The sequence below is a fragment of the Magnolia sinica genome, chromosome 6, assembly GCF_029962835.1.
Source record: "Magnolia sinica isolate HGM2019 chromosome 6, MsV1, whole genome shotgun sequence".
Lineage (NCBI taxonomy): Eukaryota > Viridiplantae > Streptophyta > Magnoliopsida > Magnoliales > Magnoliaceae > Magnolia > Magnolia sinica.
Window position 1 is genome coordinate 49329002 of NC_080578.1, and position 144179 is coordinate 49473180.

A 144179-nucleotide genomic window follows, 5' to 3' on the forward strand; every position below is an offset into this window, starting at 1 on the left:
TACAAAAGTAATAGCAAGCCCTCAGAGTATGAATGTCACTAGGTTAAATAATTACAAGTTTAATTAAAAAATGTACAAAATCAGAAAGTGTAATGTTCTCTATCCAAAACCCTGTAGCCCCGTCAGTGGAACTCCAGGTCTACATAGACCCGTTAGAGAGTTGCATATAGGAGAACTCCTCGTCATCGTAATAGTCCGGCTTTACCTCATAAGCATTGCCATCACCTGCAGCTAAGACAGAGTCTGGTTGGTGTTTAAAACACCATCCTAGAACGTGGAAGTGAGTGATCAACTCAGTGGAGCTATAAGGCAAAGGTTAACATGTTATCAATTCAATCAGGCAGTATTGATAAAGCAATACAATCAAGCATCCCTAAGTACTCTGGTTAATGCAAACATGTTATGTAGTAATGATGCATGCCCTCGCTTACACTCCCTCTTGCGACAAGATCTTACGATCGCGGCATGCACCCCTTCCTCTGTGCACTTCCTTGCCAAAGCACTGTGCAATGTAATGCATAGTCATGTTAGCCAAGTTCTTAATTAGACATATTCATACAGCAGGGTTGAGAAGTTAAAGCACCTCCCTTTATATCATAACCCAAACATTGATCCATCAAGGGTCGTCAATCCTAGTAGTCACATACGATAGATGGCTTTAAGGTTGCTACGGAGAGGCTCATCACCGTCAGCGTAGGCCTGGTTTGTACTCTAGTTTACTATGAAAAGGCTCGTCACCTCAACGTAGTTTCTAGTGTATACTCGAGGTCACTATGGGCTCGTCACCTGATCGTAGGCGATAGATCGGATACAATGTTCCATACCACCGTATTCAGCTCACGAGTCTGGGTTGCTCACTAGACACTATGGGGAGGCTTGTTGCCCCAGCGTAGGCCGATAGCATGACCACGGTGTCCCATACCACCATGCCATGCTCATGAGTCTTAGTGGATCGAGGTACCAAGGTTAAACGGGATTTTCATTAGTGAGTTTGGTACCTTAGATTCAAGCAGTAGCGTCCATATATGGTGAACATACATCGGGCCAACCGGGTTACTTGACAAGCTCGACTAGTACGAGTGTACATCAACTTAATCGACATGAAATGCATAAGCATTCCGCGTGGCCTAACTACTGTCGTCAAACGACGTACGACTCGGATTCGTCGAACATATTCATCATGGCTAAATCAATTCGGCCACCGATCGTAAACCATTACCGACTGCCTGGGCTACATTGCAGCCCCAATCACACTTCAAACATTAACATTCACGTGTAACAACCAAAGCCAGCATGTGACAACCAAATCTGAATATAAATCTTATCTAAGCATTTCAACATAACACATACTACACATGTTATAATACATAAGCAGTTCATCCATCAATTACATAGTAGTAAGGTAGGTTACATAAAGAAACTGTAACCATAGATAAGGGGATTGAGAATCCTATCTCAACACCCTCATTACATACATTTAAACCAGCATTTTCTCATTCAAGCATTTTATCAAACATTTAGTCTACACATATTACATACATGTAATAAATCAATTAAAACACATGTTATAGCAAATCCTCCTACATAGGAGTTTCCACACACACAATGATCATGTATTAGCAATCAATAATCATAGCAAGCACAAATCATAATTTCATATTCATTCAAACATTTTAACAAACACTTAGAATGCATTCGAAATAACCTAACCCACATATATGTGTAATATGTTGAAACATCCTAACTACGCATATGTGATAGCACTCAAGTCAGTCATAAATCATTGACTGACATTGAAAGCCTTGAAAACCATAACCTAAACATTTATAGTCCGCACCTTACGCCGGTAGACACATAACGAACTCAGTTCGTTCTCTAACTCGTCGTCTACGGCACAACTGCAACCTACAATGTGAAATAGATTACCTATTTCATCCTTTACTCTATTTAAAACCCTAAAATAGGTTAGGGTTAGGATTTCTTACCTAAAAATGGAACCAGAATCGCTGGTATAGTGATACGGTAGCGGTGATACGATACGTAGAGCGGCAGGGAAGAATCTCTGCAGTAAACCCTAGCTTTCCCTCACATTTTCTCTCTCTTTCCTTCTCTTTCTTTTCTCGTCTCTCACCTAGGGTTAGAAATTCGTATGTGAAGGGTGAGAGAGGGTTTTAGGTCTTTATATAGGCCCAGGGCTGATGGAAATGGCCCCAGGGCCAAGGTATACTTAGGTTATAGCCAAAGGGCGACAGTTTAAGTCCAACGGTACACTTCCAGAGGCCCCTTTTTTGTATGCGATCGGACTTAAGCTTCCTAACATTGGATCTAGGTTAAGTTAAGTTTTTGGTCCGATCGGATTTACAGATCGACCGTAGCGGACAAGTTTCAGTTCAACGATCACCGGTACTCGATCAGGGTCACAAGTACACTGACCTATGTTAAAAAATTTTCCTGATCCGAGGGTGTAATTAGGTCAGATTCTGATGGTTTGTATCCTTAGATTCGGCTTGCAATCGAATGACTCAATTCACTTAAGTTTCAATTCATTTCCTAAAGATATTCGCGTTTCTCACACACTTCGCTCCGGGCTCAAGTTGTGCATTTCTGGGTACTATTAGGACTTGATTTTCGAGGTGGTTGTCAAGTCCAGTAATGCGGTCATAACCGTATAGTTTTGCAGTAATCAAACTTTCGACGTGCGGTCCAGGTCCGATACGAAGTTTTAAGATGCTCTCGAGAGCAATTGGGTTTTGAGATGGATCCTAAGTTTTTAGGTAATATAGCGTTAGCGGTTCTACTCATTTTAGGTCTTACAGATCGTATTTAAAGTGATTAGTGCTAATTTCATAGATAATCTAGTTTAGCACTTAGCTAATCCTCGACTAATATCTAAAGGATTTGTTCCTAGTGATTTCTGCTTGAGGTGGTAATCAGGTCTTTGTACGGATTTTTCTGAGATGTTACAATGATGTATTTACTTCATCCATGCCGTCCATCTATTTTTTTAGATCATTTTATGATATTAAAAAAAGGAGGTATATCCCAATCTCAAGTGGACAACATTACAGGAAACAATGGTGAATAAACATTATGCGGATCGAATTGAATCGGATCGGATCCATTCGGATCGAATTCCGGATCGGGTCAGTCTGGGTTGACCATTGATCCGAAATCGATCTAATTAACGGTCGGATCTTATTGGTCCAGTTCGATCTGACCCGATCCTGGCCTTCGGTTCGGATCTGTTCGGGTTGGATTGGGTCGGATCCGCCAGATCGGTCCCTTTCTACCCAGCTCCATATGCTTGTATCCAAACCGTCCAGATGGTGGGACAGACCATGATTTATGTATATCCACACTGTCCAGCATTGATTTGGATGATGACACCCACCTTGCACATGTGACACATGTGAGGTGGGAACCACCTTGATGTAAGTGTTTTAAATCCATACCGTCCGTGCTTAGACAATGGTGTGGCCCACCATGATATATGTACCTTATCTGTCACGCCCCAAACTCGGAAACCGGGCTCACAAAATTCCCGATCGCCGAATCCGGCACCGACAGCCTCCGTAGAACCCAATTCTCGGCTCCCAGCGCCCATTCGCCAGGTTCCGATCCTGGGATGCTACAAGGAGGATTTTCAACATCAGTTTATTTCGTAATAAGCATAACCAAAGGCATAACTCACAAACAACAACCAAAAACTCCATCACATTTCCACTATAATAAAAAACTTTACAAGTACAATGAGCATAAGGGAAATACAATGATGATAAACCAAAAGCTCCCAAAAGATCAGCCACGCGTCCAAGCCTCGCTGCGATCCTACGTCACCTGCACGCAACGGTCGTGCATAAGCTTATAAAGCTTAGAGGGTGGTGGAAGTGTATGCTCAAGGTGGTAATGTAGCTATGCAATATCAGAGTAATGCGGAACATGCCGATGAATGCCAAGAATACCATTAGCCGTACGAGGCCATGCGGTGCAAGGAATGATGTCGGCCATACCAAGGCCATGCAATGCGAAATGCAAGTCAAGCATACAAATCCTCATCTAAGTCCACATGTCAATACGGCTCAAATCTGGAATATCACCGGGGTCTAGTACACTCCAAGCCAGATTGCCGCCCCATCGCGCGCAATAAGGTGAGCGAAAAAGACCTCACTATCCGCCTGCCAATATCGGGCTCGGCTCGTCAATAGCGGACCCATTCCTCGAGCTGGTCAGACTCAGCCTAGCATTGCCCCCTACTCTCGGGCGGGTAAGGCCGCACCCCCTTCCAACCGACCACGACACAGTGGAAAGCGCAACCGTCTGGTAATCGGCACCAGCGCTCATGCACCCACTCGGTCTAGACGTTGGAGCAACCTCCTGGTACCATAAGGGTTTAGGGACTTTCACCCAGGGATATCTATCGCACCCCATGTAGAACAAGATTTTCGGTATCCAATCTGTCAACCATGATATGCATGTGGAGGCTACGGCCCTGATGTCGCTAGGGCATACAGTAACCATATCATACAATGCGAATGCATGAATCACACTATTCAGTCATGCAGCAATCCTGCGCGTATCGTGCGCTCATGTAGGGCAACACCCCTTATACGGGAGCCGCAGGTCAATCTGCCCGAAGGCATGTGCAATGATCAGTCATTTCTCATATCAAGCATACGTATGATGCATATGGTCATGAATCATGGAACTGAGCATGCTATATAGAATGGATGATAATCATAACAAAGATGGGCCTAGACGGCCTACACATCAGACGTATGAGCCTAACAATGGGCCCTAGGGAAAGTCATAATGCGGACATTTAACCACACTATACTTGCAATGTGGACGTCAAACCACCATTGCTCCCAAGGCATAGCCCTGACGTAAACATCATTACATAAATCATGTTGGGATCGTACATTGCAATGGACCTTAGGTACATCCCATTGGGCCTTAAATACGTCAAATGGGCCATATCATATGGGCCTTATATTCATCAAGTGGGCCACATCATTGGGCCGCGCCAATGGGCCCTATGTGCATTGCAATGGGCCATAACCCGTGGGCCTTAGAATGCATTAAATGGGCCTAATCTCATGGGCCTTATGAGTATCAAATGGGCTACACCAATTGGGCCCCATATGTACATCAAGTGGGCCTCAACCCATTGGCCCCATTACGTCTTAATGGGCCTCGACCCATGGGCCCCTAATGCCTTAAATGGGCCTTATATATGTATATCAAAGTGGGCCTCACATATACATCAAAGTGGGCTTCGACCATGGCCCACAAGTGAACTGAAATGGGCCTTCCACCATCAATAAATTATATGCAATATAATATATATACATATATATATATATTATATATAATATGATATTGTATATATACATATAACATATAATATTATATAGAATATAATATTATATATAAATATATACACACCAACACACACGCACCCACACACACGCACACGTACACCCACCCACACAGTGGGCTCCACATTTACAGTGGGCTCCACGTTTACAGTGGGCTCCACGTCCACCGTCCAGGCGGACGGTGGTGGTCAAACACATACATCTATGTGGGCTCCATGTGGGGCCCACCATAATGTTTATAATCCATCCAGACCATTGATAAGGTCACATGGGCCCAAATGAAGGGTGAAAACAAATTTCACCTTGATCCCAAACTTCTGTGGGCCCAGGAAGGGTTTCAAAGGTAAATGTTCAATCCCACTATTTCACACGGTGTGGGCCACCTGAGTCTTGGATCAGGCTGATTTTTGGGGTGGGCCCATGTCAGGGGGTGATGCTGCACTGACACAGCAGCAGCAACAGCTGCTGCTGTTATATATTTTTTTTTTGATTTCTTTGATTTCCCTTGGATTTTGCAGGTGGGGTCCACCTCTTGCAGATCTGCTCCGTCCAATGGCTCTCCTTGCCTCACGACAGTCAAAACAAGCCCAATATTGGACCTGTTTCAGTGTATAGAAGTGATAGAGGAAGTTTCAATGGTATACCCACTGTTTGCCGTGTCATGGCCCGCCTGGGAGTCTGATTGGTCTCATCTTCTGGCTCAACGCCTAAAACCATCTTGGGAAAAGAATGAACGGCATGGATTTAATACATACATCAAGGTGGGGCCTACATGAGTGGACCACTCCAAGGTTTGGAAAGAAAAGAAAAAAAATGATATTTATATTTCCTTCCAGCAACGTCCAGCGTCCAGGGACGCTGGACTTTTCATGTACTTAGGAGGTGGGCCCTGCTTAGGTGGGCCACCAGGGGATGGATGGCAGGGTACTTACACATAGAAAGTGGGCCCCACTTTTAAATGATTTGGATAAAATGTCTACCTCATGGTGGGGTCCATTCAAGTGGGCCACATAATCTCATTATTACAAAAATAAAATAAATAAAATAAATAAGATAAAAGGGAGAGAGATGGAGAGTGAGACCGTGTGATGGAGGGACCCCGGCACTATGGGCCCTCCCTTGCACTAAATCATACATCAAGTGGGCCCCATTACATATGGGTCTATAAAAATTAGATCCAACGGTGGAGATCCCTTCTCCACTAAATTAAATGGTCTAGATGACCCTAAGCATGTAAAGAAATAAACATCATGATGATCCAAGTGGGCCATTGGCCACATCTTAGGGTCCAAAGTGAGATCCAAACCATTGATCGGTTGGCCTCACTTGGCCCAACTAAAAAAAACATCAAAATCTACCCTATAAAACACCCACCGCTTGATCTTCTTGCTCCCTTGGCTTCCTTAGTTCCTTGTGCTACTCTTTGATGGAGGAAGATGGGAAATGGATGGTTGAGATGAGAGATGAAGGGGTGGGAAAGGTGAACCTCACAAATGAAATTTTCTCACCATGGGGGACTCATACGTATGGATTTTTGCTTAAGGGAGGGTTTGAAAATGAGAGAGACTTGTAAGGGAGAGAGAGAGAGGGAGTGAGATGGGTGATGGAGTGATGGGGGATGGTTTGGGTTGAAAATTGTAAAAGGAGGTATGGTTAATGTTGAAAATGGGAAAAAGAGGAGTGGTGAGGTGGAAAGAGGGTAGACTTTTGTAAAAGGTGGAGATGGGTTGTTGTACTTAAGGTATGGGATGCTTTAATGGTTAATTGATGGGACTAATTGTAGAGATTCCCTCGAAATCCGCAACGCGCGGTGTTTCTTCGGAATAAACGCTGATCGGCATCTTCTAGCCTGGGTATCGGTTCGGTGCGCAAGTCACGGCATTGGAACCGCGGCGACGACGCGGTCGCTATGATATAACTTTCGGACCAAGCCGATGTCGGTGCACGGGACCTGGCTTAGGATCGTGCGCAAACCCTGAATACGGTGCGAAGGTTGCCAGAATTTGACCGGAAGGACCGCGGAAGCTAACGGAACAGTACGGATTAGGACACGGGTCTTACATTATCCCTACCATCCTCCATTGCTGGACATGTGGGGGCACACCCCACACGTGTGGGTGGGACCCACCCTGATGTATTTATTCTATATCCACACCGTCCCTATGCCAAGATGGTGAGACCCCTGTGATGTATGTACTTTAATCCACGCCGTCCATCCAGGCGGTCCATCTGGACGATGGCCTGGCCATACACACCTATTATATAGCTGCTGCATGGGTCCCACCTTGTTTGTATGTATTCTACCTGCGCCATCCAGTGGCAGTGGGGTCCACCTAATGTGTTTCATCCATGTGGTCTAGTAACAGCAGGTCTACTGTGATGTATTGGCAGTGGCAACATTACCTTTGCATATGCCATAGTGCCGGTTCTTATGAGACTCCCTGATAGGCGGAGATTGTCTCACGTGAGCGCACGGTATACACAGGATTGATGCATGACTGGATTGTATGACTCATGCATCTTGCATTATATGCTGTGATTATTATACGCCCTAGCGACATCAGGGCCGTAGCCTCCACAGGCATATCTTGGATGGCCAAATGGGACACTGAAAATCTGTTCTACATAGGGTGCTATAGATATCCCTGGGTGAAAGTCCCAAAACCCTCTTGGTTCCAGAGGTTGCTCCAACGTCTAGACCGAGTGGATGCATGAGCGTATGAGGGCCGTATACCATTAGGCCACCTCTTCCACTGTGTCGTGGTCAGTTGGAAGGGGGTACGACCTTACCTGCCCAAGAGGAGGGGGCAATGCTGAGCTGAGTCTGACCAGCTCGAGGAATAGATCTGCTATCAACCAGCCGGGCCCGATATTGGCAGGCGAATAGTGACATCTCTTCCATTCACCTTGTTACGCGCGATGGGGCGGCAATCTGGTTTAGAGTATAATAGACCCCGGTGATTTTCCAGAGAGGAACCATACTGATATGTGGACTTATTGAGTAGGAGTTGCATACTCATGCATTCATTTCATTCACTATCTACTCGGGTTGGTGGTGTGCAATTAATTGTTGTGTACCTTCGCATGGTCAGGATTTCGGTTGGGCACATGACTAACCTGAGATCGGGAGTCTACCACATTGAGTCTGACTATCCAAATTTCGGTATGGGACTGGTTTGGATAGAAGTCCTTTGTGATAGACCTCATAGCTTGCAATACTACGTACTATCATCCCGACTTCACACTCCAGCTTGGTCATTCCATTCGCACCACATATTGCATTACATCCTCTGCATCTGATATTGGCTCATTATATTTTTACATTGCACAACCTTGATATGGCCATTAACATTCATGCCTTGCATCGCATAGCCTTGGTACGACTGATAGCACTCATGGACTTACCAGTATATTTTCGCTTACTTTGATTACTCTGATATTGCTTACTTAGCACTTACCTTGTGTACACACTTTCACCACCCACTAAGCTTTCTATAAGCTTATGCACGATAGATGCGTGCAGGTGGTGTTAGGTCGTAGCAGTGTTGAGCTTGAAGCATGCAGTGGACCTCTGGAGCTTTGATTTTTGATATATGTATTTCCCTTTCAACATTATATTCAAGTGATTATATTAGTGGATATGTGATGATGATGTTGCTTTTGTGATTTGGGTAAACTTGTGGTTATGCTTCTTATGAGATAAATTTACATTGAAAAATCCTCCTTATAGGATCCCAAGATCGGAATCTGGCGTATGAGTGCTGAGAGCCGAGAATGGGGTACTACGGAGGCTGTCGGCACCGGATTCGGTGATCGGGATTCCTGTGAGTCCGATCTCCAAGTTTAGGGCGTGACAAACTGGGCCTTATTAACTTCGATTACTGTGAGGGGGAGTATACATAAAGAAGATTCTGGTGAAGATAACTCTAATTGGTTTTCTCTTATATTATTTGTAACAATCTAGAGATATCCTTATCCTTGTAACAATGTAACAACCTCAAGTTCTTATCCTGTATTTTCTATGTATTCTATAAAAGGAATATACATTCATTCTCTTCTTAGGTTAATAGTGAGAGAGAAACCAAATACATTCATATTCAAATTTCTTTAATTTTCTTGTTATGATATGTATATAGTTCATCTCACCTTGGTATTTGACATTTCGTCTGAAAGATTTTCATTTCCTTTCATGGAATACAAATTTTATTTCCTTTAGAGTATTAGAAATTGCAATCCCTATTGAAATCTTAGGATTATAGTTTCAATCATTTATGATTCCCAAAACTCAACAATGCTATGTGAATTTCAAGTAATTGGAGTAGTAGTTTGAATCCGAATCGAGAATAGATTTTTTGAAATGTGATTCAAAAGGGTCTCGAATGATTGAATTATATTGTGTTACAGAGAAAATATCTGCACACAATTAATGCAAGCAACACAAAACTACAAAAGAACAAGACAAAACTAAAACCCATAAGTCAAAGTGAAAAACAAGAGACAAGTCGCGGCGCCCAGCGTATATACGCCAGATTCCGATCCTGGGATCCTACAAGGAGGATTTTTCAATGTACATTTATCTTGTAATGAGCATAACCATAAGATTACCCAAATCACAAAGGCAACATCATCATCACATATCCACTAATATAATCGTTTGAGTACAATACAGAAAGGAAAATACATATATAAAATAAATCAAAGCTCCGGAAGACCGTTGCACGCTCCAGGCTCAATGCTTTGCAACCTAACATCACCGCACGCATCTATCGTGCATAAGCTTATAGAAAGCTTAGTGGGTGGTGAAAGTGTATGCATAAGGTAAGTGTCAAGTAAGCAATATCAGAGTAATCAGAGTAAGCGGAAATACTGATAAACATAATCATACAATATCAGAAACACTAGCAAGATCATAAATCATACGAAATCAGAGTAATACGAAAATATACTGATAGGCCCATAAATATCATCAGTCTTATCCAGGCTATGCGACGCAGAAATATAATAAAAACAATATCATATACTGATGAAGCAATGTAGATCAACTATGCAATGCGAAGACAATATCAGATGCCGCTGATGCAATGCAATATACAAATCCTGATGAGTCCATGAATACCATCAGTCGTATCTAGGCCGTATAATGCAGAAACATAGCAACCTAAAATGCTAAGTACTGCGGATGCAATGTGGTGTGCAGTGCGAATGAAATGACCATGCTGGAGTGTGAAGTCGGGGTGATAGTACATAGTATCACAGGCTATGGGGTCCACCACCAGGGACTTCTATCCAAACTAGTCCCATACCTAAATTTGGATAGTCAGACTCAATGTGGTAAACTCCTGATCTCAGGTTAGTCGCGCGCCCAACCGAAATCCTCGCCATGCGAAGGTACATGTAACAAATAGTTACGCACCACCAACCCGAGTGGATAGTGAATGAATGGATATGCAATTCTTACTCAATAAGTCCACATATCAGTACGGTTACTCTCTGGGAAATCACCGGGGTCTATTACACTCCAAACCAGGTTGCCGCCCCATCGCGCGCAACAAGGTGAGTGAAAGAGACCTCACTATCTGCCTGCCAATATAGGGCCCAGCTCGTCGATAGCGGACCCATTCCTCGAGCTGGTCAGACTCAGCCTAGCATTGCCCCCTCCTCTCGGGCAGGTAAGGCCGCACCCCCTTCCAACCGACCACGACACAGTGGGAGACGCGGCCTAACGGTATACGGCCCTCATGCGCTCATGCATCCACTCGGTCTAGACGTTGGAGCAACCTCTGGAACCAAGAGGGTTTAGGGACTTTCACCCAGGGATATCTATAGCACCCCATGTAGAACAGATTTTCGGTGTCCCATCTGGCCATCCACGAAATACCTGTGGAGGCTACGACCCTGATGTCGCTAGGGCGTACAGTGATCACAATGCAAGATGCATGAGTCATACAATCCAATCATGCATCACTCCTACGCATACCATGCGCTCAGGTGAGACAATCTCTGCCTATCAAGGAGTCTCATAACAACCTCCCCAATGACATATGCAATGGTCAACTACATCTCATAACAAACATGCAGATGATGCGTATGGGCATGTATCATGATGCTATGCTGTCACATACTCATAATCAGTATCAATAACCGGCATCGACAATCGACCTCTACAATGTGGACATTTAACCAACATTGCCCCCAAGGAATGGCCCACATAGAGCCTAACATATAGTGGACCCATGACCTCTCACAAGGGTTAAATATACAACACCATGGGCCTCACTCAAGAGCCATATATACACAACAGGTGGGCCCTGCTCATGGGCTTCGAATACATGACCTGTGGGCCCTACACATGGGTCACGAATACATCAAATGTGTCATACATCCTGGGCCTAATACATATCACAATGGCCTTGCCCATAGGCCACGAATACACCACAACGGGCCTTGCCCATGGGCCATGAATATATCACATTAGGCCTCAACTACGGTTCACATATACATCATAAAGGTCTCGACAATCGGAATCGGCTTTGATACTCGGTCTCAACAATCGGGATCGATCGATAATCAGAATCGGTAAATCGGTCATGATAATCAGCCTCGATCGATAATCAGAATTGGTAAATCGGTCATGATAACTGGGATCGATCGATAATCAAAGTCAACAAATCAGTCACGACAATCGAATTGATCGATAATCAAAATCGACAAATCGGTCATGACAATCGGATCAATAGATAATCAGAATTGGCAAATCGGTCACAATAATCAGATAGATCGATAATCAGAATCGGTAAATCGGTCATGATAACTGGGATCGATCGATAATTAAAGTCAGCAAATCAGTCACGACAATCGGATTGATCGCTAATCGGAATCGGTAAATCGGTCACGATAACTGAGATCGATCGATAATCAAAGTCAGCCAATCAGTCACGATAATCGGATTGATCGATAATCAGAATCGGCAAATTGTCAATCGAAATCGGCAATCGGTCACGTCAATCGGGATCGGCAGTCGGTTATAATAATCGAAATCAATTGGTAATCATAATCGGCAAATCAGTCACGTCAATAGGAATCGGCAATCGGAATCAGTCAATAATCAGAATCGGCAAATCGTTCACGAGAATCAGCCTCGATCGCTAATCAAAATCGGTAAATCGGTCATGATAATTGAGATCGATCGATAATCAAAGTCAGCAAATCAGTCACGACAATCAGATTGATCGATAATCAGAATCGGCAAATCGGTCACGACAATCGGATAGATTGATAATCAGAATCGGTGAATCGGTCACGATAACTGGGATCGATCGATAATCAAAATCAGCAAATCAGTCACGACAATCGGATTGATCGATAATCAGAATCGACAAATTGTCAATCGAAATCGGCAATCGGTCACGTCAATCGGGATCGGCAGTCGGTTATAATAATCGAAATCAATTGGTAATCATAATCGGCAAATCAGTCACGTCAATAGGAATCGGCAATCGGAATCAGTCAATAATCAGAATCGGCAAATCGTTCACGTCAATCGGTAAGAATGGGCTTAGTAAGGCCTAAGGGAAGGTCACAATGAGGACATCTAACCATCATTGCTCATCAATGTGGACATCTAACCAACATTGCTCCTAAGGAGTGGCCCACATAAGGGATTCATACGCAACGTAATGGCCACACATACATCACATCGGGCTCGCCCATGGCCTCAAATACATCACAATGGGCCACAACCCATGGGCCTCAAATACACGATAGGTGAGCCCTACACATGGGTCTCGCATGCATCAAATGGGCCATGCGTCACATGGGCCTAGTACACGTCACATGGGCCATAAATACATCACATCAGGTCTCACTCATGGGCCGCGTATACATCACAATGGGCCATGTCCCACAACCTAATACACATCACTAATGAGTCTCACACAGATGGCCAACATGCATAGGGCCACGTCCCACAACCTAATACACATCACTAATGGGTCCCACACAGATGGCCAACATGCATACAACACAAACATCAAGATGGGCCAGCTGCACAGCACAAATGGACAGGAAAGATATAAATTATATAGCAGGTGGGCGTGCATATACATAACAGGTGGGCCCTGCACATACACAACGGGCCCTTGGATGGTTTTCAAGGGTAGGCATTCAGCCATTACTATTCCCATGGTGCGGTCCACTTGGGATTTGGGTCTGTCTCACAATGGGGCACCCCAAGCCCAACTGCTCCCTGATGTGCATCCACCCAAATTTTGGGTTTGCTTCATTTATGTGGGCCCACACTATAGAGTGGGCCGAGGAAACTGATGGAGAGTGTGAGGGGGGCCACACATCACTAATGGGCCCCACAAATAATGACCAACAGGGATTTACAAAACATGCAGCAAGGTGGGCGCCTGCTGGGCCGTCAGCTCACCTGCGTGCTGGGCCTGTTGGGCATCCAACGAGTGGACAGCCCGGATAAAACACATATATATGGTGTGCCCCACCTGGGGACGGTTCATCAGGGGCGTGGGACCTGTCTAGGTGGGCCCTGAAACACATGAGCGGTGTGGATAAATCACAAACATCACAGCAGGCCCAACAGTTTGCTGGAGGCTGGTCCAGCAGAGGTTGGGATCTGCCTGAGTTTTGGGTCAACCTTGTGGGCCATGAGAATAAAATCCATATATTACAGTGGGTCCCATAGGGACGTGGGGCCAGCCAGAAGGTGGGGTGTCCTCAATATACGCCCATCAGGTGGGCCAGGCATGGTGTAAAAAAAATACATCAGAACGTCCCTGCAGCTGGGTACTTCTGCCGCTGACCGATGGCCTGCAATGATCTCTCCAAATGGATGGTGTGGATGCACTGCACATTAATCGAGGTGAGTTCCACATGGTGGGCCACACACTGGATGTATGAAGTGGGTAAAAAAAAGAATACACAACCACGTGGCAGACCCCGTCCAGCAGCAGGTGAATCTACCTGGATTTGGGCTGTTGGATCATCTTCATAAATGGACACATGGCCCTGGAAATATGGATGGAAAGTTTGCATGCATCACACCTACAGTAAGGTGGGGTCCACATCGGTGCTGGAAAGCAGAGGTGAAGCACATACATCAGGTGTCCAGCGCCTGTCCAAACATCCAGACGGTGTGGATAGTACACATAAATCATGGTGGGGTCCACGCCTGAGCCCCTAGATAGCAAGGACAGAACACTTGTGTCAGGTGGGGTCCAGGGGCGGACTGAGTGAATACAACACTTACGTCATGGTAGCCCCCACCGTCCAGTCTGGACGGTGGATGGAATATATACATCTGGTGGGGTCCACGTCCCACCCACTCATGGTAGACCCCATAGAAGGACGGCGTGAATGAAACAATCATGGTGGGGGTCCACGGATCAAGCTAATATTTGGGTTTTCCCCTCTCCATCAGCGTCTGTTGCTGGGCAACAGCAGGTTCAACAGGGTGTGGCCCACTTGATCTACATCTGAATGATCAGGGGGAGGTGTGGTCGGTAAAAATGAAACTCATACATCACAGTGGGCTCCACTGTGGATAGACAGTGTGGATGATACACACATGTCACAACAGGTCTCACCGTCCAAGTTGATGGACGGTGTGGATACACCACATATATCAAAGTGGCCCCACCGTGATGGATGGTGTGGATGCATCACACGCATCAGGTGGGCCACATAGCATCAAAGGGAGAGAGAGAGAGAGAGAGAGAGAGAGAGAGAGAGAAGAAGAAGAAGAGAGATCGGATGGTGGAGGGACCCCGCCACTATGGGCCCCTCAAGGATCTACGACACATACATCAAAACGGGTCCCACTATGATCTACAACACATACATGAAAAGGGCAAGATCTACACAAAAAAAAAACACCCACCTTAGATCCCTTCTTCCTTCTTCCGTCAATGCAAGCTAGAGCTCCAAATGAACAATTTCTACGGTTGGGATCAAACTTAGATGGTGGAGATGGGAGATAGAAGTGGGCCACACAAAGCTTCTCCCATGGAAAGCCATGGACGTGGGTTGCTTGGGAGAGAAAAAAAATGAGAGAGAGAAATGAGAGAGAGGTGTAAGAGAGAGAGAGAGAAATAGGTGTGATGGGTGAAAAGGTGAGTGATAGGTGTACTTTGTGTAAGGGAGTGTTGACTTTAGGGGTTGCTTAGGGATGGGGTGATGTGTACTTGACATGAGGTGTGATTGATGGAATTGATGTGACATGATTTGAAATCTTTCTTGGGTTTGCAAATACGCGGTGTTTTTCTCAAACTGAACGCGGGCCATATCTCCTATCCTGAGTATCGCCTCGACACACGAGACGTGGCATTGGAACCGCGTCGACGGCGCGGTCGCTAGGGTACAAGTCTCGGGTTAAGCTGACTCCGGTTTGCAGGACTCGGTTTTGGATCACGCGCAAACATCGAATAAGGGTCGAAGGTTGCCAAAATTTGATCAGGAGGATCGCAGGAACTTACGGAACGGTACGGAGTAGGATACGGGCCTTACAGCTCTCCCCACCAAATAAAAATTTCGTCCTCGAAATTTAAACCACAATACAACCAATACAGAGCTCTCAAAGGAAGGGAAATCTTATCGCAAAATATACCCACAAAATTGAACACCTAAGAGATGAGAATAATGCCTACTAATCTCAACCTCATGCTGCCAAGGCACTTCATCAACAGAATGGTGACCCCACTGACCTACGGATCCTACATCAGAAACGACTGAAATGGGAATACTAAGCAGCCTGATAATCTCAATGGTAGGGAACTATATGAAAAGTTTCTAAGTTATTCGAACTTGGGGATCTAATCATTCTAAGTTCTCAACAATCATAGAGTGTAGGGTACCTATCAATAGATATGTGATGTTATCTTCAGGCATTCCCAAGTTATGCTCTGATACCAACTTCTGTCACACCCCAAACTTGGAAATCGGGCTCACAAAATTTTCGATCGCCAAATCCGGTGCTGACAGCCTCCGTAGTATCCCATTCGCGGCGCCCAGCGTATATACGCCAGATTCCGATCCTGGGATCCTACAAGGAGGATTTTTCAATGTACATTTATCTTGTAATGAGCATAACCATAAGATTACCCAAATCACAAAGGCAACATCATCATCACATATCCACTAATATAATCGTTTGAGTACAATACAGAAAGGAAAATACATATATAAAATAAATCAAAGCTCCGGAAGACCGTTGCACGCTCCAGGCTCTATGCTGCTGCAACTTAACATCACCTGCACGCATCTATCGTGCATAAGCTTATAGAAAGCTTAGTGGGTGGTGAAAGTGTATGCATAAGGTAAGTGTCAAGTAAGCAATATCAGAGTAATCAGAGTAAGCGGAAATACTGATAAACATAATCATACAATATCAGAAACACTAGCAAGATCATAAATCATACGAAATCAGAGTAATACGAAAATATACTGATAGGACCATAAATATCATCAGTCTTATCCAGGTTATGCGACGCAGAAATATAATAAAAACAATATCATATACTGATGAAACAATGTAGATCAACTATGCAATGCGGAGACAATAAGCCAAATATCAGATGCCGCTGATGCAATGCAATATACAAATCCTGATGAGTCCATGAATACCATCAGTCGTATCTAGGCCGTATAATGCAGAAACATAGCAACCTAAAATGCTAAGTACTGCGGATGCAATGTGGTGTGCAGTGCGAATGCAATGACCATGTTGGAATGTGAAGTCGGGATAATAGTATGTAGTATCGCAAGCTATGGGGTCCACTATAGGGGACTTCTATCCAAACTAGTCCCATACCTAAATTTGGGTAGTCAGACTCAATGTGATAAACTCCTGATCTCAGGTTAGTCGCGCGCCCAACCGAAATCCTCGCCATGCGAAGGTACATGTAACAAATAGTTACGCACCACCAGCCCGAGTGGATAGTGAATGAATGAATATACAATTCTTACTCAATAAGTCCACATATCAGTACGGTTATTCTCTGAGAAATCATCGAGGTCTATTACACTCCAAACCAGGTTGCCGCCTCATCGCGCGCAACAAGGTGAGTGGAAGAGACCTCACTATCTGCCTGCCAATATCGAGCCCGGCTCGTCGATAGCGGACCCATTCCTCGAGCTGGTCAGACTCAGCCTAGCAATGCCCCCTCCTCCCGGGCAGGTAAGGCCGTACCCCCTTCCAGCCGACCACGACACAGTGGGAGACACGGCCTAACGGTATACGGCCCTCATGCGCTCATGCATCCACTCGGTCTAGACGCTGGAGCAACCTCTGGAACCAAGAGGGTTTAGGGACTTTCACCCAGGGATATCTATAGCACCCCATGTAGAACAGATTTCCGGTGTCCCATCTGGCCATCCACGAAATACCTGTGGAGGCTACGACCCTGATGTCGCTAGGGCGTATAGTGATCACAATGCAAGATGCATGAGTCATACAATCCAATCATGCATCACTCCTACACATACCATGCGCTCAGGTGAGACAATCTCTGCCTATCGAGGAGTCTCATAACAACTTGCCCAATGACATATGCAATGGTTAACCACATCTCATAACAAACATGCAGATGATGCGTATGGGCATGTATCATGATGCTATGCTGTCACATACTCATAATCAGTATCAATAACCGGCATCGACAATCGACCTCTACAATGTGGACATTTAACCAACATTGCCCCCAAGGAATGGCCCACATAGAGCCTAACATATAGTGGACCCATGACCTCTCACAAGGGTTAAATATACAACACCATGGGCCTCACTCAAGAGCCATATATACACAACAGGTGGGCCCTGCTCATGGGCTTCGAATACATGACCTGTGGGCCCTACACATGGGTCACGAATACATCAAATGTGTCATACATCCTGGGCCTAATACATATCACAATGGCCTTGCCCATAGGCCACGAATACACCACAACGGGCCTTGCCCATGGGCCATGAATATATCACATTAGGCCTCAACTACGGTTCACATATACATCATAAAGGTCTCGACAATCGGAATCGGCTTTGATACTCGGTCTCAACAATCGGGATCGATCGATAATCAGAATCGGTAAATCGGTCATGATAATCAGCCTCGATCGCTAATCGGAATCGGTAAATCGGTCACGATAACTGAGATCGATCGATAATCAAAGTCAGCAAATCAGTCACGATAATCGGATTGATCGATAATCAGAATCGGCAAATTGGTCACGACAATCGGATTAATCGATAATCAGAATTGGCAAATCGGTCACAACAATCGGATAGATTGATAATCGGAATCGGTAAATCGGTCACGGCAATCGGATTAATCGATAATCAGAATTGGCAAATCGGTCACAACAATCGGATAGATTGATAATCAGAATCGGTGAATCGGTCATGATAACTGGGATCGATCGATAATCAAAATCAGCAAATCAGTCACGACAATCGGATTGATCGATAATCAGAATCGACAAATTGTCAATCGAAATCGGCAATCGGTCACATCAATCGGGATCGGCAATCGGTTATCGAAATCAATTGATAATCATAATCGGCAAATCAGTCACGTCAATAGGAATCGGCAATCGGAATCAATCAATAATCAGAATCGGCAAATCGGTCACGATAATCAGCCTCGATCGCTAATCAAAATCGGTAAATCGGTCATGATAATTGAGATCGATCGATAATCAAAGTCAGCAAATCAGTCACGACAATCAGATTGATCGATAATCAGAATCGGCAAATCGGTCACGACAATCGGATAGATTGATAATCAGAATCGGTGAATCGGTCACGATAACTGGGATCGATCGATAATCAAAATCAGCAAATCAGTCACGACAATCGGATTGATCGATAATCAGAATCGACAAATTGTCAATCGAAATCGGCAATCGGTCACGTCAATCGGGATCGGCAGTCGGTTATAATAATCGAAATCAATTGGTAATCATAATCGGCAAATCAGTCACGTCAATAGGAATCGGCAATCGGAATCAGTCAATAATCAGAATCGGCAAATCGTTCACGTCAATCGGTAAGAATGGGCTTAGTAAGGCCTAAGGGAAGGTCACAATGAGGACATCTAACCATCATTGCTCATCAATGTGGACATCTAACCAACATTGCTCCTAAGGAGTGGCCCACATAAGGGATTCATACGCAACGTAATGGCCACACATACATCACATCGGGCTCGCCCATGGCCTCAAATACATCACAATGGGCCACAACCCATGGGCCTCAAATACACGATAGGTGAGCCCTACACATGGGTCTCGCATGCATCAAATGGGCCATGCGTCACATGGGCCTAGTACACGTCACATGGGCCATAAATACATCACATCAAGTCTCACTCATGGGCCGCGTATACATCACAATGGGCCATGTCCCACAACCTAATACACATCACTAATGAGTCTCACACAGATGGCCAACATGCATAGGGCCACGTCCCACAACCTAATACACATCACTAATGGGTCCCACACAGATGGCCAACATGCATACAACACAAACATCAAGATGAGCCAGCTGCACAGCACAAATGGACAGGAAAGATATAAATTATATAGCAGGTGGGCGTGCATATACATAACAGGTGGGCCCTGCACATACACAACGGGCCCTTGGATGGTTTTCAAGGGTAGGCATTCAGCCATTACTATTCCCATGGTGCGGTCCACTTGGGATTTGGGTCTGTCTCACAATGGGGCACCCCAAGCCCAACTGCTCCCTGATGTGCATCCACCCAAATTTTGGGTTTGCTTCATTTATGTGGGCCCACACTATAGAGTGGGCCGAGGAAACTGATGGAGAGTGTGAGGGGGGCCACACATCACTAATGGGCCCCACAAATAATGACCAGCAGGGATTTACAAAACATGCAGCAAGGTGGGCGCCTGCTGGGCCGTCAGCTCACCTGCGTGCTGGGCCTGTTGGGCATCCAACGAGTGGACAGCCCGGATAAAACACATATATATGGTGTGCCCCACCTGGGGACGGTTCATCAGGGGCGTGGGACCTGTCTAGGTGGGCCCTGAAACACATGAGCGGTGTGGATAAATCACAAACATCACAGCAGGCCCAACAGTTTGCTGGAGGCTGGTCCAGCAGAGGTTGGGATCTGCCTGAGTTTTGGGTCAACCTTGTGGGCCATGAGAATAAAATCCATATATTACAGTGGGTCCCATAGGGACGTGGGGCCAGCCAGAAGGTGGGGTGTCCTCAATATACGCCCATCAGGTGGGCCAGGCATGGTGTAAAAAAAATACATCAGAACGTCCCTGCAGCTGGGTACTTCTGCCGCTGACCGATGGCCTGCAATGATCTCTCCAAATGGATGGTGTGGATGCACTGCACATTAATCGAGGTGAGTTCCACATGGTGGGCCACACACTGGATGTATGAAGTGGGTAAAAAAAAGAATACACAACCACGTGGCAGACCCCGTCCAGCAGCAGGTGAATCTACCTGGATTTGGGCTGTTGGATCATCTTCATAAATGGACACATGGCCCTGGAAATATGGATGGAAAGTTTGCATGCATCACACCTACAGTAAGGTGGGGTCCACATCGGTGCTGGAAAGCAGAGGTGAAGCACATACATCAGGTGTCCAGCGCCTGTCCAAACATCCAGACGGTGTGGATAGTACACATAAATCATGGTGGGGTCCACGCCTGAGCCCCTGGATCGTAAGGATAGAACACTTGTGTCAGGTGGGGTCCAGGGGCGGACTGAGTGAATACAACACTTACGTCATGGTAGCCCCCACCGTCCCTGTCTGGACGGTGGATGGAATATATACATCTGGTGGGGTCCACGTCCCACCCACTCATGGTAGACCCCATAGAAGGACGGCGTGAATGAAACAATCATGGTGGGGGTCCACGGATCAAGCTAATATTTGGGTTTTCCCCTCTCCATCAGCGTCTGTTGCTGGGCAACAGCAGGTTCAACAGGGTGTGGCCCACTTGATCTACATCTGAATGATCAGGGGGAGGTGTGGTCGGTAAAAATGAAACTCATACATCACAGTGGGCTCCACTGTGGATAGACAGTGTGGATGATACACACATGTCACAACAGGTCTCACCGTCCAAGTTGATGGACGGTGTGGATACACCACATATATCAAAGTGGCCCCACCGTGATGGATGGTGTGGATGCATCACACGCATCAGGTGGGCCACATAGCATCAAAGGGAGAGAGAGAGAGAGAGAGAGAGAGAGAGAGAGAGAGAGAGAGAGAAGAAGAAGAAGAGAGATCGGATGGTGGAGGGACCCCGCCACTATGGGCCCCTCAAGGATCTACGACACATACATCAAAACGGGTCCCACTATGATCTACAACACATACATGAAAAGGGCAAGATCTACACAAAAAAAACACCCACCTTAGATCCCTTCTTCCTTCTTCCGTCAATGCAAGCTAGAGCTCCAAATGAACAATTTCTACGGTTGGGATCAAACTTAGATGGTGGAGATGGGAGATAGAAGTGGGCCACACAAAGCTTCTCCCATGGAAAGCCATGGACGTGGGTTGCTTGGGAGAGAAAAAAAATGAGAGAGAGAAATGAGAGAGAGGTGTAAGAGAGAGAGAGAGAAATAGGTGTGATGGGTGAAAAGGTGAGTGATAGGTGTACTTTGTGTAAGGGAGTGTTGACTTTAGGGGTTGCTTAGGGATGGGGTGATGTGTACTTGACATGAGGTGTGATTGATGGAATTGATGTGACATGATTTGAAATCTTTCTTGGGTTTGCAAATACGCGGTGTTTTTCTCAAACTGAACGCGGGCCATATCTCCTATCCTGAGTATCGCCTCGACACACGAGACGTGGCATTGGAACCGCGTCGACGGCGCGGTCGCTAGGGTACAAGTCTCGGGTTAAGCTGACTCCGGTTTGCAGGACTCGGTTTTGGATCACGCGCAAACATCGAATAAGGGTCGAAGGTTGCCAAAATTTGATCAGGAGGATCGCAGGAACTTACGGACACACAATTAATGCAAGCAACACAAAACTACAAAAGAACAAGACAAAACTAAAACCCATAAGTCAAAGTGAAAAACAAGAGACAAGAAATATGAAGATTTACGTGATTCAACTATATGTATATGCCTACAAACCAGTTATAAGGAATTTTATTCTTCATTAAAATAAGAGAAATAAAAGATATAATGCTTACTTCTCTTTCATACTTTTCTATTGTACAGAGAATCGCTATATGTCTTCACATAGATAGCACATCCCATGGAAAGAATTTGCAAAAATCTAAGAAAACTAGGCTTCACGCCTTTAAAAACCAAGAGTAGAGGGACAGGTTTCCTTAACAGGACTTTTGCAGGTCTTGATCCATGCCACCAATATTTAATACTTCTACAAGCGCTTTTCTCAATAATACATAGTGCTTTTATAATCCATCCTTTCTCTCTCTCTCTAAACACATGACTCCCATTTGCATGTTCATCTAAGATCTTACACAAATGTGCATAAGCATTTGGATTGGGACCTGGAAGTTTTTCTAATTAGAAAATTAACTCTCTATTTTGCAAATTTGTGTTTAATTTTTTAAAAATAATTTGACACTTTTGCCTTATCACATTAAATCACATATATAACAATTATCACTTTGTATCTCTTCAATTAAAATTTGCAACTTAGCAGTTCTGAGACATGTTAATTGCACATGACTTGAAGAAGTGGCCCGAGTTTCCATTTAGATTAGTTAGGCAATCTAAACTGTTCATGTAGTGGGCCATAGGATGGACATTTTGTAGCTAAAACTTGCACACATTAACCAATCCTAGTAGCAAAATGCGCAGAATATTTCCACAGAGCAGCGTCCCCCAATGTGCAAAATGATTTTGAATGTCGATCATATGTTGCAATTGTTCATCCCCATTATCGTCATTCTTCATAAGAACCAATCAGGGAGAGTTACGTGTGATCTGTACGGATCTACATGGTGCATTCGAAGATCTGCAGATATGTACGAAAAAGATTTCTTGATAATAATAGCTTGAGCGTACCAAATAGTGCCATGTCATTGTTTGACTGACTAATGAAGAGGCAATCATGTGAAAGAAGTTACTGGACAGATGGTAAAAGAAGAAACAGAGGAACCCAAGTAGTGTTGAACAGTTATAGCAACCGTCAGAACGTGGGAAGGATCCAGATGGCTGGATCAAATTTATAAATAGAAGAAGAATGTAAAAAAGAAAAGGCATCTCATACTAGCCTAAACAAACCAAATTTATCTTTCAATTACTAGTCTCTTTACATTCCATAGTGTAATCCTTTCTTTCAACCTATTGTTTACATTCCGTAGTGTAATCCGTAGCGTTAATCAAGTAGCTAGTAATTTTAGCTTTAATTTAAGTCTATGCTCATATGCTGGATTTAATTCATCACTTGGAAAGGTGTTTTGCAGTTGCTCTTCGCGACTGACTGTAAGAATCCTTTTCTCATTTCATTCTATCTGTATCGAAAAGTCCTTTCATATGGAAGGCATATGTGCAACCCGTCATAAAAGGACGAATCCTACAATCTGAATATTGCCTGATCCTATTTACACATTGAGTGAGTGGCTGAATAGGCGACCGATCTCATCAGATCTCGGTCATATACTACATGTCTACCTATCTTGGTGTTTGGGGTCATTATTTGATTTGAACTAAAACCGCAATTTCAATTCTGGAATGCCCACACACGTACGACCAAAAACAACAGTAAAAAGTTTTTGGCACGCCTGGTGGGACCATGTCTCTAACTTACCAATGTAATATTGTCAATTATGAATAGAAGAAGTACTCGTATTGTTGGGATCGATCCAATTGCACCACCTCCTGTAGAGGACGTGTCAGTTCTAATAGTCCATAAGGCATTGAATTTAAACAATAGTCCAACTCCTGGTGCTGGGGATAAGGGAGGAGCATCGACTTCTCGAACTGTTTTTCCAAACGAGGTAGCTGTCGTGCTCCGAGATGTACAGTTGAGCATTCAGCTTTTATAGGAATACGAAAGGGCTCAGGGAGAGCAATTCCGTATTCAAGCTAAAAATACCAATTGATATATGGTTAGCCAAATTGAAGCTATGCATCGATTGATAGCTATGATGGCCGACCAAACGCCATTAGTAACGCAATAAATGCCGAGGCAAGTTTTATTGGCAATGCAGCTCCGAAGTCATCCATGCTGCCTCTGCAACGGAATCCACCACCGATCCCTGTCCAAGAGATAAGAAATGTTCCACCTCTTGTGGAAGTAAGGTGACCGGAGCGAGAGTTTAGGAACTTTATACCTAAGAATAGGAATCATGGATTGCTAGGAGGATTCAATTCCCAACAATTCCTAGATTCTAGGATAATGTGAACTGATTTGGCCTAAACTACTCGACAGTTTTAGAACCTCAATGGATGGATCGCAACCATATTATGCAAATCATCCAGGAAGTTGCTAGTCAACTACTCAACCGTAACACTATCCCGGTGTATCATAAACTATATCCCGAGTGGATAGATCAACAACAACCATTGCCAAGGAACTATCGACTGGACTTTACCTTGTTTTCAGGTAAACCTGGTCAATCAACCATCGAACATGTTAGCCGATTTACAATGCAATGTGGAGAATTGGACAACAATGATTATCATAAATTGCATTTATTTGGTCATTCACTAATAACAACGGCCTTCACGTGGTATTCGAACCTATTGCCAGATTTAGTATACACTTGGAAAGAAATTGAAGAAAAGTTCCATGCCTAGTTCTTATCTAAGAACAGAGAAATCACTATAGGCGATCTTGCTCGTTTTCGACAATTGCCTAGAGAGACATGTGAGAGCTATATAACACGGTTTAAGTGCACAAAAAGATTATGTAAGATTGTCATGACAAAAGCCGAATTTGTGCAACTTGCACAAGATGGGTGAGATTGCAGCATCACCCATCTAGAAGGCTAATTATTAGGTGGCTATGATCATCGCCGCATCACCCATCTAGAAGGCTATCCATATGAGCGGGCGTGATCGCAGGGAGGGAGGGGGGAAGAATCACTCTTTGGATATCTTGGTACACTGAGATGGCATAAGCATTCATTTTTCTTTTTTTTTGTTTTCAGTATTCTGCGTGCCAGATGCTAAAAAAGAAAAAGAAGTGCTTTGGTCCCAATCATCACAGGGAATCAAGGGCACAACCATGACGGGTCATGGAGCCCTATTTCTTCACCCAGAGCCCTCAAGGACTGCATTTCTTGAGGATTGATAGGCCTGACCTCAGGGAGGCAAAGAGGAAATGTAATTTGTTCTAGTGTTAATATTCTTGATCTGGAGGAAAACAGACCCAGCCAAACCCATTCCATTACCAATTTTCAGGGAAATGGCAAGGTTCTCACGTTCAGTTTCTTGTAGTCCAGGCCATTAACCAGTTTTCATCCTCATATCCTGTTTTCATGACGATAGAGCCGCAAACCTGTGCCCCACCCAAATAATAATACAGCATAAGCTCTGTACCAAACCTGATCAGCATAACTGGGACATGCTGTATAACTTGGACCTAAGCATGTTCAGGAATCAGCTGACCCCAGCCCCAGACCAGACATGAGCTAGGGATTCTGGGTTGAGCCCACCAGCAAAGGGATGATGCTACATGAGTAGTACAGAGACGAGACGAGACCAGACCAGTCCTAGATATCAGGCCAAAAACTTCAAGCCTGGGCTCAACCAAAACACAGCCCAGATGGGTTCCGATTCATGATGGCCCAGCCCCAGCCCAGTTGAAACCCTAGGTGCAGGGTGCAAATCCCAAGTGAAAATTTAACAATATTGGCATTTCAAAGAATACATGGAGAGTATCAGCTCCAAAACGAAAACATGCTTTACAAATTCAAATGTCTCTTAAAAAGACAAAAAAAAAAAAAAAAAAAAAAAAAGAGAAGAAGAAGAAGAAGAAGAAGAAAAGAACAGGAAAAAATTCATTGGATACCGAAAAAAACCAAATGCCAGGAACGAACACACTGACTACAAGTCAACAAACAACTGCAAGGACTACATAGAGAGAGGAAAAAAGAATCACTTGAAATGCTGCTGTGGGGTTGCATAAATTTACACAGACCTTTGCAGAGGAGTGGGTAAAGACATTTGTACTTCAAAATGTGAATGCTTAGACTTGCCCACTTCCACAGCTTTAGTCAGTTGTTAGAAGTGAAGACAGAGCAAGCATGTCCCCAAGAAACATGCTCGCGTGGGACTTATAAAGTCTATACATGGCCATTGGTGGAGTGGCCAATCAGTCTGCACTGTTCGGGAAGCAGAGAACATATCACTTGCCCATTTGTCGAAATAAGTTCACCATCAATGCCACAGCTGTTATGAGTGCTTTTACTAGGCTTGATCTTCACTGACTTCACCTGCAACACCGATGAAAGATTTGAGTCAGATCGAGCACCTTGGAGTGGGAAACAGAACAGGCACCAACAGCACCGGTTGACAAATTTTTCAGAAGTTCTGTGAGGGGGGGGGGGTTTGGATCATCTTCTGTGTAGAAATCACTACTCACATGAATTTTGTATTATGCAGACAAGGAATAGGAACACCACTTGAGAGAGTGGGGCTCCGAATCCTACTCTATCCAGCAAGATCAAGCCAATTAATCAGGTGGGCCCTGTTGTGTACGTGTCATGCATTCATTGGGAGGGAATGTATGCTAAAAATGGAGGGTAAAAGGAATTAACCAATAGCCTGCATTCAGCATATACATGGACACCCTGATGACTGGACTGCCCAACTTAAAGGTCAAAACGCATACGTGGTTGAGTCTACCTGATGAATAGTCAGGATCTAATATATATGTGCATGTGGGCATGTACTCATGTGAGAAGCCTTAACAGGGCTCATGTTCCAAAGCTGATCCCATGATGCTATTCTAGTGGCAAAATTGGTGCAATGGTTCGATCTTTGATCAGTCTCCAATCAAGTATGGGAAAAACTCTGACATCCTAACCATTGCTTAATTAAGGACCCAGAACACTGCCAAAGGGGGGAAAAAGCCATTCCATTCCATACCTTGACATATTCCACATAAGGCAGTGAAAGGTGCTGACCAAACTGCAGGCGTAAGAGAAATCTTAATAACCTCAGCCGTCCACTTCCATGAACCAACAGCAAGTCCAGAGTGTTGTCATCATGCTCAGCTTTTGGTGCAACAACCTGCGAACTCAGACTCTGAACAGTCTTACATGAATGGTTGCACACCAAGACACCAAGAAATTTCCCTTTCTTGACGACCCATTTCTCTTCGTAGTCAGGAATAACCTCCTTCGGTATCCCTACCTCTATGTCATCTGGTGGGCCAGGCAGCTGAATGGGGTTCTCATCCTCCCAGGTGGGCTCAGTATCCCACTTGGGTTCGGTATCCCAAATTGGACCTGGATCGGATATTGTCGATGATATATCCTCCTTGTCATTCACAGCCATGTTTCCCAAAGAACATCGAGAATCGTTCATAGCTGTCGAGCCACTCGAGCCCTTGTCTGCCCTTGACTTTGATCGGGTCCTTGGCCAGTTAGGGGTTGCTGACAGGGGCAGTTGAGGATGAATGACTTCTTCTGGTTCTGAAATTGCATTGTTTCTCCCGGAGGACAGGCGTTTGGTTTTTGGATCGAGGCCGCGCACATACTCGGATGGCTCGCTGCTAGCATGCATGCTGCAAGTTTTGCCCAAGTCTCCAGACATTCGACTTGGGGTCATGATCGAGTCAATGCTCGATAAACTGGAAGCTCTAGGGATACCATCCGTGTGTAATTTTCTCATAATGTCTGTATAAATGTCTGACGTATCGATCCTTCCGCAATCCACTGAAACCTTTCCTTTCGGGTCTGATTCAGCTGTTGATGCGGGAAGATATTCCACTTCGAAACTGTATTTTGGCAAGCACAAGAATTTGAGGAAACCAGCAACAAAATAGCGAAGAGGACCAAAACGCTTCTGATATTTCTCAGAGAGCTCCAGCACTGCCAAAGAAAAAAATAAAATAAAATGTTTGTAAGTATTTCTCAGATAGCTCCAGTACTTTAACTGAAGTTAGGAATACAATAAGCTTCTGATGCAGATAAAGATCATCCGTGTCTTCAAGAAAAATTTGCAACTTCTATGCATAAATAATGTACACTCATCGTTCAGAAAAAAAAAAGAAGAAGAAGAAGAAGAAGAAAAAAGTATACTCTCCCACTAAATATGCCAAATGTCATATCTCATGCTGATAAGTATCTGGTCATATGAAAATGTCTTTTGAGCAATGACACATCAGATGAGGGTCGCGTAAAAAGCATGGTACAAGAAATTAGCTATCTGTTTACTCATGTATGTGCATGACATATGATACGTAACATCATGCAATATCCAATCATGTGCATTTGACATTTGACACATGCTTTTTTACCATAACTTTTTCACCAATAAACTACAATGTTTAAGGCAGAGCCTGGGGTTGCCTAGATTAGTAACACACGCATGTGAATGCGTGTGCATGCATACAAAAGAGGCATGAGCAGTATGTGCAGCCACAATGCAGTTGCATTTCAAGTATGTGTATGTGAGTTCCAGGCCATCACATGGGCTCCACTGCATAGCGCTGTGGCTGAAAATCAGGCCATTTTGGTCAGGTAAGTCACATGTGTCTCTAGTCATTTTTCAATGGTCTCTTTTTTTCATAAATGTGTAAACCATGCATGATCAATGTTGTCAAATCGCATATGTGATCGCATAAGATCAGCATATGCAATTGCATAATCACATATGCAATCGCTTTTTTTTTCTTTTTTTCAAAAATAAAAATTTGAAACTTTTGAAAAAAAAAAAATCTAAACAATTAGGGAAATTTTGCTTACTTAGTAAAAGTAATTGGATAACTTATTTTACTTATTTCATTGTAATTTGAGTGTTTCATTATGTTATGTAGTTAATTACTTATATTCTATTTATATAAATTTTAACAAAACAATTTACAAGCTACATTAAGAGAAGTAATTATTAAAAACTTCAAACATAAAGAGAAAGATGAGAGAGAGAGAGAGAGAGAGAGAGAGAGAGAGAGAGAGAGAGAGAGAGAGAGAGAGAGAGCTTTAGAGTAGAGAATACTGAAAATGAAGGAGCTTTGAGTGCCTTTTATAGGTAAAAAGTGACTGAAATTGCAAAAAAAAAAAAAAAAAAAGTCCCTCCGGGCAATGTGCGATCATATATGCAGTATGCGATCACATATTCATCTTATAATAAAGTATGCCATGGCATATTGCCTGATGGCATATGCACTCACATATGCATATATGTGATCGCATTTGACAACATTGTGCATGTTCAGACCCCCCCGATTTTTGGCCACGACAAATATACAGCGGGGCACACTTGATGAGTGACCTAGATCCTAATCTGGGCAAGTAGGACACTTGCAAAGTCATGACATGCAAATTAAAAAGCACAGCAAAATCATGCAAAACAATAGCCTAGCAGTCTTCATGGGAGATACATACGGTGATAGGTGGTTCATCCATCGGGGCTCACTATGAACAGACCATGGTGTACTAAACCATAGTAAGGGAACCATTCATTAGGTTCCCCACCTTTGATGCAATAGCAGTGGAAAAAAATGCACCAGATAGACAATATGGGCCATCTGATTTGTGGCTTGCCAATGGTATAGCTAAAAAAGTAGATTAATAAAAGAAATGTACACCTCATCCTAACCATCCATTTGCACCGACAACCACAATAACAAATATTGCTGAGTTTTTGAAATCTCAAGATGTTTTCACAAAAAAATCAGTAATTCATTATATACAAATATGCTTAAAATTTTTTAAGTTACTTATTAATTCACAATTAACATTATAATTAAAAAAAATTAGTGATTTTGCTGATAATATCTTGACAAAAACCTCAAAATCTGAAAACCACCTGAGAAATTCCTGAAATGAGAATTGCCAAGAAAGAGATTTGTCACTATGCGGCAAACACTGATCCCATAGACCCCATATTTACTGGAAATCACGTTGTTCCAAAGGTTGTCCCTTTCCTCCTCAAATCTCCACAAGCATTTAGCCAAAAGGAATAGGTTTAACAATTTTACGGATCTAATACCAAGACTGCCCACATGCTTCGGCTTGAGGACCACATCTCAATCCCCAAGGTGGAATTTCTTTATTGCTTCCTCCCCTGCCATAGAAACTCCCACTGAAACTTTTGCATCCTATTTATTACACTTACAGGGCATTGGAGAAGGGCCATATAATATCGTGGCAAGTTAGTTAGGGCTGGCTTGATCGAAGTGATTCAACCCCCAAAAGGATGAGTGGAGACTTTTCCAACCAGAAAGAGTCGAGTCTATTCTTTCAGGAACAACATCCCATGGATGTCTTGTCAACTTTCCAATGCATAGAGGAAGACCAAGATAATTAGAAGGAAGCTTGCATGTCTTATAGCTCAAAATCTCTTGGAAATCATTTTCTTCTTCACTAAGCTAAAAGCCCAACAGCTTGCTTTTTTAACGTTAGTTTTCTGCCCTGAAACTGCCTCAAAAAAAAAAAAAAAAAAAAAACTACTCTTCAAATTATACACCTTTATCTAGTCCACCTTGCGGAATAATGTGCATCCACAAATTTTTAGAATTGATGCATTTATGAGCTATTAGAGCACCATCCAAGATCTGCCTATGGAATATGAAGGTCCTTGTGCCTTCAAAATAATCCCACCTAACACTTTCTGAAGTCTTGAAACAAGGACTTCTGCAAAATCTTAAAGGGGATGCCAATTAGACTTATTGGATGACAATCTCACAAGCTCTCAGCCCCATCTTTCTTCGGAATCAAGTCAATGAAGGATGCACCTATCTCCTTGGGTAATTCACCTATTTCATAAAATTCTGAAATGAAGCCTAGCACATCGGGCTATAAATCCTCCCAGAAACGCTTGAAAAAATGACAAAGAAAGCTATCTAGCCCTGAAACTTTGTCCTTACCAAGAGACTTAATTGCTTCTGGAACCTCTTCTTCCATTGGCCTTTCTAAAGCTTATAAATTAAATTAATGTTGTCTAGACTTGGACAATTCCAACCATTCCCCGTAAGGAGTTCAGCACGATAGTCCACAACTACCTTTCAGATATCATCTTTTTTCTCCAATCTTGCCTCTCCTACACAGCCAAGCTGTGGATGCAATTGCACCTTCCTTCACATATTATATTCCTATTCCCTTCTTTAAGCCATATCTACCTTAAACTTTGCCACCATTTGATTTCTTCCTCTTTCATTGTCTTTTTGATGTAGGACATGAAATTCAAATATGATATGCGAGATTTTAGGCTTAAGATCACGTTAGTTCAGAACCAATTACACAAATTCCATATCCCACATGAAAGCCCAAACCATTCAATTAAGGGGAATCTATGCGGGTCCAAGCCTACACATGATAGGGCTGGATCAATAAAAATTATGAACCAAACGATACTCAAAGATAAAAAATAATCATCCACACATGCATAGTAATCAGTCCCTAATCCAAGGGATTCAGAAATTCCAATTCGGGAAACCCTAGGGCAAGAAAAAAGGCATAAAATTAGAAATTTGAGTAATTTAGGGTTAGGTTTAGTGATTTTGAGTGAAAGCGAACTGAAAGAGAGGAGAAAGATGAACCAATGAAGTATCGCACGTGTGGACAACAACAATGACCCAGACAACCGCGCGTGTGATCCCAGCTGCACGTGTGTGGGGCCCACTATTCAAAAAAGGGCCACCTTGGCCCTGATCGGCCAGGGATGGACTCCAAAACCCCCAAATCTTAGCTCGATCCGATGTACGGTTTGTGCATGGTGCTTCGCCGAAGTTTCAGCCCTCCTGTAGGGCCAGATTTTGAAATTCTGCTGTGGGGAGGAGAATTGTTGCAATTGATGATTGATTTGAAGTCTAGATGATGGGGTGAGATGAGAAGAAGGGATGGTAGAAGATGGGTAGTAGAGATGGCAATGGATGAGGGCGAATTGGGATAGATGTGGCTTCGCACCCTAGTAGTTAACCTTTTGATGAAGGGAGGGCTTTGCACCAAATTAGGCTTCACAACTCAGAGAGTAGGAAAACGCAGAATTTTTTATTAATTTTCAATCAATCAAAAGAGCTACAAGGGGTGCCTATTTATAGGAAAACCCTATACCCCAAAACTTGCACCATGTGCGCAACCTATTACTCGGCGATGAAGTAAACTAAAATAAAAATCAAACAAAGAAATCTAAAGCATTCATGATGTTCTAAATCATATTAATAAGCAAGACCTAAAGTATGAGATCAATCCGACCAGTGGGCCACAATCATGAGATCTCATGGTGGGCTTTTCTTGACTGTCGGGCATACTCTTTTGAATCAAAACTTCGTCTCCAAACTAGGAGGCCCTCCCTGGACGTCGTCATCGATCCAGATCAACGGTGGGGTCCTCCTTCTGGCATACGTGTGTAAGGGGCGGCGTGCGTGCACGTGTGCGCATGATGTCCCCATCAATTCTCACCAGCTGCGAATATTTCGCCACTAGCGAAATAAAACTCCTGAACCGCTCTAGGATGTCAGGACCAAGTCTCTGAAGCTCCTCCTCAGTGAGCCATGTGCCGTCTGAAGTTGGGCGTGACTTCCATTTAACCAGGTACTTCTTAAACCCGTCGTCTGACGTTGGAACTATCTGATGGTCCAAGATATCCTCTATTTCCTCTCTGGGTGTGTGAAGGTTAGGTATGGGAGGCAAAGGCTAGGAAGAAAGGTCAGGAAGAGTAGATATGGGAGGTAGAGTCTGGAAAAATGGGTCGGAACGGGTAGGTATGGAACGTAGAGGCTAGGAAGATGGGTCGGGAGGGGTAGGTACGGGACGTAGGGGCTGGAAAGATGGGTCAAGAGGGGGCCACAGATCAAGGGATAAATCTGAGGAATTAGGATGAGTGGGCGAAGGGTCGGACAAAGTATCAGTGGTCCCCTGAAAAGTAACTAGATCCTCCACATTGACTGTGGAACTAATTCTCATAGAAAATGGAAGATCTACCTCAAACACATTGAGACCGTTTTGTTTTATAATTTTGAAGGGTCAAGCGCTACATGTGTGTAACTTACAAACAGCCCTCGGAGGATACCGCTCGGGCCTGATGCAGAACATCACAGAGTCCTCAATATTGAATTCTTTGAAACGTTTACGCTAGTCTGCAGAAAATTTATAATGTTCATTACTAATAGTGATCTTCTGCCTGATTTCTTGATGCCATGAATGAATGTGATGCGCAAAAGACTCTACAAGCTCTGACGGCCTTTGGAACAGTGACATAGGGACAAGATCAATAGATTTCCCAGGTATATAACCAGTAACGACTTCATAAGGACTGAGACCTGTGGACCCATCGAAAGAACTATTAAACGTAAACTCGGCTGTAGGTATTATGGTGTCCCATATTCTGGTGTGCTCTATATCCCTCATAGGGGGAGACTCATCCGGTAGATCATCAGGAAAAACATCACGTAACTCATCCACTACCGAAATGGCCTCAGTGGGTAACTCTACACTAACCTCTGGTGCACTCTCTCCAGCCACAAGACCGCACATGTTATACCTCTCAAAATAGTGGTCTTAATGTCCCTCATGGGGTGGGTGCACGGGTGCACGCCCATAACTGATTCCTTGGCCAACTCCATTCCTTGGTCTATCCTCCTGGCCACCTGCTTGAGATTGGACATCCATCCCAATGGTGGGGTTTGTCCCAGTGGAGGCCTTTAGTTGGGCAATGCGCACTTCAAATTGATCAAAGCGTTGGTCTATATGTTGTTCTTTACACTTACCCAAAGTCTCGATCTGCTGGGACAGTTTGTTTAATGACTCTAGCAGTTGCTCCATGTTTAGTGTAGGGTGCAAGCCAAAATTCAGCAATATAGTTGTCAAAAATATAAGATTTTTTTTATTTTTTTCAAAAGAAACAACCTAGTTTCTAAAAACGAAAAAGGAAAGTTTCTGAAAACAAATTAGGAAAGTTTCTAAAGAAAAAAATTAGGAAAGCTTCTTCAAAAAACAAATTAGAAAAGTTTCTAAAAAAAACAACCTAGTTTCTAAAGAAAAAGAAAATGGAAAGTTTCTAAAAATAAAAAGTAAGTTAATTTCTAAAAAAGAAAAAGGAAAGTAAACTAGTTTCTAAAAAAGAAAAAGGAAAGGAAATTAGTTTCTAAAAACAGATTAAGAAAGTTTCTAAAAAACAGAAAAGGAAAGTTTCTAAACCTAGAAATAGAAAACTAAGTTAATTTCTAAAACAATTCAAATGAGGGGATAACAGAAAATTTTAGCAGCTTAGGTCAGGGTTTATGGACCTCTAAACAGCTATATATGATGAGAATTGATGCGTAATGGACATAAACAATCAAACCCTAAACATGTAATGAATTCCCCTACAAGAACCCTAGGCTCTGATACCAAATTTGATGCAGGACATGAAATTCAAATATGGTGTGCGAGATTTTAGGCTTAAGATCACGTTAGTTCAAAACCAATTACACAAATTCTGTATCCCACATGAAAGCCCAAACCATTCAATTAAGGGGAATCTATGCGGGTCCTGGCCTACACGTGATAGGGTTGGATCAATAAAAATTATGAACCAAACGATACTCAAAGATAAGAAATAATCATCCACACATGTATAGTAATCAGTCCCTAATCCAAGGGATTCAGAAATTCCAATTCGGGGAACCTTAAGGCAAGAAAAAGGGCATAAAATTGGAGATTTGAGTAATTTAGGGTTAAGTTTAGGAATTTTGGGTGAAAGCGGAGTGAAAGAGAGGAGAAAGACAAACCAATGACGTACCACATGCGTGGACAGCAACAATGACCCAGACAACCGCGCGTGTGTGAGGCCCACTATTCAGAAAAGGGCCACCTTGGCCCTAATCGGCCAGGGATGGACTCCAAAACTCCTAAATCTCAGCTGGATCCGATGTACGTTTTGTGCGTGGTGCTCTGCCAAAGTTTCAGCCCTCCTGTAGGGCCAGATTCGGAAATTCTGCTATGGGGAGGAGAATTGTTGCAATTGATGATTGATTTTAAGTGTAGATGATGGGGTGAGATGAGAAGAAAGGATGGTAGAAGATGGGTAGTAGAGATGGAGATGGATGGGGGCGAATCGGGATACATGTGGCTTCGCACCATGGTAGTTAACCCTTTGATGAAGGGAGGGCTTCGCACCCAATTAGGCTTCACAACTCAGAGAGTAGGAAAATGCAGAATTTTTTTATTAATCTTCAATCAATCAAGAGCTACAAGGGGTGCCTATTTATAGGAAAACCTTATACCCCAAAACTCACACCATGTGCGCAACCTATTACTTGGCAATGAAGTAAACTAAAAGAAAAACCAAACAAAGAAATCTAAAGCATTCATGATGTTCTAAATCATATCAATAAGCAAGACCTAAAGTATGAGATCAATCCGACTAATGGGCCACGATCATGAGATCTCGTGGTGGGCTTTTCTTGACGGTCGGGCCCACTCTTTTGAATCAAAATTTTGTCTCCTAACTAGAAGGCCCTCCCTGGATGTCGTCATCGATCCAGATCGACGGTGGGGTCCTCCTTCTGACATATGCTCGCACCACTAATGATTGTCGAACCCATGACTTAGATCAATACTTTGAGATATGTGATAATGTACTTAAACCATTCAAAACGATCCAACCACGAAGATGAATTAATCCCTCGATTCATATCCTAAGCCAATGTGTAGAAGTCCACCGACTTCATCATCAATTTGAAACCATTCATTCATCAATCTCCATATCTATTCGTATACGCGATCGTTCATCAAACCAACCATAGAGATAATTAGATTTGGGTCTAGCATTCTAACCGCCCTTTCTCATGTTGGGAAATCGATGAATCAAATAGATGTATGCCACTATTCCGTCTTTCTCAGCCCAACCCTTCGCGTTATCGCTTCAGTAATCGCAGTCGATCGGACATCTATCCATTACGAAAACTCGTTCTGGCGGCATCTCCGATTCGGTCATCCGGCCAGCGGCGGGGCCATCATATTACGAACGGACGAACTATGCTCTCCTATCCGGAACCGTGGGTCTTTTCGAAGTGCAGTTCGCGACCGGGGGATCGAAAGAAGACCGCTGGCGCTGAGCGAATGCTATCATGTAGGTACTCGAGCAATAGCTGCTTCAGGCGCTCGACCGGTGGATCGAATTGATGAACCTGCTGAACCGAACATGGGGGAGACGAGACCGGACCGTCCTGCATTCAATAAGACCCTCTTTCCAATACGTCGTTTTTGGTTGGCACCGTATTGATCGTTATTACATAAAAAAGATGACTGCCCCTTATGTTAGAGGGGGATTACCGCCTTTTCGATAAAGCGGGTAAGGATATGGGAATGCCCCCACCCACGGCAAGGAGCTTCCTGAAGGTCCCTTCGGTTCGCTGTCCGGGGAGGAATGGGATAGAGAGAGGAGCATAGAACCAAGCATATACATTGGATGTTCAGTATATATTCCAGCAATCGTTAGTACTTGTTTGATTTGCTGTGTGGCTTTCCTTCCTCTTATCTCCATCTTTCTTCAATATTTATGGACTAAGGCAGTTGAACATGGCCGTGAGGGACGACTCTCGATTACTTCTACCAAGTTTAATGGAAGTAACTTTCTTCTATGGTCTTGGGTTGTCCGAATGTATATCATTGGGAAGGAGAAACTTGGATTTCTTACTGGGACCGCAAAGAGACCTCCATCATCTGGAGACTCATCAAAACATGATGCATGGGATTCATCTAATGCTATAGTCATAGGAACATGGCCGTGAGGGACAACTCTCGATTACTTCTACCAAGTTTAATGGAAGTAACTTTCTTCTATGGTGTAATTTATCGCACTTTTTGGGAAACATGGGGAAACATTGGGAAAATAGTTGAAATTTTCAGTGAAACTTCAGGGATTATAAAAAAAGACCTTAGTCGACACTTTTAAATAATATCTCAAAAAAGAAGGTCACATAATAGGGTTCCTTTGTATAGGGTCCTAAGCTCTGCATTGTCTAATTGAACTAATACAACTATATTCAAATTGAATGCATAACATTTAGAGTGTATGTGATGATCATTTCATCAAACACTCCTAAATACTTGGAAATCAGTAGCAGGTTGAAGGGAAATTTCAAAAAAATAATAATAATAATAATATTTCAATAATTTTTATTTTTCAAAAATTGACAAGGACTTCGCAAATCAGTAGATTAGCCCTCATACACGCTTGATTTCATGTTTGGAGTGCAACACTGCAAGCAATTTGGGAGAAATTGGGGAATTTTGAAATTTACGAAATTGCCCAGATCGGACCACTTACGCTCAAATTTCGAAATTAGAGTATATGTGATGATCATTTCATCAAATACTCATAAATACTTCAAAATTAGTCTCAATTGACAGCAGGTTGAAGGCTAGGAAGTTCGGGGAAGTGCGGTTGTCCAATGAAGCTAATCTCCTGGAACGTTAGAGGAGTCGGGTACAAACAGAAACGGAGCTTGATTAAAGACTCCTGCGATAGGTATCGCCCTGATATCATTTAATGGAAGTAACTTTCTTCTATGGTCTTGGGTTGTACGAATGTATGTCATTGGGAAGGAGAAACTTGGATTTCTTACTAGGATCGCAAAGAGACCTCCATCATCTGGAGACTCATCGAAACATGATGCATGGGATTCATCTAATGCTATTGTCATAGGCTGGTTACTCAACTCTATGGAACCAAGCATTGCTCCTGGATACTTCTTTTATGATACCGCCGCTGACCTATGGAGGTGACTTAATGACACTTACGGAACCATCTCGAACAGGCCTCGTATTTTCCAATTAACCACGAAGCTGTATTCACTTATGAGGAGAGCATGTCCATTATTGAATGTTTTGGGGCTTTGAAAAGAGCTGAGTCATTTGCAACCCCTCAGCAAATTACCAGACAGTTGCAGTGCCGAAATTGTGAAGTCATGAGAAGATGAGACCAAGACCTACAAGTTTATGGCTGGGTTGAACAATGAATATGAGGCGTTAAGGACACAACTTGTTGTTACAAGTCCTTTTGCTTCACTTTAGGTGGCTTACTTTATTGTCCATACGGAGGAAGCCCACAGGCGGGTTATGTCGGCCACAGCCTTGACACAGGAGCGGATTGCCTTTAACTCCACTACCGTTCCATCTAGAGATAATAGTGGTGGTTCATATATTTGAGGAGGAGCCTCAGTTAGATGACGTAGCCGAGGTCATGGAAGATTTATGTGCACCTTTTCCAATTGTTCAGGATATACTCGAGAACAATGCTTCAAGCTACATGGTCATCCTACTACTCATATTGCAACTTGTGATGAGACTAGGAATGCATCAGATACTCTTGGCAGTCTCCCCGTGGATGCTTCAGATCAGGCTAATTCGGTCACTATGACTCAGGCCGATGCTATGGAACTTCAGCATCTCCGATTACTTTAAGCCCAGTTAGGCACCTCTGCCTCCTCTGTCTCCTCTTCGTCATAGCAGTTTTTTATATTTTTCTGGGCAAGAAGTTGCACCAGTCAAGCCCACTAATCTGGTATAGTGCAGTGAAGCCTAAGTAGAAAAAGATTTGATGAGGATAATGTGAAGAAGAGATGAGAATATTGAGAGAGGAGGAGGAGGTTTGGGAGAGATGATATGTGTTAGGCTTGCATGCCCTAACACATAATATTTTATTATGAAAAAGAATATAGTACACTGCAGAGAATAGGGAAGTGTGCACATGCACTTACACTAAAAGGACACACTATAAATATAATACACTAGCATTCTCTCTACTCCCCCTCAAGTTGGAGCATAGATGTTGATCATGCCCAACTTGTCACGAACACGATGAAGAGCATCTCGACTCAAGGATTTTGTAAGAACATCAGCAAGTTGATCCCCAGATCGAACAAAAGGAGTGACAATTTCCTTAGAAGCAACTTTCTCCCGAATAAAGTGACAGTCAACCTCAATATGCTTGGTTCGCTCGTGGAAAACTGGGTTACGAGCAATATGGATAGCCGCTTGATTGTCACAGTGAAGAGGAATAGGACCCGAAGGAGGATAGCCAAGTTCTTCAAGAAGATTGCGAAGCCACACAAGTTCACATGTCGCATGAGCCATAGCACGATATTCAGCTTCAGCTGAGGACCGGGCAACAACTGGCTGCTTTTTGCTTTCCAGGTTATAAGATTGCCACCTAGGAAGGTACAAAAGCCGGATGTAGAGCGGCGATCAAAAGTACTACCTGCACAATCAGCATCGGAATAGCCAGAAAGATGAAGATGACCATGCAACTGAAAGTAGAGGCCAAGACCCGGGGCTGATTTTAAATACCGAAGTATGCGGTAGACAGCCGTGAGATGAGAAGTACAGGGAGCTTGCATGAATTGGCTAACAACCCCCACTGCAAATGAGAGATCTGGGCGAGTAATAGTCAGGTAAATAAGCCGGCCTACAAGTCGTCGATACATCTCGGGATCAGTAAGGAGAGGACCATCATCTGGTCGAAGCTTCTGTGAAGTATCCATGGGAGTGGTAGCAGGCTTGCACCCTAACATGCCGGTCTCCATGAGAAGATCGAGCGCATATTTTCGTTGTGACAAGACCAATTTGGATGATGAGCGAGCAACTTCAATTCCGAGGAAGTAACGAAGAGGACCAAGATCCTTGATTTCAAACTTGGTCTTCAAAAAATCTTTGACCTCCCTCATTCCAGCAGAATCACTACCGGACAAAACAATATCATCCACATAGACAATGAGAACCATGATGCCCGTCGATCGACGACATATAAAGAGAGAATGATCAGCATGACTACGAACAAAGCCAAACTCCAAGAGAGCCTGACTAAATTTTTCGAACCATGCACGTGGAGATTGTTTGAGTCCATAAAGAGCCTTCTTCAACCGACATACAAGTGCAGGGTTGTGAGAAGCAACAAAGCCAGGAGGTTGATGCATGTAAACTTCCTCTGTAAGATCCCTATGGAGAAATGCATTCTTAACATCAAGCTGAAACAAGGGCCATGATAAATTAACGGCCAAGGAGAGCACAACACGAATTGAATTAAGCTTAGCCACTGGAGAAAATGTCTCGAAGTAATCCACACCATGAGTCTGGGTGTAACCTTTAGCAACAAGACGGGCTTTATAGCGATCAATTGAGCCATCCGGACGAAACTCGATTGTATAAACCCATCGACAGCCAACAGGCTTATGGCCTACAGGAAGTGGCACAAGATCCCAAGTATGATTCTTCTCAAGAGCAGACATTTCTTCCATCATCGCCTTTGTCCAATCAGGACTTTGAAGAGCATGTGAGAGAGATCTAGGAATAGTCTGTGATGAAAGGGAAGCTGCAAACGACTGAAAAGACGGTGAAAGATGATCATATGAAACGAAATTATTAATGGGGTGTTGAGTACAAGATCGTGACCCTTTCCCAAGGCAATGGGAAGATCTACACTCGAGTTAGGAGAGTCACCTGAACCAACATCCAAAGTAAGCGGAAGGGTAGATGACTGAGCTTGTGAAGATTTATCTCGACGCTGATTCACCTGCAGAGGCTTAGGCTCAACCATATCACCAACAGGATGCTGAATAGAGGGGAGAGGAGTTTTCCCATGATCATTAGTGGAAAGAGGATAACAGTTATACTCCCCCTGACGCGCAAGAGGATCACAGAGGGATCGGCCTGGAGAGGAGAAAAAAGAAAGATCCTCAAAGAAGGTGACATCGGCAGAGACATATTTCTTGCGAGTCAATGGGTCAAAGCATTTATAACCTTTCTGACTCCGAGTATACCCTATAAAGACACATTTAATCGCCCTGGGACTAAGTTTATCATTACTCCCATCTAAAATTTGAACAAAGCATGTACAACCAAAAACTTTAGATGGTAGAGGAAATGGGTTATCATGAGGATACAAAATAGTAAATGAAGATTTATAAGACAGAATACGTGAGGGTATACGATTAATAAGAAAAGTAGCAGTTAAAAGAGCATCACCCAAAAATGTTTGGGTATATGCATACCTACTAGAAGGGTGCGGGCAACATGAAGATGACGATTCTTTCGTTTTGCAATTCCATTTTGTTGAGTGCGAGCACATGACGTCTAGATAAAATACCACGTTCTTGCAAGAAGGAATGCAGTAGACATGTATTCTCCCCATTATCGAATGGAGGGATTTGATGGAACAATGAAATTGAGTGCACACTTCATGATAAAACACTTTAAATGCATCAAATACTTCACTTTTAGATTTCAAAAGATAAATCCAAGTCATGCGGGAATAATCATCAATAAAGGTAACAAAATATCTAAATCCAAAAGTCGAGGTAACCGGAGCTGGTCCCCAAACATCCGAGTGAACCAGAAGAAAAGGTTGAGATTTCCTCCCAGAAGAGCTAGGAGGAAACGTAGCACGATGATGTTTAGACAATTCACAAATATCACAGCATAATGGTTTAGTGACAGGTAAGGAGGGAAATAAAAGTCTCAATCTAGCAATGGATGGGTGGCCTAAGCGGCAATGCCACCGAGTCATGGACTCTTGATCTAGAGAAAGGGTACTAGAAGCGGCAACAGGTGTATCATCGAGAAGATAAACGCCTCCTCGCTCATGCCCCCACCAATCACTCTCTTCGTCTGTAGGTCCTGAAACAAACAATAAGAAGGAAAGAAGGTGATGGAACAATTGAGTGATTTAGTAAGAGAGCTAACAGACAATAAGTTTAATGGAAAACGAGGCACATGCAATACGGAGGACAGACAAGGAAGAAGAGAGAGGGATGGAACCAATCCCAGAGATGGGAGATTGGGTTCCATCTGCGACTGTGACATACTGAGTGGGAGAAGAAGAAGAAGAATAAGAAGAAAAGATTTGCAACTTACCAGTCATATGGGAGGAAGCTCCAGAGTCAATGACCCAGGAGGTAGGAGAGGATGACGCAAGAAGGGCGGTACCTGACTGGGCCGAAGCTGCGTGAGAAGGCTCAGGAATATCCCGAATGTGAAGCCGCATAAGGGCATCATATGCCGCCCGAGAAATAATAAGAGACTCCCCTGAAGTAGACTGCTCAGCTGTCGGGGTGGAAGACTGTCTCAGAAGCAACAGTGGAAGCAACAGAAGCAGCGGCATACGTAGGACGACCATGTAGCTGCCAGTAATAATCAATAGTGTGATTAGTTCCACCGCAATGTGAACAAATGCGGGAACCATCACGTCCTCGTCCACGTCCACCACGACCACGAAGACTACGGCCGCCGCGACTGCGATCTAGATCGCGGCCTCTACCACGACCACTAAAACCAGAAATGCGCCCTGAGCTCAAGGATGGTACCCTAAGACCAAGGGAGTACTGATCGCCAACAAGATGTGCCGAACGCTCGGGTGGCACAAATGAATGAGAAGGAAGAGTAGAGATCATAGCACGCTGACACATGGCATAGACTGTCGTCAATGGGGGAAGAGGATCCTGCATAACAACCTGATCGCGAACGTGAAGATAATCAGAACTCAACCCAGCGAGGAACTGCATGATACGAGTATCATCCCGTTGCTTATGAGCATGTTCATGATCCTCTTTACATTTGGAAGGAAGAGGCTGATACATATCCAACTCATCCCACATACCCCGAAGCATCGAATAGTAGTCTTTTAAGGATCTGGAGTTTTGTTGAAACCGACCAATTTCTTGAATAAGCTGGAATACCCGTGAAAAATTCTGAGATTCCGAGAACATATCATGAAGCGTATCCCAAATGCCTTTAGCCGAGGATAAAAACATCACTGAGTGGCTAATCGAGGAATCCATGCTATTCAACAACCATGCAATAACTTGATAATTCTCCTTTGTCCAAGACTTGTAGGTAACATCGGTAGAGCTTGGGGGTCATCCAAAATATACGACAACTTGTCACGGGCTCCTAAAAATACTTTTCTGATTGTGCCCATTGAAGATAGTTGTCACCATTCAACTTAATGGAGGTAATCTGCGAGGGGTTAGATTCAAGAGACCTATGCCAAGAGATGAGGGCCCTTTATCGTCCATAATAGAGTTCAAGAGAAATAAACCTATGCCAAGAGACCCCTATGCCAAGAAAGATTGATTCAAACAACTCTATCTCACTCGATCCTTAACATAACAAGAGATAAACCTCAAGCAAATATCAATCGTCCAAAAAACCATGAAACGCAGTCAAATAGGGCCTGATTGAGTGAAAAATGGCCCAGCCACACGCCCATTTGAGGTTAAAAACCTCTCAAACATTGATCTTAAGTAAAAAATCTACCATGGATAGCTTGGGAGGAAGATTTCGGTCCATCTTGAGCAAAGAAACCGAAGAAAAGCTTACCGATTTGAGGTAGATCGAAGAAAAACGGAATCTGGAACCGATTTTCGAATTTCTCTATTTCACCCAAAATACCATGAAATGAGGTCCAATAAATTCTGAAAAAATCATGACAAATCTTCTAAAATCAAGATCTATCAAACCCCTAAACTTTTAGCTCAAACAGAGCCCATGCGTCCGTACAATGCTGACGTCAGCAAGGTGACGTGTCGCCTCTCAACCTGTTGGATGCGGAATGCCTTGAACTTGCTCTGATACCAAGTAGAAAAAGATTTGATGAGGATAATGTGAAGAAGAGATGAGAATATTGAGAGAGGAGGAGGACAGTTTGGGAGAGATGATATGTGTTAGGCTTGCATGCCCTAACACATAATATTTTATTATGAAAAAGCATATAGTACACTGCAGGAGAATAGGGAAGTGTGCACATGCACTTACACTAAAAGGACACACTATAAATATAATACACTAGCATTCTCTATACTCTGACCATATGACCGGTACAAACAATTGTCTTCTTTCCTCCACCTATTCTACTTGTAGTAGTTTACTTCATCTTGCTGATGGGACTTCCACTCCAGTAGAATGTATTGGTTCCGTATCTTTTTCTCCTTCCATCACCTTATCTAACGTCTTGTACATCCCTAAGTTTAATGCCAATTTGATATCCGTTAGTAATAGTCTTACTAGAGCATTAAATTGTTGTGCAATTTTCTTTCCTTCTCATTGTGTATTTCAGGACTTGAGTACGAAGATGACTATTGGTGTCGGCTATGAGCATGGTGGTCTCTACTTTTTGCTATTAGTGCTTCCGCTCCATCTCGATCCTTTATTTCTACATCAAGTAGTTTAGAGTCTAATAAAGGGTTTGCTGCCCTATGGCATGCAAAACTGGGTCATGTGTCTGTTAAAACTTTACAATTATTTTTCCTCATTTTAATAAGTTGGACGATGTGTCTTTTAGATGTGAAACGTGTCAGTTTAGTAAGCATGTTAGATCCTCATTTCTTGTTGTTGACCGTTGTGCTACTAAGAGATTTGCTTTAATACATTATGATGTTTGGGGTCCTAATTCTATTAAGTCTCGCGATGGATTTTATTCCTTTGTCACTTTCATTGATGATTTTTCTCGTGTTATTTTGGAGTATTTGATGAAAAGGCGTGATGAATTATTTCACTTGTTTCAATCATTCCATCAAATGATCCAGACCTAGTATGAATGTAACATTCAAACCATTCGTTCTGATAATGGTGGTGAGTATATCTCCAAAATCGTCAAATCTTATCTCCAGAAGAATGGTCCATCACCAACTTTCTTGTGCCTACACTCCACAACAAAATGGAGTGGCAAAACAGAAGAATCGCAATCTCCTAGAAGTTGCTCGCTCACTCTTGATCGGAATGAAGGTTCCTAAATCATACTGGTCTGTAGCTTTGCTAACGTCTTCTTACTTAATTGACCGTATGCCTACACGAGTTCTAAACGAAAAAATTCCGATTCATACCCTTAAACCCGACTGTCCCTTGTTTGTTGTTCCCCCTAATGTGTTTGATTGCACTTGTTTTGTTCACTCACCGAGTCCCTTGAGGGACAAATTTGATAATCGGTCGGTTAAGTGTATGTTCATTGGATATTCTCTTCAGCACAAGGGCTTTAAGTGTAATGACTTATGACCCATCTACAGAAAAAAAATTGGTATCCATGGATGTGTCTTTCTTTGAAGACCAGCCATTTTCTCCTTCTTTTTTTTTTCCCTAATCCATCGGACAATGTTGATATGCATCACTCTTTGCCCATGATGACTGTTGATCCTCTTTCCACTTCTTCCTCTTCGGGACCCAAGCAACTCATCACTTATATTCGCAGACAGGGCCCTCCAGTGGCTTCCACATCCATGGCTCCTCTTCCTGTATCAAGTACATCTTCTCATCCTACTTCCATTGCAGGTCCATCTTCACATGTTGCTTCTCGCACTCGTAGTCATCATCCAACCTTAAATCCTATTTCTAATTTTCTTTCTTATGAGTCTATCTCACCTTCATCTTGTGCGTTCTTGGCTGCAATTTTCTCTTCATCCATTCTTGAATTAGTTTTTGAGGCCCTTGCAGTTCCTGAATGGAGGCAGAAATGGCTGCCCTTGATAAAAATGGCACATGGGACCTTTTTCCGTACATACTGGTAAGGGTATTGTTGGGTGCAAATGGGTGTTCTCTATTAAATATAAGGTTGATGCTTCCATTGAACGATGTAAAGCCCGTCTGGTGGCTAAAGGCTACACACAACATTATGGGGTTGTTTATAATGAAACGTTCTCTCCTGTGGCGAAATTAAACTCTGTCCGTTTGATTATTTCACTAGCAGCCAATCTTGATTGGCCTCTATTTCAATTGGATGTTAGGAATGTGTTTCTTCACGAGATCTGGTAGAAGAGGTCTATATGGATCTCCCTCCTGGATTTTAGCTTAAGGACGAGACTGGAAAAGTTTGTAAGCTAAAAAAGGCTCTTAATGCAGGACCGATGCATGAACTAAGTAACATGTGAGATCAAATAACCGAATTGAGATATTTAACCCAAAAACACAAACATCTGTATAATCATCACAAATATCATCAAAATCAAAAGAAAACCATGCATAATTCTAGCCTAAGCTACCAACATCATAACTTAAGATCATTAAATAAAAAGAAACTAGGATCTAATAGATGTAGGGACATCCAATTAGCATAAGATATAGTCTATTTCAAAATAGGAAACCTACTACAACCTAGGGTGAAAATTAGGGTTTGGGTAATTTGAGAAAATAGGAAACTTAGGAATTTTAGGTTTAGGGTTATGGTTTCAGGGATGGAAGAAAGGGGTTTTGACATAATGATGGTGGGAAACCAAAAGGGGCAGGTGGGATTCACATGTGTGGCTGTACGGTCACACGTGTGGCGTGGGAGGATGGATTTAAGTCAGTTAGGGTTTGAATTATGGATGGGTATGAGAAGGTTGGGTTTGGAAGAAGACAGATTTGTGATGGGGAGAATGAAGAACCTAAAGAAAATACCTGGATAGGGAAGAGAAGAGAAGATGTTGTGGGGATAGATGGATACTTCGCACCTCTGTTGATGAAGATTAGCTTCGCACCAATCTTCCTTCCAAATCGCATGAAGATGGGAGAAGAAAGTAAGAGCTTCTCTCTCTCTCTCTCTCTCTCTCTCTCTCTCTCTCACAAAAATCCAATGGGAGAGAGATCACAGTCCCCCTCTTTTTATAGATCCAAGAAGTTCAAAAAATTACAAAAATCCCACTGTCTTGTGAATTTTAACAAAAATAGCCCTAGTTTAAATAAAATCAACTAAAACACTCATAATGTGTCTAAATATAAAATAATCAAAAACTAAATAATAAAATATGATAAAGTCTAAAACTAATGTGGACGATCAACGATCAATGGCCTGATCATGTGATCTATGCAATCCAATGACCCGATCGTCATCTCCCTTCGATCCAATGATCTAGATCACTCCATAAAGCAGCCCATGCGCATCTTCCCAGTGTGGGGTCTTCCAGATGCTCGCACATGCACATGGGGTCTTCAACACGATCACGGGTACTCACCTAGCCATAGGGAAATCGGAGTAGCTCGCCTCCTCCTCTGATACATAAGAGTGTACGTGACGTGATGTCCTCATCAGCTCTTTATGGCCTTAAACAACCTCTGAGAACTTGGTTTGCCAGGTTTAGCGTTGTTAGTCTTTCCTTTGGTTTCAAGCGGTGTCAGGCAGATCATACAGTCTTCATCCATACTCAATAAGAAGGTCGAACCATTATACTCGTATATGTGGATGATATTGTTATGACTGGGGATGATTTGGAGTTTGTTGACCGGGTCAAACACATGTTGAGCAAGGGGTTTGAGATTAAAGATCTTGGCCCTCTACGATACTTCTTGGGGATTGAAGTTGATCGTTTGTTTAAAGACATCTTCATATCCTAGAGAAAATATACCCTTGACCTACTGAATGAAATTGGTAAACTTGGTGATCATCCTGCTTCATCTCCTATGGATCAGAAGCACTCATTACATGCATTTGAAGGTGATTGTCTGACAAACCTAGGTATGTACTAGAGATTGGTTGGAAAGTTATTTTACTTGAAGATTATGAGACTAGATATTACTCAAGTTGTTAGCATTGTAAGCTGGTTTATGCATTCGCCAAGATCATCCCATCTAGATGTTGTGTATCGCACATTGAGATATTTGAAGTCATGCCCAAGACGTGATATCCTTTTTGCAAATCATGGACATGTTAATATTATTGAATATTCTAATGCTGATTGGGTAGGATGCTCGATGGACCTAAATCTACCTTTGGCTATTGCACCTTTGTTGGAAGCAACTTGATGACATGGAGAAGTAAAAAACGGTCCATAGTATCTCGATCCAGTGCAGATGCAGAGTATCGAGCTATGGCCCATGAGGCGTGTGAACTTCTGTAGCTGAGATCCATTATGGTGGAGCTTGGTTTCTCTATCACTTCGGCTATTCCTCTCTATTGTGACAACCAAGCGGCTATCCACATTGCATCTGATTCAGTCTTCCATGAGAGGACCAAATATATTGAGGTTGACATACATTTCATTCGAGAAAAGATATCTTCTAGATTGTTGGCTACTATGTTTCTTAAATCAACAGAACAGTTAGCTGATATATTTACAAAGGCGCTTAGCTCTCCCATGTTGCAAGAGATTTCTAGCAACTTGGGTATGACAGATAGTTATACACCAAATTGAGGGGGAGTGTTAGAACATTGTTATCATTGGTGTTTTATGTTTAGAAGGGACTTTTCTGTAAATAGGCGTCTGTTTCTAAATATATCATTAATAACTTGTTATGAGGTAAGTAGTTGCAAAAACCCTACATATATAAAGGAACAACCCCCCACCCCCTTCTCTCTCTCTCTCCCAAACTTCTTATTTTTACAAGTTCTCTCACCCATTTGTTCTTCACAAAAACTACAGTTCCTTTCAACATGCCATCAGAAAGCCGCTACCTTCAACAGAGAACCATATTGCCATACAGATGTCGTCGAAGATATCCTTTCATTTTCTCCATCTTCGCTTAAAACCCGATATAATAATTTAACTAAAAACTTTCCTGATTTAACTATTAACCATCTTCTGTACTTGAAGTGACCAAAGAAACCTTTTCCAACACTTGAAGAAGCCTTGTTAATTCTTGAAAATGTTCTTCACCGAAGTTCCTTCTATACGAGGGAGCCCAAATAACTTCATCGCCCCTCCATAAGAAGCAGCTACTAACCTTCATGTTTGCTTCCTTAGCCAACCCCGCTAGCCTGGGAAAGCTAACACTCAAAATACTATTTCCTATCCACCTATCCTCCAAAAAATGAACATTCTTTTTTTCTTTTTTTTTTCTATTTCCCAACTCGAAACCTATCCCTTCTCAAACCCTTTATTTTAAGGACGCCAACTTCCATAAATAAGAAGCTGGATACAAAGAAGAAGATTTTCTCCACCACCCGCTATCATCTATCCATATTTTCTTCCTATCGTTGCCCTCCATCTAGCTCCCCCTTCTACCCCAAACCTCCACACCCATCTCCCTAGCAATGCTAAGTTCATCTCCTCTACCTTTCTCAAACTTGCTCCTCCTTGGTCTCACGGTTTACACACATCTTCCCACTTCATAAGGTGAAACTTGTGTTTATCTTACGATCCTTTACACAAAAAATCTCTCCTTCGCTTTTCCAAAACATTTAAAACTGACTTTGGGCACTTGAATAAAGACAAAGTAAACTGGAAGATTTGACATTGATGCTTGAATCAAAATCATTCTCCCGCCCATAGATAGATATCTCAATTTCCACTTAGACATCTTCCTCTCACAACACTCGATGACTTTGTCCCACATGTGTCTTGCCAGTTTACCAATACATAATGGAATCCTGCGAGAGAAGTGGTCAGAAAGGACCCCTCCCTACAACCAATAATGGACACAAAATTTTGAATTTCTTCTTTAGAGAGACCAACTCCAAGAATCTCGCTTTTGCTAATGTTCGCCTTCAAACCGAAGACCGCCTCAAAGCTTACAATAATCGACCAAAGATTTTGCACTTTGAACATGCCTAATTTACAGAATGGGAGTGTATCCTCCACGTATTGGAGATGCAAAATCTGAAAATTTGATTTGTCCACCCCAAATCCTTCCACCAAGCCAATCACTTCTCCTTTCTCTATCATTTTGCTAAGGGCCTCCATCACTGTTACAAATAGATAAGGAGATAATGAATTGCCTTGACGCAACCCACTAAAAGCTAAGAAGTATCCATTCGGTGAGCCATTAACCGGGATCGAGAATTTAGCTGACCTAATACACGCTTGGATCCAAGCTCGTCTTTTGACCCCACATCCCAACCTCCCAAGCATGTTATCAAGAAAATCCCAATCCACATGATCATGTGCCTTTTCGAAATCAAGTTTGCAAACTACACCTCGATCCCCTCTTCTCTTACAAGAGTCAATACATTCATTGGCTAGGAAGGACCCGTCAACAGTCTGTCTCCTGTCCATAAAAGCCCCTTGAGATAGCAACCAACCTCATATTTTAGAACAATTCAGTTAGATAGCAACCAGCCTCATGTTTTAGAACAATTCAGTTAGATAGCAACCAGCCTCATTTTTTAGAACAATTCAGTTAGATAGCAACCAGCCTCATATTTTGTATGTAATGTTCATATCCATGTACGATGTTTTAGAAGTGGTGTTATTGTTGTTGATGCATCAAGTTTAATTTTATTTTAGGGAATATACTATCCTTTAAATCTCCCATTGTACCCGTGTTGGACACAACAAAATGAGTATGTGAACATGCTCAGTCACATACAAATAAATTTTTTTTATTATAAAAGATTAATTATAAATATATTTAAAATAAGAAATATATATTTAATGTTAAATAAACTAAAACAACTGTGTCCCAACAACTACATATTTGGGGTTCAATGAACTGCAACATCTAGGGCTGTACCTCCATGAGGTCAGGTAGGAATGTTGCCCTTGTAGTAATTTTGATGGGGACATCACGCGTACACGCGCACTCATGCCGCCCCCCCTACGCACGTACGCCAGAAGGAGGGCCCCACCGTCGATCTGGATCGATGACGATGTCCAGGGAGGGCATCCTACTTAGAAGACGAAGTTTTGATTCAAAAGAGTGGGCCCATTAGTCAAGAAAAGCCCATCATGGGATCTCATGATCGTGGCCCACTAGTCAGATTGATTTCATATTTTAGGTTTTGCTTATTAATATTATTTAGAACATCATGGACGCTTTAGATTTCTTTGATTAGTTTTTATTTTGGTTTACTTCATCGCCAAGTAATAGGTTACGCACATGGCGCGAGTTTTGGGGTATAAGGTTTTCTTATAAATAGGCACCCCTTGTAGCTTTTTTTAATTGATTGAAGATTAATAAAAATTCTGCGTTTTCCTACTCTCTGAGTTGTGAAGCCTAATTGGGTGCGAAGCCCTCCCTTCATCGAAGGGTTAACTACTGTGGTGCGAAGCCACATCTATCCTGATTCACCCCCATTTATCTCCATCTCTACTACTCATCTTCTACCATCCCTTCTTCTCATCTCACCCCATCATCTACACTTTGAATCAATCATCTATTGCAGTAATTCTCCTCCCACAGTAAAATTTCAGAATCTAGCCCTAAAGTAGGGCTGAAACTTCGGTGGAGTACCACACACAAACCGTATATCGGATCGAGCCGAGATTTGGGGGTTTTGGAGTCCATCCCTGGCCGACCAGGGCCAAGGTGGCCTTTTTCTGAATAGTAGGCCCCACACATGTGCGGCCGAGATCACACGCATGTTTGTCTGGGCCATTGTTGTTGTCCACGCGTGCGGTACTTCTCTGGTTCGTCTTTCTCCTCTCTTTCACTCTGCTTTCACCCAAAATCCCTAAACCTAACCCTAAATTACTCAAATATCCAATTTTATGCCCATTTTCTTACCCTAGGGTTCCCCGAATTGGAATTTCTGAATCCCTTGGATTAGGGACTGATTACTATGCATGTGTGGATGATTATTTCTTATCTTTGAGTATCGTTTGGTTCATAATTTTTATTGATCCAGCCCTATCATGTGTAGGCCTGAACTCGCATAGATTCCCCTTAATTGAATGTTTGGACTTTCATGTGGGATATGAAATTTGTGTAATTGTTTCTGAACTAGCGTGATCTTAAGCCTGAAATCTCGCATATCATATTTAATTTTCATGTCTTGCATCGAATTTGGTATCAGAGCCTAGGGTTCTTGTAGGGGAATTCATTACATGTTTAGGGTATGGTTGTTTATGTCCATTACGCATCAATTCTCATCATATATGGCTGTTTAGAGGTCCATAAACCCTGACATAAGCTGCTGAAATTTTCTATTATCCCCTTATTTGAATTATTTTAGAACTTAGTTTTCTATTTCTAGGTTTAGAAACTTTCCTTTTCTGTTTTTTGTTTTAGAAACTTTCTTAATCTGTTTTTAGAAACTAGTTTCCTTTCCTTTTTCTTTTTTAGAAACTAGTTTACTTTTCTTTTTTCTTTTTTAGAAACCAACTTACTTTCTATTTTTAGAAACTTTCCTTTTTCTTTTTCTTTAGAAACTAGATTGTTTTTTTTAGAAGCTTTCCTAATTTGTTTCTTTAGAAACTTTCCCGATTTGTTTTTAGAAACTTTCCTTTTTCGTTTTTAGAAACTAGGCTGCTTCTCTTTAGAAACTTTCCTAATTTGTTTTTTTTTATAAAAACTTTCCTAACTTGTTTTAAAAACTTTCCTTTTTTCGTTTTTAGAAACTAGGTTGTTTCTTAAAAAAAAAAAAAAAACCCTTATATTTTGACAATTATATTGCTCGTTGGCACCCTACACTAAACATGGAACAATTGCAAGAGTCACTAAACAAGCTGTCCCAGAAGTTGGAGTTTATGATTAAGCGCTTGGAAATGGACCAATGCTTTGAACAGCTTGACGTACGCATTACCCGACTAAAGACCATCGCCAGGACAAACCCCACCATCGGGGTAGATGTCCAATCTCAGGCAGGTGGCCTGAAGAATAGACCAATGAATGGAGTTGGTCAAGGAATCAATTATGGGTGTGCACCCGTGCACCCACCCCATGAGAGACATCAAGACCACTATTTTGAGGGGTATAACATGTGCGGCCTTGTGGCTGGAGAGAGTGCACCAGAGGCTAGTGTAGAGTTACCCACTGAGGCCATTCCAGTAATGGATAAGTTACATAATGTCTTTCCTGATGATCTACCGGATGAGTCTCCCCCTAGGAGGGATATAGAGCACACCAAAACATGGGACATCATAATACCTACAGCTAAGTTTACGTTGAATAGTTCTTTCGATAGGTCCACAGGTCTAAGCCCTTGTGAAGTCATTACTAGTTATAAACCTAGGAAACCTATTGATCTTGTCCCTATGTCACTGTCCCATAGGCTGTCAGAGTCTGCAGAGTCTTTTGCGCATCACATTCATTCATGGCATCAAGAAATCAGGCAGAAGATCATGACTAGTAATGAACATTGCACATTTTCTGCAGACCACCATAAACGTTTCAAAGGATTCAATATTGGGGACTCCGTGATGGTCCGCATCAGCCCCGAGCGGTACCCTCCGAGGGTCATTCGTAAGTTACACGCGCGTACCGTTGGACCCTTCAAAATTATAAAACGAAACGGTCTCAATGTGTATGAGGTAGATCTTCTACCTTCCATGGGAATTAATTTTACACCCGATGTGGAGGATTTAGTTACTTTTCAGAGGACTACTGATACTTTGTCCGGCCCTTTGCCCACCCGTCCTGATTCCCCATACCCGACCCGTTTTTCCAGCCTTTACCTCCCATACCTACCCTTCCCGACCCATTTTGCAAGCCTCTACGTCTCATACCTACCCATCCCGACCCATTTTTCCAGCCTCTACCTCCCATACCTACCATTCCCAACCCATTTTCCCAGCCTCTACATCCAATAACTACCCGTCCCGACCCATTTTTCCAGCCTCTACCTCCCATACCTATCCGTCCCGACCCATCTTCCCAGCCTCTACATCCCATACCTATCCTTACCGACTCATTTTCCCAGCCTCTACCTCCCATACCTAACCTTCACACACCCAAAAAGGAAATAGAGGATATCTTGAACCATCAGATAGTTTCAACGTCAGACGGTGGGTTTCAGAAGTACCTGGTTAAATGGAAGTCATGCCCAGCTTCAGACAGCATGTGACTCACTAAGGAGGAGCTTCAAAGACTTGATCCTGACATCCTGAAGCAGTTCAAGAGTTTTATTTTGCTAGTGGAGAAATCTTCGCAGCCGGGGAGAATTGATAGGGATATCACGCGCACTCACGCCGCCCCCCCTACGCATGTACACCGGAAGGAGGGCCCCACTGTCGATCTGGATCAATGACAACGTCCAGGGAGGGCCTCCTACCTAGAAGACGAAGTTTTGATTCAAAAGAGTGGGCCCGTTGGTCAAGAAAAGTCCATCATGGGATCTCATGATCGTGGCCTACTAGTCAGATTGATTTCATATTTTAGGTTTTTCTTATTAATGTTATTTAGAACATCATGGACGATTTAGATTTCTTTAATTAGTTTTTATTTTGATTTACTTCATCGCCAAGTAATAAGTTGCGCACATTGCACGAGTTTTAGGGTATAGGGTTTTCTTATAAATAGACACCCATTGTAACTTTTTTTTAATTGATTGAAGATTAATAAAAATTCTACTTTTTCCTACTCTCTGAGTTATGAAGCCTAATTGTGTGCGAAACCCTCCCTTCATCGAAGGGTTAACTGCCGTGGTGCAAAGCCACATCTATCCCGATTCACCCCCATCCATCGCTATCTCTACTACCCATCTTCTATCATACCTTCTTCTCATCTCACGCCATCATCTACACTTCGAATCAATCATCTATTGCAGCAATTCTCCTCCCCACAGCAGAATTTCAGAATCTGGCCCTACAGGAGGGCTGAAACTTCTGCGGAGCACTACGCACAAACCGTACATTGGATCGAGCTGAGATTTGGGGGTTTTGGAGTCCATCCCTGGCCGACCAGGACCAAGGTGGCCTTTTTCTGAATAGTGGGCCCCACACACGTGCGGCCGAGATCACACGCATGTGCATCTGGGCCATTGTTGTTGTCCACACGTGCGGTACTTCTTTAGTTCGTCTCTCTCCTCTCTTTCACTCCGCTTTCACCCAAAATCCCTAAACCTAACCCTAAATTACTCAAATCTCTAATTTTATGCCCCTTTTCTTACCTTAGGGTTCCTTGATTTGAAATTGGTGAATCCCTTGGATTAGGGACTGATTACTATGCATGTGTGGATGATTATTTCTTATCTTTGAGTATCATATGGTTCATAATTTTTATTGATCTAGCCCTATCATGTGTAGGCCTGGACTCGCATAGATTCCCCTTAATTGAATGTTTGGACTTTCATGTGGGATATGGAATTTGTGTAATTGTTTATGAACTAACGTGATCTTAAGCCTGAAATCTCGCATATCATATTTAATTTTCATGTCCTCCATCAAATTTTGCACCACTCCATTTCTTATGAAAGCATCTCAATGATGTTAAGTTGCCCCTTATGCCTTAACCAGTTAAAAAAGACTACTGCTACCTACATCAGATACACCTAGAATCAAGAAATAAGTATTAACATATTACCATCACTAACAAAACCAAAATATGAAACTGTCATCCCAAAATGAATATCACCATTTTGTATCCATTCAACAGCAAAAACATCTGTACCTGTAAGGCCGCCCTGTAACCAACAAAACCAGCAAAGGAATTAGTGATTTTTATTTTTATTTTTTTTTAAATTTTAAATTTTAAATTTTATAAATTGATAGCAGCAAATGACAGGAAAGCAGAAGTGCATGTGGTCTCAAAGTCAACACACAACAAGAGACTTCAAGTAAGGAGGATGATCTGAATGTCAACTGGAACCAAGAGAATTAATATTTGAAACACCGAAACGAACATCAGTAGTTAGAATCAAATGATATTTCATTTTGATGATAAAGAGGACTTCTTTCTTCTTTTTTTTTCCTTATTAGATGTGTATTTGTCTTTTTGTGTAAAGCTTCCCCTTCCACATATTGACCAATCAACTGAAGGGCAACATGTTGACGACAGTTGTTGCATTTATTCACAATCATCAACTAGTTACATGGTATTTTAGTACTTTCCAGTTGTTCTTCTCCATCTTAACAGTGAAGCTCTTGAATGAGCACTAAGCCACTAACTTTGCTAAAACATTTATATTAAAGTATGGAGCTTTGCTAAGCCCATATGCTACCAGTGTGGCACACAGGTGATATATACAAGCCATCCATGAAGCCATCCATCATGTGGACCTCACCATATAGATGCTACTGCCCAAAGATGAAGGTGATCCACTTAGTAGGTGTGCCATGATATCGGAAATAAGTGGACGGATTAGAAAACTTTGGCTGAATCTTTCACAACTGTACAATTGTTCGGTTAATCATGGCCCACAGACTAGTCGGCTGACCTGATTATTGGGATAGGGAATTTACAGTGGTACCCATCTGATGGATGAATTGGATATTGTACATGCCTGCCATGCTGCATAATTGATGGCATGTGCATTAGCTGACCTGTACATGCATGTTGGCTTAGCAAAGCTCTAAAATATGAGGTGCATATACATAAGAATTGGTCTGCATCACCTGCAAATGGCCATGCCAATCATCATCATCATCATCATCATCATCATAGCCTTATCCCGACTAATTGGGGTCAGCCACATGAATCCTTTTACACCATTCCATTCTATCAAGGGCCATAACTTCAGCTAGACCATAGGTCTTCAAATCTTTTCTTACTATCTCCACCCAAGTCCTTTTGGGGCTTCCCCTTGCCCTTTTAGAGCTTTCAACTTGTACCAACTCACTCCTAAGCGGTACAGTTCTTGGTATCTATTGCACATGACCAAACCATCTAAGTCTACTTTCCCTTATCTTCTTACCAAGTGGTGCTACTCCTCCCCAAATGCATTCATTGTTACTTGATCCTTCTCTTTCCACTCATCCATCTTAGCATCCACATTTCAGCTACACATTCTATGAACATGTTGTTCCTTAACTGCTAGCATTCTGTCCCATAAAGCATGGCTGGTCATATAGTCATCCAAAAGCAAATGGTCATGCCAGTGTCAGATGTTTACCCAAGGGATTTATTTCTTTTAATCATATGTGGGGAGATAATTCTCACCCACTGAATTCACACGACTCTTTGTACATCTCAGGTAGCTGCTTACTTCAAATTGATGGTAACTAAGCCATGGAATTAGTTATTCATGAGTATATACCATGCAGTAATACTCTTGCCCTGGCCTGGCCATGTCTATCATGTACCCTGAAACGTCCATTGCTGAACACGCATATAGGTTGTGAAAGAACGAGAGGGAAGGGGCCATGTCTTGATTTTGAACAGTCCTCTTTTCCTCCTTCCCTCTCTCCCACATGCCCTCTCTTCTTTTCCTTGTATTTAAGCAAGGGCATGTCCCTCTTAACTCCTTGATGAGGGAATCCGATCACCTACAAGAGTTTATCTGAGGAGGAGAGCTAAGGCCCCAGCCCCAGCCCCAACTTGGTTATGGTTGGATGATCATTACATGTGGCCCAGTGGACCCAATTCGAGTTCTTAGTTGAATTAAAGACCCCACATGCATTGTTGTGCATCTTTGAATACCCCACACTTGGAAAATGCATTAGGTTGCTTATTCAGAACTGATTGATACATCTTTGGACTGTTTGGACGTCACGCAACCTAACCTAGACCACATCTAGATGTTACAAACGTTAGACCATGCCGTTGGATATCTTGGACACGTCAATTTGGTGATCCGGACCGTTGGATAAGTTCAGAGACTCGGGTTTAGATGTACGGATGCTCTAGTCTGCACATCCGAGCCATGGACATGTTGGACCACATTCATCTAGGCCGTTAATCATGTGTGGACATGTGGACGTACATGTTGCATGTTGGAGATGATCCTTGTGCCATGTGGCATATCTTTATTTCTGCTTCATTTTTCAGTTTTATTTTAGGTTATTAGAGATTTATGTTTTAATCTTGATTGTTAATAGATTCGGACGATAAAAAATAGTTCTAAACTTAAGGTTTGCTTAGGTTTTCTTATATATATTTGTTTGAAACTTGAGATTTGAGATTATGGACATATTGAGTGAAATTTCTCTACATTGCTTCTTTGATCAAGAAAACTTCCTATGAATGGAATTTGGTGTGAAGCTATTGGAGTGATCCCAAGTTATCTTTCTTATTCCTATCCAGGTATTTCTCTCCTCTCTCAAGCCCTCTTTTCCCATTGATTTTTTTCTCTTTTCTTTCTCAAACCCCAACTCCACCATCATCAATCCAACCCATCACCAACCAAACCGACCCAGTCCCTCCACATCGTCTGTACGACTACATGGGCATTCTCGTACACCGCACAAATCTATCCGTACAACATTAGATATTATAAAACTCTATATTTTCAATTTCCTGATTTCCAAATCCAAACCCTAATCCATTTAAACCACGGTAAAGCGCAAGTGGATCCTTGAATCTAGATCGAATCATATACTAGATAGAAGTTCTACCTTCCATTGGGTCATGTCCGATCAATAGCCTTAAGGATCTATTTTGCAAGATTGTGATGTGGTCTTGAACTTGAGCTTAATTGAATATTTGATTTCTCTAAATTTGTGGTAGTTGACTTTATTTATGCTTTGATTTACTCTGATAATTTGTTAATTAATTTATTTGCATCATCCTAGTTTTGACCATCCGTCTTGCATCAAATTTTGGTATCAGAGCGAGGTTAGCATAGGGTTTAGTGAGTCCATTGCATTTAGTGTCTAGAGTTAGCATGTTTTTCCATCTTCATCACGTTGTGTTTAGTGAATTTAGTTGTTAGTTCTTCCCAATTAGCGTGCCCGGTTTATACTTATTCGTAGTGGGCGTGGTTTTGGTCTATACCCCACAATGAATTCGGAACAGATTGCTGAGGCTATCAATACCATCAATAACCGTCTCACGATCATCGAGGCCTAAAGTAGAACCACCAATAACCAACTGGTAACCCGTCGTGAAATTTTAAAAGATGACCAATCCCAGGGGGAGGTCACGATGGAGGACGTGAGAGAGGGCGTGGCCGAGGTATTGGCCGTAGTGGAAGGCATACCCAACCGCCCCTTAGAGAGTATCAAACCCACCCTGATCCTGATGAATGAATGATGAAGAGCGTAAAGATTGAAGCATCGAGTTATAACTATTGTTTGGACCCAAAGGTATTCCTCGATTGGCTTGCTGATATGGATCATTATTTTGAGTGGTATGATATGCCTGATAGTTGTCCGGTGAAGCTTGCCAAGATGAAGTTGGTGGGTCAAGCCAAACTGTTTTGGATGAGTGTTGAGCGGAAGATTGAGAGGTCTAGTGAAGATCCAATCTCACAGTGGACTGAGATGAAAGAGATCTTAAAGTAAAAGTATCTTCCCCTCTCTTACTGCTAGAGGCTTGTGAATCACTGGCAGTCTCTCCGTCAGGGATCTACGCCTGCGGTTGATTACATCGAAAAATTTGATGAGTATATGATGCGATGTAACATCAGGGAGGACCCATAGTGACCCTTTCTTGCTTTAAAATGCGCCTCTAATCCGAGCTCCAATGTGAACTCATTCCTCACGACATCAACAACTTAGAGCATGCATATTAAGTGGTGCAAGAGCTTGAGCAATTCGACTCACACGATTCCAATGTCAAGGCCGCTCCCCAAGGAGTTTAGCCTAATTTTGAGCGTCATTCTAAAGCCCCTACTAGCACTTCGTCCAACAACTGGGATGTGAAGAGTAAAGATTTAGCTAGACCAGCTTGATGGGAGGTGAGCAAGCGAGGTGTTATGAATGCCAAGGATACGACCATTTCGCATACCAATGCCTTACGAAAGAGCGAAATAAGGCCCTCATGATTGACAAGTTGAATGGGGATAATCAGGGTGATTATGAAGAATAAATCTATGAGTCCGAAGTTAGTGCTAGTTATGAAGAAGCTGAAGAAGTTGAGGCCGCATCACTTACAGTTGTTAGATGCGCCTTGGCCCAGGCCAAAGAAGGTGATAATTGGCACAAAAATTCAATTTTCCATATTAACACCAAGTGCAGTGAAAAAAACTGTAAAGTAATAATTGATAGTGGCAGTTGCACTAATGTGGTATCTGCTAGCACTGTATCTCATTTGGGTTTGAAGCCCGTCCCTCACCCTCAGCCTTATTGAGTTTCAATGGTTAATGCGTCCTCGATGCCGGTTTCTCAGCGATGTCTTGCTCCCATTCAGTTTTCTTCCTACAAAGACACGCTGTGGTGTGAAGTTTTGCGTATGGATGTAGGCCACATCATTTTGGGCATACCTTGGCTATGTGATCGTGATGTGACATTATTCGGCCGTTCGAATACGTGTTCTTTTATTTACGAGAGTAAGAAGATCAGGTTAAATCCACTCTAGCCCAAAAGTGCCCCGGACAAGGTGGACATAAAGAATGGTGACTTGAAAGATGTGAATAAGACTCAACCTAAGTCTCTCCACATACTAAACACTAAAGAGTTTGAAAGAGGGGCTAGAGTTTATTCGATTGTGCACGCCTTCATGGTGAGAGAGGTTATCTTTGAGGTTAACATAAAGTTGCCACCTAAGGTGATTCCGGTATTGGAGTTCCATGATATTTTTCCAGAGGATATACCGAATGAGTTTCCATCCATGTGAGACATTCAGCATGTTATCGATTTAGTCCCCGGGTCAACTCTACCAAACCTCCACCACTATCGAATGAACCCCACGGAGCATGTGGAATTGAAAAAGCAAGTTAATGAGCTTCTTAGGAAAGGGTTCATTTAGGAACGTTCGAGTCTGTGTGCCGTGCTTGCCCTCCTCGCACTTAAAGAAAGATGGCATGCAGCGCATGTGCATGGACAGTCAGGCCATCAACAAGATCACGATAAAGTATCGGTTTCTTATATTGTGTCTTGACGACATGTTGAATATGATGGTCAGCGACACAATCTTCTCTAAATTGACCTCAAAAGTAGGTACCATCAAATATGTATTCGTCCAAGAGATGAATGGAAGACAGCCATCAAAACGAATGATGGGCTATACAAGTGGTTGGTAATACCCTTTGGCTTGACTAACACTCTAAGTATGTTCATGGGAGTGATGACCCAGGTGTTAAGGCCATTTATGGGTAAGTTCCTGGTGGTATATTTTGACGACATCCTCATTTATAATACCTCCAAGGAACAACACCTCCACCATTTGAGGCAAGTTTGTGGAGTCCTTAGAAATGAAAAGCTATATGTCAACCTGATAAAGTTTGTGGGGTTCTTTCATGTTTGCACATCCTGAGAAAGTCAAGGCTATAGTAAGTTAGCATGAACCGCAAAACATTCATGAGGTGCAGAGCTTCCATGGCTTAGCTATTTTTTATAGATGGTTCATTTGAGGCTTTAGTTCCATTATGACTCCTATCACGGATTGCATTAAAAATGGAGAGTTCAAATGGACTAATTTGCCTCCAAAGTGTTCAAGGAGATTAAGGCTAAAATGATTGAGGCTTCTGTCATGTGCCTTCTTGACTTTTCTAAAGTCCTCGAGGTTGCATGTGATGTATTTGGTATAGGTATAGGTATAGGTATAGGTGGAGTGCTTAGCTAGGAAGGGCACCATGTCGCTTATTTTAGTGAGAAATTGAATGAGGCAAAGCAACACTACTCTACCTATGACAAAAAATTCTATGCAGTAGTCCAATCCTTGTGACATTACCTACTACCACAAGAGTCCGTCCTGTTTTCTCACCATGAGGCCTTGCAATACCTCAACTCCCAAAAGAAATTAAATCCAAGGCATGCCAAGTTGGTTGAGTTTCTCCAAGAGTACACTTTTGTTTTGAAACACAAAGCTAGGGTTGAGAACAAACCTGTCGATGCCCTTAGCCATAGTGGCGTTAATTCAATCCATGAGTGTGGAAGTCATTGGGTTCGATCAATTGAAAGGAGAATATTTTGTGTGCCCGGATTTTAGGAAGGTGTACACGTCACTTTTAGGTGGCCAGTCGAGGAGTGACAATATGTTTATGTTTCTCCAATAGTACACTTTTGTTTTGAAACACAACGCTGGGGTCGCGAATAGACCTGTCGATGCTCTTAGCCATAGAGTGGCGTTAATTCAATCCATGAGCGTGGAAGTCATTGGGTTCGATCAATTGAAAGGAGAATATTTTGTGTGCCCGGATTTTAGGAAGGTGTACATGTCACTTTTAGGTGGCCAATCGAGGAGTGACAATATGTTTATCCTAATTGATGAGTTCTTAATTAATGTGACAAGCTTTGCATTCTCCGTACCTCCCTATGGGATTTTCTAGTTTGGGAGCTTCATGCCATAGGAGTAGTCATTCATTTTGGTATAGACAAGACTATTGCCCTTGTTGAGGATGGATTTTATTGGCCCAGTCTCAAGCAAGGCGTTGCCAAAATTATTAGGCAATGTAGGACTTGTCAGCTGGAAAAGTAGGAAAGGTAAAATACTAGGTTAAATACACCTTTGCTAGTACCACACACTCCTTGGCAAGATATCCGTATGGATTTCGTGCTTGGGCTACCCAAGACGAGTAGAAAGCACGATTCCATTTTTGTGGTGGTGGACTATTTTTCGAAAATGGCCAATTTTCTTCCATGTTCAACATCTGATGCCTTCAAAATTGCCAAGCTTTTTTTTGGAGAGGTGGTTCGCTTGCATGGTTTGCCGAAGACCATTGTGTCTAATAAAGATGTGAGGTTCCTGAGCTATTTTTGGAAGACACTTTGGCATATGATGGGTACGAGACTCCAATTCTCAACAGCATACCACTCTCAAACTGACGATCAAACGGAAGTGGTTAATCGAAGCTTAGGTAACCTGTTGCGATGTCTTGTGGGTGACCATATTAGGACTTGGGATTCGGTTTTACCAGTTGTGGAGTTTGTTTATAACAGTTCAATCAATAGGCATGAGTCCTTTTGAAGTAGTTCATGGTTACAAGCAGTGTTTAGAATATCGGTATTCCATTCATTGCCCCTTCGCTCAAAGGGCGTAGGAGGGGTTCCTTGCTATTTTCAATTTGGCGTAGGTAATGCTGGGGACAATTGAAGATCTTTTGTTCGCTTGACATGGAGGAGGGGTTGGAAAACAAGGTAGGATAGTGTGGCCTTTGACCATGGCAGTCCTATGGGCTATTTTGGGGTAAAGGAATAGTCTTAGTTTTCGAAATAAGAGTGGTCCTGTGTTGGAGGCGGTTAGTAGGGTTAAGCTTGAGGTAGTGGGATAAGCCTCTTGCATGAAGGTTATTGATAATTGTAATTTGTCTCTTTTGTTTGGGATGTATTGAGTGCCTGCTTTTGGCACTCTTTTCTAATAAAATTTTCTCTCCCTCTCTCCAAAAAAAGAAGAAAAAAATTCATCATCATCTAAAAATCTTGTTCCGCCATTCCACTCTATCAAGGACAATATCCTTAGTTAAACCATAGGAACTCCAAAAACATTCAGATACACTCCATTCTTAATAGACATGGAGAACTAGCCTGCCTTTTCACAAAAGAATAGTAAAAGTTGATCAAGCCAAGTAGAGTAATTATATCCATGTCCAAATAAGAAAATTTAGTTACCTTAACTATAGCAATTGCAGCAGAAACAGGATCTCTAACTCCCAGAACTGTCCAAACAAGTGAGTTATCGGAACCAGCAGGGATTATGCCAATCGGAATTGAAATTGCTTCTTTCTGGTCACTTCTACTAAGTAGACCATTTAGAACCTACATAACCATATTGATATAGAACTTGTCACACTAATTAAAACTGACAATAGCTCAGCAACAAATGCTGATTCAAGCATATTTTGCACTGACAAAGCGAATAAAAGTTTAACATCATTTTTTCAAATAATTGATGAAATTTATTAAACAAGTAAAAAAGAGAATATAAAGAGAGAACATTGCGAAAGAGGCAAGTAGGATCCAGCACAGTACTTCTTTGACACACATTTTGGCAAGGGAATTAGGTATCTCATTTGCCTCCCTCAATGCATTATAAAAAGCAACATACAATGAAGACATCTTTTTCTAATTTCTCGAACAATAAAGCCAAATCTTCATAGTGAAAAGTTAACATCAGTGACAACTGGTAACTAGTGTATATGTGATGAATACTGCAAAAAATATTTGCATCAACAACCTGAAAAGTAATTAACGTCATGATGAATGCATTCTCATTTCCTCATTGGAGATCAGTGAACATAGTGGCAACAAGGTTGGCATCACAACCAAAGTATTAAGACAAGGTAATATGGGTCTTTCATGTCCTTTGCTTGACACAGAATACTATGGAAATGAGAAAGAGATTCCGGGTAAAGATTCGCAAAACAAAATGGCTAACAGCCCACCATTGTGAAAATTAGAAATTATAGCAATTTGTTCATGTTGCTCCACTATACCTGGTACACAAACTTCTTGGGAAGCATAAGGGAATATAATCAATAATTAGAGAAAGGTACACATTAGCATATGAACATTACTAAATAATGGAATTAGATGGACAGATTAGGTATTAATCCCAGATCATGCCCATCCAACTGTCCTGATCAAAGATCACTCAGATCCAACGATCCAGATCACAAATCTGAACTATCCTGCAGTAAAAATGATAGATATAGACCACACAAAACGGTCCCAGTTGTCTTACTTGGTGATCTGGACCAAATCAGTGATGTATGAGATATCTGAAACCATTTCAATGGCCTGATTAGTTTATGGTCCGCTGATCCAAGCAAATAGTCATATTGATAAAGTGTTTGAAGGGAGCTTCTTCTTTCTTCTTCTTTTCTTTTTTCTTCTTTTTTTTAAGGATAAGTATTCTGCGAACTGATTATTAAATAGTTGGTATTTTATGTCCTTTTAATAATGGAGTTGGCCAAGATATAAATGAGTTACTTGTGAAACAACACATAAGGGCATTTTTGGTATTTCCTATGAGATTAGTATTACTTATTTATGCAGATCATATTTAAGGCCATTGAAATGGTTCCAGAAACCACTGATGAATCACCCCCTTTCAATGGCCTGATTAGTTTTTGGTCTGCTGATCCAAGCAAATAGTCATATTGATAAAGTGTCTGAAGGGAGCTTCTTCTTTCTTTTTCTTTTCTTTTTTCCTTTTTATTTTCAAGGGTAAGTATTCTGCGAACTGATTATTAAATAGTTGGTATTTTATGTCCTTTTAATAATGGAATTGGCCAAGATACGCTCGTTTATGGGTTACTTGTGAAACAACCCATAAGGGCATTTTTGGTATTTCCTATGAGATCAGTATTACTTATTTATGCAGATCATATTTAAGGCCAAGTTGGCTGGTGCCTCTCTTGAAAAGAAATTCAGATTGCATCCCATTGTTTTCTTGGTACAAGAAAGAGGGGGTGATTCATCAGTGGTTTCGACAGGTGCGCTGTTAGGAATTATTCCCGCAATTTTGGTTTCGTCTATTGTGCCATCATACAGCACTTGCAGACAGATATCTGAATAAAAAATGAGACCTGCATTTGACTGGCATGTGCCTGCTGCATAAAGAAAGAGAAGAAAGAAGAGTCCTACAGGGAAGTGCATCCATTGACATGGTTTTCGTGAGGGAAGGGTCCCAGAGACATTGCATTTGGGTGGTCGGTGGGTTCAAAAACGAGTTCAGTAGTAGATCACTTGCAGATTAGGCAGAAATTTATTGTAAGTGGCTGTTGTATGTGCATGAGGGATACAGAAAGCAAAATCACCTATTTCTTCACTGCCCATTAGTCACAACTATCTGGGGGTGCTGCCTTGCCCAATTTGGGTGATCAGGTTGATGCCAGCTTTTTTGGCCTTGCTATATTGGAGGCATGGATGGGTGGGCCTAGAAAGTAGAAAGGGAAGAGTGATGACCGATGTTTTTCAGTAATACTGTGGTTCATATGAACGAAAAGAAACCATAGGACGTTTAATAAAGAATCTGAGACTGTCACCCAGATGATCAATGAAGTTAGGAGTTTCATTAGTTTTTTTGGGAGAATTCCTTCCAAGGAGTTCCTAGGGCTTAGTAAGGGTGATTTTTGTAGGGAATGGGACCAGGCCTTGCTTTAATGTGTCTGTGAGTACTTTTTCCCCTGGTGGGTGTATTCTCTGCCTGCTTGGATGTTTGGCCTTTAGTAAAATTGTTTCCCTGATAAAAGGAAAAAAAAAAAAAGGGACAAGAATTAAAATCGAATTGAAACAAATGGCTAACCTCATTGACAATTCCATCACCCCCTACACATATAATTCCTGGAAGGAAATTAGAGAAAAACAAATATAAGGGTACGCATTAGCCAAAAAAAAAAAAGTATATACTCAGAAGCATGAAAAAGAACTACCATCAGAGCATGTGCTGAGGTCAACGTTAGAAGCGAGGCTTCTTGCATGACCAGCAGATGTTGTTTTGACTATTTTCATACTGAACCCTGCAAGCTGTCACCAGTTTGCAATTTTAAAATAAGTACACAATGCCTGACTAAGCAACAGAATGAAAATAGATTCAAACATGAAACTATTTGAATTCCCAGAAAGGAAATGACAGAAAAGCTTCACAATAGACAGAATCTGTTCTTTACATCAACATAAATACCAAACTATAGCATAAAAGTGTTAAATCAGTACAAGTCCTGATTCAGTATATTGAAAATTTGAAACCAACCTGAGTTGCATATTCAAGTCCAGCATTCTCACCACTTTGGCAGCATTCCTAGGGCCTATTTAGCTGTTTTTTAGTTTCTTTTCTTTTCTTTTTTCCCTTTTAAAAAAAAAAAACCTTTGGCTTGTGTTTGTTTATACATTTCCAGTTACCAAAAGGAAACAAAAGAGTCACCTCGTAAAGGTGGGTAGCATTCAGCATTTAGAGATAACAAGGATGTCCAATGCGAAAATGAAAACAGGGATCATTTTAGCGAACAGCACGATATCATGGACTTAAATACCAGAAAATTTCCCTGAAAATCTCAAACTAATTGTGATTAACATCCATATCAGGATTCTTTCCATATTGATGCACCGTTATACTTTACCTTGGTTACCAGAAGTGGCAGGAAATGGGAGAGGGTGCAGGAACCAAAGGCAAAGCTATCGCCCTAACAGTCTAACCTGGAAAGCTACAGAAATAGTAATGACACCCCTAATTAAGGATTCTTTCTGATTGAAAATGCCGTTAATTGTGGGAAAAGTAAAAGGAATCATCAAGTACAAGGTTCATGGAACTATAGAATGAAGCATAAGTTAGGCTAATAACAGAATGGAAGTATTCAGAAACTAATGGTCAATAAATTTATCATGAGAGGAGGAACAATGAATATTACAACCTATCTATCCATTAAAAATAAAATAAAACTACAAAATTGGGTGCAAACTTCTAAAATGGAGAAAGCACAATTCCAATAGTTAGACTAAACAGAAGAGGAAAGAAAAGAAAAGACACCTCTTCCCAAAAACCAGCAACCAATTGAAGAACCAGCATAGGAAGTAGCACGCAATGAGTAACAAATCTACAGAGGAATGCTCCTTGGTTCATGTTATTCATGGTTTTGCTGTCTCAAACTTACACAGAGGCTAACTCAAGCACAAATTCTCTTGCAAGGGGGTCTTAAATATCTCATATCATTTGGGGCTTGTTTTCTTTTTGATATAATATTATCTGGTTGACATAAGTTATTTTTATTTTTCTAATTGATGGATATTCAATAGAAATATTGCTACAGACCATAGAGAATTGAATGCATAATAAATTGACATTTCATTGGTGCCAATTGCAACAAACCTCAAAGATTGGTTCCACTTTGCCATGGAAAACTTTACTAGAACGACCACGTCCAGAATGTGGATTTAGTATCACGAGAATTTTAGGTGGACTTTTACATTTGATATGCTGTTCGGGCAGAAAATCACTTGCTATATCAGAACCCTGCTTCTTGGAAGACACCAATGGATGAGGTAAACATTTCACGAAGCACTGCTGATCTGCAAAGCCACTAACCCATTGAAGGGTTTCCACTGAATTAGAAGCCAAGAAGTGGAAGTCCTTTCGACTCCTCTGAGGCTTCAAAAAACAAGATAGGCCACATGATCTCTTTCTTATTGGGTATGCATGCACAGTAAAGTGTCTGAGACCAGCAGTATAAGACACCTGCCAAAGTTATAGCACCAAATATTTAAGTGTCATGAATTTGATGAGGAAACAAGAAGAACATAAACTTAGCAGTTCAACTGCAAAGAACTTACAGAAATCACTTCCTTGAGACACAGCAAATGAGATCCCCAAATGAATGCCTTGCTTGTGAGTTTTGCAACAATCCCATCCTGGTTTTTAGTTTCTGTTACATTCTCCACATTAGTACTTGAACTGGGGGTTCTCTTGTCCAGAATCAGCCTCCCAGAAAGAATTTCATATCCCAATAAGTCAGACTGCTCATCTCCGATGTCAATCCTATGCTCGTGGGCCTTAACTTTCACAGGGTCTTCACTGGCAACATTGGCTTCATTTTGCCTTGAACATTTTACCTTGCCACGTTTTTCTGGAAATACAACTGGAGAAGAATGCTGCCCAGTTGCTATCTGAGAACACCTAGTGCTCAAGCGACGAAGAGGGTGTTGCAGCAGCACTTTCAAGGATTTAACATTTTGAAGCAGATAGCTGGGCCTCTGCATCTCTGTAATACAACAGAAACTCCAACAACAGATGATTGCAAGACACAGTGTCTGACAATACCAACCTCGTCTGAGCTGTAGAGTAGATGGCTCCACAGATCCCAAGAGAAAAATCCAGCATATTACTAAAGCTTGCACAGTATGTAAGTAGAAAATTAATAATGATCCTAGTTATTGCTGTTGTTGTCAATTCTCAGATGAAAGTAAATGGAAGACATGGAACAATGAAATCTAAATATGAAAAATCAGTCAACAGAGATGCAAAAAAGGCAAAGACATGGAAATGCACAGAGAGAAGTCTGTCAGGTGCAATTTTCTTCCTTATGTTATGAATAAGTCTTATAAATGAGCGGAAAACAGAACCCTGAAAGTGATAGAATTGAAACATTAGGAAAGTGTTCTGTCCCATGGATCCTTCTAAGAAATATATTAGATAATTAGTCTGGGTTGAGAGGGCAGCAGTGAATTTCATCCTCCCAAAGAAGTGGATACGGATTTAGACAATATCTTTGACATCAACTGCTCACAGTGTTCATCAGTTAACCATGTTTTGTTGGGCAGCAGTGAATTTCACCCTGCCAAAGAAGTGGATGCAGATTTAGACAATATCTTTGACATCATCTGCTCACCGTGTTCATCAGTTAACCATGTTTTGTTTAACCAAGCTTTATGTTTAGCTTCTTACTCAGGTCTGAACACTGTGTTGTAGTTGCTTTTGGAGAGGTCGTCTATAATGCAGGGGCATTTTCACATCGGGCTTGATTGGGGTTGCCTCGGAAAGAGCGGATGGAAAGAGGAGGCCTTTGCTCTATCTGCTTCTTCCTCTTCCCAGGAATGAACAATTAAATAAAAAATCAAATGAAACGACTTTTCTTAGTCAAGGGAGAAATCCACTTTACTAAGAAACCGAAAACCATAATCAACGAAACCGAGAAACCCTGACGAAAGAAAAAATCAAGTGGGATGCAGGGGCACACTCAGGGTGGGTGGCCCATGTGAGACAGGTGGCTCGTGTGAAGTGGAACTCATGTGAAGTAGGGGGATTCGGCCGAGGTCCTAACCCATGCAATGTGGGGCCTGGGCTATGAGATAAAGAGATTAATTCGCCATGCTCTATCAGTTCAAGCTTTTAGAGCAAGTGGTTAATTGTCATGCATCAAATTGGTGTCAGAGCGGGAGGTCTCGTGTTCGAGACTCCTCGCTGGGGGTGATTAATGTATGGACATTTTCACACCAGACTCGGGTGGGGTTGCCCTTGGGATGTAGGGGCACACTCAGGGTAGGCGGCCCGTGTGAGGTAGGCCCCATCCATGTGAAATGGGTGGCCTGTGTGAAGCGGAACCCATGTGAAGTAGGGCCCACAAGGGGGGTTCGGCGGAGGTCTTAACCTATGTAATGTGGGACCTAGGCCATGAGATAAAGGGATTAATTTGCCATGCTCTATCAATTCGAGCTTTTAAAGTAAGTGATTAATTGTTCTACATCATTCTACCTCATCTATCGTGATGTTCTTCTTCGCGATTTAACTCTTATCATAACAAAAGGAAAAAGAAAAGGAATGTGTCTGACAAATAAATGGCACAACATGAAAATGGAACTGTTCGTTGTTTTATGTGAATGGGTGGAATAAAAGTTGCATCGCAAGCTTCGTTTAGGGCCTGTTTGATAAGTGGGGATCCATGGGAAAAGAAAGGAAAAGAAGAAGTTTCTTTTTGACATAATGTTTTTCCATGTTTGATTTACAAAGAAAACTATAGATTTCATGATACATTACACTTTTTCACTTCTACAATTCTCAAGCGCAAGATTTGACTTTTGAGGTAACATTTATGAGATGAATTAGAGATCTCAACTTGCAAATCAAACGTACCACATCAGTGGAATCCATTAGAATCCAATTCTCAATAGTACCTTGAGAAATAATCACTAAATAATGATTACAAATTCCTTTCTTCTCCCAAGACTTCCCACATATCGAACAGGCCCTTAAAAGATTAGGCTATTGACAGATGAAATGCTCTTACAAATTACTCAATGACAGATTGGTTGTTTGTCCATACTCCATATATTATATTTCAAAACTAGGAAGAGGACTTCTGGTCAGATAAGTGGAGCCATTTGTGGGTTCCTGTTGGAAATACTAGTTGTGTTTCATTTTATAAACATTATATTCCGTTGGCCCATTTCTCTGCTTCTGCAGATGCATAGTTAAAATCCTCCAAGATTCAAACCCAAACAGCAGACTTAGCTCCTGCAATTGCACGACCCTTCTAACCAGGTGCTGCTCCAGCTCCTAGCTGTTTATACTTGATAAAAATTTTAAGCAGTCGCTTCCCTGCTCCTGCACCCAAAGCTATTGCCGCTTTGGTTCACGCTTCGTGCAACTACAGATTGGCAATAATTAGGATATTTCTTCGCTTCATGATTATAACCATATGATATAGTTGCAACCCTTGGGCAGCCAACAACAACAAGCATAATGCCTGTAAGAATGTGTATTGGTTTGATAGTGTGGCCATCATCGATGTCATTTTTGAGCTACGACCCATGGGTTGAACGTCCCAACCAATGTGCCTGTGCAACGTTTGCACGATAGAGATGGACACTCCATAAAAATTGGTAGTGAATGGATTGTGCTGTTGTTCCTTGGAGGGTGAATTCATATGAAATCTGGACTGTATCCACCAATAGGCCACCTCTTGTATGGATGATAGACCAAAACTTTAGCAATAGCATGAGCCTAATTGTCCAATCGATAGCCTAATGGAAGGATGTTAAAATGGAATTTTTTTAATTATTTTTTATTTTAAGTCCATTAAGCAGCCATAGGACCATCCAGTCACATCGATTTTTGGACCATGGGATATCCAAGACATGACCCATCCATTGGATGATCCAGATGAATGAACATACATCAACATTTGATTAGTTTCACAGCTCAGCCATGGGTTGAACCTGAAAAAGATAAAAATTATAATTCATGGGGTTGAAATGTTCAGTCAAGAATGTGAAAAGAACAACTTGCAACTGCAAAATATCATCTTATACCTTCTCATTACGTTCTGCAACATTTTAACATATAAATAAATGAATACTTATTTCTGCTAATGAAATACATCATGAATACAAATTATCACAATCTGAAAACAAGAGAGAGAGAGAGAGAGAGAGAGAGAGAGAGAGAGAGAGAGAGAGAGAGAGAGTAACACTACCAAAATTTGATGACGTAGGAAATAAGATCAAAGGCACGAATTTTCTTAGACCCATACAATTAAAGTGTCTTCATTACTAAATAAATTACAAACATGAGCTAACGGAAACGGAAATGAAGATTGAAACAGAATGAGAGGAAGATCAGATTGAAAAGAAAACCTTAATCTCCGAAGCAATTTGAATTGAACAACTAAACATTTCATTGAAAAGAAAAAGAAAAATAAAATCAGCAAGCACGAGCACGGACCTGCAAGGAAGACACTGATCCAAACCAAAATACACCAAATCCGACCCGAAATCGTGATAGAAATCCGGAAAGATGATCGCTTCAATCCATCCCCGAGCTTTGAATGCGAGATCTACTTGAAGAACGTAAAAAACCCTATCTTTTGTGTGTGTGTGTGTGTGTGTGAGGGGAGAGAGAGAGAGAGAGAGAGGAAAACAAATGAGGCGTGTCGGACACGAAGCAGCGATGTTGGGTGCGTCAGAAAGCAAGGATTTGAATTTTCAGATTCTCTCTCTCTCTCTCTCTTCGGATTTTTTTCCTCGTTTTTCCTCTTCCCTCCCTTTTTTTTTTTCAAGAGGAGAAGAAGACGTTTAGACGTGGCGCCATGACTACCGAAACAGAGCAAGCGAAGCGAAGGAGGCGTTAGGGACTGTACGTATGTAGGTACAGAAAAACACCGGCCGAGGGTGATGGATGATACGCAGACACCTACAATTTCATTAGAAATTGCATACGTGGCATACGATCGATTCAAATTAAACTCTCCGAATTATCGGTCCATTTATCGTGAAAATTACGGTTAAATGAATATCTAACGACCGGATTGGTAGAGATATATATTGGACGGTTTAAAATGAAAAATATCCAGTAGTGTCCACGAAACAATCTTATTTTGGGCCTGTGACTTAGCTACAGTGCGTTCCACAATTTAGTTAGCTTAATTTTAGTTAATACGTCCCGTGTGTACAATTTATGAGTGGTCGCGTATTAAGCGTCATAAGCTTCCCGAGTATCACATAACTCGCCGCAGATATAATGTTGTAGGGTATCGTGGTAGTTTACCACCGTTTTCAAAATGATGGTGGGTCACCCATCGTACGCTCGGCATACATGTGCAGAAATAAGGATCGTCCAAATGTTTGGAACTGTTCGCATTGATTGGATGAACCTAAGCATACGATATTTCCGGGTGAATTTGGATTGATATCCGCTTCATATTTTAACTTTTTATTTGATATCCGACGGTTGGATGATTAAGGTCCTTCCATTAGCGGACTTTTTATGGGGTGCTCATTTCAGAGTGTACCTTACAATTTGGATGGTCTGGATTTCAGAATGTAGGTCAATTGGACGGTGGTCCAATGTATAGCGTTTTGATGGTGGTAAAATATCTTTGGATATTATAATAAAGCAAAGAAAGGGAAAGAAAAAGCAAAATCAATCCGTTCTAGAAGTTCAGGGTCCGCGGTGGAGACTAAAAGAATTGAACCGCCCCCACACGTGCCAACGCAGGACAAGTGAACGAGATCAGGCTCAGCATGAAAAGTCCGTTTTCAAACTCGAGGCTGGTACGCTCCCCGTGTGAGCCACACGCGTATGTTGATTATAGGTCTTTGGTGAATTCTCCATATATCTCATCCGTGGCCACCTGATGAGTGGATCAGGATTATGTATATGGCTAAGCTTGATAACCGTCCGTTTCTCATCTCTCACAAACGCACCTCGTTGGCATGTGTCGATTGGTTCACCTTTTCAATCTCTCAGTCGATACAATTGCCATAAGCATTCTTCGACCGTACATGTTTAGACGGGTGTTCACCTAAATTGCAATCCCATGGATGGTAGGTGAGCGCTTGCACATGTCCACGTCATGTTCTCGCATCAAATCCGTACAAAAGGTGGCCCCATGATGAAGATCGTCTGGGACAAAAATCAGGGTGGTCCACTCATCAGGCGGATCAGGTGTGTATGTTGAATCAGACCCGTTACTTATTTTCATCCAAGGTCGCCAGCCCAAGGAGGGAACCGCCTGACTTTTGGACGGGATTTTCCTGTGCCCCGGCCACAGGAAGTTCCTGTAGTTGGGAGCTATGTGGGGCCCACATGGATGCCCGTGACCAATCCACTCCGTCCATTAGTTTCTCAAGACTCTAATGATAAGAAAGATCCAAAACTTAAGTGGACCAGCCCACATGGAAAAGTGAGAACAGAAATGTCCACCGTTGAAAACTTCTCAGTTATTATAACTCAAATAAAATGCAGGCACAGATATCATTAGAGGTGGGCATGTTGGACCCGATCCGGCGGATCCGACCCGACTCGGTACCGTTTCGAACAGAACCGACGGTCTAGATCGGCCTGATCGAGTCTGTCCATCCAGATCCGATCATTTTTCGGATCAGGTTCGGATAGTGGTGTATCCGGACAGAACCGATCCGAAAATCCGGACCGAAAGGGTCCGACCCAACCCGACCTGACCCGACCCGGGATGTAAATATCCCTTTATTTTAGAAAATATCCTTATATTTTGGCTTTTCGTTTGGCGCCAAAAAAAAACCGCCCAACATACACTTTAGCGCCCAACTCTCTCTCCTCTATCTCTCTTTATATCTGTCTCTCTCTCTTTATACCTATCTCCCCTTTTCTGTTGAAGATGAAGGTGAGTAGAAGATTAGTTAGATATGCAGTAGATCAAATACCTCTTTCTGCTGTTAGATTTTGGAGACTTCTCTGTAAGAGAAATATACACCAAGATATGTTGGATAGCGGTGGACTGAAGAGAGAAAGAGGAAGAGACTGGTAGGATGGAAGAAGGTCAGCATATCGCGTTTGTAGGCGTCGTCTTGACAGCCAGACTCATAGACGGAAGCGGATTGGCAAGTTCTGTGGCTCTAATCATGAGGTATGTGTTATATCCAAACCGTCCATCTATTTGGCCATTTCATATTAAGGGTTGGGACAAAAATGAAACAGATCTAACCATTAAGTGGACCACACCACGGAAAGCAGCGGGGTATTGAACGTCTACCATTGAAACCCTTTTTGGGTTCACAGAAGTTTTGGATTAACATGAAATTTGTTTTTCCACTTCATTCAGGTCTTTGTGACCTTAAGAACGTATCAGATTGGATGGAAAATAAACATTATGGTGGCCCTACAAATTGTTTAACGGTGAAAATCATCATCTCCGCTGCAATTTATGTTTGGTCCACCGCTGCAATTTATGGTGTGGTCTAGATGATCTTTGGATCTAATTCATTTTTTCGGATAATGCTCTAAAATGATCTCTAAAACTAGATGAACGGTATAGATATGATAAATACATCACTGTGGGGCCATGTAACTTTGATCTCCTTTGGACCGTTCGTACAACTCGGAGCTCAAGGAGCGTCAGTGCTCGTCTTCGAGCGACACGTACCTAGAGCAGGTACGTATAGATGGGTGAGCTATATAACTTATATTAGGTGGTACTTCTTGGAGCGCACTGAATTACTATTATCGCACTGAGTAAACTCAGTTGGGCCCACCATGAATGCATGTAGTTCATCCACGCTGTCCATTCGTTTTGCCAGATCATTTTATGGTTCAACCCGAAATTGATGCATATACAAAGCTCAAGTGGATCATACCACGGGAAAAGGTGGAAGTATTGATTTCAACCGTTGAAAATTTTCTAAGGCCCTTAATGATGTTTATTTGTCATCCAACCTGTTCATAAGATCAGAAAGACATGGATGAAGGGAAAACACAAATATCAGCTTGATCTAAACCAGATGTTGTCACCAAGAATTTTTCAATGGTAGACGTTCAATTCACACTGCTTCCGGTGGTGTGGTCCATTTGAGGTTTGGATATACTCCATTTTTGGGATTATGCCCTAAAATTATGTTTCAAAAGAGATGGACGGGGTGGATACAATGCATGAATGCCATTGGGGCCCACAATGCATGAAAACTTTTATGGCCTACATAATGTTTTTAATGGTCAAAATTCATTTAACATTGTTTTCTATAATGTGGTCCACTTGAGATTTCAATATACTTTATTTTTTTTCTAATGACTTAAAATGATCTATAAAAATAGATGGAGGGCATGGATGAAACACATACATCATGGTGGGGCCCACTGAGCACGGACGTTTGGTGGCAAGGGGAGTAGCCAGTTCGTTTCCAGACTTCCAGTACAGAGTACAACTGTACTACGTCTGCCCTCTCGAGCTGCAGGTGCTCCTCGAGCTCCGTGCTGTACGAACGGTTCAAAGGAGATCAAAGGTATGGGCCCCACGGTGATGTATTTATCATATCTACACCGTTCATATACTTTTAGAGATAATTATAGAGTATTATTCCAAAAATATATAATATCCAAACATCATGTGGCCCACACCACAAATAGTATCATAGAATAATTTTTACTGTTAAACCATTCGTGTGGTCCACTCGATAGTTAAATCCATCTTATTTTTCGTCTTAAGCCTTAAGACAAGCTTGGAAAATAGATGAACGGTTTTGATATAACACATACCCTATGATTAGATCTATAAGCCTTGCTCACTTGGATTAAGAAATCCCCCTGTAGAGCTCAGCTTGCGTTAAAGGCAAGTTGTTTGATTTCGTGCACTGCACGTGAAAGATTCGATTCAATAAAAACGTTGGACACGGTTGATTGAAAATTTTTTCATAGCCATGTGAGGCCCACCTTGATGTGTATATTTTATCTAAGTCGTTCATCAATTTTTACATATTATTTTAGCCATTGAGTACAAAAAGTAAGTATATTAAAGGTTAAAGTAGACCACACTACATGAAACAATTTAATTAAATTTATATATTCGAATTCTACCAACCGAATCAGACTCGGTTTTCCTAACCGAGTCGGACACTGTTCGAGTCACAGAAACCCTGCATCGGATCTGTCCGAATCATGTGGGCCAGATCCGGGCACGGATCGGATCGGATTCGGGTCAAGCATGTGGAATTTCAGATCTAGTCGAGTTGAACCTAATCCGATCCGAACAGGACCGGTGCCCAGCTCTAGATATCATACTGATAACTTTTGTGGACCCACAAAGTTTCCGATGGATCGTGCAATCCCGGTGTGGTATGAGTCACCCGAGTTCTGAGTTCTGGATCCGCCTGATTTTTGCGCTCTGTACTATGAAAGTCAGCGGGTTGGGTTGGGAAGTTGGTTGGGTAGAAATATGCTGATATTTTCATTATTATATTAGTCAATTATATTTTCAATGCATGTCTTATTTTTTGTACCTATAATTTTATTAATTATATATATAGTTATTTATAGTAAAGAAGTTCATTTTTTAAAAACAAACAAGCCTTTTTTTTTCTTTTTTTTTTTTTTTAGGGTTAGCTTGTTAGTACACACCCGTGTAGTACACACACTCCATGTTAGCCACCCCTACTAGGAATCGATACCAAGACCACAAGTGTTGAAACGAGGTATCTCCACTCAGTCTGCCAGTTGAGCTATGGATCTGGGTGTAACAAACAAGCTAAAATATAGGACTACTACTCCTTTAAAAGTCATATTGTGTATCAAGAAATCTATTTGCGAGAGAGAAATTCGGTGTATCTTGTTAGGTTGAGTCATCGAAAATGACGTGTACAAATGAAACCTAACGATATTGGAATTTTCTATGCCTTTAACATAGACAATCCACACTCGATTATAATTAATTTATAAGAAACTTATATATTGATCGGGTTCGGGTTGGGTCGGGCAACCCAAGACCTCGACTGGAGCATAACCCAAGTTTTATCGGGTTGGTGTTTGTTTGGCCCAAGCCTGAGATCAAACCCAATACATCCTGTCCAAGCCCAACCCAATGTCGGGTCGGTCACAGGTTGAACCGGCCAAACTTTCAGCCCAACTCGGTACTATCGTGGTCTTGAGAAGCTAATGGACACAAGTCGATTTGTCACATGCATCTCCATGGTCCTACGTACCTTTCGAGGGAAGCGGATTGCGTAGTGAGGAACTCACTATGGTCAGCGTACTAAGTATACTTTGTGAGGTCCACCATGATTTATGTATTTTATCCACTCCATCCATCCATTTTATCAAAAAAATTTAGGGCTTGAGCCCAAAAATAAAGTATATAAAATGTTCAAATGGACCACACCACAGGAAACAGTTGAATTGAACATCATCTACTATTGAAAATTTCTTGGGGGCCACAGAAGTTTTGGATCAAGCTTATATTTATGATTTCCCTTCATCTATGTCTATATGATTTTATGAAGAGGTTGGATGACAAATAAACATCAATGTGGGGCCTAGTAAGATTTCAACGGTGGAAATCATTATCCCTGCTGTTTCCTGTGGTATGATCCACTTGATCTTTGGATATGCTTCAATTTTGGGCTCAACCCCTTAAATTAGATCAAAAAACGGATAGACGGTGTGGATTGACCACATACATTCAAGGTGGGCCCAACTAAGTTTACTCAGTACGATAAGAGAGTCCTGAGTAACTCAGTACGCAATCCGATTTTGCTTCCGGGGCATAGGCAATTAGCGTCCCTTATTATTGTGCCAGGTAAGCTTCATGTGAGGCCTAGATGCTGTCAGCATATGATACGCTCTTAGGCATGGACTAATTGCATGTGAAGTTCACGTGGAATGAGTTTTGGCCGCTGAAGTATTTGTATGATTCTGGATATGCACAGTATCTCCGTTGGTCCTCAAATTTGGTCCCGCATAATACATGTAATAGTTGCAGCCATATTAAAATTTGTTGGGTTTAGTTCAAACTGTTGTAAAAATGTTGATTAAAAAATATATATATTAATATATATATATATAGAAAATTTTGCAAAAAATTATGTTTTGGTGTTTTTGGGAATAGTTTCACGTTGGAAAAGAGGAAGGAAAAAATTGAGTTTATATGAGAAAGGTGGAGTACTACAATGCTTATTTCGTTGGTCCGTAGAGTATCAGGGCTTGCGTTCGCACTAGAATACATGCGTGTTCGCTCGAACACGGGCTCAGTGTGAGGGCATGGGCATATGAGGTAGTGCGCCTATAGAGGCGCTAGTGGCGTGGGATAAGTACCAGTGGTTTGAATGAGACCTGTGTGACTTTTGTAGAGGCTGGAAAAACTAGTTGTTGTAGTGAGGTGTAACTCCTCATGCACATTAAGTTTGACTATGCAGAAACTGATGCATGTGACTAGCCCAACAATTATAAATGGCTAGCCAGTGAGTCTAAACGGTCAGCATGCAACACAGTTGTTACACCACATGCACAACGGTCAGAAACTGCCAATAACAGTTAGTTTCTCACCAACAGCTAGAAAATGGTCACATGGGTTAGTGGCCCTAGATCAAAACGGTAAACCACCCTATCCTATATAAACAATGCCTGGATGGTTTTCAATCCATCACAAACACTCGAACCATACTCATACAAACCACCAAGAAGAGCAACCAGCATACTCTAGCAGTCAGCAAGGTTCATTCGAACCTTAGACAGGAGAACTCAAGGAACAGACCAATGCAGTGGTCTAAAATTCATCAATTTTCTTTCTGATTCCGATTTTTTTCCTTTTTATTTATCTACTAGAAATTTGTGTACAGAGTTCCATTGGTAGATCTTCGTATTTGCTGAATGTAGATCCATACCCAGGCTCGTTGAATCCTAGAAGTTGTTAGCATGGAACCTTTCAGCATTCTCAATCTGATTGAGAAGGGGCAAATAACGCTTTAAGGATAGTGTTCTCATACGTGCTTTCCGCCTATCCTGATATTTTCGGTTTATCCATTTATAGAAAATATAATTTTTGAATTATTTTTCCAACAATCTTAAAGTGTTATTTGATGGAAATTGAAAGCGTATCATCCATCAAACTGATGAAGCAGGATTTGATTCGTCTTGATTGGTTCGATGAAACCAACTTTACAAGGTGGCAAGACAAGATCAAGTTTCTTCTAACAACCTTAAAGATCTATTACATTTTAGATTCAAATCTGCAAACGCTGCCGAAGCTACTGACGAGTACACACCTGAATAGATTGTTGCCTGCAATAAACGAGCTAAAGATGAACTTTGTGCTGTGGACACATATTGAATACGCTCTCTAACCATTTGTATAATCTATACACACAAACATCTTCTGCAAAAGAAATTTGGACCATCCTGGAGTTCAAATACAAAGTTTTTTTTAAAAAAGATACCAACAAGTTTCTGATAGCCAGGTACTTTGACTATAACATGGTATATAATAAACCGCTGCTGCCTCAAATCCAAGAATTGCAACTAATAGTGAATAAAATCAAGGCCATTAAAATTTATCTTCCTGAGTTATTTCAAGTCAGGACTATTATCGCAAAGTTGCCCCCGATGTGAAAAGACTATAGAAAGAAGTTGTTGCATAAGACTAAACACACTGGAACAGATCCAGAAACATCTTCGAATTGAGAAAGAATCCCGCAACCACGATAAAAAGACTGAAAATGAGAATTCCTTGTTCAAAGTACACGCAGTAGAGAATACTAATAACAAGAATCCCGAGAATGACGATTCCCTGAAACCTAATAAAGGAAAATTCAAGAAAACTCAGAAGAAGAACGGAAAGTTTAAAGGCCCTTGTCATGTCTGTGGAAAAATCAGTCATTACGCTTGACTTTGCCGATATCGAAAATCGAAAAAAGAAGCTAGTGCAGTAGAAGGTGATATAGTGGCAATGATCATTGAAGTGAATACAATCTAAGGAAAAGTTCTCAGTTGGTGGTACGATACTGCTACTACCATACATGTCTGCTACAACAAATCAGTCTTTAAAACCTATGAGGAATTGACCATTAGTTAATAAATTCAAATGGGTAATGAAGCCCGATTGAAAGTTGTTAACAAAGGAGCTGTTGAATTGGTATTTACTTATGGGAAGAAAGTAATTATAATAAATATACTGCACGTCCCAGACATGAGGCAAAACCTAATTTCTGGGGATCTTCTAGGAAAACCTGGAATAAGGGTGGTGTACGAGTCAGGAAAACTGATTCTATCTAAAAATAAGAATTTTGTTGGAAATAGATGTGCTTGAAATGGTATGATTAAGTTTTCATTGAATGAAAGTAGCACTTCTGCATATATGGTTGAATCTGTTGGACTATGACATGATAGACTAGCACATATAGGAAATAACACTTTAAAATTCATATTTAAGAATGGCTTAATCTCATGCACAGATAATGAAAACTATAAATGTGAAGTGTGTATACAATCCAAAATGACAAAGAAATCTTTTTTTAGTGTCAAGAGATCATCTCAAGTATTGGATCTTATGTACATTGATATATGTGAGTTAAATGACATTCTTACTGGTGGAGGAAGATGTATTTTATAACATTTATTGACGATTGTTCTAAATATGTTTTTATATACCTATTAAAGAGCAAAGATGAAGCGCTAAACATGTTTAAAGTATACAAAGAAGTAGAAAATCAATTAAATAAGAAAATAAACATTCTCCATAGTGATAGAGGGGGAGAATACTTTTCAAATGAATTCTCTAACTTCTGTGAAGAACATGGATTAATACACCAATGTACTGCACCATATACACCGCAACAGAATGGTATAATAGAAAGGAAAAATAAGACGTTAGTAGAGATGGTCAACTCAATGCTAATATAAGCAAGGTTACCACTTAGTCTATGGGGTGAGGCACTGCTTGTAGCATGTCACATATTAAATAGAATTCTCTCTAAGAAATATAAAACATCACCATATGAAATATGGAAAGGTAGAAAACTTAACCTAAGATATCTTAAAGTGTGAGGGTGTTTTGCATATTGTAGAACTCTTAATTTCAAATGAACCAAGTTAGGAACCATAGTTATTAAGTGTGCCTTCGTAGGGTATGCACAAAATAGTAAAGCATATAAACTCCTAGATCTAGAGTTTAACACCATTATAGAATCAAGAAACATTGAGTTCTTTCAGAACTCACTATCCTTGGAGTCAAGGGATAATGAAGTTCAAACTCATAACAGAAAACTAGTGAGTATAACTCCACAAGTAGTGGAAGCTCCAAGTGAACCTCATAAGAGTAAAAGAACAAGAATAGAGAAGATTCTAGACGATGATCATATAGACTCTCAACGTATCTTTTTCCATCTTGTAGAAGAAGATAGAAAAAATGTTATAAGAAAAATTCCTATAGTAATGACTATATAAGATGACCCTAAAACATATAATGAGGTTATGACTTCTAGATACTCAACTTTCTGGAAAGAAGTTAACAATGATGAAATGAAATCTATAGTGTCAAATCAAATATAGGAACTAGTCAACTTACGTCTGGGTTCTATACCTATAGATTGTAAATGGGTATTTAGGAAAAAATATCACACTGATGGGACTATCCAAACCTTTAAAGCTAGATTAATAGCTAAGGATTTCAGAAAAAAGAAGAGATAGATTATTTTGACACATATCCTCGTGTAGCTAGGATAACATCCATTATAATTTTATTTGCGCTAGTTTTTATACATCTTCACATCTACCAAATAGATGTAAAGACTGCATTCCTAAATGGTGACCTCAATGAAGAGGTATACGTGGAACAACCTTAATGATTTGTTCTACCAGGAAATGAAAATAAAGTTTGTAGATTAATTAAATCTTTCTAGAAATTAAAACAAGCACCAAAACAGCGGCACGAGAAATTTGGTTAAAAAATATTATCTTATGGTTTCATACATAATGTACCTGATAAATGCATATATTCTAAAGTTAATGGTAGTTGTATAATTATTATTTGTTTATATGTTGATGACATGTTAATAATTAGTAATAAAATGGAAGGTATAACTGAAACAAATAGATTTCTTTGTTTCGTATTCAAAATGAAGGATCTTGAACATGTAAATATCATCCTAGCTATCAAAGTTAAAAAATATATTGGAAGTTACGCTTTGTGTCAATCTTATTACATTGAAAAGATACTAAATAAGTTTAATCATATAAATATAAAAGAAGCAAAACCCCATTTGATCCAAGTATCAAACTGAAAGAGAACAACGGAAGAGCAGTTACACAACTAGAGTATGTGAGTGCTATAGGCAGTCTTATGTATGTTATGTAATGCACTGGACTAGATATCGCATATGCTATGAGTAAACTTAGTAGGTTTACTAGTAACCCTAGTGTGGAACATTAGAATGTTATCGGTAGAGTCCTTGGTTACTTAAAAGCATCCAAAGACCTAAAGTTATATTACTCAGAGTTTTCCACCGTATTGGAGGGATATACGATGCGAGATGGATATCAAGTGCAGGGGACAACTAGTCTATTATAGGGTGGGTATTCACCCTAAGAGGTGTAGCTATATCTTAGAGATCCAAGAAACAGACCTACATAACACACTCGACTATGGAGTCTGAATTTATAGCTTTAGCTGCAACGGGCAAAGAGGTTGAGTGGCTAAGGGATCTTTTATTGAAAATCCCTTTTTGTATAAAGCTTATACTGGCTGTGTCACTACATTGTGATAGAGAAGCCGCATTAGTTGACATTACAACAACACTTATAATGGAAAGTCTAGACATATAAGTTTACAACATGATTATGTGAGATAATTGATTCGAGATGAAATCATTCTAATTTTCTATGTGAAATCAAGCAATTACTTAGTTGACCTTTTTACTAAACTTCTAACGAGAGATGTAGTAAAGGCAACATCTAGAGAGATAGGGTTGAAACTCTTTAACCAAAGTTCCATCAGTATAGTAACCCAACCTAAAATAAGAAAATCTTTAATTTTGGGTTTAATGGGTAAAAATAAGTTACTGATATGTGAAAGTTTCAACACTAAAATTATATACAACCTCATCCATAATAGATAAGTGCTGAGCGTTATAAAGGAGGGATGAGTCTTAGAACTCTTAATGAAATCTAGTCTAAAGGACAAGTGTCTTAATAGTAACGAAGACACTAGAACGGTTTTACCTATGTGGATGTAGAGATTGTGTCGTCTCTCACGAGAGTTGGAGTTTCTTTCAGGATCGTTCATGAAATAAGTTAAGCACATAACATTAATTGTGTTGAACAAGATTGTGAGAACTTTAATAAATATAAAAGTGAATATGTGTGTAGTTTATTCGGCTCTATTATCTATGAATAACTGGTTCAACGCTGCAGCTACTAGTAATTTAAATAGAGCTTTGAGATACTTACATTAAAGAAATATTCAAATCGAAAGATATATTTATATATACATATAAGCTGTTTCTATTCTGACAGATATTTTTTTTGAAAAAAAAATCTATGTTCAATCAAGTAGGGGATTGTTGTAAAAATGTTGATTAAAAAATATATATTTTAATATACAAAAAAAATATAATTTTGCAAAAAATCATGTTTTGGTGTTTTTGGGAATAGTCTCACATTGGAAAAGAGGAAGGAAAAAAATTGAGTTTATATGAGAAAGGTGGAGTACTATAATGTTTATTTCATTGGATCGTGGAGTATCGAGGCTTGCTGTTCTAGTGTGAAGCACTGGAACACTGACCTGCATGCATGCTCATGCTCGGGCTCGGGCACAGGCATGGGCTCGGTCTCGGTCTCGGTCATGGGCACGGGTTCGGTCTTGATCTTGGTCACGGGCACGGGCTCGGGCTCGATCTCAGTCTCAATCACAATCACGGGCTCGGTGCGAGGACTGGGCATGTGAGGCAGTGTGGTTGTTGAGGTGCTAGTGACACACTTTGCACTTCGCACATGCGCATCATATCTCAGATGGGTCTCCTTTGCCACCTTATGTGAACCTATGTGACAGAGAGATAGGTCAGGTGAATGGGATGAGTACTTGTGGTCTAAATGAGACTTGTGTGACTTTTATAGAGGCTGGAAAAACTAGTTGTTGCAGTGAGGGATAACTCCTCATGCACATTAAGTTTGACCATGTAGAAATTGATGCATGTGGCAAGCCCAACAACTATAAATGGCTAGCCAGTGAGTCTAAACAGTCAGCATGCAACAGCTATTACACCACATGCACAATGGTCAGAAACTGCCAATAACAGCTAGTTTCTCACCAACAGCTAGAAAACGGTCACATGGGTTAATGGCCTTGGACCAAAATGGTCAACAACCTTAGCCTATATAAACAGTGCCTGGATAGTTCTCAATCCATCACAAACACTCAAACCATACTCATACGAACCACTAAGAAGAGCAACTAGCATACTCTAGCAGTTAGCAAGGTTCATTTAATTAAGCATTTCATTAAACATATTGGCTACCAACCTTAAGAAATATTAAAGATGCAATAATAAAGTAATTTAAGCATATAACATATAAAATTCTGACATCAATTAAAAATTATTATTTAACACTATCATGTGTTAATAAAAGAAAACTTAGAAGAATGGTCCACAATTTAGAAGAGAGATTTCTCAATCTTCGGGTTTCTAAGGTTAGGGTTTTGGAAAAAAAAAAAACTCTGATTCCTAAGATAATTAGAAGGATCTATGTAAGATAAATGGAATTCATCACCAAGAAGCCTATTTCAGAAGGTAGGATGTATTTCTTACATTCGATTGCGAGTAAAGGAGGATTCAACGGAGGAAAATGGTAGTAGCTAGGGCTGGATTGAAGGAATTCCGATGAGGACAACCATCAAGATCAACCTCTCTCTCTCTCTCTTTCCTCTCTTTCTCTCTTCCTCTCTTTATTTCTTTCTCTCTTTCTCTCGTTTGTTAGGGTAAATTTGTATATAATGGAGGAACTACCCATGTATGGGTATTTATAGTGTCAGAAATGTTTCATTTGGCTCTAATGGCTAGGTGTTCAACATTATAACCCTATGCGAGGTTAATTCTAGCTACAAGGTTCACTGGAGGGTATATGGGTCAATCTAAGTCATAAGATAGCTGGCCCTAGTGATAATCTACACAAGGATATGATTGCCCCACAATTCGGACGTAACGATCGATGACTATAATCAAAAGTTAGTTTGACGACTACCGATCATCGATTGGGGTAACGAGTATACAAATATGTGTAGGATAATAGCTTAGGTTAGTGTCCTTAATTTGATCTTGTTCTAATATTTTGAAACCCACAACTTTGAAAAAAAAATTAGACGGGGCATTTAACTAAGTTCTTAACAAGTCTAAGGGCATTCGCACATCTTATGCTCTCACCTTGTGAGCCCAATTTGAACGATCCGGCGCACAATCTCCCACGATGGACATCAAACCCACTAGGAGAATGCCTTTTTATAATTTCAGGTTTAACAGTCCACTAACAAGTGGTTTGGAGCTTGTTTGGTTAATCCAAGCATTTCTAGAATAGAGGTAGTGAAATTTCTTATGTGAGACAGGCAAGGTTTGGATTAGTTAAGTTTGTAGTGTGACCTATTTGTAATTTGTGGAAATAGTGATTCCATTCTAATCACCCTATATCATTGATTTGAAGGCTATGGGGTAATTGGGTCAATTCGATTTATGTGCATGGGACGATCAAGATCTAATCCGTAAGTTATCTTAGATTTAGGTAGATCTTCATTAAGTGACAATTATCTTGATTAATTAGTAGTGGGTCGTCTAAATCTGGGTCCTATATGAATAGATTGTAGGGTTAGGCCCATTGTAAGACCCGTAACCTCACGAGACCTTTCATACGCTTCTACTTCGGCACCAACATGTTCCGGGCAGACCACATCGACGAGTTTTGATCGCAATCCTATTTTAGTACTGCAACACCCCGGGACTTGTACCCTAGCGACCGCGCGAGCGATACGATTCCAACATCGCGCGGCACGCCCTATTACAACTCCTAGATTTGGAGTTACAATTTTGGCATAATCTGAGGTGCGCCGCGCAACACACATGGGTTTTACTTAAACAAATCCCAATGTTGTCGAATCAACCTATCAACCCATCAATTGACCAAGCAACCCATCAATCAATCAAGCAACCATCAATCCATCACTCTCTTTCCTTCCCTAAAGTCAAAGCCTATACCCCTACCCTACCAAAGCCATTATTTCTCTCAACTTTTCTTTTTCATTTTTACTCCTACTCTTCCCTTTTATTTTCCTCTCTACCCAAAAATTTCCCAACAATAAAAACACCATACTTACGTATGAATTCTTTAAAAAAAAGCATTTTAAAGAGAGGGGAGGAAATTTGAGGGAGATTACTTCCCTTGTGCCAATTCTCAGCATCCATCGTTGCCTAAGAGCTTGGTGGACCGTTCGATCGACGATTCAAGCCAATCCATTTGCTCATCTTTCATTATGAGTGCATGGGAGGGCTAAAACCCTCCCCTTCTTTATGATTTTTCTATTTTAGTGGGCCCACAAGGGTGGGACCTAGCTTGATCATGTATTGAGTATGTGGTGGGCCCTATAGTGGCGGGGGCCACCCCAATGTTCGGATTCCTTTTCCTTTCTTTTCTTACTCTTATGGTGTTGTGGGACCCACAAGTGGGCCACACTATTAGAGAGCATGTTCCGCACGCTATCATAGCGTGGAACACTTTGTGTGGCCCACCGTTATGTTTATTTTCTATTTAAACCAATTGATTGTGTAAGCATACTTGGATGGTAAAAATACACTAAATATTATTGTGATCCAAAGCTTCTTGGCCCTACCATGAGTTGAACATTCAGATGGATGGAGTGGATTTCCTAGGTGGGCCCTACCTCACCCTTAAAACACAAGAGAGGGAGAGGGGCAGTGGCACTGTCCCTGGATGCAATAATGTCCAGAGACACTGCTGGCACCATTTACCTTCCAAAGCCACCGCCTGAGCTTCTCTCATGGGCCCCATCATGATGTATCTATATATCATCCACATCATCCATTCATCTCCTGGACCCAAGAATCAAACCGATCTAACCATTCGGTGGACTACACCACAGCTTATGATGGGGGTGGGAGCACCCCCTCATGTCAGCCATGCGGACGTTGGTGGGGGCGTGCCATCCATGGACCTCACCTTGATGTATTTGTTTAATCCACGCCATCCACCACCTTCTCCATATCATTTTAGGCTATGAGTCGAAAAATGAGACAGATCAGAGTCTCAAGTGGACTGCACCAAGGGAAATAAAGTCCCATTGTTGGAACTTTCTACGGCCTACTTTTGTGTGTATGTGATGGAACCTACCCAACATTTGACTCCTTTGGTCCACAGAGAGATCTTCGACATAATGCACGGAATGGATCATCCAATCGTGGACCCCACATAGCATAAAACAAAAAAAAATAGAAAGGAAGAAAAAAAAGTGCCACTAGGCATTATTGCCCAGTGACGTGAGGGCGGAAGCCTCCTTGGGCTGCCCCCACATGTGGAGCCACCATGTTGTAGGTGTTTAATCCACACCATCCACCATCTACTTCAGATAATTTCAGGCCATGGGCCAAAATTAAAGGCAGATCCGCGTCTCGAGTGGATCGTACTAAGGAGAACAATGCCCATCAATTGAAACCTTCTAGGGCCCGCTTTGGAGTCCCTGATCATCCAATCCAGTCCTAGTCAGAGTCTATTTGACCTCATTCAAGGTGGCCAAGATAGTAGACGGATTAGATCATTCACATGGGGCACTTGGAGCCCACCTTAATAGTGTAAGCAAAACATACAACAAATATAATAATAATTAAATTTTTTTATGAATGCCATGCATGTGGGCGGTAACCCATTCTTGGCCAATTTTAGGTCTCACAGGTGGGACCTATTCTGATGTTTATATTGAATATGTACTGTCCACTGTCTTCTTCATATCATTTTGGGCCATAGGTCGAAAGAGGAGATAGATTCAAGCCTAAGTGGGCTGCAATGAGGGAAACAAACCATTACTGTCGAAATCTTCCAAGGCCCACTGTGGAGTCCTTGTTCGTCCAAATCAACCCAAATTAGAACCCATTAGACCCAAATCAGAACCCAAATCAACTAAAAAAAATGATAACACCCAATGGGCGGGTGGATGCCCATGCTGGGTGTGGAAGTGGGGCCCACACATGTGACCCTACATGATGTATGTATCCTATCCACACCGTTCATTTGTCTTATCAAATCATGTTAGGCCATGGGCCCAAAACTCAGGCTGATCGAGATCTCAGGTGGGCTGCACCATAGGAAAATGTGGAGGTAGAAACCTCTTGTTCTTAGGATTTCTTGGTTTTGGGATCCCTTGGACTTGGGAATCCATAGATTTGGGATCATTTGGGTCTTTAGTTATATTTGGCATCTTGGATTCAATCCCTAAATTAGTAAGAGTGTGAATGGTGGAACTATGGTTATATTAAATCCATTTAAGCATATATTTTGCTTGAACTGATGAAATCCCAGGACTCAGATGGGCCATGAGCATATGATCACATCCTAATGACTAACCAATGAACTGTAACCGTTGATTTATGTTAGTAATGGTCAGATGGTGTAGACCATCCTAATAAAGTAATTATAGTAATGCCATTGATAATCTGATTATTTTTGGGACATCATTAATGGGCCATGTGCCCAAATGGATTGGTAGCCTGGTGACAAATGTGTTGTACATGTGGGTGTCCATTCGGGTCACTCCCAGTGGACCCATGGTGTATGTATTTTTTCCATGTGAGGAGCCGATTCTAGTTTTAAGTGGGCCATGCCACATGGACCTTTACATTTCCAGTGAGGCCTGCCGGTCGGTTCCAACTCTTTGCATATGATGTGCCAATTAAGGCCGATTATCTCATGAATTCTGATAAAATGTTCATGTGTTTAGCCTAGTAGGACACACTGATAATATGTTTAGTGTAATGGATATCATGCCCAATTTTATGCCCATACACATCATTTATATACTTGTTGTGGATGACGATTGTTTATAATATATGCCATTCAACTTGAGACACTTAGGGGGCTTTATATGAGATAGGGTTGCCCTACATGATTTGACAATATGCACAGGTTTGATGCATGCCTTGAATAGTGTGATTTATTCATTCTGCACTGTGTGACACGTACATTTACTCCTTAGAGATACCAGGGAGGTGGTCCTATAGCCTTGTTGTGGTTGGCGGATGATGGACACTGAAAATTACTGAGGTTATAGGGCATCACAGGCATTCTTGGGGAAAGTCCCTAAACCCTATAGTACCAGTAGGATGCTCCAACGTCTAGACCGAGTGGATTCACACGATAGCTGGATACCGATAGGCCATGTCTCCTACAATGTCGGGGTCGGTTGAAGAGGGTTTGACCTTACTCGCCTGGGTGCAGAGGGCTATATGCTAGGTTGAGTTTGACCAGCTGTTGAAATAAGTTCGTTATCGATGGACCGAGTGGTTTTTGTGTACCACTGATAAGGTAGATATTGAGGTCTTTTACACTCGCTTGGTCTCGAACGCGATGGGCGGCAACCAGTGTCGGAAGTGTACTAGACCTCGGTGATGATCCAATTGAGAACTATTCTGACATGTGGACTAGTGGAGGATTGGCACATTGCATTGCATCTTTCGCATATGACATTTGGCCATGTAGGCCTTCGCATCGCATTGCCTAGGTATGGTTGATAGCATTTATAGAATTACTAGATTAGCCCTCCATCATTTCCGCTTACTCTAATTTTTTGTATGCTTGACACATGTATTGCGCACACACGCATGCACTCTCTAAGTTTTGTAGTAAGCTTACGCACATTCATTACGTGCAGGTTATGCTAGACCGTAGTCACATTGAGGCAGGAGCATGTGTCCGATCTTTTGGAGTTTTGTTATATCATGTATTTTCCTTTCAACATTGTACTTGAAGATTATATTAGTGGATATGTGGTGACGATGTTTTTCGACTTAGGTACACTTGTGGTTATGCTCCTTTATAAAAAAAATAAAAATCACCCGAATATTCTTCTTGTAGGATCCCCGGATCGGAACTTGGTGTATGGGAGTTGGGAGTCAAGAATGGGGTACTACGGAGTTTGTCGATACCGAATTCAGCAACCGAAAATTTTATGAGTCCGGTTCCCGAGTTTGGAGCATGACACCCATGATTTTAGTGATTGGGTATATTCGATAGCTTCCCAAGTCTATATAGTTGAATTTGTATGGTTCTTTTGATGGTATTACTAGTGATTTGTTAGGATCGAGCATTAAAGACTAATGGGTGATAAGATTAAAACATTTCTAGTTAAAACTCACCAGAATTTTTGGAATCCTAGTTGAAAATCCTGGATGTTACAATTAGGTTATGCAATTAGTGGACAGATCGGATTTTCAAAAACATAATAAGTTAGGGCTAACATAGCTTTTGGATTGTAACACCCCGAATTTTCACTATTTTGAATTACCAAAAGTCCTTAAATTTTTTTTATTTTTATTTTTATAACTAGCCACGTCATCACTTACTGACCCTTGACACTCGATATGGGCTTGTACATGGCTGGTACCGATAAAAATCGTACAAATAGGATTGATCGATCGTAAAAGACCAATGAATCTAACCGATCATTTAAACATCAAGTTTATTGTCACGCCCCAAACTCGGAAACTGCGCTTACAAAATTCCTGATCGCCAAATCCGGCGCTGATAGCCTCCATAGAACCCCATTCTCGGCTCCCAGCACACATATGCCAGATTCCGATCCTGGGATCCTACAAGGAGGATTTTTCAATGTACATTTATCTCGTAAGAAGCATAACCATAAGTTTACCTAAATCACAAAGGCAACAACATCATCACATATCCACTAATATAAATAGTTGAATACATTGCTGAAAGGGAAATATATATATTAATAGTCAAAGTTCCAGAAGATAGCTGCATGCTCCAAGCTCAATGCCACTGCGACCTAACACCACCTGCACGCATCTATCGTGCGTAAGCTTATAGAAAGCTTAGAGGGTGGTGTAAGTGTGTGCACAAGGTAAGTGTCAAGTATATAATGCAGGTCCATAAATCATACAATGTCGGAAATACTGGCAAGTCTATAAATCATACAATATCAGAGTATGCAATGCAGATTGATTATGCAATGCGGAGACATAGAGAGCCAAATATCGGATGCCGAGGATGCAATGCAATATGCGATGCGAATGAAATGACCATGCATGAGTGTTAAATTGGGATGATAGTACGTAGTATCGCAGGCTATGGGGTCCATCACAAGGGACTTTTATCCAAACCAGTCCCATACTTAATTTGGATAGTCAGACTCAATGTGGTAAACTCCTAATCTTAAGTCAGTCGTGCGTCCCAACCGAAATCCTGACCATTACGAAGGTACACGTAACAAATAGTTGTGCACCACTAGCCCGAGTGGATAGTGAATGAATGAATGAACGAATGAGTATGCAACTCCTACTCAATAAGTCCACATATCAGTACTATACATTTTTGAGATCATCATCGGGGTTTATTACACTCTACGCCAGCTTGCCGCCCCTATCCGAGCACATAACTGGGTTAGTGGAAGAGACCTCACTATCCGCCTGCCAATATCGGCCTTGACTCATCGATACCGGACCCATTCCTCAAGCTGGTCAAAATCAACCTAGATATTGCCCTCTCACTCAGGCGGGTAAGGTCACACCCCTTCCCAACTGACCACGACATAGTGGGAGACGCGGCCTACTGGTATACGGCCCTCATGCGCTCATATATATCCACTCGGTCTCGACGTTGGGGTGTCTCCTAGTTACGGAGGTTTAGGGATTTTCACCCAAGGACATCTATGACACCCGTATGTTAGAACCAAACATTTTCGGTGTCCTATCTGGCCATCCACAATATGCCTGTGGAGGCTACGACTTTGATATCACTAGGGCGTATAGTAGTCATATCACAAAATGCATGATGCATGAGTCATACAATCCAGTCATACATCAATGTTGCGCATACCATGTGCTCATGAGGGATGACTTCGCCTATCAGGGAGTTCCATAAAAACCTACCTAATGACATATGCAATGGTCAACCACATCTCATTACAAACATGTAGATGATGCGTATGGGCATGTATCATGATGCAATGCTGTCACATACTCCTAATCGGTATCGACAATTGGTACCGATAATTGGCATCGATAATCGACCTCGATAATCGGCTTATACAATCGGCCTCAACAATTGGAATCGGCCTTGATAATCGAAATTGGCCTCGGCAATCGGAATCAGCCTCGACAATTCGAATCGGCCTTGATAATCGAAATCGGCCTCGACAATCAAAATCGGCCTCGACAATCAGAATCGGCCTCACAAAGGGCCTAAAGGAAGGTCATAATGTGGACATTTAACCATCATCACCCATTAATGTGGACATTGAACCAACATTACTCCTAAGGAGTGGCCTTCATAGGGCCAAACATATAGTGGGCCCATGGCCTCACACAAGGGCCTCACATACAATATAATGGGCCTCACACATGACAATGGGCCACATTACATCATAATGGGCCTCGACACTTGGGCCATAAATACATCACATCGGGCCTCACTCATGGGCCGCATATACATCACAATGGGTCTTGGCACATGGGCCTATATACATCACAATGGACTGTATCACGGTGGGCCACATATGTCATAATATGCCGCATCATGATGGGCCACATCCCATGGGCCTTAAATATAATATAATGGGCCTTAAATATATCACAATAGGCCGCATTACATGGGCTATAATACATCACATTGGGCCTTACTCATAATCCTTAAATACATCATATCGGGCCTCATACCTGGGCCACAATTACATCAAGTGGGTCATATCAATGGGCCACACAAATGGGCCTCATATATATCAAGTGGGCTGCACCAATGGGCCTCATATACATCAAGTGGGCCAAATTAATGGGCCGCATCATCTACACCATTCATATATTTTAAGAAGTTATTTTAGAGCATTACCCAAATGAATCATAATGGAAGATCATCTGGACCATACCACAAATAACAGTGGAGGTAATTATTTTCATTGTTTAAAAATTCCTAGGGGCCACCATAACATTCATTTTTCATTCAATCTGTTCATAAGGTCTTAAAGGACTGAATTTGTAACGCCCTGAAATTCGGGGGTCGAGCTGTCGGCCTACGTTGGGGTGACGAGCCTCCCCGTAGTGACCAGTGAGCAACTAAACTCGTGAGCCGATTATGGTGGTATGGGACACTATATTCGTGCTGTCGGCCTACATTGATTGGTGATGAGCCCTTTGTAGTGACCTCGAGCATACCTGGATACCGCAATGAGGTGACGAGCCGAACTGTGGTAGGAAGGGCATGAAAGGCGTGCATTGATTGGTGACGAGCCCTTTGCTACGACCTCAAATATATGATCGTATGAGATGTCTAGGATTGACGACCCTAGTATGGATCACTGTTTGGATGGTGATATGAGGAAGGTATCTTAGCTTCCCAATCCTGCTGTATGAAATGGATTAATAACAACTTGGTAATCATATCCATGCACCGCATTTGCATGTGCTTTGTAGATGTGGCGCACTTTGAGGCGATGTCATGCGTAACGTAAGATGAAGACGCTGAGGGTGTACGCGTGAGGGCACGCATCATACCGCATTCATACTTGCATTAACAAGAGTACTTAGGATTTATTTAATTGTTCTGCTTTATCATTACTGTTTGATTGAACTGATAACATGTTAACCAGTGCCTTATTGTTCCACTGAGTTGATCACTCACTCCCACGTTTCTGGGGCGGTGTTAAACACCCACCAGACTCTGTCTTAGGCCCTGATGTTGCAGATGTGGATGCGACGTCTGAGGCAGAGCGGGAGCTGGATGACGACGAGGCTGCCTTCTCCTATATGCAGTTTTCAGACGGGTTCTAGCGAGCCTCGGTCTGATGCGTGGGATCTTTGGGATTATTTTTGGAAACTTAAATGATGTAACTTGATACTTATAATTTTGTTAAATAACACTTTCATACGATCTGGCTTGTATATGTAATTCAGGGATTTACACTTGTACACACTTTACTATAAGTCTTCCGCTTGCTTTATTCACTTATCCCTGAATCATATCTGTGTTTTTGGCTTAATCTATTCCATGTTTTATGAACTAATACAGTCAACATACATTCATCATTAAATATGTTGCATAAGTGATGTTTTGGAACTCGGGAGCTGAGTTATGCTCGACCCCCGAATTTCAGGGCGTTACAGAATTAAGGGGAAAGAAAAATAAATTTCATATTGACCTGGAACTTCTGTGCTCCCAAAAGGGTGCAATGGTGGACGTTCAATCCTCCACTGTTTGTGGTGTGGTCCACCTGATAGACGGTTTGGATATAACAACTTATATGACAGGGTGGATCCCACCTGATCGGATCTTGTTGCTGTCCAAACAAGTGGACTGTTTGAATGTAACACATACATATATCAGCCCCACAAAGCTTGTTGACATGTACAACAGCTAGGAGGGCTACTGGCCCACTGTTAGAAGCAGATGGACGGCTGGGATATAACGCATACCTCGTCCCACACCCAGAAAATGGATGGCCAGCGTGGTCATAAAACATATGCACTGAGGTGGGATGGTGCAGATGCAACACATGTATCATGGTGGCTCACGTGCAGTCATTGGACGGACGACCTGGATGTAGAATACATACATCAATGGTAGGCCCCACCCCACATGTGTCACACGTGCAGGGGGGTCCCATTGTCCTAAAAAGGGACGGATGGTTGGATAGAACACATACTTCAACGGTGGGTCCCACCATCCAGTAATCTAGATGGTGATGATATAAAATACATACATCATTGTAGGCCCTACACGTTCAGCTGCTGGACGTTGTGGAATTACAACATATACATCATTGTGGGGCCCTTGTCCAACCAATGGATGGTGCAGGTGTAACGCACCAAATCAAGGTAGGGCCCACATGCGTGGGTAAACAGATACATCAGGGTGGGACCCTGATCTAAACGATCTGATGACCCACCGTCCAAAAGTACTAGACGGTGGGGATGAAGCAGATACATTAAGGTGGGTCCACACATGTGGCCCACCAAGCTTTTCATGAGACTGATATTTGTGTTTTCTCTTAATCCAAATCCACTAGACGGTACCAGCAGTGCTGGACCGTCCAGCCATCTGCTGGAAGTCGGCAAAGGTGGGCCCCACGGGTGGCCGGCATAGATAAAATACATACATCATTGTGGGCCACCATACGAAAAGGAGAGAGAGAGATTGGAATAACGGAGGGACCCAGACACTATGGGCCCCTCAATACAATGCATACATCAATGTGGGTCCCACCATATGTGAGCCCTAAATCAAAAGAAGGGGTATTATGAACACCCACCTTTGATCATGGACTTCTTCTTCCACCGATGTGTTCTAGAGCTCCAAGGGATGTATTCAAAGGTTGAGATGATCTTTGGAGGGTGGGATTGGATGGTAGGAAGGTGGGCCACACTAGCTCTCTCTCATCGAGCTTAGATGTTAGGTTGCTTTCTTGAAAATGGAGAAAATGAGAGAGAGAGAGAGAGTTGCTTGAAAATGGAGAAAATGAGAGAGAGAGAGAGAGTGAGAGAGAGAGAGAGAGAGTATGGGATGGGTGTGAGTGATGGAGTGATGGGGAGTGAGTGATGGGTGTACGTGATAGGTAAGGGTTGTAAGAGAGAGAGTTGACTTTGGGGATGGTGTTGTACTTGACATTTGATGTGTGATGTGCACTTGATTGATGAGATATATTCTCTTGGGATTTGCAACGCGCGACGTTTTTCTCCTACTGAATGTGGGCCCACATCTCCTGGCCCAGGTATCACCTCAGTGCGCGAGACGCGGCGATGGCGCAGTAGCAAGGATACAAGTCTCGGGTTGAGTTGACTTTAAAATACGGGTACGACTCAGGATCGTGTGTAAACGTCAGTTACAGATCATGGGTCGCCAGAATTCGACCGGGAGAACCGTAGAAGCCTACGGAATGGTATGGGCTAGGATATAGGTCTCACATTTATCCTAATGATTTGATTACATATGGCTCAAATCTAACCGATCTACCACTGATTAATCAAGATAATCATAACTAAATTAAAAGATCTACCCGAAGCTGAGTCAGATAAGGGTCGGACCTTGATTAATAAACCAAATTAACCCAGTTACTCTTTTAGCCAAAAACCAACGATTTAGAGTGATCATGACCGAATCACCATTTTCACTAATTTTGAATAGGTCATACCGTAAACTTAGTTAATCCATGCCTCAACCACTGCGCCCAAGAAATCTCTCTACCCAATTTATTCTAGAAATGTCCCGATTACCCGAACAAGCTCTGGACCGCTCATTAGTGGGCCCCTAGTTCCGAAATTATAGAGTAGTGTCCATCCCACTGGGCTTGTGGTCCATCGCTGACAATAGACTCAGATGACGCTTGGAAATAGACGATTCACGTTGTCAAGTCAGCACTTGTAAAGTGCACTCGCCCTAGCACAGGCCTAAAATCTGAATTTTAAGACAAATGACTCGCCACTTAGGATAATATATTAGGACATTTCACCCGTCAGATTCCACCAAAATTTGTACCATAGGTTGAAGATATTTCTTTGCACTTGTCCCAAAATCTGACCGTTGATCGAGGATCGGTGACCATTGATCCAAACCGGTCCATTCCGGTAAAATCCCGCATTCGTTTACCGTCAAACTTTACCCAACCCTTCATCGGGCTATGAGGCACCTATCCCATAAATTAGATAGGCCAGGGGACCATCAGGGCAGCCCCAATAACTAAAATTGGCCTTATAGGGCCATCAAAGGCACTTCATGAAACCTTAGGGCCAACAGAAATATTTTTGGATATATAAAAGTCTAGCCCCTTTTCTCTCTCATCCCATAACCCCAGCAGCTGAGAGAGGGAGAGAGAGAGCAAGGGAGGAGAGAGGCCCTCTTTCATGTGCATGTGAGCTTGGAGCTTGGGATTTGGAAATCCCAGCCCCTTTCAACTCCCTATTGCCGGAAAACGTCGACTCATACTATTGTTGGAGTGAAATTCCACCCCATTTAAGGTAAGATAGGGTCCTAAACCTCATTTCCTTGTTTATTAGCAACATGCATGTGATTTTCTGTCTGCTCCATGTAATGCACGGCCCCGGTACCTCGAGCTTGTGTACCCAGTGGTGCTAGGACAATCTCAACAACCTTCGGCTAAGAATAGGTGCAGACTATTACCTTTAAGTGGCCAGTTATCGCTTCTAGTGTAGGTTTAATGAACGTGATTGGTGAATTGTTAGTGCATGTGGCTGAATTTTTATTTGGATTACATATATAGGTTAATGGACTAGGAATTATCAAAATATTGGGAAGAGATTTGGCCCTAATACCCCAAATTGTGACTTGTGCATTTACATGCTTATGTAGGATGCAAATATCTAAATTTCTCCAAATTGCTGCTAGTTGATTCTTGTTTTCCTGGTTTGGTGTTAACTATACTTAATATGATGTAATGGATTGCTATAGAATGGTAATTATGGTTAATTTCCTGATTTTATGATTAATCCTACTTGGGTGAAAGCATGAAACATTGTAAGTTGCTGATTGGTTGAGTCACTTGTTTGAATTTTCAAGCTATGGCTGAATAATGTGATATATGATTGGCCTATAAAAGATTTATTTCAGTATATTATTATATGGCTGTCCATGTGATCGTATAGGCTGAAATATGTCATGTTGAATCTGTAAATTTGGGTGGAACATTGTATGTTGATGTCCTTGTAATAATCACACCGAAATATCTTGTCTTCCATACTTGAATTGTATTCAAGAAATCTATGTTTGTAGTGCATTGATGCATATTTCCCCTATGGATCGGCCAATTACCTGGAATTCCTTGGGCGGTCCTTGTTTAACCTGTTCATGAGTGAATCTGGTCCGAATAGTTGAACCGTAGGTTGTTGGCTGTAGTTGGACTACACGAGACAGTGTTCTCAGGCCAATTAGTTATGGTTTAGCCCGTCAGGGTACATTTACTAATAGTCGACCATCCTTGTACGTTAACCTTGTTTGATCATGCCTGTATGAACCCGAAGTACCCTGAGACTGTTGCGCCCATTGTTAACTATGATTTACGACTCATAAAGTCTCATGAGCTAGGGATGGTGGGATGGGACACTATATCCTTGCTGTCGGCCTACGCTGGGGTGACGAGCCTCCCCGTAATGTCCATTGAACACTTGGACTCGTGAGCCAGGAACGGTGGTATGGGACACTGTACCCATGCTGTCGGCCTGTGTTGAGGTGACGACCTCACTACAGTGACCGCGAGTAGGACATTTAAATCCCAATTTGTTTTGTCTACATTTATATTACTTTTCGGGATTAACGACCCCAAGATAGGGCTAAGTGTCGTGAGAGTCACATGGCCACGACCTTGAGCCGTGCAATCGGGTTAGGGCAATAATTCCACTAAGGGCATTCTAGTTTTCCTAACCTGCTGGATGAATGAATTGAACTAATTAACCAGGCTAATATATTTTAAAACAATACATTATATTTGTGGCGATTATGCAGTCGAGGTCGCTTTGGAGGGAGTGTTGTTTCATTGCAAACGTTAAATGTCGTTGCTTGAGGGAGTGTTAGTTTTTATGAGGAGTATGCATCATATCATAACCATGCATTTGCATTAACAACAGTGTTTAAGATCCTATGCTGTTTGTAGTTCATTAAATGTATCCTATGCATGATAATTCGTATGCTTATTGCTAATGGTACCTGTCATGCCCCAAACTCGAAAACTAGGCTCACAAAATTCTTGATTACTGAATCCGGCGCTGACAGCCTTTGTAGTACCCCATTCTCGGCTCTGGGTACCCATTTACCAGGTTTCGATCCTGAGATCCTACAAGGAGGATTTTTAACATCAATTTGATTCGTAATAGGCATAACCAAAGGCATAACCCACAAACAACAACCAAAAACTCCATCACATTTTCACTATGATCAAAAACTTATAAGTACAGTGTGCGTAAAAGGAAAATACAATGATGATAGACAAAAAACTCTAAGATGATCTGCTAAGTACTCCTACCTCAACGCTGCTGCAATCCAACGTCACCTGCATGCAACGGTCATGTATAAGTTTATGGAAAGCTTAGAGGGTGGTGAAAGTGTGTGCGCAATGTAGTAATATAATTATGTAATATCAGAGTAATGCAGAATATGCTGATGAATTCATGAATACTATAGGCCGTACCAAGGCCATGTGATGCAAGGCATGAATGATGTCGGTCATACAAAAGCCATGTGATGAAAGATACAATTCAAGTACACCAATCCTCATCTAAGTCCACATATCAATACAACTTAACTCTAGAGTATCATCGGGGTCTAGTACACTCCAAACCAGATTGCCGCCTCATCGTGCACAACAAGGTGAGTGGAAGAGACCTCACTATCCGTCTGCCAATTCGGGCCCGACTCGTCAATAGCGGACCCATTCCTCGAGCTGGTCAAGCTCAGCCTAGCTTTGCCCCCTCCTCTTGGGCAGGTAAGGCCGCACCCCCTTCCAACCGACCACGACACAATGAAAAGCGCGGCCATCTAGTATTCGGCACTCGACGCTTATGCATCCACTCGGTCTAGATATTGGAGCAACCTCCTGGTACCATAAGGGTTTAGGGACTTTCACCCAGGGACATCTATAACACTCTATGTAGAATAAGATTTCTGGTGTCCAATCCTGCCAACCACGATAAGCTTATGGAGGCTACGACCCTGATGTCTCTAGGGCGTACAGTAACCGTGTCACACAATGTAAAATGCATGAATCACACTTTCCAGTCATGCAGTAATCCTGTGCGTATCGTGCGCTCATGTAGGATAACTACGCCTATCCGAGAGCCCATAAACAATATGCTCGAAGGCATATGCTATGATTAGTCACTCCTCATATCAAGCATACATATGATGTGTATGAGCATGAATCATGGAACTATACTAAACACGTTATATGGTGATGGATTCTGTTCATAACGAAGATGGGCCTAGACGGCCTACACACTACAAGTATGGGCCTAATAATGGGCCCTAAGGAGAGTTACAATGCTAACATTTAACCATCATTGCTCTTACAATGTGGACGTCAAACCATCATTGCCCCCAAGGCATGACTACCAAAAACATCATCACATACATCATGGTGGAATCTCACATCACAATGGGCCTCATATACATCACATTCGGCCCACTTGAGCCTTATATACATAAAATGGGCCGATCGAATGGGCCGATTCAAATGGGCCTAATCAAATGGGCCAAATTAAATGGGCCAAATCGAATGAGCCGATTAAATGGGCCGAATCAAATGAGCGGTTCAAATGGGCCGAATCAAATGGGCCGAATATACCTCACAAAGAGGGGACTAACATACATCAAGTGAGTTGCACCATCTACCCATTCATCTATCTTTAGGATCATTTAAGAGCATTTCAAATAAATCATAATGAAAAATTATCTGGACTGCACTCCAAATAACAGTGGTGATAATGATTTCCACCATTGAAATTCCCAAGGCCCACCATAACATTTATTTTCCATCCAATCTGATCGTAAGGTCACCCAAACCTGAATAAAAAGTAAACAAATTTCATGTTGATCCAGATTCTTTGTGATACCAAGAGGATTTCAATGATAGAAGTTCAATGCTCCATTATTTTTAGCAGTGGCCCACCTGATAAGTAGATCTGTCTCATTTGCCTCAAGCCATAAAATGAGCTTGTAGAAAGGATGGATGGTTTGGAAGGAACACATCCATCAGGGGTGGGGTCCACTGGCCGTTCAGCGGATGGACGACCCAACCAATGGCTGGACGACATTGATAATACACATGCCTTGTGGCTGGGACCCATAGAATTGGTTGACGTGAATGGATAGTGGGTCCCACTAGCTGAACGGTTTGGATATCACGTGGGACCCATAGAGCTTGCTGATGTGAATGGGTAGTGGGTCCCACCAACTGAACGGTTTGGAAGCATATACATTACGGGGGGCCCATAAGATTGCCTAGATATAAAAAAAATGGATAGACGGCATCTCCTGCTGATGGTTGGGCGTGGCTGCTGATCAGCGCACGTCCACCCTTAAAATCTCAAAAAGGGTGGGTCCCACATGAGGGCCCCACACAGACAGTTAAGCCCTGCTAAGTGCATATATATATATATGTACTTAGCAGGCCTATGTGACCGTCCGGTCATGTACGCCCCAACCGAGATCAAGGTGGCCCATTGATCGGATGTCATGGATGAAATACACACATCATTGATGGGCCATTAATCATAGAGAAAGAAGGAGAGGGAGAGAAGGGGGAAAGGAGAGAGATCGGCGATGACGGAGGGGCCTCACCACTATGGGCCACTCCTAGATACAAGCGTACATCAAGGTGGGTCCCACCATATGTGGGCCCTTAAATTACAAAAGAAAAAAAAAGGATAAAAATGTGAGTCCAAGATCACCCACTATCCACTTCTTCTTGGCTCCTTGGAAAGGTAATCGCCTTAGCTTTGATTTCAATGGAAGATAATGAAGTTTTGATGGTTGAGATGAGAGATGAAAGGGTAGGAAGTGGGCCACATTAGAGCTTCTCCATGAGAGTTTGAGAAGCTCATACATTGGAGCTTTTGGTTGCTTGGAAATGAGTTTGAGAAATGAGAGGGAGAGGGTTGTAAGGAGAGAGAGAGAGAGAGAGAGGGATGGGCGATGGAGTGATGGGTGTGTAAGAGCTTTCTTGACTTTTGAGGTAGATTGTGTAAGAAGGGTATGAGTTGTGTAAGAAATTGTTGACTTATGGGGTTACTTGGGGATGTGGTGTGAGGTGATGTGTACTTACATGTACTTGACCCTTGATGGGATTGATTGATTGATTGATTGAGGTGACATGTTGTAGAGATTCTCTCAGAATTCGCACGCGCGACATTTTCTTCGAATTGAACGCGGGCCCACATATCCTGGCCTGGGTATCGGACCGGTGCGGGAGATACGACATCGGAACCGCGGTGACGGTGCGATCACTAAGGTATAAGTCTCGGGTCGAGCCGACTCAGGTTTGCAGGACTTGGCTTAGGATCATGCGCAAACGTTGAATACAAGTCAAGGGTTGCCGAAATTCGACAGGGAGGATCGTCGGAACCTATGAAATGGTACGGACTAAGATATGGGCCTTACAGTACCACTGAGTTAGCTACTCACTCCCACTCTGAGATAGTGTTTTAAAACACCAACCAGAACACATTATAGATGCAGGATTGATGGAGTTGGACACATTAGAGGATGCCGGCATAGACGATGAGGAGGAGCGAGAGCACTACCAGACTTATGGTGGATCTTTTTAGACTGAGTTTAGCGATCGCGGGGATTAGGCCAGGGCCCTAGTCACTTTTAGGACATATGTATGGGTGAGACTAGTTCCCCATTTGGGTATTTTTAGGTTTGTGATTTGGATATTTTTACATTTAGTGGCACTTGATATTGTCTTATGACTTATTTATGCTTCATGCCTTGCTAAACTCTCCATTGCTTATGAAATCATCCAAATGTAATTAAATCTGAAGCCCATTAGGGCACACGTGGCACCTGGGAATTTAGGAGCCGAGTTCCTACTCGGCCCCTGAAAACCCGGGGCATTACAGTTTTCTGGAGCACAATTTCATTATGCACCGAGAACATAACGTGGCTTCTGGTTCTTCCAAAATCTCCCCATCAAGGGCAATTTTGAGTTTTCATCCTCCATTCGTATAGTCAGAAGAGTGTTTTCGTAAATATAAAGAGTCAAAGAATGTTATGGGTATATCATATGCTCCGAGAAATTTTTTGGCAAAAACCTCTTGATAAAAACCAATGTGAGAAACAAATTTGAAGATTTTTTGCTTAATTTTTCTATGTAGTATCCTTTACAATGTGATGAATAGATAAAGTAGCAAAAGATGAATGTACAACATGAATATTTTCCTAGTAATTTTAATTCACCTTATATACAAAGAAGTTTAATAGGGAAATCCTTTGATTGAAAAATTTCCTAATACTCCCTCTCAAGTTGGCGCACTAGGATTTGTAATGCCCAACTTGCCAAGTAGCAGATGAACTATTCCAGACTAAGGGCCTTTTGTAAAAATGTTTGCAAGATGTTGATTAGTGAGCATGTATGAGGCATTGAGAATACCAGAGGATAACTTCTCCTAGATGATGTGATAGTCAATTTCGATATGTTTGGAACATTTAAGAAATACTAGGTTGTTGGCAATGTGAAAATTAGCTTGATTGTAACAATAAAGTCTTATCAGTTGAGAGTGACGAACCCTCAAACCATGGAGGGCTTTGAGCCAAACAAGTTCAAAAGTAGCATTGACTATGACGCAGTATTCAACCTCAATGGATGATTGTGAAAAAGTTGATAGTTTTTCTAATTTCCATGATAGGACTATGGCCTAGTGTGTTATAATAATCCAAAGTAGATTGTTGTGTTTCAAGACCACTAACCCAATTAAAGTAAAATTAGTCTAAGAGTTAAAGAGAATTTGTGGAAGGCAAAAGGATGCCCCTGTTGGGAGAAGACTTGAGGTAGCACCACACTTGAATAACAACATTATAATAAGGTTAACGAGGCTAGTTCATGTACTAGTTGAGAATGTTAATTGAATAAACAATGTTAGGTCTGATAATGGTCAAATATATAAGATGTCCAACTAGGTGTTAATAGACAATGGAATTCCGAAGAAGATTTCTGTGTCCATTAGTTAGACACAAATTTGTTCTGTAGGAAAAGCAACAAGTTGAGCTCCAAGATGTCCATTATCTTTAAGAATGTCACGAGCATATTTATATTGACTCAAGAAGATTGGAGTATAGGAACAGGCCACTTCAATGACTAGAAAATACTTTAAGGGCCAAGATCTTTGATATGAAATTTGATATAAAGAAAAATTTTCAAGGAAGTAATGATAGAGGGATCATTCTATGTTACAATGATATCGTCAACTTAGGCAAGAATTGTAGTGAATATAACACAATAAAAGTGAGTGAAAAGAGAAAAATCTGTTAATGCTTGATGATATCTATGCATGGCCTTAGTCTGGCTGGCCATATACCGGTTAGTATTCTCAGTTTGAGTACGAAATTGCTCAACTTGGGCCCTTTCATATTCTTGTACATGTTGAATACTCAATTGTAAATCTCGAAGTACGACCGCTATCTCGTCTGAGGAACAATCTGAGAGATCGATTCAATGCTTCAGGAGCTGCTTGAACCGACACGTCCTCGATTAGAGGTGTTGTGGTTGGCATAAAGGGATAACGTAGAATGTGGCCCAGATACATTCCTTGCATGGTTGGACCAATTCCTTCTTAGAAGGAGTAATGGCCAAGACTTTTTTTTCATTTGTGCTTAGGAGATGTTGGATTGACCACTCTTATTGTTGCCGAAGGAGATGTGGTTGAGGTATTTGATGTTCTCCATGATCGCATCATACTCTGATTTGGAAATACAACCAACTTTGACATAATTTTTTTTTTTTTTTTTTATAAATAATCTTCGGTCACTGGTTTCTTCTTCTCGGTCATAAGTTTCTCTTGCCCAATTGCCGAAGAGAAAAGTCGAGTGATGATGAGATCAGTAGGCTCGATAAACCAACTTATTATAGTGATTCTGCCTCCAATCAGAGAAAGTGATCATTTGACAGGGATAACTTTGGAAGATAAATAGTTCAAAAGTTGTGTAAATCATTTGAAAATTGTTGTGGAGGGTGTGATAAATGTTGATCGACTCCATGATCGAACACTGACAGGGAGTTTGATTGGCAGTTTTATGAATGAAAGGGTAAGAAATACATTGAGTTAAGCCGAATTGACGGGCATGAAGATTGGAATAGTATTGATCGACCTTTGCCTTAGCATTGACATCGGTTTCCAAATGCCACTATAAGGGAGATTTCTACAAATGATATAGCTTTCCCAGATCCAATCTATATTCTTGGCCATGATAGTGTTAACCAAGTCAAAGTCCTTTTTAGTGAACTAGGCTAAGTCGTTGTCTTTATTTTAAAGGGATAGAACAGTTGGATTTATTGGTACGAAGGGAAAATATCAAGAAGTTTATCCATTATGCAAATATGCAGGTGATCCTAGAATACATGATATTGTGCTAACCATATGAAGAATGAAGATCGAAAGAAGTAGTAGGGTTGTAGGTAAAGGAATGAAGTATTCATAAAGCCACATCTAGAAAAGCTATATAGGTTCTCTACTGTGGTAAAAACCTTTGGTTATTGCTTCATACATGCCACGATACAGATGGCCAAACATGAATTGAGCAAGTGCTAGTTGTCATCCTTGTGTTAGCGCATCGTTCAAATGAATGTACTCTTTCGTGATTTGTACAACATTTACGCATAACAAATAATGGCACATCCACATCAATAGGAATGTTGTATGATCCTTATCATTGACTTAACGTGATTCTGGTGTTGAATAAGCATGAAATTGGAGTGAATATCCATAATTGTTGGACTTATAGGACCGCATCCGAAATGAAAGGTGTTGGTCGATGGGATCCAAAATGTCAAAACTACAATGAGAAGGGGATGTGTATGTTAGAAATTTAAAAAGAAAAAGCCTGATGCATTCATAAATGTTGACTTGCCTCCATATATCGTCGTATTATTAGGTTATAGGATTATACCATTTTTTCCATCCTTTCATTGGTCTCGGCTAAGATCTTGGTGCTTTGAAAGAATTCGCAGGGTTTGGGAGGCTGGATTAAAGTAATAATTTTTCATCTAGATATCCTTTGAAGAATTGGCCTATCGTCAGAATCTCTTGGTGAGTGATTTCAGGGTGGAAGGCTAATCCAAGAGAAAAGGAATGTCCTCTAATCAATAAGAACATTGAAGACAATATCTTTTATGATATTTAGAGAGAGATGGTCTAATTCCTTGATGAAATCTTTCTGATGGAAGGTTGGAAGAGCAGAAGATGAAAAAACTGCCATGACGATGATAGGGATTTCTGAAGAAGGGGGATAAGAGAGCAAGATACATAGAAAATCAAAACTAATTTGAAAATGCTTATATATCGATCTGGAATGTACGCATTAATAAAAGATAATTATTACTCCTCGTAGGATTCGATTGTGTGCTACGTGTTGTAATAATAGCTGTGAAAAAAGTAAAGCTATTATTTGGGTTTCCCTCTTGGTTGAGCAAAATTAATAGAAAGTTGACACGTGGAAATACAAGCCGATCGCATTTATTACATTGAGCAATAAACCACCATCACTTTCACCTTTTTGTCCAAAGTCAAAGCGACGTGAGAGCAATGTTGTACCCTATTTTTGGCCGTTTCTTGAACGACTAATTTGGAAAGGACATGTGTCATTACACGAGAAGTATATAGCATGCTTAAGATCTTTAAGCATATTTCGAGCATGTGTTGCGAAAATAATAACTGCACTGGTTGGATAATATAAGTTATCTGAAAATGGAGCATGGCCGAGCAGTAAAAGATGGAAAATGGTTGAGAGAAAAATGGTGCTAAAATGGTTACTAGGACAGGTGTCCAATAAGAGTTTGGAAGGTCGCAGTGGTGCTGAAGTAGTTGTTGTAATTGACTAAAAGTGGGAAGAAACATTTAAATAACTATCTTAAGGAAGTTTATAAATAACAAAGGAACTCAACGAAGGAAAGTGTCTCATACAAACCCAATCAAACAACTCAAATCTATCAATTATCCTTCATGTTCTTTAGCATAATCTATCTTTTATGTTCTTTAGTGTAACCAGTAGCTTAATCCTATATTAGGAATATCAATAATCCATTAGTTGTAATTCAAGTGTACATTCATATGCTGGAAGATTTTCATTGTAATATAAGCAATTCTCTCATAAAGGTGCTTTACAGTTACTTCTTGCGGCCGATTGTAAGTATTTCATTCTTGTTTGCTTTTGCATATGAACGTTCTTCCATATGAAAGGCAATGTGCAACTCATCTTTGGAGGATAAACCTACCATCTTATAATTACCTTATCATTTTAAACAACTTTTTGCAAGTGGCTTAATAGGTGACCAGTCTTCTCAAATCTCGGTCATATACGGTCAATTCTAATGCATCTTCGTATCTTGGTGCTTGGGTCAAAATTGTTCGGTTGGAATCAAGCCGCACAATCGATTTTAGCACTCCCACACATATCACACGTCACTGAAATTGAAACCATGAGGCGGCAAAACGCAAAAGAAAATATTGAATGGCTAGGATCTCCTAGTCCGAGAGATTTTTAAGGCAACCTAAACCAGCGGTGGAAGCCACTATATTAATGTTTTGAATCACCAATCTACGGGCATCACATCAGTTGTTTGGCATGGCTTGTGCACATCACTACATTTTGCGCGAACACATAACATCTTGCGTGTGCGCGGTTCATTTGAGCCGTGCATTAAGTGGGTCACCAGGGTCCAAAAATCAGGTTGATCCGCTCATTTGTCAAGCCACATATGGGTCGTGGATTTTATACCAACCACAAATGATTCACATTACATTAAGATAAAAATATCATATTAATCGTACATCAGTAATGTACAATCCCACTGACCTGGTGACGAATATCCGATAGAGTCGTGTTAGTAATGGCCTAGATTAACAAAACATGGCCCCACTTGTAATGGACGTATCAATCCACGTGCTTATCCCATGAGCATAAGGAGTCTCAGGATTCTATGACTCCTCTCAATTGTAAATAAAACTATCATCGCAATTAATACTATCAGGATGTGTTTGGCCCGGCGCTGGATATGGGATTAAGATGGATCCCATGGGTCATACTGTTTACATCCCATCCCATTTTCTGTTTGGGACGGCGGGATAAAAACCATTCCACGCACCCTTGTAAACAGCACCTGGACGCCACCAATCCCGAGATATAAGTTTTCACCCCTGTTTAGGGCCCACCAAGATATCAATGAGATATCTAGTCCCCCCATCATTTTCACCTGCCTTCATTCAGCCATGAAGTTGTTTTGAGGCAGCTATAAAGCAGCGAGTGGGGCACACCATGAGAAGCAGTGGAGATACAAATCCATCCATTTGTGACCATCCAAACACCCTACTGGATATCCCATGGGCTATCCCAAACCCATGGGATCAACAGACAAACACTGACACCACGATCATTACCTTAAAAACCATTCCATCCCACCAAATCCCATGGGATCGGTCCCGCCAAACACGCCCTTAGGGTGCATGGTAGATCCCACGCACGTGAAGAGAGAGAGAGAGAGAGAGAGAGAGTTGTAAAACACAGGTAACCCTGACCTAACGTGCACAGAATCTACGATCGTCCATCAGGCACATCACACATTGTCTGGCTTTGATTCAAAAAATCAGTTAGATTAAACTCTCAGGTGGGCTAACTTATAAAATTATACCTAAAATCTCTAAATTTATGTGTTATAATTCACCTAATTAAGTCTTGTAATACTCTATAAGTTTTTGGATAAGTTTTTCATTATTATGAAGTGCATCAAAAGAATGGTTGGGATTGTATGTAATAAACATCGTGGGTCCTACATGAAACTAATGGTGGGCATTCCTTTTCAACTACAAAGTATCATGTACTGGGTTTTAGATGATGATGTTTTTGTTCCAAGATAACATGCATGATGGATGAATTTCATCAAAGTTGTACCTGCATGGCTTTCTGCTCGCGAAAATAATGTCGGTAGGTACATTAGCTGGCTGTTGGAAAAAACAGAGATTAGTGAGAGAGAAAGTCAGCCCAAGGTGAAATCCTAACCACATCTTGTTAAGCACATGCGTCTAATAAATTTCCAAAATGCTTCTGATTTTATTTTGTCTATACGTCTCCCTTAAACATGCAAAGTTATCTGCCCTAAGAAGAAAATGCCAGGTACAACAGGCCCATCATATCAACCGTCTGGATCCCCACATGGGCCACACTCTTACAGAATGGATGCATCACAATATTATTACACATCCTCATGCACCAGGTATGATAAAATGATTGTTTGAGGTTTCTGCTCGTACCATTTTCGCTTTGGACGCGGTTTGGCTAGTTGGTGTCAAAGTCCTGTGGGCCCTATCACGATGTCCATACATTTTGCCAGCTCATTTTTTGGCTCATTTGAGGCAGATTCAAATCTCATGCTGACCATACCACACGAAACAGGGGGGATTGAATGCTTACCGTTGAAAGCTGATATTTGTGTCTTCCCTTCATTTAAGTTTATCTGACCTTATCAACATGAAAATAAACATTACAGTGGGCTTGGGAGGTTTTTAATGGTGGACATTCATTCAAAATACTGTTTTCATGTAGTGTGGTCCACCTGTGACTTAGATCTGCCTCATTTTTGGGATCATGCCCTAGAATAATATGGAAAAATGGTTGGTTGGCGTGGATGAAACAGATATATCATTGTAGGACCCACAGAGCTTTGACATCAGCTAGCTGGCTGATGTTGGCGTCACTTGCCAAACTGCGTCCTTTGGCTTTCAGTTTTTACAGGTGGGGACCATGTTTCAGCAATCCAAAGCGTTGATACGATGGGTCTCACTGTTGATGGCCATGCTCCAATAATCCCTGACGTGGGAAAACTCCCAACCCTTAAATAGATGGTCAAGATATAGACGGTTAAGAAGACAACAGGATGGTCTACATATAATTAAGAGGACGCCAAACATTGTCTGGCTAGGATATTTCAAATCGTGTAATTTTTGTTGCATGAACCATCAAGAGTATACCAACGGTTTAGATGAAGCATGGCCCCACATGCACAACCTGAAACGTGTGTGTTCCATACATACCCTTCCATCCGAGCATTGTATAAAACGATCTTGTGTCCTGCATGATCTGTTTCGCCTAAGTTGCCCATAGGCTCATCCGTTATGCATCAGACAGAGTCCACATGCTCCATGGTCATTAATCTCAAGCATCCATCTGTGGATTATAGTATGGATGGACGGACGACAAGAGGTCCACTTTGGACAGTACATGTGGCAAACATCTGCAATGCATTGATTTGGACGTTGATTTCGTGTACCCGAGTATGAATGGACTACAGCCCAAAAAACGGCCAGTTAAACTATCTTAACCATCCAATACGTCGGCTTTTAGTCTCACTAGTTTAGCGTGGGTTCAATCATCAACCAAAACCACCCACTTGGTGGGCCCCATATCTGGTTTCTTGTGGTTCTAAAATATCACTTCAGTGAAAAAGTGTTGACGGTCCCATCCCATCCAATGACTTTTGGATCGATACCTAGAAAAGTGGGTGGACGAAATGGACGGTTGAAATTGATGGTATGAAATGTACACGTGTCTATATGCAACCAAGTTTCTCGCCCTTAATAATTAATATAAATATTGATTAAAGTATGCACTTATCTTTTCTCGAAGGATAGTGACTGTGTATCGTCCATCATACTCGCTAGAGTATCAAAGTTTTCCTCTATTGAGAAAACGCTTTGCAGTTGATGTGCATGCGTTGAGTATTGCATATCTAGAAATGGTGCGTCCCATGTTACGTGGGTCTTAAATGAAAAATTAAACTGATTTGATTTCCTAACTCGCTGATCGGTGAACTTTTGATGGTGGTGGCCTTAGAGAAATATTAAACTGTCATAATTCAACAAACAAATGCCCATTAATCAGCGTTTACGATCCTTTAATCACTATAAATTTTGGGTGGTAACATATCTTCATTGGATCCCACTATTCCAACAGTTTAATCAGGTGACTCCCCTCCTGCCCTTCTCTCTCTGTATATAGAAAAATGTATTACGAAGTTGGCCTCTTGGAAAACTTCCCATAAGGTCAAGCTGTGTGAGCCCTATTGTGATGTGTGACAGACATCCAACCCATCAATCAAATGCATCCTTTTATGGTGGGCCATGTGCCTACCAATCAGGCCAATCCACGACTTAGGTAGGCCAGACCTCAGAAAAAAATTGAGAGTGGATATCCACTCAATTAAAATCTTCATGATCATTTTAGGGACTACTAGGATGTGGTTTAGAAATTTAGACTATCCATTGTGTGTGGCCCACTTGGATGAGGAGTCACACCAAGTTTAAGATGTATCCAAAACTTAGGTGGGATGCAACAAGTGCTTATAGTTGTTTTAGGCATGATTTCACCCTGTTTCAAATAGTATGGGCCGCTGAAGTTCCAGATATAGCTGATTTTTGGGATATCCTAGGGGCTATAAAATGCATGACGTGGATGTACAATACACATCACTGTGGGGACACAGCTCAGAGCTCATGAGAAGCTCTCATGAGCTCATGGGAGGACCCAGTTGAAGAGCAATTCGGATTGCATAAAAAAAATATGATAGTCTGCACCATGGAATAAAAAAATGACAACTATAAAAATAATTTCCATTCACATTCACATGATGGTTGAATCTAGCTGATTTTTGAGGCATTATATTTCGTAATATGATGGTGGATGATGCGCAAGAGCTAGAATGAGCTTATTCTACAGAAGTTTGTAGAGGATCGCCCTCCTACCTTTGATAATTGGTGTTGCTATTGCTTTTCAAAAAGTGCTTTTTCATGCTTGAAAGCCCACAACTGTACAATGTAATAGTCGTTGGTCCAGGATACGTACCCTGATAACAAAAAAAGATTCATACTATTGCGCTTGGCACTTTCTTTTGTTTCACTTATCACTTTGCCTGTTTTTTGTACACGTGTTACACGTTTATAAGGTCGCAACTTATACCTAGGCTTTTGATGGGCCATAACCAAAAAGCTCCCCCCTTTTCCTTTTTTCTAAAAGATAAGGCAATTGAAGGATTAAAATTTGCCAATGTGTGCGCGTGTGTGAAGTGGGACATGACCCACCAAAGGCATGCACGGTATCTGTTTCAACCTTGTTTGCATTTGCCATGTCTAGCCAAACAGCACATTTGCCAATCCAAACTTCTTATAGAGTGGGCCCCACTATATATGGTTGATACCAAAAAAATCACATCACTATTGCACAACTTCTAGCTGTGGCCAACAAACCATGTTTAAAAAATAATAACCAACGATCCAAATTCAAGAAAGAAACATCCATGGCAAGAGGCTAGGTCGTTCAATCTATTTTTGTCCTATAAGCCATCTATGGTGGAGCCATGATTTGGCCTGTTTGGACTTTTGTGGCATTTGCAGCTGCATTGTCCGTGCCTACGAATAGTCATGCTCTTGTAGGGATGCGGAACGGTCCTATCATAGCTCTAAAGTTCGGTAGCTTAATTTCAAATCCCGTGAGTCCCTTGGAAACTTGTAGGACTCAATGAAGCACAGTGTGACTTGACAACATACCTCCCCATGAGGCTAAGGGTGCATTTGATTTTCCATTACATTTGTAAATGACTTGAAACAAGTAATGATTACTTTTGTAATTGTGTGGTGACATCAATTATAGTTTGTTACCTTTGTTTCTTTTGCCTAAAAATTACAACAAAAATGGTGATTCTAGTGTACAAAATTAATGATTACAATTTCTTTTAGCGACTTCCTCTAGGAGTGCATTTGACACCTGATATGGGAGCCATAACTCTTATTTAAACAAACTCCTTCGAATGAAGATTGATTGTGTAGGAAGGTTTTGTTGGATGGCAATTGGCAAATCCCTAACAAGTATTCAATCCATGGTTTTATAAATAGAGTACCTGTGGGTTAATGAAACACATGAACATACAAAAAAAAAAAAAAAAAGCAAAGAAAGAAAAAAGGAAAAAAAAAAAACAAAAAGAAAAAAAAGAAAGAAAAGAAATGAAGATTACAGATGCTGTTTGTGGAAGAAATCAAAGCCTCCAATGATCCAAGACCTAATATAAAAAAATTGCCTATTGAAAAGCCTCCATGCAATATGTTCTTTGATAGGTGGATTTTGATTAGTATAAGAGCACTGGGTTAATCGTCTAATATCACCGCTGTCCCTGTTAGGATTCGGTCTGCGGAATCACACAGATCTAGGTTCAAAATAGCAATTTAAGAGCCCCAAGCAAACACAAAAGAACACAACGATTTTACTTGGAAAACCCTTTCGGAAAAAAACCACGGTACAAAGTGACAGATCTTCACTATGAAAATAAAAATTACAAAGAGAAACGACTTACCCGATTCAAACAAGCTTGAATTTCACCATTGTTACACTCTTTGATAACCCTATAATCATTTTAGAAACCCTTGGAATACCTTTAGGAAGCCTTGGAATACCTCAGAATGGCTATAGGGACTCCTATTTATAGATGGGGAAACCCCACTTACGCACCTCCTTAGAAACCACCTCAAATTTATGCAGTCTACGCGGAATCTACGCACTATCTGCGTAACGTTCAACTAGTCGAGCTAGAGCTTCAAGTGGTCGAAAGACCCTTTCGAATGGTCGAGCCTATATCTCGACTGGTCGAGCATCCTGAAAATCCCAAATACATCGTTGCTGGACTTGAGTCGAACTGTCTTCGACTAGTCGAGCCAGTCCCTTGACTGGTCGAGCGTGACCAAGATTTAAGACATCCTTTGACGACAATCTCCATCATGTCTTTAATCTTTAACCGTGTAGCTTCTTGACCTATTCTCCTATCTCTGAGTTATATCATAGCTCCAATCAACGCTTCTCGTGCACACTACGTCCTTCTTTTACACCATCGCCATGCCCAGAGAAGTTGCACAGAACTTCCACTTCTATGTAGGAACAATTTTGGTGAGCATGTCTACTAGATTCACGCTAGAGTGAATCTTCTCCAGTGTTACACCTCATTCCTCAAGCACCTGTCGAATAAAGTGGTGACGAACATCAATGTGTTTAGTACGTGGGTGATAAATTTTTTTTAGCCAAATTGATTGTGCTCTCGCTATCACAGTTAACTGGCACGGCCTTTTGTTGAAGTCCCAACTGATTTATCATGCCTCTGAGTCAAACACTTTCTTTAAACGCTTCCATCACTGCCATATATTCAACTTCGATCGTGGAAAGAGCCACTACGGACTGAAGCTTCAACATCCAACTGATTGCGCCACCCGTTAGTACAAACGAGTATCCCGAAGTAGACTTCCCGTAATCCACACTGCCTGTGTAGTCTGAATCCACATACCTTACCAACTTTGCCCTTGTCTTTTCAAAAGTTAAGACGTAGTCTTTTGTACTTTGAATTATCAAAGTAACCATTTCACCGCTTCCCAATGTTGCTTGCCGGGGTTTGATATATATCTGCTCACAACACCGACTATTTGTGAAATATCTGGTCTCTTACAGACCATGACATACATTAAACTGTCAACCACATTTGAATAAGGCACATGAGACATAACTTGCTTTTTCTCATTTGATTTAAGACATTGTTCTGAGGAAAACTTGAAGTGTGCCGCGTGGAGAATGCTCACCGGCTTTGCCTGGTCCATCCCATAATTGATCAGTACCTTTTTAAGGTATTCTGCCTGTGATAACTAAAGCCCGCTCCTCTTCCTATCTCTATGAATATCTATGCCAAGAACCCTCTTTGCAGCCCCTAGATCTTTCATCTCGAATGTCCCTAATAATTGAGTTTTCAGTACGTTGATTTCAGACATATAATAACTAGCGATCAACATATCATCAACTTACAATACTAGGATAATGAATCTGCCATCACTTAGTGTCTTGTAATAGATACAGTGATCGTATTCACTCCGAGTAAATTTCTGACTTAACATGAAAGAATCAAATTTTTTATACCACTACTTAGGTGACTGTTTTAGGCTGTACAACGACTTCATTAACCTGCAAACTTTTTTCTCTACCCCTTTAACTTCATAGCCCTCTAGTTGCTTCATGTAGATCTGCTCTTCTAACTCCCCATGTAAGAATGTAGTCTTGACATCCATTTGTTCCAGCTCGAGATCGTATTGGGCAACCAACGCCAACACGAATCTGATAGGCACATGCTTAACCACCGACGCGAATATCTCTGTGAAGTCGATTCCTTCTCTCTGAACATAACCCTTCGCTACCAATCTAGCTTTGTATCTATCATATTTTCTTTTGAATAACCACTTGTATCTGATCACTTTTCAGCCCATTGAAAGCTCTACCAGCTCCCATGTGTGGTTTTTGTGCAACGAGTCCCTCTCATCGTCCATAGCCGTCTTCCACTTTTCTGTATTAGGCTCACTGAGAGCCTCCTGAATAGTAGACGGATCCCTCTCATTTGTAACAAGGGCATATGCAATATTAGAGTCGTCCCTGTATCTTGCCGGTAACCCGCGATCACGTAGTGGGTTTCTTCTCACAGGTGGCTGCTCCACCTGATCCTGTACCTTTGTTTGCGCATTTGTTTCTGCCTAAGTATCATTTGTATCAATCTGGACATCTACGATCAACCTTTGTGGTTCCTCTTACTCCTCTTGATCATTCTTGTGGAATAGAGAGCTTTCATTGAATCTGACGTCATGACTTGTGATGACCTTGCGTGTGATCTTGTCAAATAACCTGTAACCTTTCACATTAATACCATAGCTAACAAAAATATAATTTTTGGCTTTATGGTCTAGCTTATCTCTCTTGACTGACAGTACATGAGAGTAATCCTCACAACCAAATATACGGAAATCTGAGTAGTCGATTTTATGACCACTCCATACTTGCTTAGGAATTTTACATTTGATTGCCGTTGAAGGAGACCGGTTCACCAAATAGCAAGCCATGTTAACGGCCTTAGTCCATAAGTCCTTGTTCAACACAGCATTACTTAATATGCATCGGGCCCTCTCTAAGAGGGTTCGATTCATTCGCTCAGCCACACTATTTTGTTTGTATGTGTGGCGCACTATATTATGCCTAATGATCCCTTCATCCTTGCAATGTTCATTAAACTTAGTGTAAGTGAATTCTCCACCAATGTCAGTCCTTAAAACCTTTTTTTTTGCCCTGACTATTTTTTCATCATCGCCTTCCATTGTTTGAATATGGTGAAAACTTCGGATTTACATTTGATGAAGTAAATTCAAACTTTTCTGGAGTAGTCGTCAATGAATGAAAGAAACCATGACGACCCCCCAACAGAAATTTCTGGCGACGACCCCTATACGTCAGTGTGCACATAATCAAGCACTCCCTTACATATATGTTTTCCAGATTTAAAAGATAATCTAGATTGTTTACCATATATACAATGCTCGCATATATCTAAATCAGAAATTTTAAAGGGTAGAATCAAACAACGATTAGATAGTACCTTCATGCCCCGCTCGCTCATGTGGCCCAGATGAGCATGACACATACGCAGAGATGTGAAATTTACGATAGTTGCTACCGCTGCACCTGCTGAAGTATTCTCGATCAAGCTGTAAAGGTTTCTGTGCCTTTGCACTCTCATAACCACGAGTGCCCCCTTTTGAAACTTTAAAGACACCATCAATACCAGTGAACTTGCACCCTATAGCCTCGAGTGCACCGAGAGAAATCAGACTTTTCTTCATATCAGGAACGTACCTGACATCAGTCAAGGTACGTTGTCACGCCCCAAACTTGGAAACTGGGCTCATAAAAATCTCGATTACCGAATCCGGCGCCGACAGCCTCCGTAGTACCCTATTCTCGGCTCCCGGAACCCATATACCAAGTTCCAATCCTGGAATCCGACAAAGAGAATTTTTAACATGAATTTAATTCATAATAAGCATAACCCATGAATAATAACCAAGGCACCATCACAAAATCTACTATGATAAAAAACTTTAAGGTATAATGCGCATAAAGGGAAATACAATAACAGAATCGGAAGCTCCAGAAGTCCGCTGTACACTCCAATCTTAATGCTGCTGCGGTGTCCTAGCGTCACCTGCATGCAACGGTCGTGTATAAGCTTACGAAAAGCTTAGAGGGTGGTGAGAGTGTGTGCGCAATATAAACGTGCTCAGAATGCAATATCAGAGTAATGCAGAATATGCTGGTGAATCCATGAATACTATCAGCCGTACCAAGGCTATGCGATGCAAGGCATGAATGCTATCGGTCATATCAAGGCCATGCGATGCAAGACATGAATGATGTCGGCCATACCAAGGCCAAGCGATGCAAAGCGTGAATGATGTTGGTCATACTAAGGCCATGCGATGCGAGATGCAACTTAAGCATACCAGTCCTTATCTGAATCCACATATCAATGCAGCTCATCACTAGAGCATCAAATATCAGAACATTTCTCATGCTGGACAATCACCGGGGTCTAATACACTCTACGCCAGCTTGTCGCCCCTATCCGAGCGCATAACTGGGTAAGTGGAAGAGACCTCACTATCTGCTTGCCAATATCGAGCCCGGCTCGTCGATAGCGGACCTATTCCTCAAGCTGGTCAAGCTGGTCAAACTCAACCTAGATATTTCCCCCTCACTCAGGCGGGTAAGGTCACACCCCTTTCCAACCGACCACGACATAGTGGGAGATGCGACCTACTTGTATACGGCCATCGTGCGCTCATGTATCCACTCGGTCTCGACGTTGGAGTCATTCTTTGGTACCATCGGGTTTAGAAATTTTCACTTAGGGACATCTATGGCGCCCCAATGCTAGTAATAGTATTTTCGATATCTAATCCGGCTCTCCACGATGTACCTGTGGAGGCCACAACCTTGATGTTGCTAAGGCGTATAGTAACCACATTACATAATGCAAGATGCATGAGTCATACAATCCAGTCATGCATCAATCCTGCGCGTACCGTGCGCTCATGAGGGAGCCTATAAACAACTTGCCAGAAGACATATGCAATGGTCAACCGCATCTCATCACAAGCATGCAGATGATGCATATGGGCATATATCATGATGCTATGCTGTTACATACTCATAATCAGTATTGATAATCGACATCGATAAGTGGCCTATAAGCAAGGCGGGGTCCATAGATGAATAGCCGATCTAAACCATAATATAAAGATCGGCTCTCGGTCGTAGATATATTAAATTTGGTAGCACAGAGCCATCCGTCTATGGTGAGGATGGACCATGCAACATTGATGGGGCCCAATGATTTGGGTTAATTCTCTAAGAGAATGATGAGAATGGGCTTGAAAAGGCCTGAGGGAAGGTCGCAATGTGGACATTTAACCATCATTGCCCATCAATGTGGACATTTAACCAACATTGCTCCCAAGGAGTGGCCCACATAGAGCCACACATATAGTGAGCCAATGGCCTCACACAAGGGCCTAATACACATCACCATGGGCCTCACTCATGGGCCTCATATACATCACCTCGGGCCTCATCATACGAGCCTCACATACATTAAATGGGGCGCAATACATGGGCCTCATATACATCAAATGGGCCACGTCTCATGGGCCTCAAATAGATCACAATGGGTTACAACCCATGGGCCTCAAACACATCATAATGGGGCTCTCATACGGGCCCAATATACACACTATATTTTCATTTTATTATATCTCCACCATACATCTATTTTTTGAGATCATTTAGAGCATTACCCAAAAATATGAATTATATCGAAAATCATCTGGACCATAGCACAAATAATAGTGGAGATAATGATTTTCACTGTTAAACAATCACAGGTCCTACCATAACGTTTATTTTTCATCCAATCTGATCATAAGGTAACAAGGACTTAGATTAACAGAAAAAACAAATTCCATATTGATCCAGAACTTTTGTGACCCCAAATGCGTTTCAATGATAGACGATCATCCTCCTCTAATTTTTGTAGTGTGGTCCACTTGATAGACTGTTCTATCTTATTTCCGTCTCAAGCCTTAAGACGAGCTCAAGAAGTGGATGGACGGTTTGGATCTAACACATAACTCATGATTAGGCCCATAGACTTGTTGATGTCAAACAGCAGCTGCATAGCTGGTTTGAGGTACACTAGCTGATACGATCCCCACCGTCCAAGGTCTGGACGGTATGGATGTAAAATAGATAAATGGCGTGGACGTAAAATACATACATCATGGTTGGCTTCATGGGTGGGCAGTGTGGTTGCAACCCACACACATCAAGTGGGGTCCATGTCTAGTTGGACGGTGGAGACCCCATACGTGCAAGGTGGGTCCCACGTCCAGCAATGGACGGACTGGACATACATAAGGTGGGTGCCACCGTCCAGAGTGTTGGACGGTGTGGATCAGACCCATAGCTTACTGACGTCAATGCAAATGGATGGATGGTCTGGATGCAACACAGACCTCATGTGGGACCCAGAACTTGCTGATGTCATTTACAACAACTAAGTCTCTAGTGGGGCCCACCATCCCTTGCTAGATGGTGGGATAAAATACATAAATCACGATGATCCCCACAGATGGACGGCAGGATATAACACATATCATGGTGCCACAGATGCACAACAGGATATAACACATATCACAGTGCCCCCCCTCCTTACTGTCCAACTTATCTGGACGGTATGGATAGGACAATGCCAAATAAAAACTTATAACAGCAGAATAATAAAGAAAATGATAGCCAAATTAAATAACAATGCAGGAAAGTAAAACAACCTCAAAATTCAGATCTTGAGAGGTTGATACAACCGTTATTCTAAGGACAACCTTACACCAAAAACAGAGTTTATGGTAGGACAACCTTATTTCTAGAAAGGTCTTTGTATCAAGTCTCAAATCGAAGAGGAATACGAAAATAAATATAAACTGAAATGAAATAACTTGTAATTAAAAATGTATTATTCTAGGGACAGCCATACACCATAAAAATGGCAGGGCAACCTTGCTGGAACAACTTTCAAATGAAATTGAAAATCAAGCTTATAAAGGAATAGCAGAAAGTAAATTATAAGCTATTACAACACTCTCACAAAGCTTGAATTAATTACAACATTCACCACCATACATACATCCCACAAAAATTAATTAAAAGATTAAAAGAATAAATCAATCAACCACAACTCAAGGGATTATAGTGGTTCGCCTGTGTGTTCACCAACTATTATACAATAGCCACACAAAAAGCTACTCCACTCCTAATATCCTCACACAGGGGATATTAGCGTTCACTAAAAATAGGTTTTCCCAGGTTCACCCAAAACCCTTACAATTGTGTCTTTGTATGTGGGCTTACACAATTAAAAACCCCACTTCGAGTTTTCCTGGCTCTCCTCGGATAACCAATACAACAAGATTTTTGGCAAATCTTGAAAGAAACCAAAATAATAGAAAGAAATTTACAATATGTAAAATACACGAAAATCTCCTTCGTTGTAGCACCGGTAGAACCAAATCAAAGTAGATGATTGAATGTCCAAGTTCAATGTCCAAGACTCGATTACAATGGTTCTAATTCTAATTGATTTTAAATTAAACCAAATAGGGCTTGCCTTAATTGATTTTGATTCCAAAGAAAGGGAATAATAATTCCTCTTTATCAAATCGATTGGAATATAAGAAACAAAATCAATTAAAATAAAGCTAAGGAAAGAGAATATTAAATAAGCACACTTAGCTTAGATGGAGCACGAAATTATCTTAGACGAAGATTGGCTTGAATACTTTAATTAAATCGATGATTTCTTCGAGATTCGTGCACTATTTATAGGTGAGAAGATCGGGTCTAGAGTGCTCTTCGACTAGTCGAAGCTCTAATGATATTTGAAAAATCCGGGATATGCTCTTACGACTCGTCGAAGCTCTCCTACGACCGGTCGTAGGTCACCTACGACTGGTCGTAGGTTTCCTTCGATCGTCGTAGGTCACTTCGAGTCGTACTCGAAGATCGCCGACACTGCTCCTACGACGGTCGAATGCATTCCGTGACTAGTCAAGGCTAACATTTTATCCTAATTTGTAACAAACTTACGATCGATCCAGGAATGGTCGAAGCAAGTCTAGACTAGTCGAAGAAGGCCTAGGACTAGTCGAAGAACAGACCAATCACATGAAAAATAACATTCGACTTATGTATCCGAAATGACCTACTTCTAAGGTCAACCTATGGTCAAACAAACCTCAATTATGAAGTATGGACATTGAAGCATTAGAAACAAGTGACCTTGAAGAGCCTTGAAGTCTTGATGTAGTTGAACTCTTCATGTAACTCAATCTTGAAAGTGGCTTGAGTTTCACTTGAGTCTTGAAGTTGACTTGAGTTTCAACTTGAGTCTTGAGATCAGTCTTGAGTTTCACTTGAGTCTTGAAATTCAACTTGAGTCTTGCCTTGTACTTTCTTTTCACTTGTTGTGAGCTTAGCTTGTTTATGAATGTTGATCCTTGAGAGAGCTTCACTTATGCAAGTTATATATAACAGAGTATAATAGTGATTTTGGCACTACAAATTTGATAGCAAAGAGGGATAGAAACTATAGCACTTACAATCTCCCCCTTTTTGAATGGTGAGGATACACACATGTATCATGGGTGGGTCCACGTGATGTGGCCCATCAGATTGAAGGTCAAGCTGACCTTTGTTATTTCCCTACGTCCGGACCTGTCCAGACGGACAGCCAGGTGGTCCGTCTAGACAGTTTGGATAGGATACATATGCCAGGGCCCCACCATCCGGACGGTCTAGGTGGTGTGGATGCACACGTGCAGCATGGTGGGCCTGCCGACCCTAGATGGCGTGGAACCTTTCAAACAAGGCCTGCCCAATTGGGCAGTAAGGTGGATAGCGAGGTGGCTGCCATTGATGGATGGTGTGGATCCAATCCATTCATTAAGGTGGGCTGCAATAGGAAAAAGAGAGAGAGAGATAGAGAATTGCATGATGGAGGCTTCGCCACTATGAGCCCTCCTTGGATTACAATACATACAACAAGATGAGTTTAAAATAGGATCCATACCATCAATCGGAAGGCCCCACTTGACCCATCATCAAAATACAAATCTAATCCTACAAAAACACCCACCTATGGTCCTCTTCCTTAGCTCCTTAAACTCCTTGGCTCCTAAGCTAACTCTTTAAGGGTGGATAATGAAGTTTGAAGGACTGGATGGTGAGATAAGGGGGTAGGAAGTGGATCTTGATCTTTTCTCTCATGGAAGCTTGGGAAATGGTGGAGAGAATGAGAGAGGAGAGGGTGCTGTAAGAGAGATGGGATGGGAGGAATGGATGTTGTAAGAAAGTGACATGGAGGGCATGGGCTTGGTTGAATTTTGGATGAGAGAGGGATAGGTAGAGAAAGAGAGAGAGATTTGACTTTGGGTAAGGCTTGTGTAAGAGAGGGATGGGTTGTATACTTGACTTATGATTGATTGATTGATGTAAAAGGTGGTAGAGGTTCTCTTGGAATTTGCAACGTGCGACATTTTCTTCGAAATAAACGCAAGCCCACAACTCCTGGCCTGGGTATTGCATTGGCGCGTGAGACATGACGTTGGAACCGCGGCGACTATGCGGTCGTTAGGATACAAGTTTCTAGTTGAGTCGACATAGATATACAGGATGCAACTTAGAGTCACGCGTAAATGCTGGTTATAAGTCACGGGTCATCAAAATTCGACAGGAAGGATCGCGGGAGTCTACAGAATAGTACAGTCTAGGATACGGGTCTTACATATTTTCCATCCCATCAAACATCTTGATGCTCACCGTACCAGTAGCTATAATATTATAGACATTGTCATTGCTTATAAAAACTTATCCACCATCGCATTCTTTGTAACTGACGAACCAACTCCGATGAGGAGTCATGTGATATGACGCTCCTGTGTCAAGGATCCACTCGTCTCCATGATTGATGTGCAAGTGTCCGATCATGGACATAGACAGTACATCACCACCACTTATCTCTTCATCAGATGTGACAACATTGACCTCCTTGGAAGAAGCCGCTAAATTTTCTTTCTTCACTTTAGGATTGGTACAATCTTTCTTCATGTGTCCAAACATCCAACAGTTCCAGCACTTTAGTTTTCCTTTGTCCTTGCCCTTGGATTTGGATCTAGGTCTTGAAGATTCTGTATCTCGCTCAGAATTCCTGCCTCTCGTAATCAGTGTATCAAAAGATGTCCCTATGTCACCATTTAACTTTCTCATGACCTTCCCTTGAAGTGCTGAGATAACGGCATCGACACTTAGGATTTTATTTATGGTGTATATTGTGTTATGGAATGACTCATACGATGCTGGAAGAGAATTCAACAACATATATGCATGTTCCTCATCTTTGATTACTTCCTCCATATCTAACAATTTGTAAACTAATTTATTAAAGTTGCTGATGTGAGCCTTCAGATCTCCACTCTCTGCCATCTTGAAGTTATATCACTATAGCTTTAAGGTAGGCAATTTTTAGAGGATTTTTTCGCATAGATATCCTCTAACTTCGCCAATAAACTAGCCATGGTTTTCTCCCTCAAAACATTATAGAGAACCTCATCCATGAGACAAACGGATTGAAGACATGGCCTTCTTATCAAGGGTATTCCATTCATCATCAGTTATACTAGACTTTCTTGCTTTAAGAGCACCATCCTCGCCTTGCTTGGTTAAGGAACTGATCATCTTGATCTTCCACAACTCAAAGTTATTTTTGCCTGAGTACTTCTCAATATCATACCTAGTGCTTCCCATTATTGCTAATCTTACAGATTCAGATCTGTGCCCCCAACGATTGTTCTGATACCACTTGTTGGGATTCAGTCTACAGAATCACACAGATCTAGATCTAAGATAGCAATTCAAGTGCACCAAGAAAACACAAGAGAACACAATGATTTTACATGGAAAATCCTTTTGGAAAAAACCACGGCACAAAGTAACAGATCTTCACTATGAAAATAGAAATTACAAAGAGAAAAGACTTACCCAATTCAAACAAGCTTAAATCTCACCCTTGCTACACCCTTTCATAACCTTAGAACCCTTTTAGAAACTCTTAAATACCTTTAGGAAACCTTAAAATACCTTAGAATGGCCCTAGGGACTCCTATTTATAGATGGGAAAACCCCACTTATGCACCTCCCTAGAAACAGCCTCAAATTTATGTAATCCGCACGGAATCCGCGCACCATCTGCATAACCTTTGACTAGTTGAGCCAGGGCTTCGACTGGTCGAAGGACCCCTTCGACTAGTCGAGCCTGTTCCTCGACTGGTCGAGCATCCTGGAAATCCCAAATACATCGTTGCTGGACTTCGAGTTGAACTGTCTTCGACCAGTCGAAGGGAACTTCGACTAGTCGAGCCAGTCCCTCGACTGGTAGAGTGTGACCAAGATTTAAGACATCCTTTAACAACATCCCCTTACCCTTAGTCTAGTCTATCGTGCTAACATTTATAAATCAAGACTTGAAAATTATTTATGAAGCCTATTCGATCATCAACATAATGTATATGTACATATACAAATACATATGTATATTTATATGTGCATATATATGTGTGTGTGTGTACATATACATATACATATGTATATTTATATGTGTATATATATGTGTGTGTGTGTATGTGTATGTATATATACATACACACACATACATATGTGTATGTATATATATGTGTGTGTGTGTGTGTAGTGAAAAAAAAAATCAATTTGGCTTAAATGGAGTCAAATTCATTGATTGATCACACATAGAAGATGATTGTGATTGCCAAAGAGTTATTGGCACTTGAAATTCAAATCCCAGATAAAATGCAAGTTTCCCGGTATGATCTTACATTGTCTACCAGATTTGTAGAAACTTGCATTAGTGGCCATAAATATGTTAGGCTGGATAGTTACCATGCAGGAACTATCCATGATGTTGACCATATAAGCTCAAATGTAAGAAAAAATATCTTTTAAATCGGAGAGTAGGTGTTCCACTCACTTATGTATGATTGGTTTGGTAACTTAATAATGTGGGATTGAATTGTAAGTGGGGCCATGGTCTTGTACAATACCGTTTGTGTCTCCAGTTTGTACAGCAGGGGCCACTTTGGATGGTCCATCACCAAAATATCTCCCTGATGAAAAGAAAAGAATAAAAAAACCAATCGTTGAATGGATAACTAATAACTAGATTATTAAGCAAATCAAATTACAACAAAATTCACATTCAATTAAAAGAGAAGGCCAATATTATGCGGCTAAGACCTGCAATTCAGAAGAGTTTTGGTGCGTCCTCAATGAGACCAATCACACCAATGGTTTAGATGTATGAATCATGACCTTGCATGGGGAAACTATTGGACCCTAGCATTGGAGCATACACTAGTATGCATTTATGCCAATTGAGACTGTCCAAAATATGGGTCTTATTATAAATGGAGTGTGTCGTAAAATGAAGGTCTATCTAACAATCTTAATAATCTAATTTTCCTATTGAATTTAACATACAAAGCTTTCTTTTTAATCCTAACATGTGTATGTATACATGCAACCACATGGCCCCTTGAGTCATTAAACACTTCTTTCTCTCTCTAGCAATAAGAGGGGAGACCCCAGTGAGCAGGAGACCCCGAGGTCTAGTCGTGTGTAAGACTTATTAAATAAGGAGGTTTCTTTACATGTCAACGGGCAAATCCCAAATGGGTATTCAATTCATGGTTTTATAAATAGAGTAGTCATTGGTGAATGAAACACATTAACATATAAACATAAACAAATACAAACAAAAAAAGACTAGAGATATCTTTTGTAACGTCCCGAGTTTTTGCGGCCCGAGCATATACTCGTGCCTGAGAATTCCGGGTGTTAATAAAGTAATAATTAGATACTTCAAAATCACACCTTGTGTGTGTGTGTGTGTGTGTGTGTGTGTGTGTGTGTGTGTGTGTTTTCCATTTGGATCACATTCATGAAGGTAACCATTCACGAGAATAAAATCAATTATATTTCTTATTCCATCAAAGCATAAAATTCAACTAATTATCTAATGCTCTCTCAAATGGGAGCTTATTGCATTATCTTGAAGTAAGCAGTGGAAAATAAATGAAGCTAAACTCAATGCTATATTTCTTCTTTATTTGGAATAATCTTCCATAGAGCGTTCATCATTTGTATATTCAATCTGCACTTCACCTGCAACCTTTGTATGGTTGGAGATGATCAATGTTGATGGTTATCCTTTAAGATTAATAATAATTTAAGAGATCCATAAGAATAATGTGAAGGTTCCGATACATCTCGTACTCTACCACTACAAGTGATATCAGTATGCGCAACCGATATATATGAATGCATGCCTAGCATTGTGTATGCAGTGTTCATCATACGTAGTGATCATCACAATATGGAATATAATTCATAGAAATCCCGGCTTGCCCTCGCATCTCATAGTATAGAGATTCGTTAGTATGTCCAACACTACTGTGGATTTACGTGAACACCTCGAGGCGGCACAACACACAATTGAAAGATTTATGTGACATGATTTGTTTATAAAGTGATTATTTACGACATCCAATCCCAAGATTAATGTAACACGAATTTCAGAGTTTAGTAAGTCATTCAAGAAAACTCAAGACACCACTGTAATGACCTTGGAAATTTTTGTGCTAATTTTTCCTTAAGTAGTTGTTTTTGGGGTAATTACTATACTCGATTGCTTGTGAATTTCGCATCAATCACTTTAAATTGTATTTGCATGGCTCTAAACTTGTAGATCCTACGTTACGCTAAATCCATTGTTCGGGAAATTTTCGAAGTTCATCGCACTGACCGCGTCGAAAGTCATGATAAACCGATATATCACCTCGAAAATTACTAGATGTAAGATCTCTAATGAAATCTGAGTCGTGTATGATTTTAAACATCATCTCGACCCCTTTAACACATCACTTGCATTAATGGTGAAATAAATTGAACCATGAGAGTTTTAGAATTCTAAGACACATGCCCTCTCTCATTCCATAGGAATTTTCTCTAACCCTAGCTTGGAGGGTTCATATTCTTTCCTGTTCTTCTTCATCTTTAAACCTTCACTTTGAATCTATTCGACGATTGAGTAATAACCTAACCCTAATCGGAGAGGAGTAGCATCGCCGACGAAGATACTCGCTAACTCAACAAAATAAGGGAAGATGAGTAAATGATTCTGCATGCTAAATGTTGTGTTTATGTTGCGTTCTCGATATGCATGTATTATATTGAGATTTGTGTATTCAACTCAATATAGAGTGGAATTTGTCATGTATGTATGCTAGATGTGTGTATGACACACTCCAAATAACTCTCAAAATTGTAGAAATAAAGGGCATTACACTAATTCTTGGCAGAGAAGTGCTTGATGTGCATCCATCACCCCATAGGAATTGATATCTTTCAAGTGTTTATGTAAAATCATTCAATATGTAATCTGTTGTAGTGTATTACTATGCAATCATACATTAACCACGACGAACCCGAGTAATTCTTATATGCGAGTGTTTGCGCAGTCGTGAGTGAGTTCGTTAAGTAATTCATAACGGGACGCTCCATCAGGTATTACAATTAACCATGGTACCTCGATCCGGTAAGACTCATGAGCCTAGTGACCAGTGAGAGCCGATTATGGTGGTATGGGACACTATATTCGTAATGTCGGAATAAAGCAAACCATGTATAAATCAATTCAAATTAATGTAACCTTAAAGGAATCCCTCATCTTATCCTTAGATGTAAACCCTAGGTAGATCTCGATGTAGGAGGGCTTCTACATGAACCATGATGTTGCTTGAGAAAGAGGGAGACAACATACGTGTGAGGAAAGAAGAAAATGTACAGGCGTCTAGGCTTGACATCTCTCTCTTACTCTCTTTCTCTCTCTCTTTCTCTTAAGACCCATGGAATTACCTGTCAACCAAGAGGGTCACTATCCAGAGCGCATTACATCCATGATAAAATATATGAATTACTAGATGTAAGATCTCTAACACATCACTTGCATAAATGGGGAAATAAATTGAACCATGAGAGTTTTAGAATTCTAAGACACATGCCCAAGCCATAAAGGGAGGTGGCATAAAGCTAACCTAATAAAGGAGAGGAGTAGCATTACGCTAACTCAACAAAATAAGGGAAGATGAGTAAATGCCAACTCAATATAGAGTGGAAACACACATAACTCTCAAAATTGATAAAGGGCAAGGCTTGTATCCATCACCCCATAGGAATTCATAAAAATCATGAATAATTAAAATCATACATTAACCATAATTCTTATAAGGTGAAATAATTCATAACGGTCCATCAATCAATTGCATGAACATCACAGTAGAATGAAAATATGTAAAAATAAAGCAAACCATGTATAAATCAATTCAAATTAATGTAACCTTAAAGGAATCCCTCATCTTATCCTTAGATGTAAACCCTAGGTAGATCTCGATGTAGGAGGGCTTCTACATGAACCATGATGTTGCTTGAGAAAGAGGGAGACAACATACGTGTGAGGAAAGAAGAAAATGTACAGGCGTCTAGGCTTGACATCTCTCTCTTACTCTCTTTCTCTCTCTCTTTCTCTTACTCTCTTCCTTGGATGTGAGAAGGTGGTAGGCATGGGATTTTGAGTGGAGAAGGAAGGCATGCCCCTCTTTTATAAAGGATTTCTCAAATTGGTTTCTCATTCCACTTGAATTAAGCTTCTCTAATTAGTCTCTTCCGGCAATCTTTCTTTACATCTAATTTGTTCACATAAATTTATTCTTCATTTATCATCATACGAGGTCGAAGGAAAGACGGGTGGATGATGGACTTCCGAAATAAAAGTACATATTAGTCAAGAGGCTCAATCTCATGTAGATTTGGAGAGAAAGAGAAGTGCATATTACTCTCCCTCTCTAATTTTTCTTATTTAGGACTTTCGAAATAAAAGTATAGATTAGTCAAGAGGCTCAATATCATGTATATTTAGAGAAAAATAGAAGTGTGAACACGTATTACTCTTCCTCTCTAATTTTCTTATTTATAATGATTATTGGTTACAAGAAATCTTAAAATGCTAATTAATCTAAAAAATGTATCATTATCTTCAAGGATATGGTGCATCACAAGATGACCGAATGTATCTGTGTTGTCACAATTAAATATCTTACAAACGTACATTAAACATTGTATACTTATAATGTTGTCTACCACAAAAATCATATAAAGATCCTAGTTTCAGGTAATGGCCCTAGCTTCCATCATTGCCAATGTCTACAAGTTCAGAGAAGTTCCTAATGACAATCACCATTGCCACCCTAAAACAAAATATGAAGAAACAAATTTTAGCCTTCCAATGAAATAAATACAATTTCCAGAAATGCATGTTTCCCTATTGCTCAAGTGGGGTTCGAGGATTAATGTTATAGACCATTAGTCTCTTGGGCTTCACCATGGATGAACCAAGCCCTAAAAATTTCCCCAATGGGATAGTCCATTTCGTTCAATTAGCATCCTTCCAATAGAAGGTTGAGAAGAGAAGCAAATGATGGCCCACATCCAATAGATAAAAGACCCACGATGGGCGGCCAAGATCTTTAAATCTGGAGATTTTGGGGCATAGTCCATCTCTAGTGAAGAATGTATCTCCATAAGAATAAACATAGAAAAATAAAAATAAAACTGCGTCACATTAATTCTTAATAAGGAACTTAGGATGTACTGCACACATGAGAGGTCTGTAAATGTATGAGCTTGAAGTGGATGAGGAGCATCCAAACTTAGTAGAGTTGTTAATTGCACTTATTCTAGTGTAATCTTTATTTATTTATTTATTTAATTTTTTACATTCTCCACACACTTGATTAGAGCACATGTGTGATTCTCATAGTGCATAAACCATGTATGAAATCTACACCATGATGATTAGTATTTGGGCCACCAAGTTTAAAAGAATGAACAATTGGAGAGAAATTAAAGTGACCAATTGCCCATATTTGGTATTTAGATGAGAGACACTTGATGATCTTATTGGTTCAATTTTGAGACATGGCATCTACACAAAGGAGGACCTTTGATCAATAACTCCAATGTCCTTCACAACTGTTTTTGCTTCCACTATTGAGGTGAGTGCTTCTACAAAGTGCTAAGAGGAGTAGTATATAACAAGATAGCATACAATGGAGAAAAAAAAGGAGATTTGAGATAGAAAGTGTTAAAGTTTCTTGATATACATTGACACACCATCCTTCGATGGCTCAAGCTTTTTGATAAAGTGATTGGGATAATCTACTAAGTGCTAAGTAGGGAAATTATAAAACATCTTAGAATACAATGAACTTGCAATACGTATTTCAACACTAAGATTTATAGATACTGGTGTTGAACTAATCTACAAGCATTATCACTGCTATGCGTAACAAAAAAAAAAACTTATTTTAGTTGTGCTAGTAAACAAGGGTGTGGAGATGGAGGCAGCAGAGAGAGATGTATGTATCCAAAGACGGGTAATAGACCGGATTTCCTCCATATGTGAAGATCACAACCATAAATTATTTGATTTTTCTTGAACCATTATTGTAATTTCATTCAACTAGCTATTTGTTAGCTACTGATTTGAAAAGATAACAACCTTAGATATAAGGTCACTGACTTGAAAAGATATCAACATTTCCAATCCACAGAACGTTCCTCCGATCAATGGTCTGGATAACCAAAGAATGGGTCTCATTTGTACGAACTATTGTAGACTTTGGGTTAACCATCACATAGAAATCGATGAGGTTTGCTAGCTACCACCTCTAAGTAACACTAATTGAATGGCTGAGATTATGTGATGGGGGAAATTTTTTACATATCCCAATCTAAAACCCTAATTTAAATCCCAAAACCCTAATTGCAAATGCACTTTAAATGAGAAATACTAAATTCCAATCACAAAAGATAAAACCCTAATTCCTTTCCTAAAAGAAAACCCCTAATTTCAAATCTTTAATTCAAGCATGTAAATAAGATGAACAAAAAAATTACCAATTCAGGGCAGAAACCCTATCCATTAGATGCAGAAGTATGATGGTAGATTCATCATGATGTTTCGTTACACCGCTGGAGAAGGACTAAAGGGGCGAGATGGATTTTAGGCATGTGCGTCAAAAGGGAACTATTGAGAGAGAGAATACGAAATGAGGTAAGAAATGAGGCCCCACAAGCAGTTCTCTCTCTCTCTCTCTCTCTCTCTCTACATTTGAAATGGTTTTAAAAAGTTCTAAATTTGGAACAATTTGTAGCCGTTCCTAAACCAAAGACTTCGCCATTCCAAATTTATGATTTTGGTGTAATGAATTTTAGAGTCTCTACTCTAAACCATCACTCTTTCATGCCTAGCTAGTTAATTAACTATTTGATGTCATCACCTCTCTTGATCAACCAATGATACTAACCATGACTACATGAGCCTACTGCTCTTGGGGGGGGGGGGGATACATTACTCCTTGTTCAGTTGATGTGGCCTTAGCACATCAGCATGCAATAAAATATCCTTAACATAATAATAGACCTTAACTCGTAAAAGACAATTTTTACATCAACAAAAGACAACTTTACTAAGATTTCCTAAAAGAAGACCCGTTAGAATCTCTTATTTGGCAAAGATTGTATTCTAGAGACACATTAAACCAAAATCTTTCGTTCGTGTTTTGGAATAATTATATTTCATATCCAGTTACGTTGGCTCCGATTGACTAAAATAGGGACATATGTCTTAGTGGTTCAGAATGAAGATTTCTGCGAATTCCACTATGCATAAAAGGAAGTTGTCCTCAAGTGGTTATTTGAGTGCTCCATTCTTTGCCTACAAATGAATGCAAAATCTACTTCTTACACACCTACGAAGATTGAGTGACATTTTTAGCACTTCAGTGCTAAAGTTGGCAACTCCTAATGGGAACACTCCTTCATCTTTAAGGTACAACTAGGGTAATTCCTCACCTATAAGACCTTGTTGTTATTGTTAAATCTACATGAGGTGATACATAAACTTCATGGAACAATTATTTACACTCCACAAGAAGCCTTCATTTTTTCTTCCCAAATGGAGGATTCACAGTTGTGGTACTACATGGATCAACCATACCACCCACTATAATGGTAAAGACCCCTAATGTAGTTAAGGCCCACTCGATGGCCAAGGCTACCACTAAGGCTTGCACTGCCACAACAACACAATTTGTTGCCAAGGTGGCACTCGAGGTCAAGACTACCACAATGGTTAAGGCCTCCCATTGAGCTAAAGTCACCATGAAGGCTTAGGCCCCTATTGCGACCAAGGCTCGATTAACAACTAATGTTGTGCTGAAGATTAGGCATGACCAATGCCTTGGTAGCACCACCGACTAAGACTGGCAAAATGGTCATGGCCCTCATTCAAGTCACTGTAACCAATATTTGCTTCTTTAAGTCCATAATTTATTGACCCTAACAACCATCCACTGCATCCTATAGTGCTTCAAGTGGATCGACTTTCGCACCTACATGGTGACCTATGTTCCTCTAGCCATATGTTCTGTACATCAAGGGCTCCATCATAAGGGGATTGATTTATGATTGATTTATGGCCTTCATGACAACATGATTTACATTGACAACATGAGAGTTCCCTCTTCTCTTGCCCAAGAACTCCTCTCCATCTATGGACATATTTCCCTGAGCTCTCAATTGCCTAATTCAAATCCGCAACATTACCTATTGTATAGCATTTACCCATGTCGGGTTGCACTGATAGCCCACCGATCGACTCCTTCTCTCAATTACGTGCCACATCAGTTGTGATGATTGGATCAAAAGGATTCACTCCTCCTCTAGAGGACTTGATTACTCGCATCCTCTAAGAGAAGACAAAGATATAGGTGAAGCTAGACTCAATGATGGCACTCATCGTTGTTATGGAGGCATAGTTCAACTCATAATGGGAGATTGGCATCCCCAACCTAACTACCACCCGATAATGGAACAATGAGTTAGGGCAATAGTTCATCGATAGTTGGAGAAGACTTAGCTTGTCTTATCGGTACATGCTTATGGGATTTGAACACATTAACATCTATTTGTTCAATATGAATAATAAGCTAACCTATACCCTTTCTATAGCCCTATCCACACCTTCAAAATATTGGTCACCAATGAAGTGGAACAGTTGCTGGCACGAAACGAGCATCTGCCCAAGAGAGAACCTTCTCAGTAAGATCAGAATAATCCCTCCTCCAATGTTGTTGACTAGGTTAAGAAACCCATCAAGTTTAACACCAAGAGTGGGTGATAAGATAGTAAAGCTAATGATAGGTGTCACGCCGAAAATTGCCACAAAGGGAATTAATGTGCCCCATGAAGATCTCATCCCCATGTTTAAGTAGTTGCTGTCCAAAGGGACTATCACACTACCCAAGTCCCATTAACCTAAGGCACCAACAAGATAAGAAACCCAAAGTTCTATTAATACCATTGCATTGTCATCCACAAAACAAAAGATTATTGGGTTCTAAAGAACCTCATCTAGCAGTTGAACGATGTTAACAACATCTTAAGGCATAATGATCATGCAACAATTTGCTCCTCCAAGCACATCCTTTGCTTTGCCTCCAGAAATCATATAGCCTAATGAGGAAAGCTCTGACGATAATAACACTGAGCCATGGGAGCTCATAACGAGCAAAAGATGTGTTCGCAATCTATAATGTCTTGTTGCTCACTCTACTCAATAGGAGTAGGATCTTGCTATAAAAGCCCAACATGCCATTATTGCCTCTAGGTGACATCAATACACCACCCACTGCAAGGATGATTGAAAGAAGATGCAATTTTAACCCAACGATGTAACACCTCGTGTAATGCCCTGAGTTTTCACGGCCTGAGTACATACTCATGTCCAAGAATTCCGGGTGTTAGGGAAATAAATAAATACTTTATAATTGTACCTTATTTTTTCTTTTAATGAAAATAAAACCAACCATGCTATAAATCTTACTCCATTTAAATATGAAACTTTAACTAATCATTTAATGCTTACTCAGGTGGGAGCTTATTACAAATATCCAAATTCATAACATGAAACGTAAATAAAGCTAAATTAAAATGAATGCATTGACAACATAATCCCATGTCACTCATAGTCTTTCATAGGGAGATCATGCATCACCCATATCTTTCCTAGGATCAATGAATGAATCAGAAAAGGAAGGATAAAAGAAAATCATGGAAAGATGTGAAGGAAATGTAAAAGGAAGAGAGAACATGGCGTTGCGCCAACCCGGGCAGAAGGGTGTTGATTGCGCGGGTCAGTGCAGATACCCCTCAGTTGTGCACACTTGCATAGGTAATGGTTTGATTGAGTGTAATATGTAGCCTTTGTAACAACCCGGGTGTAACATCTCAGAAAAATCCGTACAAAGACCCGAGTATCACGTCAGGAAAAAATCACTCATGACCAAATCCTTTAGAAATTAGATGAGAATTACCTAGTGCTACGCTAGAGTACCAGTAAAATTAGCACTAATCACTTTAAATATGATTTGTAAGACCCAAAACGTACAGAATCATTAGCGCTACTTTACCCTGAATTCTAGAATCAATCTCTAGCCCGGTTGCTCTTGGGAGCACCTTGAAATTCTGTATCGGACCTGGACCGGACGCCGAAAGTTCGATGACTGCGAAACTATATGAATATGACCGCTTTACTGGGCTTGACAACTGTCTCGAAAATCAAGTCCTAACAGTGTACAGAAACGCACAACTTGAGCCAGGAGTGAAGTGTGTGAGTAACGCGAATATCTTTAGAAAACGAACCTAGATTTAAGTGAATTGAGTCGTTTGCTTGCAGGCCAAATCTAAAGATTCAGATTGTCAGAATCTGACCCAATTACCCCTCAGATCAGAAAAAATTTTCAACTCATGTTAGTGCACTTGTGGCCCTGATCGAGTATCGGTGACCGTTGAACTAAAACTGGTCGACCACGGTCGATCTGTAAATCCGATTGAACCGAAAACTCAGCTTGACCTAGATCCAATGTCAGGGAGCTTAAGTCCGATCGCATGCTGAAGAGAGGCCACCAGAAGTGCTCCGTTGGACTGAAACAGATGCCCTTTGGATATAACCTAAGTATACCCTGGCCTTGGGGCCATTTCCATCAGGCATGAGCCTATATAAAGGCTTAAAACCCCCTTTCTCTCACTCCATACGAATTTTCTAACCTATGTGAGAGAAGAGAAAAAGAAAGAGAAGGAAAGAGAGAGAAATTGTGAGGGAAGCTAGGGTTTACTGTAGAGATTCTTCCCTGCCGCTCTACGTATCGTATCACAGCTACCGTATCGCTATACCAGTGATTCTGGTTTCATTTTCGAGTAAGAAATCCTAACCTTAAACTATCTTAGGGTTTCAAATAGAGTAAGGATGAAATAGCTAATATATTTCATACTGTAGGTTGAAGTTGTGCCATAGACGACGGGTTAGAGAACGAACAGGGTTCGTTACGTGTCTACCGGTAAAAGGTGCGGACTATAAATGTTTAGGTTATGGTTTTCAAGGCTTTCAATGTCAATAAATGATTTATGACTGACTTGAATGCTATCACATGCTTTGATACGATGTTTCCCGCGCTTTACACATATCTATGAACTATGTTGAATATGGTGTATTCCATGTGTTTGTTGATATGATTGAATGAGTATAGAATTTAGATTTGTGCTTGCCATGATTGTTAACTATAGATATATGCTTGTTGTGTATGTAGCAACTCCTATATAAAAGGGCTTGCTAGGATATAGGTTACAACTAGTCTAATATATGTATGATGAAATGTGTAGTCTAAGTGTTTGATAAAATGTTTGAATGAGAAAATGCTTGTTTAAATGTATGATATAGGGGTGTTGAGATAGGATTCTCAATCCCCTTATCTATAGTTATAATTTCCTTTACGTAACCTATCTTACTATGGCGTGAATTATGGATGAAATGCCTATGTATGTTAACATGTGCACTATATGGTTGTTGAAATGCTCAAATGAGATCTCTATGTGGTTTGGTCGTCACATGCTGTACTTGACTATCGCATGTGAATGGAATCGTTTTAGAGTATGTTTGGGACTATGGTATAGTCCAGGCAATCGGTAACAGGTCCTGGTTTGGCGGCTAAGGTTGTTTCACCACACCAGACATGTTCGAGGAATCCGAGTCATACGCTGCTATCGACAGTGGTTAGGCCACGCGGAGTGCTTACACGCTCCATGTCGATCAGTTCGACGTATGCTCATACCAGTCGAGCTTGTTAAGTAACCCGATTGACCCGATGTATGTTCACCCTGTATGGATACTACTGCTTGAATCTAAGGTACCAAACTCACCAGTGGAAACCCGTTTAACTTTGGTACCTCGATCCGCTAAGACTCATGAGCTGGACATGGTGGTATGGGACATTGTGGTCGAGCTGTCGGCCTACGCTGGGGCGACGAGCCTCCCCGTAGTGACCAGTGAGTAACACCGCCTTATGAGCCGAATACGGTGGTATGGGACACTGTATTCGAGCTATCGGCCTACACTGATCAGGTGATGAGCCCTTTGTAGTGACCTCAAGCATACTCTGAGATTGCGTTGAGGCGACGAGTCTTTCCATAGCAACTAGAGTATAAACTAGGCCTACACTGATTAGGTGACAAGCCCTTTATAGTGACCTAAAACTGCAATATTGTATAAGATTTACTAGGACTGACGACCCTAGAATGGATCATTGTTTGGGAATTGATATAAGGGAGGTACCTTAGCTTCCTAATCCTGCTGTATGAATAAACCTAAGTAAGAACTTGGTTAACACGATCAAAACATTGCATTGCACGGTGCTTTGGCGAGAAAGTAGCATGTGTCTGGAGTGGTGCATGCCGCGACCGTGAGATGAAGTTCACAGAGGGAGTGAAGGCGAGGGCATGCATCATATCATACCATCTTTGAATTAACAAGAGTATTTATAGCTTGATTGTTGTACTACTTTATCATTTCTACTTGATTGAATTGATAACATTTTAACCTTTGCCTTATAGCTCCACTGAGTTGATCACTCACTCCCATGTTCTGGGATGGTGTTTTAAACACCAATCAGACTCTGTCTTAGTTGCAGATGGCGATGCGACGTATGAGACGGAGCTTGACTTCTACGAAGAGGAGGAGTTCTCTTATATGCAGTTATCAGGCGGGTTTACTTAGACCATCCTGATCGACGGGGGCTACAGGGCTTATCATTTGTAGTTGGACTATCTTTGATATTTTATATTTTGAAGTAATACATGTAATTATTTGACCTGACAATGTATTCATACTTTGGAGTCCGGCAATGGTCTATACGTTCCATATATGCGTATGTACATCTCTCAGTCTTCCGCTTGCGTTATTTAACTGCCTCTAGAGTATGATATACTGTTTTGGTATAATCCCCCTCATGTTTAATGCACTAATACAGACAATATTCAATCACCATCGTATATGTTGCATAAGTAATGTTTTGGGACTCAGGAGTTGGGCTCCTGCTTGACCCCTAATTTTCAGGGCGTTACACCGCATAACACTATAGTGTTGTGCGCATCCGCACAAAGGGGTGTGAAGTGTTGTGTGCACCTGCTCAAGCGTGGATTCGAGTATGCTGATGTGGATCTGGGTATGCTGATGTGGACGGATCAGATTTGATGAAAGGTGGGCCCATGACACGGACTTCTAGGGCCCACATGTGTGGAGGCCTATAAATACCCCACTCCCTCTCTCATTTGCACACATCGAAGATTTTGAAGAAGGCCAGAGCTCCAGAGAAGAAGAGAAGATTGAAGGTATTGGAGGAAGGAAGGAGAAAGGGAGAGCTTCCCTCCAAGCCGCGTAACAACACACTGTTGCGTTGGCCCACATAAAAGCATACTGTTGCACGACCATCAGTACTCAAGAGCTAGCATGCTACCGAAATTCCTAATCAATTTAATCTCTGAAGTCTTTACAGTCTTAAATCTTCCTTTTATGCAAGGACATGAGCTCAAGAAGGAAAGATTAGATGGAAGATCAGATGATCGAATCCGAACAACATTCCTCTTGATGAGATGATCATTTTGTAAGTTGAAATGCTGCCGGATTTGATATCCAGATTCAATATTCAAACTCTTCGTTTTCTATATCTTAAGATAATCTATCTTAGAATCAAGGGAAATGAAAGGATATAAATGAACTCGGTATGAATAAATATGATGATTATTCTCTAAACACTCTCTTTGTTATGATTGAATAAGATAATTTCCCAAAAATGAATACTTTTGCTTCTTGTCAAAACAAAATGGTGACTCTGCTGGGGACTCTTTTATCTTATTTAAGAATAACATTGAGAAGGTTACTGGAACTTTTGTCATAGCTTTCGACGCCAAAATGATGACTCTCAATGGGAACATCCTCCCCTTCATCTCTATGATAGAACGTTTTATTACCAGAATGTTAATTACAATTTTATGCTTTGACTGAAGGTAAGAAGATAAAACCACAAATTACATTCAAATGGCTAACCTAATGAAGAGGGTGAATTTCTACTTCTCTACGACCGGATTCGTGGTGGAATACGCAACAGTTGAGCTCATGAGTCACAAACCTCAATAATCCGTGAGCAAAAGTGATAAACTGAAAGTTATGACTAGGGTCATATCTGCCTCACCAATAGCACAAGAGAAGGATAATGACTGGGTTGTCATTTCATTACAGAGAACTAGGGCCCAAAATGCTACAGTCACTAGGGCAAATGCATCATCAAGAAGGGTTAGAGGACCTGTGATGCAAAATACTGTGAGAAACAATCCTAAACTCGCCCCTCCGGCTCTGTACTCAGGGAGATCTCTTCCCTCTTTGACAACCCAGGACTTCCCAGCATTGTCTGTCGCGAAGACTTGATGGACAAGGAAAGAAAAGGGTAAATCACCAATGTACAATATAATTTCCACTTCATCCCAAAACACACTTCAGCAAGGAACAACTCAGTCAGTTGAATTCTGGGAAAGTACGAAAAATCTGAATGAAGTTCCTCTCCCAATAAGTCCCATCATGTTCGGGGATTCTACTCCTATGACTGCCTCCTTAGGCAATGTTGAAGCCACTGTATGTATGGCAGGAATCGATCAAGGGTCATAGCCAACAACCGAAGATCGCATGGCTGAAATGGCCAAAGCACAAAGAGATCTCATGGAAGAATGTAAGAGTCTTTGAGAGGCTTTGGCCACTTTATCGCATAATGTGGCTCAGATTGTAGTACCTCCAGTGATGGCTGCCATGAATGAGCAAGAACAACAACCAGAGGGCTCTCATCCACTGGGGGAAGGATCAATCAGGTCTGCTCCCGTAGCAAGAGCAATAACTTAGGAAGAAATAAAACAGGTAGTTGTAGAAGCTGTTAGAATGGAAAAAGAACACAAAAACATCAGAAGATTTAGATACTGAACACCGTATCCAAGAGAGGTGGAGGATATTCCTTTTCCGGCTAATTTCAAGCATCCTGACTTTTAAAAGTTCAATGGAGATGGATCGTTGGAGGAACATCTCATGCACTTCATCACGAGCATGGGGAACTTTTTTTATAGTACCACAATACTGCCTTCGGTTGTTTGGTTCCTCTTTGACTGGTAAAGCATTTAGGTGGTACACCAGCCTAGTAGTGGGATCGATACGGACTTGGGAACATATGTGGGATGCGTTTATATCCAAATTCTTTTCATCAGAACGTGACATTAGTGTTGCGGAATTGACTTCTTTTGGATAAAGAGAAAATGAACCTGTGGAGAAATTCATCGATAGGTGGAAGACTTCAGGGGCTTCATGCAGACAGTTGCCAGACGAGAAGGATCAAGTAAACATGTGTTTGAATTCCATGGAGCCGGGAATTGCTTTTGGGCTCACAAGGGCTAATATAAAAACTTTTCGAGAATTAACAACAAAAGTGCACGCATTGGAATTGATGGCCAGGAAAATGCTAGCATTTCAAACCAGAATAGATAGAAGAGGATCAAATAGATTGTTAATAAATACTGTTGCTCAAGAAAGAAAGAAGAATACTTTCTATAACAAGCGTGAGACAAGATAGAGAGAAGGTTCAGATCGTTATAAAGATCGAGTGAATGATAAGCGAACTCGATTGAATGATTATCATAAAGAGCATGATTTTGAAAAAGTAGATGTTGTACCAATGATGGAACAGTTACTGGCCACCAGAACCATTTAATTACCTTAGCCCAGGTGACCAGAAGAAGTCGAAATGACTAAAGACAAGATATATTGCCGCTATCATCGTTATGTCAGGCATTCGACAGAAAATTATTTTACATTAAAAGATATGTTGCAGAGAATGATAAAACAAGGTGAAATAGTAATGAAAAAGGATGAGAAACAAGATAAGATAGCGACTGTAAATGCCACATTTGCAAGAAATCCACTGAAGATTGGGAAAGATAAAAGGAAGGCTGTTACAACAAGAGAATGGCCAGCAGTGATGTATTACTCAGAAATTCTTGTTGTGATTCACAATTTGCTGAATCATCCTCTAAAGAGGTCAGGTATGGTTTAGCTTCTATTCGCTAAAGAGAGGATGAACCGGTTGGAAAATTCATTAATTGATGGAGAATCCTAGGGGCATCATGTTTGCGATTGGTGAAAGAAGAAAAGGAACAAGTTAAGTTATGCTTGGAATCCGTAAGGCCAAGTATTGCTTTAAGTCTTGTGGATTCTAATATACAAACATTTCAAGACCTGATTGAAGAGGCTTGTAGCTTAGAAAGGATTATTGCAAAGGTGGCTAACTTTTATGTAAGCCAGTTAGTTTCGAACTTAGGGAGAAATCCAACTGATATGATTGAGGAAGAAGGAAAAATGGAGAATTGACAGAATGAGCAAGGAAGTCCAGATACAAGAAATATGAATGAACATACGACTAAGAAAATGAAGAAAGAATTTGCACAACCCAAGGCTCATAAGGAATATTCGTTCGAAGAAGATGATATACTCCCTATGCTGAATAAATTGCTGGCAACAGAAAAGATCAAATAGGTGATTATTGTTATTACCATCGTTTCCTTGGACATTGAACGGAGATTTGTTTCAACCTGAAGAACAAGTTACAAAAGATGATTGATAACGGTGAAATTGTTATAAGGAAAGTCTATCAAATAAAATAAGAAATAAGAGTACACAAGCCTAATTAGTTCAAGACTGGGGGCAATGCTAATTGCAGATGATCAATATGAAGTGATGCGGTGTTAGTATATTTGTTAAAGGTTGCAACATCATAATTTTGATTACTAAGATTATCAGAATGATGCTTCCTAATAAAAAGGGGGCATGACAAGTAGAAAGATGAAAGGGCATGACAAGTAGAAGGATGAAAGGGCTGTAACAGATAAAGTCATGTATTCCTTTTCACATGAATGAATAAAAGGGCACAAATTTTCAAGCAAGCAAAGCTTCTCGAGTATATCAGGCATATTAAGATGGAGCATAGCATTGATAATTGCTATCAAGCGTTGATGATTGTTGTCAAGCATTGATGAGTGCTGTCAAGCATTGATGATTGCTATCAAGCGTCGATAGTTGCTGTTAAGCATTGATGATTGCTGTTAAGCATTGATGATGCATGTCAAGTGTCGATGATTGCCACTGACGTCAATGATTATCGTTGTTAAATTCATTAAACGTTGATGATTTTTTGTCAAGTATCACCATACACTGATGATTATTGCCAAAATCGCCAAGTGTCGATGATTATCGCCAAAATTAGCAACTATCGCTATCATCATCAATTGCTTATACAACCTTATTGAAATTTCTATCATCGCCAAGCTGATACACTATTTTAAACATAATATGAGTGTTCTCAGAACATTATTAACAATGAGGAAATATCAATTATCGATTCACCATTTTTGACAGTGGAATAAACTATATAGCTAACCACATATAAAGTTGATGACAACGATGATAGCTCATCATTTAAGGCAGCCTAGTCAAGCCCTTAACGGCCAACCACGTATAAGACCTATCATCATCGATGCTATATATATGTTATTCGGGTAGCAATGAGAAGCCAGTGGCCCTAAAAAGCTCGTGGGCCATCACATGCATACCCATGTGGGTAGCGGACGGAGTCAATGACTAAAAAGTCCCCAACAGCCAGTCACGCGTCAGACCTATGCCACCTGTAGAGCTTCTGACAGCGTCACGACGAAGGATGAAAATATCCTCCCGTGAATGGGTTCGACCTTACAGGTGAAGAAAAAGTGGACCGCAGTGTGAGCTCTGTGATTTTAACCATGATAGGCCAATCATGCATAAGACCCCTCAGATTCCTGGTTTGATTCCAGTAGAAACTCATGAGGAAGGGTTTTTAACCTACTCATTGATGGACTGGTAACCTTAAATTTGATACCTAAAGGTAGCCTTGCGAGCCCCGCAAACTCTAGAGAGTTACTATGGCCAACTTTGTGCATAAATCCCACTGAGTTCACGGCCCTGGTAGCTTCATTTGGGCCCCTCTGATGGATCGCGGTTTGTGAACTCCCCAGCTGTGATAAATCTAATGAACTCTAGAGAGTTACAACAATCATTTGTGTAAGACCCAACTCCCACATGAGTCTAAGAAATTGCTTGCTTCACTACTTAAGAGCTTAAACTGGTGAAAAAGTTAAGACCCGTCAAGTCTAGTCCGGTTAAGTCTAGTCCAGTTAATTCTTGTCCAGTCAAGTTTAGTCCAGTCTAGCCCAGGTGTGGTTAGTCAAAGTGCACTAGCTCCATTATGCAAGAGCTTAAACTATTTGTAACATCAAAATGCTGCAAAAATACATGATCATCTATCTAATTGAAATATGCTTAAAGATGCAAACTGCTTGATATGATAACGAAAATCATGAAAATTTCATACTTAGCATAGATGTACGATATACAAAATTTGTTTCTTTTGAAATAGGTACATATTACATTTATATCAAATCTGATCAGAAAATTAAATATCTTCTATTCTAAAGCCAAGTGCTTTAAAATATGTTTATTCTTCTGAAGAAGATGAGTCTTCAATGATAATATGTTTATCCTTCTGAAGAAGATGATGATGCCTTCCTATTTCTTGCCTTTTTGATATCGAATGAATATTATCTCTTGAAATCTGCAAAGGAGGGGGAGGATAGAATTGTGAAGAGCTATTATTCCCTTCCAGGAAATCTGAAGATTCATAAGCATTCTTCAAAAGGCGTGTCAAAGGCTATCCATCCCACAAGAGTATCGGCAGGCTTTGTTTTAAATATATTATCTGCAGAGGAAATTTTCATGAAGAGTTGGCCTGGAGAGGGGGCACGATCTGCTTCTTTGAAATAGCCAATGCCTTAGTCTTTCTGAAAATCTCTTAGATGAGGAGGAAGAATCCA

The 144179-nt window shown here is 41.2% G+C and overlaps 2 protein-coding genes across 5 annotated transcripts; both read right to left on the bottom strand.

Annotated features, from left to right (window-relative positions):
• Window positions 1-26213: 26213 nt before the first annotated feature.
• LOC131248757 (sphingoid long-chain bases kinase 1-like) lies at window positions 26214-68897 on the bottom strand. Of its 4 annotated transcripts, none has more exons than XM_058249205.1 (8): window positions 68333-68897; window positions 67872-68237; window positions 66439-66532; window positions 66312-66349; window positions 63674-63820; window positions 55662-55710; window positions 27469-28415; window positions 26214-26813 (listed from the first exon to the last, which is right to left on the bottom strand). In XM_058249205.1, exons 1-8 carry the CDS (start codon window positions 68756-68758, stop codon window positions 26664-26666), a joined length of 2217 nt encoding a protein of 738 aa, XP_058105188.1. In that variant the 5' UTR covers window positions 68759-68897; the 3' UTR covers window positions 26214-26663. The 4 variants fall into 4 exon arrangements, with proteins under 4 accessions (XP_058105188.1, XP_058105187.1, XP_058105190.1 ...); XM_058249204.1 differs by having other exon boundaries at window positions 55611-55710; XM_058249207.1 differs by lacking the exon at window positions 63674-63820.
• Window positions 41763-43382, bottom strand: LOC131248758 (uncharacterized). The gene is made up of 2 exons (XM_058249208.1): window positions 42456-43382; window positions 41763-42146 (listed from the first exon to the last, which is right to left on the bottom strand). Exon 1 carries the CDS (start codon window positions 43304-43306, stop codon window positions 42569-42571), a length of 738 nt encoding a protein of 245 aa, XP_058105191.1. The 5' UTR covers window positions 43307-43382; the 3' UTR covers window positions 41763-42146; window positions 42456-42568.
• Window positions 68898-144179: the final 75282 nt, after the last annotated feature.

Coding starts and splice junctions, on each gene's coding strand:
- LOC131248758 (XM_058249208.1), bottom strand. CDS start 43,306: ATGGATTCCTCGATTAGCCACTCAGTGATGTTTTTATCCTCGGCTAAA.
- LOC131248757 (XM_058249204.1), bottom strand. CDS start 68,758: ATGCAGAGGCCCAGCTATCTGCTTCAAAATGTTAAATCCTTGAAAGTG. Junction 28,416..55,610: donor TTTTGGTTTTGTTAGTGATG/GTAATATGTTAA, acceptor TTTCTTTGGCAG/TGCTGGAGCTCTCTGAGAAA. Junction 26,814..27,468: donor CTTATGTGGAATATGTCAAG/GTATGGAATGGA, acceptor TCGGTGTTGCAG/GTGAAGTCAGTGAAGATCAA.